Below are 121,896 nucleotides of genomic sequence, written 5' to 3' on the forward strand. Positions count from 1 at the left end.
GCATAGAGTTCAAAAGGAGTATGCTGTCTATATGTAGCGACTTAAGGGCTGGACATCATTTATTCAATGCCTTATCACATTCACTGGCCACTTTAGGCCATTGTTCTTCCTGCCCTTTATTTCTCCTCTGTTCTATCCTCTTTTCTCTCTGTTGTGTGACTCCATGAATGCACTGGGATGTAGCAAGTAGACACTGTGTTTGAGACTCATGCTTAAGAGAAATGGCAGTAGCAGAAGCCTGGTCCAGGAAAGTAGGCATCATGCTTGGCCTCACGCTTGCTCCCCTGCCATTAGCCATACAATTCCAGGTGCTGAAACTAGAAGTGTGGGAGTTCTGCATTACATAGTGGAATTCCAGTTTGATTCAACAGCACCCTCACTACACAAATTGTTCCAGCTCCACTATATACAACAGATCCTGAAGGACTGGATGTAAGCAAAGTCCCTTGTCTCCTAGCCAGAACCCACCAGCTCTCAGAATGGTATCTGCAGCAGCTAACAGGCAGAGCATTTCTGCCTCCAGGGAACAGAGGTGGAGTAACAGGATCTTTAGGTTCTTTTACATCAGTCAGACAGGGCTTGTGTACAGTAGTAAGAGACAGAGCAATACACACTGATGCAGACTGACAAGCTGAATGATCCCACATTTGGGCTGGTTTGGATTTTCTCATTTGGAAGGAAGATCAAGGATTCAGGAGTGGGAAGAAAACAAAAGTCCAGCATGGAGGGCTAAAAGAGCAATTCCATCCAGGGGAGCTGAAGGGGATGGGCTGAGAGGAATGAGAGTTTGTATAGGATAAATCTTAGTCTGGGAAGAAGTCTGCCCAAGAATGCACAGAAACACAGAGAGATTTTTATCGACCTGTGCAAACTGTGGTACCCAAGAAAGAGACCCAGAAACACTGCACTGTCATAGAGGGATTAAACTTGCTCACTGACAGGTAGGGTTCCCAATAGTCCCTTATTAAAGGGTCATTCCTTCTTTTTTATCTCTTTATAACAGGATTGCTGAATGCTGCAAAAAAACAGTGTGAAATACTCCTGGCAAATGTAGGTGAGTGCTGCTTATGAACAATAATATTGGGAGGAGTAGCGAGTTGGGGGTGCTAAGAGAGGCTACATCTACACTACAAAGAAAAGGCGGAAAAAGATCCAAATTACAAACTGCAATTTGCATATCTTTTTCTGCTTTTCTTTTAAAAGAAGCTTTTCCAAAAATTGGTGCATCTACAGAGCACCAGATTTCTGAAAAACCTTATCTTTTGAGCCATCCCTTCTTCCTCGTGAAATGAGGTTTACAGGGATGGCGAAAAAATGCTACCGCTTTTTCAGAAATTTTTCCAAAAAAGCGGATGCATTCCTTACACACGGCACAGTTTTTCTGGGATACCTCCAGTATCCCAGAAAAGAGCTGCAGTCCAGACGTAGCCAAAGTCTCTTATTTTTGGAATACAATGTTGGCCATCCTACTGCCAAGCCAGAGCTCCCCAGCACTTCATTACAGCTCCACCAGTGCTGGTCCCATCCTTTCCCATCCTTGTCTTCAGATGATAGAGGCAGTTCCCCTGTTACTGCAAAGTAAAACAAGCTGCAAATTAATTTCTGCTCTTTTTTCTTGTTTTCTATTGCATTTTGCACTATTCATCCAGGGCTTGTCTGCTGTCTCTCCTGAAATGCCGTTAGCATGATGGCATCATGCAGGGCCAGCAGCCTCAGAGCTGAGCAAACAAGAGATGAAAGGATTTTTTAGCCCGGTTCTTTAGCTGGTTTTGTTCACACCTGTCACTCAAATTCTAGACAGAGCGCTGTGTACGCCTGTCTGTCTGTGTGTGTGTGGTGGTGGGGGGGGGATGCTCAGTGTGCAAGATTCTAATCTAAAGACACAATTTATGTGAGTGAGGTTTAAGAAATCTCTTACTTCAATTCTCTGATGTTCCAAGGAGACCTTCAGCAAACCAGGGAAGACCAGACTTGGCATTCCTAATATTGCTCAGCAGCAGCAGCAGCAGTAGGAAGCCCCTTTATCCTAACCTCCTCAGCCTTATGTTACAGGCTCATGAAGAGGTCCCTGGACAGCGCATTCTTTTCCTGATCACTTTTAAGACAGACTCCAGGGGACGTGGGTCTGATAAACAGAGAGCCCTGAGAGAGAGATGCAGACTGGGAGGCAGCATCCAATTGTCTGCCTAGCAGGATGGTTCCACTTGGCAGCACTGTTCCACTCCGGCATGGGACAGAAACAGGACTATATCCTAGAGTCTGAAAGGAGAGTCTACCTCTCCAGTTAGTGAGAGGATTGGTCTGGGAAGTTTTGAGAGGATCTGAAGAGAGAGGCTTTCTGGGGGCCTGTAATACTGCCTTATCTAGGCTTTGGTGACCTTTCATCCACCCATGATGCGGTCTAGGGGTTAGAACAGAAAAACAGGACTCTTGGATGTCTTTCCCACATCAGCTACAGCTAATTTTGTGGTGTAACCTCTCTGTTTCTGAATTCACCACTTTGTGAGGCAGTGGCTTAAACAGTGGGAGGCTTAAGCATTATTGTTTGTAAAATGCTTTGAGATCTTTGGGTGCTTTGTAAAAAGGGCCAAGTGGTATTATCTATTTACCAGATAGATGCAGGGTACAGAGCAACAAATTACTTGATGTGGCATCTAATCAAACAAATGGAGCAAAAATGCTCAGGAAAAAGCCACGAGACCGAAGTCCAGAGAACTTAGAGAAAGATTGCCTCATGGATACTCTTCTTCTTGTAGCCTCTTGTTTCCCACTGTCTTGCTTCTCAAATGGTTCCATTTTGTGTATAACTAGGAAGGAGTCCCCAAACTTCTGGTGTTCCACATTTCAAGCAGCAAGAAATATGACAGAGAAACTACATCTAATATACAGCCACATGAATTACAGTGATCATGATGGTGTAATATTGACAGATAGAGCTGAACCAGGGACTGCTTGTGCTATGAAGCCAGCTGTCTTTCAGCTAAGGCTGTAGAGCGCACCAGTTTTTTCTTTCTGTAAGTGGTCTACATGCCACTACATGGACAGTGAACCACACCTAGTAAGTGTGTGTATGTGTTACATACTTCCCTTAGCTAAGGGAGCACATCCCAAGCTTCAGAAACCCCATTGAAATCCCAGATGTTCCTCCACTTGTAACACTGATGCAACCAAACCAGGGATCTCTGGAGCATAGTGCATGAGTCTCTACTGCTTAAGCTATAAAGCCAGCTGGCTCGCCGCTAATGCTGTAGATAGAGCACACTCATTCTTTATGTCTAAGAAAGTGCCTCTATACGGGGCAGTGAAACACACCCAGCAGGTGTGTGGGGTACAATAGGAAACAAGAGGTAGCTGTATGTGGAAAAGAAACCTTGGGAGGCTTGGGAAAGATGGTGGTTGGGGTGGAACAGAAGGCCCCACACTGGAGGCACAGAAAGGAAATAAGATTATGTATCTTCACCAGAGATGCCCTCATTAGTTGCCACCAAAGAGCTAATAGAGATTATTGAGCAAATAATCAACATATGTGGAAGTTCCTAAATATGTATTAATCTAGCAGACTTTGAAGCAATTGTTCCATGTTTATAGACTATGAAAGATCTGGAGGCACTGTAATCAACTTGTGGCTCAGGAATTTGTGCTTTGAAAGACTCTAAAGGCATATTTACATGAGACTTGGACAGATCTTTTTCCAGCTCTTGTACACTAGAGACTGTTTATGTAGTTTTTTTTAATTATTTTATTATTGTTGTATACCTCTGTTATTGGTTATAAGTGTTTCTAGGTCCTTAAAATCTTGAGGATATTTACATCAATATTTCAATGTAAATTCATTCCAGAAAAGAGATTAAACTCTTATTTCTTCTCCTCTCTTCTAGCTGGTAGATATGTTCCTCCAGCAGGTAGAGATGTTAAAACACACATAACTTAATTAGTGAAAATTAACCACATTAGTTCAATTAATATTAACATCCATCAGCAGATTTTATACAAATCACAGTGGTAAGAATATGCTGAGATTTTGACACTCCACTTTTAATACCTCTCATTTAATTCCACTGCATAATAAACATGGTTATTTTGCACTATGCTATCACATTCTGTATGTAGCTTTTTAAGTGCTTTATGTATAGCTGGACCTACATAATTAATTATTTTAAGAAATGATAGAGAGGTTACTGGTCTCATTTCACAGATGGTGAACACTGAAGTCAATGAGAACTAAGGATGTTCACTGCCTGTGAAAATCAGGCCACTAGTGACTTTAGTCTAAGCAGGATTGGTCTTTTTTCTGTATTTGTGTACAGCACCTTGCACAATACAATTCCACCACCTCCCTGGGTAACCCAGTCCAGTGCTTCACCAGCCTTCTAGGGAAATAGTTTTTTCTTAATATCCAACCTAGACCTCCCACACTGTAATTTGAGACCATTGCTCCTTGTTCTGCCATCTGTCATCACTGAGAATAGCCTTTCTCCATCCTCTTTGGAACCCCCCTTCAGGTAATTAAAGGCTGCTACCAAATCCCCCGTCAATCTTCTGTTCTGCAGACTAAACAAGCCCAAATCCCTCAGCCTCTCCTCGTCGGTCATGTGTTCCAGCCCCTAATCATTTTCGTTGCCCTTTGCTGGACTCTCTCCAATGTGTCCACATCCTTTCTGTAGGGGTGGGGGGCAGAACTGGATGCAATACTCCAGATGTGGCCTCACCAGTGCCAAATAAAGTTCAATAATCACTTCTCTAGATCTTCTAGCAATGCTTCTCCTAATGCACCCTAATGTGCCATTAGCCTTCTTGGCTACAGTGGCACATTGCTGACTCATCCATCTTCTCATCCACTGTAATCCCCAGGTCATTTTCTGCTGAACTGCTGCTTAGCCAGTTGGTCCCCAGCCTGTAACAGTGCTTAGGATTCTTTCATCCCAAGTGCAAGACTCTGCACTTGTCCTTATTAAACCTTAGGGCTGTGTCTAGACTGCATCCCTTTTCCGTAAAAGGGATGCAAATTAGACACATCACAATTGCAAATAAGGGATCTTTCGGAAAAGGCTTTATTTTCCGAAAGATCCCCGTTTAGACTGGCGCTTTTTGCCAGCAAAGCTCCGAGCTGGGAAAAAATGGCAGCCATGTTTATGCAAATGAAGCGGGGGGGGTTTAAATCCCAGCTTAATTTGCAATTGCGATGTGTATAATTTGCATCCCTTTTTACAGAAAAGGGATGCAGTCTAGAGACAGCCTATAAGATTTATTTTGGCTCAATCCTCCAATTTGTCTAGGTTACTTTGGACCTTATCCCTGCCCTCCAGCGTATCTACCTCTCCCCCTAGCTTACTATCATCTGCAGACATGCCCTCACTCAGGTCATTAATAAAGATATTGAACAAAACTGGCCCTAGAACTAATCCTTGGGGCACTTCACTTGAAACTGACCACCAACCAGACATCGAGCTGTTGATCACTACCCATTGGGCCCAACAATCTAGCCAGCTTTCTCTCCACCTTACAGTCCATTTATCCAATCCATATTTCCTTAACTTGCTGGCAAGACTATTGTGGGAGACATATCAAAAGCTTTGCTAAAGTCAAGGTGTATCACCTCCACTGCCTTCCAAATGTCCACAGAGCCAGTTATCTTGTCATAGAAGGGCAAACAGATTGGTCTGGCATGACTTGCCCTTTGTGAATCCATGTTGACTATTCCTGGTCACTTTCCTCTCTTCCAAGTGCTTCAAAATGGATTCCTTGAGGTTCCCCGCCATGATTTTTCCAGAGACTGAGGTGGGGCTGACCAGTCTGTAGTTCCCTAGATTGTCTTTTTCCTTTTTTTTTAAAGATGGGCCCTACATTTGCCTTTTTCTAGTAATCTGGGACCTCCCCTAATGTCCACCAGTTTTCAAAGATTATGGCCAATGTCTCTGCAATAGCATCTGCCAACTCCCTCAGCACCCTTGGATGCATTAAATCAGGTCCCATGGATTTCTGTATGTCTGACTTTTTTAAATAGTCCTTAACCAGTTCTTTCTCCACTGAGGGCTGCCCACCTCCTTCCCATACTGTGTTGCCTAATGCAGCACTCTGGGAGCTGACCTTGTCTGTGAAGACAGAGGCAAAAAAAGCATTGAGTACTTTAGCTTTTCCCACATCATCTGTCAAATAGTGGAGACTAGCCCCACTTATTGCCTTTCTCCTTGATTAAAAAAAAATTAAGAACATACACATTTTGTAAGTTATCTCTGCCTCCAGAGTGTGTGTGGGGGAGAGGACATCAAACCATGTAACACATCGGTTCTGTAGGATATGTCCCCTTCTAGTGGCTGACCTATGTAAAGATCAAGAGTCCACTGTTGCTACCAGTGAGCAGACAGCTCAGAGGGTAGAGATGTGATATTGGTACAGAAGATGCCCAACTTCTATCTCTACTGGGTGTCCTGTGAAAAGAGGTTACTGCATTTGATAGCTGCTGAATGTAGAACAATGGAAATGATGTTTTCTGTCTGTAGGATGTGGGTCCATGCCATGACCCTGCCTGGTCTAAAGGCAATATCTCTGAGAGAATTCATCTCTGGCCTCATTGCTAAAATTGCCAACAAAGCAGATTATAGTGCCAGCTGGGATGGTTATTTTTTGTTACAGCCACAAATGTGTGAAAAGAGACCACTAATTGTACATTGACTGCACACCATTAGGGAGATAGGAAACACTTTTGGTCAAGTTGTACCCATGCCAATATCTCTGGGGCCTACCCAGAGTGAAAACTGGGAACAAAAGATAACCAGTCAAGCCAATTAAACTGGACAGGTCTTACAGGTGCCAAAAGATAAGGGTGTGATTTTCTGTGGTCTAGCACATTGTGTTGTCACAGCTAAGCAGGAGAATTGAAGAGTGGATGTAAAATCCTACTTTTCTGGCAGAGTGGCAACAGACACCCACTCTGTAGAGATGTCCATGATGGAGAATCTGGCCCTAAATGATTGAAAACTTCCTATTGGTGGAGAAAGGAAAAAAAAAAGGGGGGGAGGGGAGAGTGCTCAAAAATATAGATGGGTCCCTCTACACCTTGTATTATTGTAATTTAAAGAGAGATGATTTTATAGGGTCTTCACTATTTTAAAGACTTTTCTTATAGGAACATTGTATGTTTTTAAGCTGTCAATATGAGTCCCAAGTAAATCAGACTCCAATTCTCTGAGGCCCTGCATCACATGCATTTGTTTACACTAGAATACTAGTAACTCAGAAAGGTTCCATTCTATATTTACTTTATAGATGTATAAATGACTGCAGAAGGTCAGGGTAATGGAGAATCGGGACCATAAAAATTAGGTCAAGAATGATGTGTTCTGCAAGGGTTTACAAGCATTTGAGGGATCAGTGTAAACAGTGATGTGCAAACCCTGCAACAAAGGTTCAGGAATCATCAGGCATCAATTTGGAAAGTGCTGGATGGAGTTTGGGGGGGGTTAGCCGCATGACTCCTGTTGAGTTTGAAAATTGCACAGCCACCCTTTAGATGCCATTTTGAAAATATGGGATAAAAAGCATCTAACTTTATGCCTTAAGCTTTCAGGCCTGGTGTTAATGAAGTACAGCGCGCATTACGGCTATGTCTACACTGGCCAGTTTTTCCGGAAAATCAGCCGCTTTTCCGGAAAAACTTGCCAGTTGTCTAAACTGGCAGCTTGAATTTCCACAAAAGCACTGATTTCCTACTGTAAGAAATCAGTGCTTCTTGCGGAAATACTATTCTGCTCCCGTTCAGGCAAAAGTCCCTTTTGCACAAAGCTTTTGCGCAAAAGGGCCAGTATAGACAGCTCAGATTTGTTTTCCTCAAAAAAGCCCCAATTGCGAAAATGGTGATCAGAGCTTTTTTGCAGAAAAGCGCGTCTAGATTGGAACGGACACTTTTCCGCAAAAAGTGCTTTTGTGGAAAAGCGTCTGTGCCAATCTAGATGCTCTGTTCCGAAAATGCTTTTAATGGAAAACTTTTCAGTTAAAAGCATTTCCGGAAAACTCATGCCAGTCTAGATGCAGCCTAGATGTTTAAGCAATAACCTTCGCGACTCTGGACTTCACTGCTGTAAGTAACTTGTTACATATTTGGAGTTGAAAATGAAACTGCAGGACACCAAGTTAATTTATTTCACAGGCTTCAGCCATGATTGTTCCTATAAGGGCTCTGATGAAGTGTTTCATGGGTAGAACAGGGAAGTGGTGTGTAGATACTTGAGTTGTAGTGGCTGTTGTATCACCTTATACGAATTATTTAACCTCAGGCAACTCAGTTTCTGCACCTGTAAAATTGGAATCAAGCCTACCTTCTTTTGTAAAGCCACTAATGAAATGAAAACTGCTCTAGCCCTAATTCTGTACCATGTAAGTCAATGGAAGGTGGTCATTAAATGGAGCCAGGATTGGGCTCCATTTGGTTGCAAAATAATAGTAGAAATTGTAACTGTCACAGCTTTCTTAGAGTAACACTCTTACAATGGAAATGCCATGTAATGTGAAAATTCCAGCATGGTGTTTAATTACAGAACCCACTAGAAGGGGTAGGAAGACTGATTCTGATCAGTTACACTCATGTAAATCTAGAATAACTTTAACTGAATATGCCATAGGCCTATTGTGGGTTAATTGGAGGATAACTCTGTTGCAATTAAATTGATCCATTGTTGGAATGAGTATTGGGGTCAGAGATCTCTAAGACTTTTTAAATTTTATTTTTAAAACTTAGCATTCTAAATCTGTGAGGAAAATTATTTTTCATTACCATGTCTTTGCAATCAGAAAACCAGTTCATTATAAATTATTTTTATTTTCACTACAACTCTCATTGCTATATTGCAGTCTATATTGACCTTCAACCTCTGGTCTGGTGGTCAGACAAAAATGTATATAGTATATAAAATAATTTTGAAAAAAACACCTTTTTCCCTTTGAGAATGTACATAGAAAATTGAGAGAAAAATGCTTAAAAATGTATTAGCAGAAATTTTTCATCATTAAAATTAATTGGGAAAAATTATATATATTTTAAAAAATACAGATTATTGTCTCATCTTCCACAAAAACCATCAAAGCCACTCTAACACCACAAACTCAACCTTTTTTCTCCTTTTAATAATGCTCAGGAAACATTTCCTCAAACCCCAGCTCACCCTTTTTAACAAGTTACATGTTAAGCCTTCACCCCAAAAGTTCTGCCAAAAGTTTCTGAAGTTAATTTAAAAAACAATGTTTTTTAAAAGAGCTCTATTGTTTGCTTTGTAAAATAAAATAAAATAAAAAAATTACCCCCCTCCAAAAAAAAAAAAAATCTAAAGTGCTTTGGGTGTAGCTGTGAGGCATGTGAATTCCTTTTCTCCCCTAAAGTTTTTGGATTCATGTCTCCTAATGATGTATGGATGATATATTGCATTGTGGGTGTCAATATAAGTGACGGCCATATTTGCCGGTGCTGCTACCGCTGTAAACAACCCAAAGTGTCTGAGAGACACAGAGACGCTCCACTGAATGTCAGGACATTTTTATTTCTTGAATTTACAATGTCTCTAGGAATGTCTTACAAGCCCAACTTGAACGCCCACCTCCCTGGGACTTCCATCAACCAGGGTAAGTCTCCGATTGCAACTGGAGGGCAAGTTTTCCAGCCCTTTTTGGAGGCACAAAAAGAGCGCTGTGGTGCAGCAGGAATACCTGGGGAAAGCCCCAGACTGTAGTTTTTGTCCAGTTCTATACGTAGGGTCAGATCCTCGGAGCTGATTCATATCCGCCATTATTACTAATCACAAACAGCGCTGCGCTTCCCAAGGAGCAAACTTCGGCTCCCCGCGTGGCTCCCGCTCCGAGCCCCGCGGCGCCCCGGGGCGCTGCGCCCAGGCTGGCGTCCAGGTGCCGGCCGCCTCCGCGCGACGCCTCTCAGTTGGTAGCTCTTTTGATCCGGCCGTTCGCTTTCCTCCATGATCGCCTCCCTCGGGCTGCTGATTGATCTGGATCAGGAATATTCTGTTCGCGGCTCAGCCGCGACCGCTGCTGGCCAGACGCTGCAAGTGCCTGGCCGCGCATGGTGTGTGGCGAGGCAGCCTTTGCTCTCTGCTCTTCGGGGCTGGGGGCTTTGCTGTCCCCTGTCTGTGCTTTCTCCAGGGCTGCACCCTAAGGGGACTTTGAAAAAAGCCCCTCACCCCTGATCTGCAAAAGCCCCTTTTTCCAGCAGGGTTGGGTAACCTGGGATTGTCACTCAAAGTGCCTTGGAGAGGATTCATTTGTGTTGCATAAATCTCCCTCCAGAATGAGATGTTAGGCGCTTCATTCTTGTTCGAGAAAACCTATTTTTCCCCCAGTCTGTGTTTATTTTTATTCCCCAGCTTCTCCATCCCCTGCAAAGTTACTTTGATGGATTTAACTTTTTATTTGCAAAGGAAATAGTAATTTAAAAAATAATTTTGGTTGTGAACTTTGCTGTAAAAGTGTGTGTGTGTGTGTGTGTGTATTTGTATGGGTATGCATGTGAAAGTGTGTGTGGGTATAATTAAGAAAATTCAGAACACAGTTGCAGGAATTAATCCAGAGTGGGGTATTTTCAGGAGATCACCCATATATTTATCTCTCTTAGTGGTATTAAAACAAAATATGGAAAAATTGTGTTTAACCATGCTAGTCTTACCAGGTCACTCACATGCATAGCATCTACAGGTCTGATATCAAAATATCAACAGGAAGAAATGTGACTTTTAAAACAAAAAGGGTAGAGAGAGAAGTTTTGATGTTTGAAGACGGAGTGGAAATATGCTTCAGTGGTTTTGTAGCACTGCCTGAGATTCTGTTCTTGGGGTATTGATGTGCTAAAGAAATTAAAAGTCCCCAAATGGTACAATGAGAGTTGCAATTTTAGCAGATCTCATTCTACTGAAAGGAATTTGTCATCAGTGGCTAGAGAAGAAAGACATGAACTACAACCGTGGTCCTGCAAACACCTATATATGAGAATAGCTTGAAGCTTGTTCTAGCTGACTTTAATGAGAGGTCCAAGGTGTGTAAAATTCAGCATGCATGTCAGTATTTAAAGGATCATGGCTTGAGATCAGCATGTTACATTTAAAAAAAAAAGTCATGGTCCTGACTTAGATTCTTTGTGACATAATAAAGCAGTATTACCATTAAAAAAAAAAAAAAAAAAAAAAAACCCAAGCATTGGAACTGTTCCTTTTTGTCTCTCACTACAATCTGTCTCATTCTCTAAAATACCTCCATACAAGAGCAGGGACACTAAGCTTTTTGTTTTGATTTTTGGCTTACGTCATGGAGTGAGGGGAAAACACAAGGCTAACTGCACTTCATATGAAAGAAACGGCTAAGACCATGGCAAATAGGTTACTGAGACCATTAGTTTAAGTAACTTGGGAAGTTTTTTCTGTATTTTTGTTGTTCTCGTTCTGTCTATATGATTTCTGATGAACCGTGACACGATTCAAGCTTTAAATTCTTTCATTTGATTAGTCCTCCTTAGTGGCTTTTCAGCAGTCCAGTGTTGTGCTCCTGTTATCCCTGTCTAACTTGTGCTTGCTTAATTGTCAGCTTTACTGCCCAGAGATGCTTTGAAATGAAAAATATCGGAATCGTTATCCAAAATGGACTCTCTCTTTCTCTCTGTCTCCTGCCATTATCCCTCCTTCACCAGCCCTTCCTCTAGCTAGTGGCAATGCCAGCATGATGGCCTGAGGCCAAGGGAGTTAGACAAAGCAGTCCTTGCAGGGGCACACATTGCATTGAGAATGATGTGACTGCAAATGGCTTCCTTCCTTTCTTGCTGGACCCTAAACTGAGTTTCAAGAGGATCCTTCTCTATTGTGTTTTAATGAAATACCACCAGCTCAGCTAGAAGTGCAAATCCTGGGTTTGCTTCCAAACTTGGGTCTCCCTTTCCTTTGTATTCTGTGGAGAGGCTGAAAAAGCAGGACATCTGTCCCTTTGGCCCAAAATCACCTCTGCAGAAGCTGCTCTATCGGAACTTGGAGTGATCAGGAGTCAAGTTTTTCAAGGGGAGGTGGCCAACTTGGAGTCCCTAATAGTGCTGATAATCTGTGCTGCAGGGTTTCTGGTGCAAGTGGGACTATAGAGACTGTGGTGACATGCTTCTGAAGTCTGTGTCTTCACTGCAGAGCTCACTTGTGTTATCTACACTCTGGTTAATTCCACTTAGTCTAGCTCCAGCAAGAGTGGCCACACTGCAAAATAACAGGAGCTACCCAAAGTTGTTGTGTGAGCAGCTGATGAGTTGTGCTAACTTGAGCTGCAGATTATACAGACAGGCAGGTCCACCACCCTCTGGCTATGGGATTTTTGTGTGTGGATGGGTCTTGAATTAGGGACAATGATCAGGTTATAAACCAAGTTACTTGTGCAGGCAAGCCCTGAGAGAGAGGAGAGTTGCCATAGGGCAGGGAGGGCTATAGAGGGTTAATGGGAAATCTGTGGGGTTATCCCCTGCAGATCTCAGAATGGCTGTGTAAGAAAAGTCTGCCTACTCCACAAGCTGCCTACTCCCCAGCTATGTCAGGGTGCTCCAGGGGATTGATTCTCCACTGTGGCAGCTTTTGTCATTTACACAAATTCAAAGAGTAATTTTCTACCAAATCACACTGGTGCTGAACTCACTGTGCCTCACAGGTGTGAGTGATGATGTAAAGCTTGGGACAGAGGGGCTTAAGCCCTGTGTGATTATACTTGCAGTGTTTTTCCAGGTGCTCTTCCCATGGGACTTTTCACGTTGGAGCCTGAAAGATGCAACATTTGGTGCCAGTCCTGTGTTTCTAAACCAGTCGCTGGCAGAAGTATTTTTAATTTCAAGCACAAAGCCCTCTATTTTTTAGTGTTCTCTTTATTATCTCACTCTTTTTTTTCTCTATTTAAGTGCAGTGGAGCCATGATGACTGTATTTTGTTTGTCCCTCAGCATCTTTAATAATGTCAGCTGGAATATGCATGGCTCTGGGAGTAGTATTTGTAAGGTGCATATTGTACTAATCTTTTTCATGTTGTTGTTCTGAGCCTGGTCCTATAGCAATGAGGCTTAACCTCTCCTCCCCAAAATGCTAAGACTAGAGTGAAGTTTTAAAACGCTCATGTGTAAAATCAAGTTCCAGCAGTTTATACCAATGTTGAAGTAGTAGGCTGCATCCTGGATCCACATTGTTTAACAGCAGCCTTTAAACAAAACAAAAAAATATCATTACCAAGCATTTTCATAGTTCTCACTTCAGTGTCTCCATCCAAAACTTTATAGAGTGCCTGAGGTTCTCCATCCAAAACTTTAGAGTGCCTGAGGTTCTCCTGCTCCAAAACACAGGTACCTTCTGTTACTTGGTCAAAAAGAAAATCTCTGTTATCTGGCAACAGAATAGGGGCTATGAAACAATATATCTGAGCATTCTGAGTCCAGCCAGTAGAGGGCACTGGAACATATGCACACTAGTTTATTACAATATACCCAATGATATGTTAAATTAATAACATTAAGTTTCTGACTCAGCACAATGAACAAACTGCTTCCTTAATGTTCTTTATGTAATTATATTAGACATGAGCCTGTTGTCCTTTTTCAGATTTTATGAAGTGGGGAGTCTCTTGTTTTGATGGCACTACAGAAAATGAACTACTCTGTTAAGATATCTGTTTGTGGAAGCTGTTACATACTAAACTCTGCTAGACACAAAGAGTAATTTGTAGGCATTTATAAGCGCTTTAACATTTGTTTTCCAGATTTACATTAGTAAAACAAATCTCATCTTGGATTTACTGTTTGAAAGATTTGTAGTGGCATTGTTTTTATGACTGTAATTCAATTTGCTAACATTTAATACAGTGCTTGCTCACTATTCAGTGATCTTATCAAAGATAGCCTGAAAAGAAATGATCTAAACATGCTGAATAGTTAACTTTTTCCAAATATAACTCACCTGGTCCTTTATCAAATGATTGCTTCCTGCCCCCCATTTAAAAAAAAAAAAAGATGATGGCTGGGGAATACGTACAGGTATTTTTTATTGTTTTGAGCAAAAAAGTGTGTTTGGCATTTATAAAACCTAATATGAATTTCCATTGTCTATGGATAAAATATTAAAGCTTAAAAGAGGTTCTTTGGCTGTTATAGAGGAATATCTAGGTAGGGATGTGATAGTTTAAAAGCTTAAACGGTTAACTGATGAGCCTGAGCTCATCGGTTAACCTTCATGGTTACATGTAAGCCCTTCCCCCTTCCCTGCAGTGCTACCTCTGTATCCAAGGCAGCAGCATGGGGTGAGGGAGGGACAAGCAGTAAGACGGAGCCAGAGCACATGAGGAGCCAACTTTTAAGCAGGCTCCCTGTGAGCACTGGCTTCTGGGGAGTTACCTGTCCTCCTGTGCTGCTACCTCTGATACAACATGGAAAACATATGAAAACACTATATGGGACTGTCAAAAGCCTTGCTAAAACCAAGATACATCACATCTACACCTTTTCCCCTTCCACTAAGATAGTCACCATGTCAAAGAAGGAAATTAGGTTGATGTGGTGTTATTCATACTTGACAAATTCATGTTGGCTATGACTTATAACCCTGTTATCTTCTAGGTGCTAACAATTGGATTGTGTAATAATGTTCCAAAAGCTTTCCTGAGATCAAAGTTAGGTTGACTGATTCTTGGTTCCTCTTATTAAAGATAGGTACTGTGTTTGTTTGCCCTTCTCCACTTGTCCTCCATAAGATTGCAGTGAAATTTTGTATAAATTAAGCAAAAACGTTTAGCTCTTTAAGAATGCATCTTCTTTCCTTCTAAGTTTGAGCACTAAAACCATGATTCAGACTGATGTGATGTGCTTGTAAAATGGTCATGTTCTACAAATTGGGCTTGGTATCCTCAGAGAAATCCTGGCTCCATTGATTTTTCTCCTTGTGTATAATCACTTGCACCTGTGTTTGGGGCTGTGGAATCCCACCCAGTTGGAAAGGCAACAGCTTGCCCAGAATACAAGGAAATGGAGGAATTTACCCAATGTCTTTAATTTTGTGCTCAGTCAGATCAGGTTTATATGGCTGTGACACCAATCAGCTCAATGTCTGATTCACATTTGTGGTTCTGAGAGTAGAATGAGGCCTATGTATTCAATACTAGGGATGCAAAATTCCATTTGATCAGTGAACCAGGAAATTGTTTAACTGGTTAATTGCTTAAAGGGGGTGGGCTGCTCCAGCCAGGCCAGGTCCATAGCAGGGGTGGGCTGCTTTCTAAATGCATAAATAAGGGCTGAGATGTGTATGGTCGGGAGGGTTGTTTTTAAGAAAAAACTTTTATTTTCTACTCTACTTTGAAATATCAGGTCTTGCCTATTAATTGTCCGAGAATTCTGTGGATGACTCAAAGTAGGGGGATTTAACATCACATGAGAATGACAGTTGAGAGGGGAGCAGGTTTATATTCTGATTCTTTAAGTTGTATTTTTTTTTTAATATCTGTGTTTTCTCAAATGCTTGACAAACACTTAGGATAAAAGTACATTGTGGAGAAATTCAGACTTCCTGTACAGGCACTATGGGATAATGGCATGGATTTTCTCCAGCAAGCACCAAAATAGTCACAGGTTTTGTACCAATACAAATACTTTAGGCAAAAAAGTAAAATTAAACCTCAAACTGAATAGTTATACTTGTGGGATCCCTAGGATGAACACAGTTATACTGGAATAAATGTTCCTTACATATGCATGTTTTCCCCCTTTCTATTCAGAAATAGCTATACTGCTATTAGCACCTGTTACTGTATGTAAGTGGAGTGTTGATGTACCACTTTAACTCTTGTGCATAAACAAGGCTGCAGGTAAGCAAAACAGTAGTTTTGGATGCATAAACATGCCACATGATTGTGTAGTGACAGAAGCTGCTACCACATGGATGTATCGATGTGTTGTAAGCAGATCAGATGAGAGTGCCTTGACTTGGCTATAGAAACATAGTTTACTTTGCAGCATGTGCAGGGTTTTGTGATCTCACCAAGCACAACCTGGCTTCCCATCCACTTCACTTGCTGGCAACAGCAATAGATTTAAAAACACACTTTCTCCTCAGCCTAACGGGTGAAACCAGAGAGAGCAGGAGAAGCTCTACAGAAAGGAAGAGTTGTTAAAGGCAAGGCAGGGGTAGGAGGGATATAGTGCTCCATCTAGCTCCTACTGAAGTCAGTGGAAAGGTTCCTGTTGCCTTGAGCAGGAGCTGGGTTGGGTACATAGGGCCTGATTCTGGGCCTGTTGAAATCTAGAAAACCTTTCCATTAACTTGAACTTCAGTGGGTGCTGAATCAGGCAGAGCGTGAGCAGCTGAAGGGAAGTTGTGGGGGGCCTTAAGGAGGAGGAGTGGGAGTAAATGTAATGGCAGTCATTGCAAGGGAGAGGTGGATCTAAGCAACATAGAGTTACACTAATAGCATATCACAAATGGATGTAGCTTAGATCTACTTACTGCAGGGTCCACTCTGTACTGGATCAACAGAATAAACTCTCCCATCTATTCCCCTTACTCTTTCCATTCTGTTAGAGTACTGGAGTCGATGGGGAGAGTGATTATTAGTTGATTTATCACATTTATACCCACTAGATTGATCACTGCCCTGGCCAGTAGTGAAGACATGCCCCAAGAATGCCACTGAATCTTGAAAGGATGGTATGTCCGAACCTGAGGAGTGCAACTAGCATCTGTCATTCCCTCAGAAGCTCTGGTGACATTAGTACTCCAGCATTAGTCTCTTTTGTCTCTTCAGTGCTGCTAACTGCTAGCATTAAAAAAGTAATGAATCAGGCCCCAAAATCATGGGTGCCCTTTAAAATCATGAGATGTAGAAGAAAAAAAAAACGTTTGGAGTTCTTTTTAACCAGAGGTTTCTGATCCTTCAGCGGGAACTTGGGTCACATGGTCAAGTTTTTTTTCTGACAAGCAAGAAAAACTGAAACGCTCAACTTCTCTTTTTAAACTTCTCTAACCACTACTAAAAACTTTCTCTTTGTTAAAAAAAACCAAAACAGGCAAGCTGAGCTTTCTCACATGACCACTTTCCTCCAGCAGCTGGAGCATTAAGAACATCAAATAGCACCAGACCGGTGATGAATCTGTGAGAGTGGTCAGCACTGTTGACAGCTAAAGGTAGATAAATTAGTGTGCCTATCACATAGTCACCCTGGTCCCTGCACTTGCTCCCCTTGGTGATCTGCATCAGCATGGATGGCCTACAGCCAAGGGTTAAGCACATGGGTATCCCAGAATTACCACTATTAGACCTTATACCAGGGTTGGGCAATAATTTCTGACTCAGGAGTCACTCCAAGAATTTAATTTGTCAAGAGCCATGATATTAATGGAGATGTGGGGTCTGGGATGGAGGTTGGGTGCAGAAGGGAGCTTGAGGTAAGGGATTTGGGTGCAGGTGTGGGATCCAGGAAGAAGTTGGGTGGAGGGGGCCATGACCAGGGGTGGACTGGTCCGGCATGATACCAGGAATTTCCTGGTGGGCCGTCCGCCTAAGGGGCGGCTGCTAGAGGAGGAGGATTTGTGATGGGGCACCGCAGCCCCTCACTTTAAATTCCTTGGTGCCGCACACTGGCCATGTACTAGGCACTGTGGAGCTGAGGGAGTGCATGCGCGGCAAGTTCAAATGCCGCACAACAGGTGAGAGGGAAGATGCCCAGGCGTGGTGTGACGTCACAGCTCGGGACTTTAAAATCACTCCAGGTTTAGCATGTGATCTGGTCTGGAGCTCCCGAAGCAGCTGGGGCCGGATTGCAGACTCCAGCCCCGCAAACTGGAAGGCAGAAGCCAGGGAGGGCAGGGGAAGAATTGGGAGAAGGGGTGGGAGAGGAAGACGCTTGTGTTAGGAGATGAAAATGCCTTGGGGTTTGGGCTCCCCCCGGAGTGCGCACCCCACCCTCCAGCAAGCTGCACAAGCTGCATTTGCCTGTGCACCTTCCCCAGACAAAAAGAGGGGGGCAAAATTTCTTTTGCTTGGGGCGGCAAAAAACCTAGAGGCAGCCCTGGACACAGGGAAAGGGGGAGGGGCACAGAGGGGTTATGTCAAAAAGGGGGAGGGGCACGCAGGGGTCATGGGGAGGGCCGTTCTCAACCCATTTCTGGGCCTATTTTGATTGCCCGTCCGCCCCTGGTCGTGACCTGGGATAGCAGACCCAGTTGCAGAAGGAGGTTAAGTGTCCAGGATGGGGTTGTGACCTGGGGCAGGAGTGCAAGGAGGGGGTACAGAGATTTGGATTGTGACTGGGGGTAAGGGATTGGGTGCAAGGTCTGGGTGGGGGTTGTGACCTGGAAGTGGGTGCAAGAGGAGGTGCAGGGTCTGGGAGGGAATATGGTGCAGGAGCAAGGGTGCAGAGGGTTTGAGTTACATGAGGTAGGAGTGCATGAGGGGGGGCAGATGTTTGAGTGCGCAAGGTGCTGGGGTGCAGTGACATAGCGAAGGGCATGGGGAGGCAGTTGCTCCTGGGTGCCACACTAGGAGGGTGCCAATTTAGTTCCCCCTCCACTTCCCCTGTCATCTCTCGGCTCACCTGTTCCTCCTCTGCTCGCCACTGCCGGCTGGAGCCTCCTCTCTGCCCCCAGCCCAACTTTCCTCCATCTCTGCTGGCACGTTAGTGCGTGTGGGGGGCCGGGCCCAAACTGAAGGGGGCAGGGGAAGACGTGATACAAGCTCTCCTCTTCTTCCCAGGGTCAGGCTTAGCCATGTGCCAGATTTGGGGCCCCTCTAAGGCGGGCGCAAATTTTGCCTTTGCTCCTGGGTGTATAACTCTCTTGCTACGCCTCTGCTGGGGTGCCAGAGGCAGGCTCTAGCTGGGAGGCTCTTACTCTGGCCAGCAGTCCAGCCCAACAGTTTCCTCAGCCAGGCAAGAGCCATGTGTGCTGCTCTGAATGTTGAAAGCCTGGGGGGAGGGGTATTTTGCAGGCCCAGTGGGAGCAGCAAGTTTGTGCTGGTGGCAGGGGCAACATGCAGAGCTTCTCCCCCTCTGCCCCCTGGGCTCACAGTATTCAGAAAACTGCTGTGAGCAATATGTGCGAGCAGAGGAGGCAGGGAACCAGACTGAGGCTCTGCTGTGCCTGCAGACCGAATCTGGTAGCTAGGTGGGCTGGACCCAGGCTGAAGGCTGCATTTTGCCTGCCCGACTTACACCATTTGGTGGTCAACAGCCGTGGACCTCAGTTGGATCAACCAAAGGACTTTAAGTTGTCCCACCCTGCCACCCCTCAGGGACAGCTTTAGGAAGTGCAGGGCCCGATTCGTGGGGGCGGGACCACGCATACTCCGCACGCCAAGGGCAGCACCGCACATGCACTGCGCTCCTGGGAAAGGGCCCTTTTAGGCGTGGGGCCCCCCTGTTAGGTGTGGGGCCTGATTCAGGGGAATCAGCCTAAAGCCGGCCCTGCCACCCCTACCTGTGCAGTGAGAACACACTGCTCTAGCTTCCAGAAGTTCAGGTCTATAGAGTTTAGACTCCAGGTGGCCTCATACCTTGTGCTGGCAGAAGGAAAAAGCTGCTCAGGTAACCTAGAAGAGGCCATAGATCAAAGAGGGGCAACTAGGCTAGTGAGGGGGACGCATAAGTGGCCTCCTTCATCTCAATGTTTACAAGACTGTCGTAACCAAGATAGTCTCCTGAGATAGGGTAGTTCAGCTAATTTCACTTGCATATCTAGAATGTGTGGGGCATGCCTCTTGCACTGTCGCAGCCCATGGATTGGATACAGAGGGAGCTCACAGCTCTCACAGACAATGTTGTGTGCAGTCTTGTGCCTCGCTTCATATGTGTGTGTCGCTTTTGTAGTATCAGTAGGAAAAAAACTATGTGGATGAAAACCAACAGAATCTGGCAAACCTGTGAGTGGGCAAAAGTAAACAAAATGTCTCATGGACCACACGTAGAATCCCAATGGGTTACATGCAGCCTTTGGGCCACAGGTTGCCCGTCACGCCCATATAGTGCTGTGCCAAGCTCATCAGTGGTTTGAATTAGCTCAGGTAGCCGACAGGAAGCCAAAGAAATACAACATCCAAACTCCCTCTGTGCAATACAGGCATTTTGACATCTGACCTGGTCTCCTATGACTTGGGATGTGGGGCTTGCTGGCCTGGTTTTCTTGCTCATTATAATGACAGGGTCTAGTAAATGTAATTTGAAATCTATTAAATGCTTAGATACACACACTTATTTTCGATTAAGTAAAAACATCTAAGGTCCAGGGCCATTGCTGGGGATTTATGGCAGAGTTGATAGGCTGAGAAAAAGCCAACATCCATTACCCCTCCCCAAACCCCACACTTGAGCTCATTATGATCACAAACTGTATCTTAAATAAATACAACAATTTGATTTTATTCTGCTGAGTCCCACTCACTCCTCACCCGCCCTCTGGGAATGGCTGGCCGGCATCTGACATGGGCACTTGCAGCGCATGAAGAGCTGGTATCACAGCCAAGCTAAATCCCTTTCTTTGTTCTCAGTGCCTGCTGCTGCTGATAAAGTGGTTGGCGCATGGCATTATGTCTTATTACATTTTTGATGCAGACTGCAAAGAAACAGGTAAACTCACCATGGTTACCACTACTTATCATTCGGCAGGACACTCTTTACTCTGTAATGGCCTCTCGTGTCTGCATCACAGCTTTGCATATATTGTGGAAAAAGTAGACAAGACAATATGCACCAGTGACAAATTCCATCCATCTGATTTATTAATTCACTGCATTTGGTGTCATTAAAATATTAGCACCAATCCCCTCTCCCATAGCTGTCTGATAGGATCAGGCTTTTAGTAAATTCTCCTTATTTGTTGCATAGTTTTTCCTTTTATTGGCTACAGGCCTAATCTGCAGCTGCCCTCTGCTGCAATGCCATAATTATTGTCAGTGTCCAGATCTGTGAAACTTTCCCATGCAGCACCTTGGTGTGGAGTCATTGCTTTGTCTCCCTGCATCAGGCACCTGATAGTTTTTGTTCTTATCTGTATGCTCCTTGTGTTGTGATCTTCTATTCAGGCTGGGAATGTGACAGAGTCCAAATTAACCTGGTCTAAGGAGATAAATGGAATGTCTGTTCTATATTGTTAAATAGCAGCCAGCTGAAATAAATAAATTTTCATTGTTTTCCTACCTCTTTTTTTTTTCTTTTTAACTTCATAGGCAGTAGGAAAAATGTTCTGGCTAGTTGCTAGAATAGGTAACTGGAGTTTAGATCCCTGAATGTCTTGTCATTGTAAACCAATTCAGGGGTTGGTCCTGTAAATGCCTCGCCTCAGAGATGGTATACTTACTATTGCAAGCAGGTCTGCTAATGGGTGGGAGGGGGACGAGAAAAGGAGGCAGCTTCCCTCAGGGCCTGCCGATTCAACGGGGCCTGGAGTTCCCTGCTGTTGCTGCTGCATGGTGCTCAAATTCCTAGATCCTTTAAGTCGCCACCTAGCCTGCTGCAGTGAGCGCTCTGGGCAGCTCTGAGGGCAGGGAGGGGCGGGAGGGAGTGCAGCACAGAGGGCTTGCTGGCCCTGCCCCACTCTTGCTTCCCAAGGCCCTGCCCTTTCTGGGAATGTGGAACTGCCTCCTCCCACCTGGCCCAGAGGCCCATGGAAGCTATTGGGGTCCCTAACTGCAAGCACTTTCACAGATTTCAATTACACTTTCAAGAATCATCTGATAGCAAAGAGTTTATAGGATTGGGCCCATGCTTTGTGAATTTAGGGAAAGAAATCTGCCTATGCCTAGCTTCCTTTTCTGTAAAATGAGTTTAACCAAATCCCCCCTACTTTACATTTACTGGGCTAATTAATGGTTGTAAAGCATTGAGACTCTAGGAGAAAGTGTGCTACTTCCTGCCAAGTGGCCTCATGGATGTCTGTTTGATGCCATAATCATAGATTTTTTTGAAATGTTGGGTAAAACAGAGATATAAAAATATTGCACGTATAAGTGTCTCATGAGACAACAACTCACAGTACAGAGTGTAATTATGAACATTAGTCATTAGAAAAAGGTGTGTGTTCATACCTCATGTTAGCTATCCTGTGAAGACGAAGCAGTGTGTAGTTTTTCAAATTAGCAGATTGAGCTAAAGGTTAAAGGGGAGATGAGTCTTTAACTTAATCTATGGATTCATGAAAAAGCTAGAGCCTGCCTTGTCCACATTTGGATTTTATCCTGCATTAGCAAACACAAGTGAAGAACATACTTTGTTTTCTGTAGTAAAGACAAGACCTCAGGGTTCCCTGTAATTGCTATTGAAGCACAATGATCCTTCCAAAATGAGGAAGATCAGACTGCTGATTCCACCATGCACTCAATAGCTATTCCTATAGTGTGATTGCTGGTGCTGGGGTCTTTGCAAAAATGAGTAAGAGTCGGGAGTAAAACACTAACCAGAACAAAACGACTCCCATAATGTCAAATCCTTTTCATTTTTATTTCACTTAAATTCCCCATGGGGATGGTAAATGAAGGCTGTGGAGGTGAGAAGGGAGTGGGAGAGGCCTTGGAATGTTAAGGAAGGTGAGAAGGAAGCTAGTGTGTCTGCAAGGCTGCAGGGAGAGCATGGATAAAGGGGGAAGCAACAGTGGAAGCAGGAAGAGAAAAGAAAAAACAGCTAACCACGAGGCTGATTCTTCAAACCCTACTTGAGCAGAACACCCGAAAAGGTTGTGAAAACAAGAAGCAGGATTGGGACCCTTACATGCCTTTTGATTTGGAATGGTGCATTTCCTGAAAAGCATGGCTGGTCGCAGATGATCAAGGGGGCTGTTACAAGTGTGCAGATGAGATCAATGTATGCCAGTAGCAGACTGTGATGTTGACATGATGCAGGACACTAGTTCTGTCCATCATGTGCTTCTCCTTAAATTGTTGATTGTGGCCCTCTAGGAAAAGGAGGAAATTATCTGAAATTTCTTTCCCGACAATTTTGAATGTTCGAAATTGATTAAGGAATTTGTTCAGATTCTTCTCTATTGGGGGAGATCTTAGATAACATTGACAAAACCTATTAAATGAGGTCTTGTAACTCTTGGTTAATTAAGAAGCAACAGCCATCATTTGAAGAACTTATTATTTTTAAAATAATCAAGATGGAACATGAAGCAGACAATTACTTCTGTTACAATCCATGTAAAAATGTATTACCCTAGATCTGTCAGTAATTACTTAAGAGGACTATCAAATTTAGATAGACACAAAAGTAAATATATTTTTGTAATAAGAATGTTTTCAGTGCAGTTTATCTCCTCTCTGAAATATGATGATCTCATGAGATATCAGTCTTAGTATCAAAAAAGTGATGCTATATTAATGTTATATTTCCCTTGGTTTATTAGCGTTGCCCAATGCTATTGGTTAAACATGTTTGACATCACAGAAGAGATGAATGTGATGAACAAAATTCACTGATGATGTCACACATCAAATAGTTGTGTTAGCTGAAAAAAGCTTTTAGGAAGATTTGCATTACAAATGTGATAATATTTATTGTAAAATTCCAGCCATACAATTTGCACTGTAAATGTGAAAATTACATAGTATTCATATTAGACTTATTTGGAAGTATATCTGCAATTCTGTTGTCTATACAGAACATGTAATTGTGTATACTATTGAATTTTTAGTGATCTGCAGAAAAAAGTTGACAGGATAATGTTAATTTAAAAATAGCCTCACTACTATGGACTTATGTATATTGACTAATTCATATGTAGATAATAAATATTGATTTCATGTTTTTTCTTTCTCAAAAGCTGGAAGTGTTCACTCTCCCTCCACAAGTATGGCATCATCTGCACAATACAGACAGCTTATAAATGATTATGGACCCCCATCGCTAGGCTATACACAAGGGATGCAGGTAAAATTACAATTTTTAATGGTGTTGATGAGGAGGTTTGAGCATTAATGTGAGTTGTGGCATATAGTTTGATGTGACCCTCCATTGCTTTGAAATGAATTACAAGTGTTAGTCAGATTCATCACGTGGCTCTTGGTTTCATATTAGACTAACTGTACTGCTATCCGGGGGTTATAGAATCCTATATAAATCTGGAAGGGACTTTAAGAAGTTGACTAGTCCATCTTCCCATGCTGAACCAGAGTATTTAATAAGTAATTATGAGTTCTTGACCTCTTCGCTACCAGCGAAACACATGTTTGAAAATAAAGGCATAGATATAAAATGATCAAGGCTTATAATCTGATGGTAAAGGATGAAACAAACAGGACTCTGTTAGTATGACTTTTAAAATATAAAAGATATTTTAAAATATATAATCTAAAAGATATAAAATATAAATATATAATATAAAATACGTTTTAAAATATAAAATATATTTACTATATCTCTAACTCTAAATTAAGATTTACTTCAGAAAAACAATGTCATAAAATGCATGATCCAAACTTGCCTATTGGCTGATATATGAATCTGACTGATCAACTTTTGTGTAGTGGCTTCCATTTAGCAGGGAGAAGAAGGCCTTCTCTTTGTAGATGGACAGCTTTTTTGTACTTTTTTTTCTTTCTCACTGACTTCCCATCTGTTTTAACATACTCTGAAAATATTTTTGGTTAGTTTTTGACTAAACTACTACTTAAAATTAAAAAGAATAGCGGGAGTAAGAGTGATGAACTTGAGTGTGCTATTTAATTATCTGAAGTACAGGGATTTGCAATACAGGCAGTCGGATCCGCAGTTACGAACGGAGTTTGCTGCCCGTCTTCCTGGTCTGCTGAAGACCAGCAGACCAGGGAGACGGGAAGCAAAGCCTCTGAGGACGCCGACAGCGGGACAGCCACGGCGCGTCTGGGCTGTCCGCTGCCCGTGGCTTTGCTCCACGTCTCCCCAGACCAGGGAGACTGGGAGCAAAGCCGGGGAGCACGCGGGCAGCGGACAGCCCTGACGCGCCGTGGCTGTCCCACTGCCGGTGTGCTTCGCGGCTTTGCTCCCCGTCTTGCTGGTCTGCTGGAGACCAGGGAGACGGGGAGCAAAGCCGCGGAGCACGCAGGCAGCAGGACAGCCGCGGCGCGTTTGGGCTGTCCCGCTGCCCCCGTGCTCCGCGGCTTTGCTCCGGACGCCTGTGGTACAGCAACTGGGGCGCTGCCGGTTGGTCCCGTAGCGCCGCTCTGGGTGCTACTGGACCAACCCGGCAGCACCCCAGCTGCTCTGCCCCAGGCGTCCTGATTCAGCCACTGCTGGTCAGTTTCAGCAGCGGCTGAATCAGGACGCCTGGGGCAGAGCAGCTTGGGTGCTGCTGGGTTGGTCCAGTAGCACCGAGGAGCGGCGCTACTGGAGCAACCCAGCAGCACCCAAGCTGCTCTGCCCCAGGCGTCCCCAAGTCAGCCGCTGCTGAAACTGACCAGCGCTGACTACAGGAAGCCCGAGGCAGAGTTGCTCTGCCCCGGGCTTCCTGGAATCAGCCGCTGATCAGTTTCAGCAGCAGCTGACTTGGGGACGCCTGGGTTCTTAAGTTGAATCTGTATGTAAGTCGGAACTGGCGTCCAGATTCAGCCTGTTGAAACTGATCAGCGGCTGATTCCAGGAAGCCCGGGGCAGAGCAACTCTGCCTCGGGCTTCCTGTAGTCAGCCGCTGGTCAGTTTCAGCAGCGGCTGAATCTGGATGCCAGTTCCGACTTACATACAGATTCAACTTAAGAACAAACCTACAGTCCCTATCTTGTACATAACCCGGGGACTGCCTGTACATTTGGATGAAATGTTACAAGATTCCAACTCTGCTGTTAGGTCTACCCAGTTAGATCCTTGTAACTGCAGGGCACCTCATCATACCTGATTGCAGGAGCTAATGCCTGTGTTTAAAACCCTGTAGAATTTTAAATTTGATGCATTTAGTGCAAGTGATCACGAACAAATGGGGCACATTATAAATTTGATTTTTATGATTATTTTAATCTGCTGTGGGTTTTTTTTTTGCCGTGTATAATTCAGATTAATTTCTTTCAAACTGTAGGGTACGAGCAGCAGTCAAGTACCACAAAGCAAATATGCAGAACTTCTAGCTATCATAGAAGAATTAGGAAAAGAAATTAGACCTACATATGCTGGAAGTAAAAGTGCCATGGAGAGGTTAAAACGAGGTAACTTTTAAAATTAGAGTAGACTGTTTTTTCGATCCGTTACTTACAAACCACTTCTCCACATTCCTCATTTCAGAGATTGGGAAACCCTTATTGCTGGCTTGACGTAGCATGTTATGAGTTGTGTGTTTAACATAGCTGAGCAATAACCCATTTTCTTCCTAAATGACAAGCCAATGACTGAATGTATTTCATGTGCACAAGAGAGGAGTACTGGTTAGAGTAGCTTGCACCCTGTTTCAGTACCCTCATTGTGTACATTACATCAGTGTAGGCTCCCAGAAGACTTAGAATTCCCTAAACACATTCCCTGGACACCAAACCATGTAACAAATTGTCACCTATACACCACTTTTCCAGCTGGCCCGTTTAATCTTAATGGAATGTTTATTTGCTTGAAGAGATTCTACTCTGTGGAAACTTGCATGTGAGGGTCCAATGAAGATGAAGCTGGGGAAAAATAAACAAAAACAACAGGAGTCTAACATTGTACTTGTCAACATATTCCTCCATCATGTGCATTCCTACTCCTGGCTCCCTTTTGTTTGTAAATTCCACTTGCTTAAACGGTCTCTTTTATATCACTAAGCAGACATAATTAGATCTAAGGGAGCCCTGGGGCTGCTAGAATCTACATGCATGTCTCCACTACAGCCAGGATTAATTCTGTGGCAATCGATCCACCAGGGATCGAATTAGTGGGTCTAGCGATGACACGTTAAATCAACTGCTGATCGATTGGACATCAACTCCGGTACTCTGTCAGAATCAGAAGAGTTTCTTCCATTGACTCAGATTGATGTGGACCTTGCAGTAAGTAGATCTAAGCTATGTCAACTTGAGGTATGCTACTAACATAACTCAAATTGTTTAGCTCAGATCAAATTTTCCACATTGGCTTGTCCTAAGGGCAGTGTTCCCTGTAAGCTGAGTGCTTGGGCAGCTGACCAGGAGAGATTCAGGTGCCATCCAGTTGTTTGGAAGAGAGTCTACAGCTGCTCATAGCCAGCAGCACATATTTCAATGGGTGGTGCACATCTGCACTTGCCTTGGTGCATATACCAAAAGTTATTCTGCATATAGATGGAAAAAAATTAGAAGGAACAATGCCTAAGGGCCCAGTTCATCAGTGGTCTATAGTTCCTTTTTGCGAGCAAAAGAGGGTAGTAAAAATCCTTTCCTCTCCGTATTAGGAAAATTACTGCATGCCTTACAGCTGGTATCCCAGCCCCACACCATTCTCTGCAGGAGGCATATCAGGGACATTCCTGAAGGAACAGGGCCGTGGCTTGGCGATTCCCACATCCTACCTGCTGAAGTGACCAATAAGGGTCATGGGCAGCTAGGTGCAGGGCAGTTCCCCAAGCTGCTTCATCTTGTGCCAACGGCTAAAATGGTCTCTGATTAGCTCAGCAATAGGGTGGTGCAAAGGTGAAGCCAGAAGTATTTAAGGCCCAGCCATTAAAGGGAGAGTAATATATCTGCCACAAAGGGCAATAAAATGATTAGTAGCTGTTCTTGGAAGAGATGTAATAAACTCTGCTGATAAGAGTTGTAAAGTGGAATCGGGGTGGACTGAAATCGATGTCGCAGGAGTCTCTTTATTGCACTGTCTGAGTCTGTCAAAATAGATCAAGAATGGCAGTAGGCTAATGAAAAGGACATGGAAAAGGCCTGGAAAAGTTCAGTCTGCCACCCTGAACAATTACTAGATTAAAGTTGTGCTTTTGTACACTAGTTAATGTGAATTTTTATAGGCAACATGGATATCAGCCAATTTTTCTGACATCTTTTGACTCAGAACCTTACCCACTCAACATTGTAAGAGGTTCCTACAAAGAGGAATTAAATTTGTGTGGAGGGAGCATGCAGTAGCATGATGAGAAGGGGCTGGGACAATGTTCCCATTCATCTTTTCTATTCATCTGAGGATTTTTTCCATTTATTTGCAGAAAATAAAGCTTACCTGTAACTTTTGTTCTTCGAGAGGTGTTGCTCATGTCCATACGAATCAGGTATGCACACTGCGTCTTCTGGAGCATTTTCCCTAGCGGTACCTGTAGCGCCGGCAGAACTCCCCCTGGAGTGGCGCCGCTATGGTGGAGCATAAGTACCCCTGCTGGTGCTCCCCCACCTCAGTTCCTTCTTGCCGGAAACTCCAACAAACGGGAGGTGGGGGGGAAATCGAATGGACATGAGCAACACATCTCAAAGAACAACTGTTACAAGTAAGTAACCGTTCTTTTCTTCTTCGAGTGGTTGCTCATGTCCATTCGAATCAGGTGACTTCCAAGCCAACCCCACTTACGGAGGAGGGGTCGGAGCACCCAGAAAGAGAAGTTACGAAAGTTGAACAACCCAAAATATATTTATTCAAGTAACATAACACAGAGAACTGTTGAATAAAGTGCAGTATGGTACAGAGAAAAAAAACAACACATTTACAACACGGAGCTGAGAACCACAGAGCCCAACCCTGCGTCCTTCCTGGCCTGCTATGTCAGCGCATAGTGCGCCATAAAGGTATGCACTGATGACCACGTGGCCGCCCTGCAAGTTTCCATAATTGGAACCTGCGCCCCAAAAGCTACAGAGGATGCCTGCACCCTGGTGGAATGTGCTGTAATCTGGGGCGGGACCTTCCAGGCCAGGACATAAGACTCCCTGATACACCCCGCGACCCAATTGGACAACCTCTGGGTCGAGATAGGGAGTCCTTTCATTCTGTCCGCGAAAGCAACGAACAGTTGCTTGGACTTATGAAAGAGTTTCGTCCTATCGACATAGAAGGCTAATGCCCGCCTACCATCTAGGGAGTGGAGCACTTGCTCCCTAGGAGAGGCATGGGGCTTTGGAAAGAAAACTGGTAGGTAAATTTCTTGGGACAGATGGAACGGTGACACCACCTTTGGGAGAAAGGCCAGGTGAGAGCGGAGCCGCACATTATTCTCCGAGAACACTAGGTAGGGCGGGTTTACAGTTAGCGCCCTCAGCTCGGAGACCCTGCGAGCCGACGTAATGGCTACAACGAACACAACCTTCATAGAGAGATTCTTCAAAGAGCACGTGGCCAGTGGCTCAAAGGGGGGCGACACAAATCTAGACAACACGAGGTTAAGGTCCCAAGCGGGAAGAGGGGGTCTAACTGAGGGGTACAACTTATCCAAACCCTTAAGGAACCTTTTGACCACAGGATCAGAGAACAGAGAGACTCCAGCCGATCCAACATGGAAGGCGGAGAGTGGTGAGACATGGACTTTGATAGAAGAGGTAGAGAGGCCACCGAACCTAAGCTCGAAAAGGTAGTCCAGAATGGACGGGACAGGTGCACAGGATGGGTGCACCCCCCTTCTGGACACCCAAGACGAGAACCGCTGCCACTTGGCTGCGTAGGACTGCCTGGTGGACGGCTTCCTGCTACCTAGGAGCACCATCTGCACCTCCTGGGAACATTCCCTTTCTGGTTGGGTCAGGCATGGATAAACCAGGCTGTCAGGTGGAGAGAGCTGAGATTCGGGTGAACCATGAGCCCCCCATCCCAAGGTTGGGTGAGGAGATCCCAAACCAGTGGGAGCGTTATAGGCTCCTCGGTGAGCATATCCATCAGGATCGGGCACCAGAACTGCCTGGGCTACCGAGGGGCTATCAGGATGACCATGGACCTGAAGGTCCTGACCCTGGTCAGAACCCTGGGAATTAAGGGAAATGGAGGGAATGCATAGAGGATGCCCGCCGGCCAAGGCATGGTCATGGTATCTCCCCTGGAGAGGCCCCCCAGGCCCAACAGGGAGCAGTAACTCTGGCACTTGGTGTTGTATGCCGAGGCAAACAGGTCTAGTAGGGGACAACTCCACCTGTGGAAGACAGGACGAAGGGCAGAATCCTTGAGGGACGATTCGTGGGCTCCGAAGGACCTGCTTAGAGCATTGGCCAGCAAGTTTTGCACCCCGGCAGGTACTCTGCCTGCAAAGCTATATTGTGTGCTGTGGACAAGTCCCACAGCCACAAAGCCTCGCGACAGAGGGGAGGCAACCGGGATCCCCCCTGCCTGTTGCTCCGAGAATAATGCTTTGCCATCAAAAGGGAGATCCTGAATAGTAGTGTGGACATCAGGAGGTATTCCAGATACCTGCAGCCAGGCACCACGGCACATAACTACACCTGACGCCATGGTGCGGGCTGCAGAGTCAACAGCATCCAGGGAATTCTGAAGAGCTGTACAGGCAATAGTCCTACCCTCTGTGGTCATAGCCGCAAACTCCTAACGTGCCTCGGCGGGAAGCCTATCCTTAAACTTATCCATTGCCTGCCATGTGTTATAGGAGTATCGGCTCAGCATTGCCTGTTGGTTAGCAATGCGGAGCTGCACCCCACCAGTGGCATTCACCTTACGCCCCATCAGGTCGAGGTGTTTGGGCTCTCTAGCCTTCGGGGACAGCCCCGGCTGCGGAAGTCTCTCCTTCTGGGCCGCGGCTTGGACTACCAGGGACCCCGGGACAGGCTGGGAATATAGGTGCTCGTGCCCCGACTGTGGGACATAATAGCGTCTCTCGATTCCCTTTAAGGTAGGGGTTAAAGATACTGGGGTCTGCCACAGGGCGTTAGTGATCTTAGCCACAGTCTTATTGAGTGGCAAAGCCAAGCGGGCCGGGACACCCAGGTTGGAAGCCAGACGCTGGAGCAGATCTTGATGCGACCGCGCATCTATTGTCGGCATCGCCAGTGTGGGATCTGCTAACGCTTCGTCAGGAGATGAGGACGACGACGACTCCTGGAGCAGCACTGGATCCAGCATAGGGCCCGACGGAGGGGGTGGGTGGGCAGGCGGCACTGCGTGTGGAAGCGGGTCTGGCACCGAAGCCTGCGGATCTCTAGCGACATCGATAATAGCAGCCCTCTGAGGCGAGGGAGGGGGTCGTGACAGCGACGCCGACGGAGGAGCCCGATGCCCGGAGACACTCAACACCAGAGGGGGGCACAGGCTTTTGCCACTGGTGGTATGCCCATGGCATCCAAAAAGGCCAATGTGGCTGAGGCGGCCAAGTCTGCTGCACGTGTGAATGGTCACGCCAGTGCTGGGAATGGGATCTATGATGTGACGAAACTCCCGAGGACTATGACCTGAAAGAGCCCACATCAGAATCTGAAGAGTATTCAGACTCAGGCCAGGGTGGTGCCGATGACGAGTGCCCTGCCACCATCGGAGGGGCAAACCTGGCCATAGATTCTGGCTTGCCCGTGTGCGTGCAGTGAGGGTGTACGGTGCTGGTGCTGGGAAGACAGGCCCCTGTACCGCATGCAGTGTCGATCCAGAGCATATGGACTGCGGTACCGAAGTCGGTGCCGGTTGCGGGTGGGAAACTCCCAAGTCCAGTTGCCCCAAAGGAAGTGCCCCTGTTGTTGCCCCCTATGGACACCACAGCAGGCAGGACAGAAGTTGCAGGAGCTGTAGTGGTCGTCATCGAAGAGAGTGGCGTTATCGGCACCATCATGGCCCATGGGGCCGATGCCGGTACCTGCAGCAGTGCTGAAGAGCCCGGCGCCGAAGACTGAAGCGGCACCCCGGTCAAGAGGGTTGATGCCGGTGCCGTTGACAGTTCTGTTGATGGTGCCACAAGCTAAGTAATACGGTGCCATTGACGATGCCACAAGGCCTGAGTAATACCGCACCGGGGCAGCCAAGACCAGTTCTGGGAGAGGTCCCAGCACGGATGGGGGTCGAGGCCAGTCGGGCACTGCGTGAGGCCTGGCGGCCTACGTCGAGACTGGCACTGAGGTAGGGGCAAGCGGTACTTGGTCCCACAGGGGACAGTCCCGTTGCATATGTGACCAGTGCCGACCAATCTAACCGGTGCGGAGGAGAAGCCGGTGCCAGCATGGCTCCCGGCATTGAAGACCTCGACCTCTCCGCCTCAACTGACGACAGAGGGGAGGTAGTGAGGCTAATCAGGTCCTGCGCCGCCTCAAAAGTGTCCGGCGTCAAAGGACGATGCGAGGGTAGCTGATCTGGACTTGATGGTCGTCCAGCTCTTTTACGCTACACTGCAGCACACGGAGATGTCTGCTCCGGGGATTCAAGGTGACAGTGTAGGCTGGAGCTGGACTTCTGGCTCAGAGACCTACCCCGCGAAGACCTTGACTTCTTTGGTGCCGGGGATTGAGAGCGGTGCCGAGGCCTCGGTACCGAAGTCCTCGCACAGGATGGAGAGTTGCGCGTTGACGCCGGCGCACTGTGCACCATAGAATGTCCAGTCGGTGCTGGCTGTAAAGCCGCCTCCATGAGGAGAAGCTTCAAACGAGAGTCCCGCTCCCTCTTTGTGCGCGGCTTGAACAACCTGCAGATCTTACAGGCGTCTGCTAGTTGACCCTCACCCAAACCCTTTAAACAGCTATCGTGAGAGTCTCCCTTGGGCATGAATTTACCGCGTACAGCGGAAGCCTTAAAGCCTTGTGGCCCAGGCATTCCTCACCCCCAAAGGGGGAGAAGGAAAAAACAAAGAACCTGCCAACTAATTAATTTGAACTGTTTGCAACACTAAGAGAAATGGGAACCATTAACTACTCTAACAGAGACATACGCTCCAACGACCGTCATGGGCGGTAAGAAGGAACTGAGGAGGGGGAGCACCTGCAGGGGTACTTATGTTCCACCATAGCGGTGCCACTCCAGGGGGCGCCCTGCCGGCGCTACAGGTACCGCTAGGGAAAACATTCCGGAGACATGGTGCATGCGGTGCACACACCTGATTCGAAGGGACATGAGCAACCACTCGAAAAATAATAATTTTATGTGCACTGAGGCATGTATGACTGTGCACCACAAATAGAAACATAAATCCTAGCTGTGGGCAGTCTGCTATTCAGCTAGGCAGCATTTGAATCTCTTGTGAGCAGCTGCACAGTGCACAGCTTACAGGGGATACTGGGCTTGGGAAATCCTGCATGGAAGCAGGAAGTTATATGATCGATGGAGTATTCATTCCTCCTGCAGGAGACTTCTGTTTCTTGCTTCACCCGTTTAGAAGCCACACAGCCTACCACACTTTGAAATCCATTAACACTCTCAGTTTTCTACTTGTCTTAGGGTAGCTCTGCTGCATTAACTGGGCACCCTGCCACAATATGTAAGATGCTGCTTTGAGTTTGTATCTTTGCGTACTAAAGATGTTAAGAGGGGGTAATTTCCTAATTGTGTGGTTGATACAATTTTTGACTACACGCTTAGTCAATAAGGGAAGAAGCATTCAGTCTTGGCTCGTGCAAGGAGCTACTCCTGATGCGTCTCTGCAGTTTAAACGTAGTAGGAGCTGGGCGCACAGGTAGACAGAGGCAGTACTGCACTGGGGAGGGGGAGGTGGCACTGCAGAGACCATGCTGGGCAGAACTAACTTTTAACCCTTTGATACAGAGACAGCAAGGGCCAGGGAATGCGAATAGTTGGCTACAGTACTCACTTGCATCCCTATTGCATACCATATGTACAGGCACTAATTTCCAAATGTGCACATATATTTAACCCTTTGAAAACCCTTGTATCCCTAAATATTCAAGTGTTGTTATTTAATAAACAAATTATTCCTTTGGGTGCAATCATTGGCTGTTGCTCTGTAACCTTAAAGCCCCATGGCTAACAGTGCTTCAGAGGGAATGTACTTGAGTGTGATGAGGCCAAGCACCTCCTGCTGCTCAACAGCAACTCCTCCACCCAGTTAAGAAGCAATAGTGGTAAGCTCTGAGCAGAAACCAATCTATTTATTCTCTTTTGCCCTAAAACCTTGGTGCCAGACTGTGGTCTTGTCTGCAGTGGGCAAGTGATGCCAAAATCTCCCTTGGTTCAAACACCAGCTCAGACTCCCCTGCTGTGAACTTAGATAGCGCTAATCTAGATCTGCCAGTTGTGTTTTAAGTACCAAGGCTGGGACTTTCAAAACTCAAGAAAAGTAAGCTTCTTTGGAAAAGTCTAGTTCATGTCACCTAAATGTGAGCAAGGTTTATGGTGGCTGATGTTCGCTAGCACACTCACATTAACACTGGTGGAGCTTAGACTTTGACTTTCAGGGCATGTTGACAGTTATGGCTGTGAGTTGAGAGACATCCTCTTAAGGCAAAAGTTACTTGCTGGACAGGCTTTATGATAGTATTCTTAGCAAATTTTCAAATTAGAAGTATGCAAGACCCTTTTAAAAAATTACGATTTGCAGTTTACAATACGCCTGAATTGAAGTGTTTAAATCCCTCTCTGAATGTGGATCTGAAATTCACATGTGGATTTGGGGTTTTGGTCTGGACCCATTTTTAAGTAAAGTTTCACAAAGTTTCACAGATGGTGTTAATCTGTGAAAAGATGCCAGTTCGGAGAACCAAGCTCACTTACTTTAACTGCAGTTGGATGCTGAAGGATATTGCTATGGTAGATTGCAGCACCATTGAGAGATGTTTTAGGACAGAAATATTAAACCACTTTGATGAATTTCAACGGTTACCTAATCTGATGCTTTCAAAAATCTACCGTTCTTTTGCAGGCATCATTCATGCCAGAGGATTAGTTCGGGAATGCTTGGCTGAGACTGAACGGAATGCAAGATCCTAGCCTACTAATTATGTTACAAGACTTTCCATCTCTTTATGAAGAAAAAACACTTGTTCCTTTTGAAACATTCAGATAAATCTTTTTTTATTTTAAACGTTTTACCTTTTTTTGCCCTAATGAAAATGTACAGTTAAGAATGAGAAGATTTTTCAATTTACTGAGGGTTTTGCATTTTTTAAGATGTTAAACTCCCCAAATTCTTCCCGAAAGGTTGACTAAAACTGCATGCAGAAGGGTGCTTTCTCTCCCACAGACTATACTTCAGTTCCCTTCTTTCCCAGCCACAGTCTCATTCTTTTTATTTCTTTGACTATATTCACTTAACCTGACATGGTCAATCTTTCACCTTTTGACATAAGCTCTAAGGATTAAAAAAAAAATAACTGCAGAGGTAGCATGTTTTACCTATTAGTCAGCTGTACTCAGTTAGCATAGACCCTGCTTAGAAATAACCTTTTTTTTGCATAAGCATTTGCATGATTGTTAGTGCTTTGAAGTCCATTTAAAGTGCATGAGTTATAAATAAAGAAGATAGAGCAACCTAACAGACAATAACAAGATCCCAGATAACTAATTTTCATCCTAAGGCTGAAGATTTCAATTGTAAGTTTGCCAAAAAACAAAATTCTAGATAAATTACTAAAATTGTTATTTGCATCTTTGTATGTATTTATTACTTGATGTAATAAAGCTTATTTTCATTAACAATTTGTATTAAAACTATGTCCGGTCACTTTAATCAACCTTATGATAAAAGTACAAAAGTAGTCAGGAGACAGGAGCCTCAAGTTCAAGAATAGACTAGAGAACAGGGTTGCAGACTGCTGGAGATGTTTCATTCATAGTGCTGACCTGATGCAGTCAGTCACGCAGGAAGCATGTAAGACTACTACTTGCCAGCTCCATTACTACTTATAAAAGTGCTTGGCAGTTCTCTCAACACTATGAACTCCATGCTGAAAAATGTCTCTTCCCCTCCCTTCATGGCTGGAGGTTAGGAATTATGATAGCAGCCAGTGGGTATGTGTAGGAATGGAAAGTTCAAGGGATGTGATTTGACACTTTTTTTACATTCCATTAAGCTGGAAGATCACCTCTTTCCCTTGTGATTTTAAATCAACATCTTTAATACAACTGAGTAGATGCTCCCTATTCAAATAAAGTTGGGGAATGTTTAAAAACAGAATGAAGCCCCTTTCTGAGGTGAAACTATTCGAGTGTTTGTGGTATAGTACAGACAATAGCATAATTCTGAAAGGTGAACTCAGTGAAACTGAATGCTGAAACTGGACAATGAAACCCCAAAAAGGAAGATGGATCATGCAAATTACAGATGTTGGAGGATAATAAGAGATTTGGGAAAGGGGACACTTTGTATAACAATGGTCCAGATGAATGAACTCACAGAAGTAGCTTTCAACCTACAGTATTTTCCACATCTTTGTTAGTTATCACATCTTTTATCCCTTGACAAAGAGGTCTAAAAACACTAGGACTTTCAAATAATAAAAAAATTGGAATTAATCTCACTCAAACATCAGATTTTTGGATGTTCGACATTTGCAAATATTGATATCAATTACAACACAGAATATGAATTGCACAGTGCCCTTTATAGTTATTAGATATTTGCACTGTAAAAAACAGTTTCAGTTCACATCATACAAATACTGTAATGCAATCTCTTCATTCTGAAAGTTCAGCTTACAAATGTAGAATCTTTTTACATAAGTGCACTCAAGAAAACAAAACAATGTAAAACATTAAAGTCTACACATCCACTCAATTCTACTTCTTGTTTAGCCAATTACTAAGACAAACATTTACTTACATTTAAGGGAGATAACTATGCCTACTTCTCACTTTCAGGTGACAAATAAGAACAGGCTTTTGCAAGGCACTGTTGTAGCTGGCATTGTCAGATATGCTAAACATTTGAATGACGGTTCTTGTTTTGACCGGTGTTTCTTGATAACAATCCAAAGCAGCACGGACCAACACACCTTCATTTTCACATTTTCATCATCTAAGTCAAAGAGCACCAACAAAAGGTTGATTTTCTTTTTCAGTGGTTCGGGTTCTGTAATTTCTGCATTGGAGTGTTGTTCTTTTAAGATTTCTTACAGCATTTTCCATACCTCTTCCCACTCAGATTTTTGAAGGCACTTCAAATTCTTAAACCTTGGGTGGAGTGCTGTATCTATCTTTAGAAATCTCATATTGGTACTTTCTTTCATTTTGTCAGATCTGTAGTCAAAGTGTTCTTCAAATGAACAACATATGCTGGGTCATCACTGCAGACTGCCCAACACTAAATATATGAGAGAGTGCTGGTAAAACCACAGAGCAGGAGACAAAATTTCCCCCCACAGCGTTTAGTCATAAATCTGCGAAGCTCAAATAGTGTTTCTAGCTTTTGCAGTTTTCAAAATCACTACCTGTCAACACTAATAGATTGTGTGCTTTGGAAGAGCTAATGTGGTTGTGATAGTGGCTTTATTTCAAAGCATGAACTCAAACCTATCCAATGTGGAGTTCTATCTGGTTGAAGTATCTTGTACAACATGTTGTTTCTGTCCATTTACAGATTATTGTATTTCTAACTCTGGGTTAGTGTTTGAAATGGTCCACAAGTTCCCTAATTTTTTTCAATTTTCAAAAACTGCCATCATTGAGCACTTAATGAATCACTGCAGACTAAGCTATGCATGTCATGAATTGAAAAGACAATAACGGACTGCAGCTATCCTCTTACATGCACTGTCAGTACTAATATTACCTTTTCTTGAATATTCCATTCTTTTGCAATATCCAAGAAATGCTCGGCACATTTCAGCATGTTACCATTAAAACGAATGATTGCAGTGTCTTCATGTAACCCACACCCACCTAGTAGCAGAGACTATATGCAGCAAGAATAAGGAGTCAGCTCTATAGCCTTAGCTGCTAGCCAGCAGGCTTTTACCTCATATGGTAGAAGCTGCAGAGGTCTCAGGTTTGATTCTGCCTGATGACAACCAGGGTCTGCTAGCATTACACATACAGCATCCATTTGGTATGCTATGATGCCAAAACTGCTCAAGAATGTCCAGTGATCACCAATCAAAGCAACTCTTATAATATTTTTCAGAAGCTCCAACTCTAATTTTTGTATGATGTAGGTCATGGATTCATGATCCTGAGAGGGCAAGATATGACTGACTGGAAGATGCAACTGAAATATCATCTCTTAGCCCTCTGTCATTTATAGTGCAGAGTGAGTGGTCAGCAGTCCTTACCTATCTACTTTGCAATAGTGTTGGTTAAGATATTGTATTTGGTTTGATCTATGGGCGATTCTTTGAAACTCTGTAAGCCTACTGTCATGGCTGGCAGGATTCATTTGCTGTTGATGGGCTATCTAACACAAGAATTGGAGGTGAAAGCATATTATGCAGGACCATATACATGCTAACTTGAAGTACTTTGATGGTATTGGATTGCAGCCTTGCAAAAGAGAGAACTGTCTTTTTACCCAGAAAACCATCTGAAAGATTTTTTAAAATAAATTTCCTATTCAAAAGACCTGAACTCTTGCTACTTTCCTCCATTCACTTTTTCTGATATTTAATCACTCCAGATCATGAGAACACAGAACTGTGCCAGTGTCCCCCAAGCAGTATAGTACAGTAAGTATCAAGAGGGTGAAAAAAGAGCAGGTTGATTAATTTTCATTAAAAAAGAATGTTAATTTTTGTGTTAATTGCTTGCATTAACTGCAATTAATTGACAATCCCTACCTAAAACCAGGGTCATTTTTTTGTAGTTCATCCAATCTACTGTAATTTTAAAAAGGAGATTGAGTTTATTTTTTTTCCCTCCATTAATTATACAGGAATTTTCCTGTAACATCCATTTAATTGTTTTATGGATCTTATTTTTTTTTTACCACACCTGTCCTCAACTTGGCACAAATGAACTGATTACATTGAATCTGAGAGTACTGGGATGTCCATAGTAGAAGATGAAGAAATATATGACTTAACATTGGGCTAAATGCTTGAGCTGTGCACTAATACCCGGTCACAAATTCAACATTTTAACAGTGTTTTATTATGAAACTTTATAACAGTATTAAGTCAGAAAACTTCTAACGTGTTTCAATGGTAGTAACAAACTCTCTCTTCTTACCCTGACAAGCCAAATCATTTCCTCTCATTTGGAATCTGATTCTTGCATTTCTTTAATGTGCATTTTCTTTTCTAGATTCTCCTTTGCTCTTCTTTTCTTTTCTTGCTTTTTCTTCTCAGCTGTTCTTTTCTCTTTAAAAATGTCACTATTTTCACCTTTGTAAAAGAGGTCAACTTTCTGCTGTAGGATTTCTCTGGCTCTCTGTCGGTTCAGCTCCACTGATCTAGTCTGATGACACTGAAAAGATATTTTATTGTAAATTAATTGGTTATTCTACACTTCCCTTCTTTAACTTTTACTAAACATGTAATACTATTATAAAGTCTCATCCTATAAAATCCTTATTAATACAAACTAATACTAAAATTTAAAACTGTTTGCATGAGTAAGAAGTTGAATACTTAGCCTATAATTTTATTTATCTACTGGCTAGGAAAAAAAGTAGTTCCGATATTTAAATTCATATTGGTAAAGGAAAGTGCACAGGGAAATAAGCCACATTTGTGTCTTGACAGTTTCTAAAGGAAATGTGTTCTCTTTATGTAGTAACATTCAGAAATGATTACAACAATTACAATGTTTATTAATTTAATTAGTGGCTCAATTAAAAGCCACATTAAATGAGTTACTCTTTTTCTGCTACAGCAGTAAAGAGCATACCATTTCTGGCAGCCAGTAGATAATGATATATTGGTGTTTTGAAATAGCATTTATTGTTTAAGAGTTCTTGTAGTTTTGCCTATTGACTTTTGTCTTAATTCTCTCTCACTGGTAGACCTGAAGGTTGCTCTTGCATTCATATGATTTACTTCTGAACAAAAATGTCTTGCAAGCAGCATTCCCTCTAAGCTGGGGGGCAGCACAGCTTCACAGGTGATTAATCAGCCCCGCCCAGTCAGCCGGCCTAGGGGCTTAAATTAGTTTTACTCAGTAGTAATTCAAGGAGGAGTAGGAATGCTCAGTATATATCACTTGATGGATCTGTAGTCTCATCTAGCACTTGTAAAAGGAAAAGAAGAGCCAGGATTCCTGACTTCTGTTATCAGCTCCAGGACCCTAGAAATGTCAATTAAGCTCTATCCCTCTATTTCACCATCTATACAAAATTGAGACATTTCCTTGCAGGAGGGGTACGCAATAATTTTTGATGGGAGGGGGGCACTCCAAGAATTCTGAGTTCTATGGGGAGGTGCAGAGTCTGGGCCAGATGTTGGGTGCAGAAGGGAGCTCAAGGTAAGGGACTGGGGTGCAGGAGAGGCTGTGGTCTCAGAGGGAGTCTGAGTGAAAAAGGGGGTTGTGATCTCAAGCAGGGGACTGAGCTGCAGTGTCCAAAAGGGGATATAGGTGCAGGAGAGGATTCTAGCCTGGGGGATATTGTAGGAGGGGGGAGTGCAGGGTCTGGGAGGGAGTTGTGACCTGGGAGTTGGGGATGCAGAGGGTGTGGGTGGTGACCTAGAAGAGGGAGTTGAGAAAAGGGCTTACCTAGGAAGTTCCTAGCCAGCAGCCCTGCAGGAACTTGAGGCAGACTCCCTGCTTGATGCAGCCCCAAGCTGCTCAAAATGGCTGGCTGGACCCTCTAGCCCTCTACAGGCTTTATGTGCTGCCCCACCCCCAGCAAAATTCGTTTAAAGGGGCATGGAGCTGCTCTAAAGAAGCTGGCCGCTCTCTTCCTGAAAGTCCAGCCAGGGCAGCCTGCAGGATGGATCCAGCAACTTGACAGGCCAGATCCGGCCCACAGACTATATCTTGCCTGGTCCGGTCTTGCAATAGAGAATGTTGAAAAGCTCACTGATGATAAAGTACAGAGCTAACAGCAGCCATGGAAAAGGAAAATTTCAGGACTCTTTTAATTAAATATAATATTTGAATATTTGCCTAGTTTTCCTATTAATGGTACCATGAAAGTGTGGCCTCACCAAAAAAAAAAAAAAAAAAAACCAAACAAAAACTCCCACCCAAAACCAAAAACTGACACAAAATCTCACACATGCTATCATTTAGCTCTTTAAATTCTAAACACTTATACACTGAAGTCAGAACCACAGCATCTAGTGACATAGTTCAATTAATTCACCAAATCTGCCACTGGCTAGGGATGTGAAAGACTAGCTGGACTGTCAGATAAGCAAATGCTTATCAAATAACTGACAACTAGTCGCTTCCTCCCCTCTCTCCTGCCCGCCCCCACCCACCGCTTCTGAGGAAGAGGAAGCAAAGGGAAGAAAAGAGGATGCTTCAAAGTGGCAGCACTGTGTGGAGCCCAAGGTCAGCTGGGCTTTGAAATGCTTGAGTCCCCCGCTGGCCCTGTGTTCTCCATAGCGCTTTCACCTTTGAAATGTAGCAATAGACTATTCGATTAGCCTATTAATCTAAATTTAATATCCTATCACTGGCCAATACTTAATCCTGCAGAGGAAGTTGAATCTTTTTATAATGCACATGGCAATCGTGCACTGCTGAACAGGCCTACTGACGGGGGAAGGAGAGGAAAGGGCAAGTGCTCCAGCAATTCAAAAGGGCCCAGAAATCCCAGCTGCTGCTAACATGGCGAAAGCCTCAAGCCCTTTAAATTGCCACTAGAGCCCCATGAGGCATGCTTCAGGTAGCTCCGAGTACGGATGTGAACAACTAGTCGACAGGCTAGTTAACTAGTCACTTCTCCCCCCTTGCTGCCTCTATCAGGCTGCACATGGTGTTTCAAAGCCATGTGGAGCCTGTGATCAGCTGGGGACTCCCCTGCTGAATGTGCGGCGCTGCACATCTAAATTTAACATCCCTTGTTCTGAGGGATGGCTGGGAGGGGAAGGGGTGAAACACTTCTGCTGAATTCTTCTTGACTGCTTTATAGTGAATGATCTGCTATAGTGCACTGTAGGCAGGCTTGACTTTAACTAGTCGCTTCCTCCCCTCTCCCCTGCCCGCCCCCACCCACCGCTTCTGAGGAAGAGGCAGCAAGGGGAAGAAAAGAAGGTGCTTCAAACAAAACAAAACAAAATAGGAAGGTCTTTGTAAAGATGATGCACAATGTCATTTAATAGAACCAAATGAATTACCTTGACTACAATCCCAGATGGAATGTGTTTCAGAACTACACAGTTGCTTGTCTTATTAGTTGCTTGGCCTCCTGGGCCATCACCTCTTACAAACTGCTCTTCTAAGTCTGTTTCATTTAGTGCAAGAAGATCACAAGAATTCTTCTTTCCTGCAACTGGGAATAAAGGTATAGCCAGTTGGGGGGATAAAAACTTCTGTTGCCTCCAAAGCCATGGCCTCCAAGCCAATGTATTTATTGTAGAATGAAACAAACTTGAAGCATTCATAAAGAAATGGAAACAAAACTTCTTCTTGACAAAAACCTGAAATAGAAAATGTTTTAACATGATCTAGTTTATCTTAATATTGCCCACTATTTTAAAAGATGTTATAAACTAGCTATGTAACATTGTCACAGATGTGTCATGTTTTGAATGCTAAATATTTCAAATGAATGTTATGAAGTTGCAACAAACGTGTTTACAGTAGTCAAAGTTATTTTGTCTGTAAGGCATCTATTTAGTTTTTCTGCTTTAACTTAGTGACTATTTAATTTTCAAAATCAAGCTGTTAAGTGGCACTTGAACACAATAACACAAAGAATCCTCACATTCTAAATATGAGTATTAGGATGCAATTACTGCCCTATGTGCACGTGCCTTGTCAAGGTGGGGCAGCTTGTGTGTTATGATCCCAGGAGCTATGCTGGCGGGAGCTTAGTGCTTTTGGTAGGTTCAGCCAAACCGAAAAGGTCAAGGGGGGAGGAGCCAGGCTAAGCATGCACCCGATCCTCCAGGATTGGGAGTTTGGCTCAGGGCTCAAAACCCTGACCTAGAAAAAGCCTTTTATTACGGACACAACAAAAAAGAATTCCTTCTCAACTGTGTGTGACAGCCTTCTGCTGGCCAGTGACAAACAGAAGTGGAGGACCTTAGTAGTAGCTGCCCATATGCCAGTGGGCGTAAAGGGCGATGATGATGCAATTAACTTTGTGAAATAACTTATGGCGCACGTCATTCTTTTGAGTTCACTTTGACTTAGAAATCTAATGTAAATAATCGTTCAAACACCATTCACATAGGGAAATAGTTTTGGATTATGACTGTGGGTGAAATCCTGGCATAACAAATCAATTATCTGAATATTATCCCATATATATCTCAACCTCTATATTAGGGGTGTCCCTAATCTGAGAACACTTGTAGTATGGACCTTGGTAGGGGGAGGAGGAAGTGGCTCTAGGCACTACTGCTTCCGCTTTCCCCCAGTGGGGGAATGGCAGTGCAGAGGTGCTTCTCCTGAGGCTTACCTCCACTGCTCCCATAGCAGTAGGTGGCAGTGCCTGGGAGCACCATGGGCTGTGGAGCTAGGTGTATCCCTGGGAGGGGGTACTAGGTAAGTGCTCCATCCCCATCATCCTCATGTCCAGACCCTTCAGCACCCTTTCTGGCCCAGAAAATTCTTTAATACATCATATCCTTTTTCCCAGGATTTGCTGGATTAAAGACGTTCAAGTGTATTAGAAAAGGAGGTAAAGATCTAATGGAAAGAGAAGGCTATGCACCTGGCTACATAAGTGACTTCTTTGGAAATCCTTACTCAGGAAGAACGCTCATTGAGTCCTGATTCAGTCTTGCTAACAAAGGGAAATGTAATTCACTTCTCTCTCAGCCCTACAGGGATTCATGCTGAAGGGGGTCAATTATAGATACAGGCAATTCCTCCTGTGGAGATTCTAGTGAGTGGAGGCAGTCCTAAATTAGGACAAAGGCATATAACTCTGCTAGTGGAGGAATCAGTACATCCCCCATTGCTCTGACCATCCCTCTCTCCACCCACTGCTAGCAACTTCCTCAACTGCCCTGGCTCTGTAATGAAGTGAGACTGCAGACACTTCATCTCCCCCCCACAGTCTCTCCTCACCAAGCTAGCACAAACAAGAGGATAAATCTGCCCTAAGAACTGCAATGATTCTAGAAGTGGGATATATGAAACCAAAGCTGGAGTAGTTTCTAGTATCTTTAGAACCCCAAAGAGGGCAGGAAATGTTCCACAGGTTCTGCATATTAAGGATCACTTAGGAAAATTAGATTGGCTCCCATAAGAAAGTTGGAGTTACGATATCAAAGGTAACCCAGAGAGTCCGAATGTGTGTTTTTTTTTTTTTTTTTTTTTTTGCAGACAACAGGAAGCTTAGCTAATGAGTAATATTTCAAATTAGTGAAGCTACAGCAATGAACCTATGCTTGAGAAGATTTTTTTTTTGGCTAGAAAATAATGCATTTTCTATAGCTGTCTGGGAGACGAAGCAACATCTAGAGGCTACAGAAAGTGATAGTTGCTCGTGATTCGCTTTACTGAAATCTGTACAAAATCAATACTCTGTTGTGGTGTCAAGGCCTCATCCAGCTGAGTGGCTTCTATCTTAAGGACACCCCCACACAACTTCACAATCCTCTGGGTGATAACATGTTTTGGCCAATATCTAACAAAAGAATATATATCCTGCCTTTTACCTTTTTTGAGTGAAACTACAATTAATCTTCGCTTCCTGTTCTACTGTGCGGTGCTAAACATCTGCCCTATTCCAGCCTAGAGATGGCAGCATTTCACTGCTGGATTTTAATAACCCTATGAGGGAGGATGGGAATATCAGTTTTATGTAAAACATCTTGGGATAAAAAATAACATTGTCAGTCTTTAAATATCTAAATTCAGACTAAGCAAAAACAAGCTGCTAGGAATTAAAAACGTATCATCAGCATGATCAATGAACAAGAGTAATTTATGTTACCAGATCACTTTGATTCAGACAGGTTTTATTCTCTACTGTGAAACTTCTAAGCATTATCTTAATAGCTCCTATAGTTTTGAGACTTTTATCCTTGGTTCCCATTCTAATGTTTAAAGTAATGGAAGAAACATTTTCTTTTTTGCTGATACTTCATGGTGCAGTGACTTGACTGAATTTATCAGTTTATTAACTTGATCCACTTGATTTTGAATTCTTTTGTGGTCTGCTGTTTGCCAGAAGTTGCTCCTGACATCAAACCTTTGTAATGCCATTAGTTGATTTTTGTGTCTACCCCCAACCATTTCACCCATCACAAGTGTTTTCACATCAAAATAGAGAGTAACAGTTTAAAATAGCAAGTCAAGGAGCAAATAGGTTATGCAACACAATGCTTGACCCCCTAGAGGTCATCCCTCCTGGTCATGGTTTTGATCTTTATAGGCCTGAATTTCCTAATCTATACATAAATGACTTCAGATTTCTAGTGTTATCAAATAACATTGTTCATTTGGGCATTATGTTAAGATGATAAACATGTATTTGTTTTGCTTTAAATATTTACTTATTTGGCTCAAATGAATGATTGCTTGAATAAGTGAATGGTATGTCCTGAATGCAGTTGATAAAAGTTAACATTCAACTAGCAATAAATCGACCCAGGTAGGATGAAGGGAGAAAAACAAATAGTTTCAAGTGGTTTTAATGAGAAAGTCAAACTGGCCACTTGGTGGCACTAAAAACTAAATAATGGGAATGTGATGTTTCATTACAGAAACAATAATAAAGCAACTCTTTATGCTTTCTGCAATAAAAAACCTGCAACCCGTCCCCCCAACTAGATAAGTTCATGGAGTATAGATCCATCAATAACTATTAGCCAGGATGGGCAAAAATGGTGTCCCTAGTCTTATTTACCAGAAGCTGGGAATGGATCACTTGATTCCCTTATTATACTCTTGACAACACAAACATTACCATCAGCACACTTATTTTAAAATTATGCAAATTGTCAGTAAATAAATAGGGAGGCTCCAGCATAGCAGTGGGGAGTAAAGACTACTGACTGCACAGAGCTCAGAGCTCATCCTGCATCCCCCTTCCCTAGACATGAATTTGGTGGTAAAGTTACACCTGACCAGGACTCTCCCAGAAATACTCTAGGGCCCCACCCCTCCATGCCAAGCACACTAGGGGCAGGCAAACTCAGCCCTGCAGCATCCAAGTATGGAAGGGCCTAGTGTAGGAAGATCTAGATGTGGGATGACAGAGTTGTGTGTGGGGCAATCTGGGTGCAGGCAGCTTGAGGGGGTGCAGGTGCAAGAGAAATTTAGATGAACAAAGGTTTATGGGTGAGTTCTAGGTGCAGACACACTGGGACTCAGTAGGATGATTGGGTGTAGAGGGCTCAATGGAGGGACAGGTGCTAACTCGGTGTGGGAATCTTGGGGCAAAGGGCTAGTCAGGGTGATCCAAAGGCAGGTGCGGTGGGACTTGTTGTAGTGGAGGTTTGAGTGCAGGGGGCAGTCTGGGTGCAGGAGTGGGGTCCAGATGCAAACAGGAGGGGCTCAGCAGAGAGGTCTGGGTGCAGAGGATTAGGCTTATCAATGTGTGGGTTCAGGTAGGTTAGTATGGGGGGGGGCTTCTGGATGCAAGGGGTGAGGCTTAATGGTGCAATCTGGGTAGAGAAGGTAGGTCTGGATGCAGAGAGGCTGGGCAGATGGAGGGATTGGGGGTGGCGAGAGAAGCAAGCAGCTTCACTGATTCCCTCCTGCCCCAGCTGAGGAGTTATGGGGGCAAGAAAGGGTTGGAGGACATGGCCCTTCCTGCAGCTAAAGAGGTTTCTGGGGTTGGGTCAGCTCTTGCCTCTCCTTGTAGAGGAAGAGGAAGTCCCATTCTTCCCAACTCAGCCAGGGTTTGTAGGTGTACCCAGCCCAGGGTAGGAGCCACTCACTGAGATATCCGTAGCCCTGCTCCCCCAGTGATTTACCCTCTACTAGCTGCTCCAGATGCTTGAAACAATGCACCAACATTGGTGGGGAGCGGCACATGGCTGCTCTTGTGGCTTCCTTTTGCTTCCCTGTCAGAAAGGGATTTTTCTATGGGGAGTATGAATTCTGTGCATTTGCAGTGCAGCAGAATTTCCCCAGATGTACCTGCAGAGCATCTGGCATTGGCCACTGTCAGAAGACAGGATACATGGACATTTTATCTATGTATGGCCATTCTTATGTTCTTAATTCTTCAAAGCATAGCAGCAATGAATTACATGAACAAATGTCCCCTTCCTTCAGCTCAGTTACTACTGTCAGTAACTGGTTGCTTAAGTAACCTCACCTGGAAAAAAAACAGCAAGCAAATGGTCAGGTAGCACTTTATAGGTTAACAAAACATATAGATGGTATCATGAGCTTTTGTGGGCACAGCCCACTTCTTCAGATGACCGGAGTTATGATTAGAGGGTAAGGAAACTCGAAATAAATAGGAGAAGGGGGGGGGAGATGTTCTGTCACCCACTCCCCTTCCTCTATGCATAAAGTATGCATGTGTAATTTATGCATAGAGGAAGGGGAGTGGGTGACAGAACATCTTTCTCCTCCCTCCCCCTATTTATTTCGAGTTTCCTTACCCTCTAATCACAACTCCAGTCATCTGAAGAAGTGGGCTGTGCCCACAAAAGCTCATGATACCATCTACATGTTTTGTTAACCTATAAAGTGCTACCTTGACCATTTGCTTGCTGGTTTTTTTTTTCCTGTAACAAACTAACTTGACTACCCACAAATCACCTGAAAAAGATTATCTATCTGAGCTACTCAACACATGTGAATAGAGAATATTTGGGGAGTGCCTTAATGCTTACAGACTAATGTGAATTCACTTGATGTTTTGCTATAAAAACAAATATGTAAATAAGACTGACCTACCAGGATATCACTTTACACACAACATAATTTTAAAAACCAAAACCAAAACACAGCTGTTAAGTTTAATACACGTGAAAGAGAAAATGATGAACCTTAGTCCTAGTCAGTATGGGAGGTGCCTTGCTACCCTTAAAGTAGCTTAATGAGGGGAAATATCTTGGTCTATAAAAACAGTATAATCCCAGGTTTTTTTTAATAGAGTCCTAGAAATGTCAAGTCTATCTGAATTCCTTAGATCAGGAGACTTATGCAGTTTGAAAGCTCTGCAATTATTATACCCTATTTATAGCATCCAGCAGCACACAGGGGATTTTAATTATTGAAGTCTCCACACACACTTAACACACAGAAGTATCACTCCATTTTGATTAAAGGCTTCTAACTATTCAGAAGTCATGATGTCTCTTGGTTAAATATATCCTGCAACTCAATCTGACAAAACTATCAATTTTAGCAGGTGGCCCTAGCAGTCAGGTTGGGAAGAACAGTCAATATTTTAATATCCTTCCATTTTAATTCTTTAATATTAAACTAATATGCTGAATATTCTCCTATTAGTCTTCCTAACTGCAGCATTCACCACATATCCCCAAAAGCAAGAGTTTCACTTAGTAGAGAGAAAAGTGGTCAACTTGCATATTTGGACATGTGTATTCCTTCTTCTACCATAACCCACTGTATGATCTTAAACAAGTCTTTTATCTATAGGTTATTTCATCCATCTCTAAAACATGTAATACCTGCGTTAAGGTGCCTCATAAGTGAGGAGCATAAGTCAGCATTTTACTGATTTTCAAGTCATCTTATCCATTAAAAAATGCTTACTTCCTGTGTGACTTAAGATGTGTTTTCACTGATGGTTTTCACCTTTTGCTTCATCCTGCAGTGAAGTCACAATCCAGTACTTACAATATCAGTTGTCAAGGAAATCATTGTGGTAGTAAAAGCACTACATCATGATTTTGCTGCAGGATCAGCTAAGAAGAGGTTTGTCAGGGGCCAAGATCTGATTAACACACACTGGAAATTATTCATCATGGTAAGTAATTATGGCACATATATATATATATATATATATATATATATATATATATATATATATATATATGAGATTCCCCCACCCCCATTACAATATCTTTGGAGCTGGCACCTTATCTTCAGATTGGTCTCTAAAGCAACTGGTATCTTTTTTCACATATACTATGTACTTAATAGTTGGTCTGAAGGGGCAACTAAGAACTGGTCCAAAACATTAGTGTTTATTTTGAAATACAAATATTACTTGCAATAGCTTGCATCTATTTCTTAAGAAAAGTACTATCCACTTAAGTACAGTGACTAGGTTTAGCAGTGAAAATTAGGTAAGTTTCAGGCAATCTCAAACTATGGTTCATGCAAATCTGCTTCCATTTCTTTACACACATGCGGACACTTGTTAGGGTACTGCTAGAGCATGGGTTCCCAAAGTGGGGGGGCATGAAGAAATTCCAGAGGGGGGTGCCAGGCGACCCAGCCCTGCCCCCCCCCCCGTCAATCTGCCCTCTAAGTTTCACTGCTATTTTTGTTTTTAACCCCCAGTCAGTTCCCCCCTCCCCTTTTTTTTGCTCAACAAGATTTGCTGCTATGGGGGGGAGGGAGGGGCGTGTGTGAGGGTTTCTCAAAAATCAAAAAGGGGGCATGATACTAAAAAGTTTGGGAATCACTGTGCTAGAGTGTGGGGAAAACAGGAAAAAAATAGTTGAAAGGCAAAATTAAAGGAATAAATAACACGTTTGAACACCTTGCTGTATGATTGGACACCTGGGTTTCCAGTGTATGGGAGTGAGACAGATGGCCTTCTCTTAGTAGAGATACCAACAGGGCGTCTGCAGCTGGACAAAGCAGGATGCTCCGTGCTGTGGATGCACACTGCCCAGCGGGCTGAGCCCCCATACTGCCTCCTATCAGGCATATCTCTGGGGATCCATCAAGGCCGTAAGTGAAGTTCTGCAGCCCATGAGAAACGGGCTGAATTCTGGAAGCGCTTTTGTACCGGGGCGGCTAGGAAAGGGGTGGGGGGCTGGGAGCGGGCCTCTGAGGTGTCTCTCTCCAGCTGCGGGAGCGCGGAGGGAGGCGACGGGGGGGTGCGGTCCCTGGGCTCTCTCCCAGCTGCGGGAACGGGGGAGGGAGCGCTAGAGCGGCAGGGGCGGAGACAGGGGCCTGGACTGTTGGGTTCCCGCCCCCCTGCTAGGAGCCGAGCCGGGGCCCGGGTTACGTGCCCAGCTAGGGGGAGGCTGGAGCGAGGCGGGCAGAGAGGGGGGGAGGGGAGACTCCTGCGTTACGTGCCCAGCTAGGCCCCTGCCTGCCGCCTGATACCCCGCCCTCCGGGCGAAGAGCTGGAGCGTGAGGGCCGGCCCGGTACCAGGGGGCTCGGGGTCAGGCGCGCGCCCAGTCGCCGCCAAGAGCCAGGCGGGGCCCTTCTTACTTACGGGCGCGTCAGGGTGAGCACCAGCCCCGCAACAGTACCCCTAGCGGCAGTTGTGCGCATGCGCCCCGGCGCACGCGCAAGACTTTTCCGGCTGCGTGAGCGTTCTGCGCACTTACCGTCCGCAAGAGAGCCCTCACAATCCGTCAGTGAGCATGCGTGGGCAGCGCAGCGGCGTGGCATGCCGGGCCTCCCACACGCTATGCAGGAGCCAATCCCTGGGCCGCGGGCGGGCCTAAGGTCGCTTCTTCTCCGCCGCCAATCGTGTGCCGGGTATTCGTGCGGCGCGCAGCCGCACCTGCCAATCGGCACGCGGGGCTGGACCTTTAGCACACTTCCCGCACCTCAGCCAATAATGTCGCGCGATTGCGTCTGGCGCGCGGCTAGAACAACCAATCATCGCGAGGGGTCCCCCCTTCCGTCTCTCGTGCCCTCTGCTCCCCCCAACGTTCGAATCCCAGCCGCCAATCGCGAGGCAGGAGAGTGCGGCTGCCGCTTGTTTACTGCCTAACGGTCGCCGGAGGAAAGCTGTGCTGAAACCAGGACACCCCTCCCTCCGGACACGCAGCGATGCAGGTGAGGGCTCAGCGTTCCCAGACACGGGGCCTGGCCTAGAAGGCGCCCAGTGACAAGGGATGTGACCATATAACGGCTTTCGCCCCCTCGTTATCCGAGACGTTCTCCTTTATAGTTTCCACCCCGCCCCCAACAGCCAGCTCTTGCTGGCCAATCGTCGGGCGGCAGCTCTGTCAACAGGGTAGCCGCCCAATGAGAGAAGAGGGGCGGAGCCTGAACTGGGAAATTGGAACGGAGGGAGGAGGGGCGGAGGGCTAGTAGGGGAGAAGAGAGACGGGGGGAGGGAGTGGAGAGCAGGGGTGACAAGCAGGTGGCTGAGGAGATCGCTGGGAGCGTGGGGGGGAAGAGGCTGGAGGCAATGGGAGGAGCCAGTGGGGAGGGGTTAGAAATCTTGGGGGGTGGCCCAGTGGCAGGGTAGGATGGGAGGCAGCTGGAGGCCTGAAAGAGAAGAAGCAGTGGAAAGAGGAAGGGCTTGAAGGGAGAGTAAAATACTGGAGGCCAAAGGGCTCTAGATGTTGGCTCATATGAGGGGGTAATCCCAACTGTAAACGTGCTGGTGTTAGTGTGGTAACTCACCAGCATACATGTTTTAGTTCTTTTTTTTTTTTTTATTTGGGTCTATCATTTATTCTGGGCTGTACCTTGGCCTGTAAAAATAGAGTCCAGGAGTGTTTCCTGCCATCTTTCTATTTAATTAAAATTGAGACTAGCCTAAAACTGAAAAAGTTTGGAAGTTTCTGATTACATTCTTAAGCACTGGCATAGCTGAAGTGGTTTAATTCTCCCAAATGAAGTTCAGTGATCAATTGTGTCTCTGTTATGGCCTAGTACTTCTTTAAGAAGGATCTTTAAAAAGCCAAGGTCTAATGTGTATATAGGTCTTGTATACTGAAAGGTCAAAGAATAATTTAGATGCAGTGCATTTCTCCATATTTTTACTCTCATAGGTATTTAACTTGTATTAAAAAAACTTGCAAGAGTCCATATGAGGGAAAACACAGAAGGGCTAATGTTGCTGATTAATCTAATTTAGTGTTTCTACACTGAATGGAAGATCAGTATTTGGGGACTCTTAAGAGCTGATCTATACTACAGAAACAACCAAAATAGTGTACCCTATGTTAGCTGAGTTATTGCCTGATTCTTTTATTATATTATACATTATAATAATCAGGGGTAGCCGAGCGCCAGCGAGCCCCACTCACCAGCCGTGTGGTTCTGCGCATGAGCAGATCAATCCACGCCGGCTCTACAGCCCCAGGCGAGTAGATTACACTATTTGTTGAGCCCTGATAACAATATTAAATATGTTAACATCTGCGTTGTGGACAAGAAGATGGTGCTTTGCCAAGCTGATCAGTTGACTGGCTAGTTGACTATTATTTAACCAAGATCAAATATTGTCAACAAATATTCTCTTAAGAAGGCCCAGAACTGGACAGCAGCTTACTTTTTGATTGCAGCATAGTGCTGTCTATTAGCAAGCCCTCTTTAAATGAGTTGGTCATTCAATTTACTACCAATTTACTAATGATTAAAGGTTTAGAGAACATGACCTATGAAGCCAGGCTTCATGAACTGGGCTTGTTTAGTTTGGAAAAAAGAAGATTAAGGGGGGACATGATAGCGGTTTTCAAATATCTAAAAGGGTGTCACAAGGAGGAAGGCGAAAATTTGTTCCTCTTGGTTTCTGAGGACAGGACAAGGAGTAATGGGCTTAAAGTGCGGCAGGGGAGGTTTAGATTGGACATTAGGAAAAAATTCCTAACTGTCAGGGTGGTCAAATATTGGAATAAATTGCCAAGGAAGGTGGTGGAATCTCCCTCTCTGGAGATATTTAAGAACAGGTTAGATAGACATCTGTCAGGGATGGTGTAGACGGAGCTTGATCCTGCCTTGAGGGCGGGGGGCTGGACTCGATGACCTCTCGAGGTCCCTTCCAGTCCTATGATTCTATGATTCTACCTCTTAATACTACCTGTTCCAGGGGGGGCAGGGAGGAGGTGAACTGATTGACTGGGTGAGATCATATTCTATGTCTCTATATACTAGAGCAGAGGTTCCCAGGCAGGCCGTAGTCCTCTGGCTTCTGGGCCAGATGCAGACAGCAGTGTGGGTTGCAGTGCAGGACTAGGGGAGGGGAGTAGGGTAGACATTGGGGGCTCCAGGGGCAGGGCTAGTGTTGGGGGGCTCTGGAGGCTGAGATAGTAGTGTGTGTGGGGACAGGGCTGACACTGGGGAGATCTGGGGATGGGGCTAATATTGTGGGCTGGTACTGGGGGAGTCTGTGGGGGGATTGGGTGCATTGGGGCTCTAGAAACAGGAAGTATTGGGAGTCTGGTGATGGTGAGTGATAAGGAGCTGGGGACAGATACTGAGGCGTTTGGAGGGGCTAGCACTGGGTGGCTCTGAGGGCGGGAAGCTGGGACTGGGGGGTTGGGTGCAGGGGACTCTGGGGTCAGTGGCTGGCGCTGGGGGGGTAGTGGACTGGTGGGTGCTGGCACTGGGGGCTGGGATTTTGGCAGACTGGTAATGTTTTCTTTGCATATTTGTCATTTTTGTAATGAATATGCAAATATGCAAATAAAAGTTACTGGTCCACCAAAAGTTTGTGAGTGGGTTTGCCGGTCTCCAATATCAAAATGTTGGTAACCACTGTGCTAGAGGATTTACCCTGTGTTGCCCAGGTTCTTGTGGGGCTCAGGGTAGGGAGTAAAGGGGTGCAGCACTAAAGGCAGGGGGCTAAGAGGTGTGTGGGGGTAAGCACTCAGGGAAAGGGGATGGGAGATACAGGACTCGGGAAGAGATGAGGCTTACTGGTTAAGGTTAAATGGTAGGGTTGGAGCAGCTCACTGTCTGAGCTCTGGGCCGGAGCAGCCTTTGTCTGTATCAGGCCAAGGTGCACCACAGGCAGGTGCTACATTGACTGGGATGTAGGAGTAGCCCCCATGCTCACCGCCCTTTAATTAGCTAACAAGCAGTATATTTAACCAGTTAGCCATCTGTAGGTTGGAGGGGAGAGTGGGACTCAGGGCAAGGGATCAGGGGGCAGGATTCAAGGAAGTGGCTTAGGGGGGATCAGATTGGGGCATGTGCAGGATGCAGGCCACAGGGGCTCATAGCAGGGGGCTGAGAGGTCAGGGATGCTTACCGGGGCTGCATGTTGCAGCAAGGGTAGTGGTGCTCCAGAGGCAACGCCTCCTAGAGAGTTGGGGTTGCATTGTGCTGCCGGCTCCTTTGGGGGAAGGTGGGAAAAAGCTGGCGGCTCCTGAAGGTCCGGAGCTGCGCTACCCAGCTCCTCCGGCAGGTGATTCCTGCGGAGACCTGTCTGGCAGGTCCTTGTTGGGGGGGACCGAGGCTGGGCTGCCTGGCCCCCCAGCAGATCCTTGGGGAGTTGGGTGGGCTGGACAGCTTCATCCCTCTGGTGGATCCTTGGAGGGGTGGGGCTGTGCTGCCTGGTTATGGGGATGTTCTGGAGGGGCTGTGGTGGTTGGGCCAGTGGTCAGGAGGACCATCCTTCTATTGGGTGACATGGCTGAGGGCTGGGGTTTGGACCAAGGGAGCCACTTATCCATGGTCAGCAATGTGCACAGCTCACCACTCTGTTTCTGTTTCGGCCACCCCCCTGTGGTCACTCTGCAGTTTTAGCTGATCCCCATGCTTGCTGCTCCCAATGGTCACTCTGCAGTATGACTGTCCTTCCTATCAACCTCCTCTCTTTCCATGTTACGGAGAACAATTGGATTCCAGGCACATCCTGTTTTCCTGGAACAACCAAACCCTGATCTTCCTTTAAGTGAGGATAAGAGGAAGCTGCAGACCAAATTTGGTGGATCTAGCTCTTCCATTTAGGAGGAATTCTTGAACAAATGGACTCATGGACAGATAGATGCACATTTCTAAAATATATAGACAGCTGTATGTATTAAGGATGTTAACTAGCAGTTAATTGACTAGTTGAGTAGTCGATGGAATTTCCATTTCAGTGGAACCCGGGATCAGATGTGGAGTCCCCAGCTGACCCCGGGTTTTGGGGAAATGCTGCTCGGAACTCAGGGTTAGCTGTAGAGTCCCCAGCTGACCCTAGGCTCCACAGTTCTTCCCTGTTTTAAAGGGGCAGCCCCACGCAGCTGAGCTGTGGATCAGCTGTGCAGTGGCTGCCTCTTTGAATGCTGCCTTGGGGTTTCAAAGTGGCAGCTCTGCACAGCTGATCCCCGGCTCAGCTGTGTTGTGCTTCCACTTTGAAGTACCTCTTCTCCTCCCCCCCTTTACTGCCTCTATCTGATAGATGGGGGGGGGGAATTGACTAGTCAACTAGTTGACCGACTATCTGATAAGCATTGGCTTATTGGACGGTTGATTAGTCAACTAGTCCTGAACATCCTTAGTCTAAAATACAATAATATACATACTATCAGTGTACATGGCAGTTTACAAAGCACATTAAACAAATTAAAAGATATGTCCCCGTGTCCTGAAGTTCTTAGTATATAAACTAACTAGACAAATATACTAACTCAGAAGTGAGAGTAATTAAACCTTCTCTCTTAACACAAAACTGATGCACAGACATTAAGCTGCTTGAAGAGTTGGCCTGCTGCCTGCCTTGTATGAGTGCATTTAAAATTTGCTTTTTTCTTTTATATTTATGTGGGGTATTTTTGTTTAGTTTCATGGTTTTCTTCTTTTGTACCATTTAAGACCTGAGTAATGTTTATATTTAAATGTGAACCTCATATTGTTGTAAAAGATAATTGTGCTGTCATTTTTTTCAGAACTTAATTGTTTTGTATTTTTCTGAGTTAAAATAACTCAGTTTAGTATTTTTTTTTATACTTGGGTGTAAGTATCTAAAATCTACTGGACACTAAAGTCAGACTTCTTTTTTTTTGTTACCATTGTTAATGTTCTAATTAGTGTTTCACAATACTGGACAATTTTTACATTATTTGACTAATCAACTGATCAGTTATTTTTGGAATGATCAGATGCCCAACCGTAGACAGTCCTCTTATATCTCAGTTTCATCCCTTCCATACTATATGGTTTAATCATGCTGTAACTAAGTTAAGTGATTCAGTTGTTTTTGTAGTATAGAAAGGATAAAGGTCTTATCTATGCAAAGCAAAATTGTGCTTGACAACTGATTTTTGAATACCATTGTATTGTAACTAGTATAGTACTACCGGTTGCACGTCTCTGATCTAACACCTTCGTTACTTGACTGGTGCCGAACCAGAGATTTTGCAGGACCATAGGAGGTCAGTATTGTCTAGCACAATGTTTTTCCATTTTATTTGGCCACGGAACCCTTTTAAACTTGTAAGAATTTTGCAGAACCCCTAATAACAGTCTTATATATGGAGCTGAAAAAGTAGACTTTGACTGATGTGGTGATAGTATGTTTGCATTCAGTCACTCACGTGATCCATACTCCCTGAGAGTGAGTACTGGGATTTACAATGGTATATAACAGGCAATCGTATCAGTCACAGCACATTGCTGAGTAGTGACATCATCATTCCCATTCTTTGGCTAAGCTGGCATTGTACATGGACACTCATTGTGGCAAACACAAATGACAATTGTTTTCAATAAAATTAATAAATGTTTAAATATTATTTTTTAATCCTAAAATGTTATTGTAATGGAATTTTCTTGCAAAACCCTTATTTTCACTTCGCGGAACCCCAGGGTTCCATGGAACACCATTTGGAAAACACTGTCCTAGCAACATTAACAACGCTTCCACTGTTTCCTGGGCTGTTAGAAGACATTTGGGGTAATTTAGAGCTTAATAACAGCACAGAACACTGAGAACCAGGACTGGTGACCATAAACAAACTTTATGGGACCATGGAAAACTTGGCCATTCCCATGCTAAATTAAAATCATGCTGGATTTAGAGTTTTATTTTTGTAGTGTCATATACAATCTGATTTTATTGTCATATAATATTTAAAAATATACTTTTAATTAGCTGCAATGTTAAATTCATGTTTGGATACATTTTGTACTTAGAAATCTTGTTGAAAATATTGAATACTTTTTGAGTGAATCACTATACAATATTCAAAGAATATTTTAAAATATTTTGTGGGAATAATTGGAAAATGAATACAAGCAAAACCATTACATTAACTATTGTACAGGGATAGGGTTTTGTCAGCATTAATCTAACTACAGTAGAATCTCAGAGACATGAACACCAGAAATACAGATTGACTGGTCAACCTGACATGTGAAACTGGAAGTAACCAATCAGGCAGCAGTTGAGACAGGAAAAAAAAGAAGCAAGTACTGCACTGTGGCTATGTTGCATCTTAAAGGTAGGCACATCTGAGCTACTTGTACCCACCTCCACTTATGGGACAGTCACTTACAGCCAGACCCTCGGGTTGCCAGCCCAAAGAACAGGCAGGGGTCTGTGCAGTTTTTCCCCCTGTCTCCAGCTGGGAGGGCGATGTGCTGTTTTTACCTTCTCTGGCCAGGAGGGAGATGTGCTGCTTTTTACCACTTCTGTCGCACCCTGGCTGGGGAACACATTGTTTTAACACACATACACATACTCCTGCCTGGTGGGGAACAAACTTGCAGACTCATGCCTGTGCTGAATAGGGAACTGCACTGCTGATGAATCATGCCATGGAGTGTCAGCTGCTGCATCTGGAGCTTGAACTATCCTTTGTTCAGAGTAATAAACATTTCAGAGTCAGTCTCCATTCCTGAGGTGTCTGTAACTCTGAGGTGCTACTGTAGAACACTTCCAAACTCTGGTCCCTAGTATGGTCTAGTACGGTTCCTAATTGATCATCCGAGAATTCCTCTGTGAATATGTTTCTGGCTGAACCATAGCTTCCTTGCAACTTCTGGCATTGGGGTTACGCCAGGACAAATGTACTATATTGGAGTGCTGGTGAATCTGCTTTTTGGGGACTTTGACCAGTCAGCAGAAGTTAGTTTCAAGAATGCCTTAACTTGCACTAGGGACCACATCCATCCTCAACTGTTTTCAGTGCCAGGGAATATGTAAAGATGTCTTAGAGCCATCTTTGTGCTCAACTCCCCTATGGTCCTGTGCTGAGCATGGCTTGAGTAGATCTGAAGACTTGATCATAACTTTCCATATGATTATTTAGCAGTTTTCACCACTGCCTTGCTGATAATGTAGATTTGTTTTTAGACTATATTTTGTTAAATTCTAGTTGAGTCAATTGTGAAAACATTTACACCTAGTGGCTTTGAAGTATGAATGAGAACTTATTTTTTCAGAATCTGTATTGGAGCTTTCTTAGGATGTTCATGCGTATGAATGTTATGACTGAAAATGTGCTTAGATGATGAACATCTAAAGATCAATCAGATTGTTTCATCAGACAACAAAATAAAAATTTTTTGAAATGAGAGTATGATGATTATATATTTTCAAAGGATAACAACAATATCTTTCTTGGGGATAAAATATGGAAAATTTGGACTTGGTGAAAGCTGTGCAAGAAGTCTCCCAGTCTTCTATAGAATCTGATATCAGAAGTTCCTACAACTCTGGCTGTAACTTGAATACTAACAGGTAACAATGTAAAGTATAAGCAGATCTATAATTTTAAAAATAGGCAATACGTGTTGAAGTATAGCTCTGTTTTGTCTCCTTCTGTTTGGATAGTGCCTCATCTCATTTGAAGTGACTGTCTTGTTTCACTTCAGGAAACTGTAAATTATCATGTGGTTTTGTTAGCTTCTGTTGGGACAATAAAAAAGGTGACAAAAGTCCAGAGTACAAGTGTGAAATACCACCTCAGTAGTTGTGGTACTTATTATTTTTAATCTCTGGAGAACACTGCTGTATTATTAAATCTGTATGTAAACAGGTATATAGACTACTTCTATTCAGATATAATATTGTAGGCAATTTCTTCTTTCATATGTCAAATGGAATTAATATAAGACCACTGTTAATAGAAAATTTTCTTAAAATATTAATTTTATTCATCTACCTAAACTTATACTGCTATGTAGGAGGAAGCATCATAGTTTGCATTTATTTATTATTATTATTATGCATCTTTCTTGTCTTTCCCACTTGTCTCTATCTGCTTTTCAGAGTTGAACTTTCCTCTTGTGTGCTTTGGGCTTTTTAAAAGCCCAGTGAAGTCAATGTGACTGTTTCCATTGACTTCCATGGGATTTGGATTAGGTCCATTCAATCCAGGATCATTTGGTATCATCAGTGTAGTGTGAACAACAATTGTGACCTTGAACAGCCTTTTGTAATACAAATGTGTTTTCTGAAATTGAGAAATGAATAGAGTTAATTCCATTTCTTTAGTGTATTGTGGTAGGAGTATTACTATTGAAAGCCACAAAATCTCATTTCTTCAGAAGATGGAGTGGTCATTAGATTAAAACTAAACACCCTTTTATTTTGTCACTCAAGTACTATCAGTTACAAATGCCAAAGATGTGAAACAATAAAGGTTGATCCAAGAACACCAATTTATCTCAATAGCGTGTTATTAAATAAAGCTATAAAAACACACCTGTTGACTGTTGCTAATTCTTTTTCTATTTCTAGATACATCTTTACATAGACAAGAAGGAAAAATGAAAAATTCTGTAATCATGATGTTCTCTGATAATATCTATCAATGCAGAAGGAGGCACTAGTTATTTTCTTTTTCTTTACATTCATCATAGCAAAGAAAAGGAATTGTAAACATCCTGATAAAAAAATAGGATTCTTCAGGACAACTGTACTGCAACAGTACAGTGCAAATTACAAGAAAGCTGTCCACTTAAACAGACAACTCCATTGTGCTGGGAAGCTGAATCTGGGTCAGTGAATCTAGCAAATAGTTAATAAAATCAAGGATTGTGATGAAACAAAACAAGGAGTCTGCGGCACCTTAAAGACACAAATTTATTAGGGCATAAGCTTTTGTGGGCAAAGACCCACTTGTCCCAGACCATGTAATGAAGTGGGTCTTTGCCTACAAAAGTGTATATCCAAATATACCTGTTAATCTTTAAGGTGCCACAGAACTCCTACTTGTTTTTGCAGTATCCTTTCAGGGACTCAAGTCCCATATCTGGGAGTTTTCTCCTTTAGGTCAGGCTTTTCTTCTTAATTTTCTTTCTGTCCTGGCAGCTACTTCTCTTAGCATTGTCTGATCAGAAACCTGCCCCTTTGAATCATTCCAGGTTCTCCATTTTTGTTTTTAACCCCTGCTCTGACATCTTTGTCTCTGTTCCCTAGTAGGGAATTTCCACTCCTTAAAACCCTTACTCTCTGCAGACAAGCAGGAGAAAACTGGTTTCACCTAGGATGCAGTCATTTCATTGTTCTGTTTGCTTTTGTTGATGGTCTTTAATCACTGTCCTCTCTGAGTATGTCTACACAGTAGCGTGACTTTGAAATAAGCTACACAATTTGAGCTACATAAATTGCTTAGCTTATTTCGAAATAGCTTATTTTGAAATTTGGCGCTGTCTAAACAGCACTTATTTTGAAATAAATTGCTATTCTGCTGATTGCTTTAATCCTCATACATTGAAGTTTACAGGAAATCAGAGTAAGAAGCCTGTTATTTCTAATTTATTTTGATATAACGGACTTCTTGTGTAGACAGCGCATAATGTTATTTTGGAATAATGGATGTTATTCTGAAATAACTCTGCTGTGTAGATATACCCTCAGAGACAGAAGCTAAGTCAACTCTCTGTTTCTCCTTCGAATAAGGAATATGAAGCAAGAATATAGCAAAGATCATAGTCATAGGTACTTAAATATGCATAAAGTTCATAATTTCAAATAGAATTAATAAAATATACAAAGACAGATTCTATAAGTTATTACAACATGTTTAAGATGAATAATCTTAAATTCTCTTAAATAATTTTATTCATGCGATCAGAACAGTATATTTTCAGTATATTGGGTTTCAGAATGAGAATTCAATATGAAAGGCTTTTGTATTACTAGGGTATTATTTTGAGTACTGTGTTGAACAACATTTGGCACAATAAATAATTCAAATGGTTTTTCTTCATGTTTCAACAGAAATAGTCCCTTATCCAACCCGAATGGAGTTTCCAATTTCTCAGGGAAGATCAGCCCCTCCTTAAGTCCTGGTTCTGTTGAAGTACTGGCTTCCTTTATGCAAGATATACAAAAGAGTGGAAGGACAGACTCAGAAATTTTGAAGAACTGTGAGGTATCTGATGCACATTGCTATTTTTAAAGATTGTATTAATATAAAAAAGATTGCAGTATGGAGGACAGGTCTAATGGTGTTATAATTTAGAAATGAAATGATATTTTGTATATTCACACTTATTTAGGGAACTGTTGTGACACAACAGAATGTAATATATTCTGGTGTCATCAGTTACGTGGGTATGTCTTATTGCAATCCTAACTTAGCTTGTATGTCCTGTACATATAAAATAAGACATAAATAGTTTTGAAATGTAATAGACATTTTTAAAAAGTTGCAATAATTTTGAGTCTAATTTTTAAAACTTTAAAAGCATTGAAATGCTACATGAAGCCTTATACCAATGTAATTGCACTGAAGATATCAGAGTTACTTGTACTGTAAGGACCTGTGAAATCAGAGTCAGAACCAAAGTCTCAGAAAAGTACTAGAATGAATCATTAGTTTTATTTTCAAGAAATGATTAATGTGTTTGAATTGCGGCATCAGTATGGATTACATTCTTCAGTATGTGCCAGGGCATTTTAATTCATTCTAGGTTAAAATGTCAGTGTAAAAGTAAGATAGAGTAAACAAAACCAAATTTACCTGTGCTATTTAAAAATTTGAAGTCACTTAATGTTTTAAAAGATTTTTACATCATTTTATTAACTTGCATTTATTTTGGTCTTTTAAAATCTGTAATAATGTTACTGACATAGTGGTGGACATGTTTTGAAATATAGTAAACCTCCAATAGTCCGGCATCCAATTGTACGGCACTCCTGATAGTCCGGCATCAAAATGGCAAGAGCCTAGTAAGTGAGCTTCGGCAAAAAACGAGTCACAAGGCAGCAGTGGCAGCAGCTGAACTCAGCGAAAAGGGTAAAGAAGGTTAAAAAAACTAAAACATTACAGTATACTGTATACAGTATGTACAATAAAAAGGGTTAAAAACAGTTTATATACAGTATATACTGTATACAGTATATATATATATATATATATATATATATATATATATATATATATATATATAACCATTTTATAGTACCTCCTGATAGTCCGGTATATTTGATAATCTGGCACCACTTAGGTCCCAGAGGTTTCGGATTATCGGAAGTCTATTGTACTATTAATGCTTTACAAAAAAGGTAGCTTTTTTGAAAAGTTTTCAGAGTTTTATTACTGGACTTTTTATCATAAATTCCCAAAGACCATTAAGCAGAAGTCAATATCTTGATAGTGAATATGAGAGAGTAGCCAGCGTAAGTATATATGGTAAAGGGCTTTGAAAAAGTTTTTGATGGTATGAACTTTAGATGAATAATAATCTAACTGGAACCAACCCTCTCATCAAATGATAGGGCTCAGGATTTTGGGATTGCATATAAAATGTATGTTTGCTGTTCGGAACATACTCACCCTGAAATACCAGGTTGAAATCTGCAAATGATTTGACACTCTAATCCTTATAAATGAAAACCTTGAATATATGGAAATCCACAATTTATGGGACTGTTTCCAGCCTTCCATTACTGATGATCCTACAAAGTGTAGAGGAAAAGGTATGCCAGCCCTAAACATTAATAAATCCATCAACAGAGCCAGGACATCATAGGAAAACAACATGTGCTCACTTAAATGGGAACTGCCAAGAATACTCAGTGCCTTGCATAACTCAACTTCAAATCAGGACCATGAAATGTTTTGGGCAAATGAGACTCAATTGATGGAAGCTGCATTGGCCCAAAACGACTGAGGAATGTCTATAAAGAATTGTGCACCTTAAAAGCTGGTCCACAGAACAAAGCCTCATTTGTTAAGGATGAATATGATAATGTACTGAATACCAAGGCAGAATGTTTGAGTAGATGAAAAGAACACATTAATGAGCTTCTGAATCACCACCCCCCTTAGAACTGTGGATGTGCAGCTTCAGGAAGATGCAAAGAGTGACTGCCCCGCCATATAGAAGTTGCTGTTATCAAGGAGGTTTGAAGTGAAGCCTGTAAATCCAAGGATGACTGTGCTGCTGGTATTTGTGATGTAGTTGATCAAGCATGCTTGGGATTCCGTCTTAGAGTGGCTGACACATATTATCAACAATTTATGGATTCACGAGAAACTACATGATGACTGGGACTGTGGAATTATTCTTCCATTTTGGAAAGGGAGAGGTGATTGTCTGGTGTATTCTGCTCATTGTGGTAAAAACTTTGTATTCCACTGCAAGCAAACTGTTCATGCTGGTTCTACTTGAGCATGTTAAGCCCCACATAAGGAATCTGTGCCCTCTACAGCAAGCCAGGTTTATGCCTGACTTAATAACAACAGAACCAATTTTTACTGTTAGACAAGTGATTAAGACAGAGTTTTAGTATGGGAATGATGAGATCTATAGCTTTTATTAATATTAAAGATTCTTTTAACTCTCTTGATCATTGCTTTCTTTGTCTCTGCCTGCAAGATGGTGGTGTGACTGTCAGATCCTCTCCATCCATCCACCCATCAAAATGAACACTGTTTGCATACCACAGAGGCATCTCTTAATGATGGAGGCCATCACTAGTTTCATATGGAGGGGTGGTACTGTGTGACTTCAGCATAATAGACCTGGAATATGCAGATGACATTCTGTACTTGCATTCTCATGAATTTAATCCCACCAGTGCCCTGTATGTATTTACAGAATGAGTAGGTAAATTTGATCTTTTAGTCAATGGGAAGACAACCAAAATTATGCAAGTGTGTGATGTATCTCTGCCTCTGGCCCCCATAATCAATGGACAAGAAGTTGAATTCATCAGTTCATTTGAGTATCTTAGTTCTGTTGTCACCAAGGAGGGAGGTTGCTTTGCTGACGAGAAACATCCAAGATTATGAATGTTACACACTCTCTTTGGAATATTCTGTGGCATCAGTGACAATGCATCTATCAAGCAGCAGTATTTTCTGTCTTTCCATCTGACTCTATAATGGGCCAGTTTATAGAGATGCAAATGTGTCAGCTGGATGTTTTTTACTTGAAATAGCAATGATGTATTAAAGAGAGATGGTGGTTTCATCATACTATGAATGACTCTATCGGGAGTTGGACTAACCAGTTGCTAATATCTTCCCAAGTGACTCAACAATGGCTCAGATGACTTAGACATGTCCTTGATATGCTGCAGCACGTACCAGCCCACCAACTTTTTGCATTTAATCCAGCAAAAGCTGGATGTAGAAGACCTTGAGGAAAGCCTTGTATACATTGGAGTGATGTCATGGTTTCTGACATTGCTTGTCTCAGTCTTAGTGTAAAACAGGCTTCATTCTTGGCAAGAGAGTATGCTCTTTGGAAATAAGTGATCCAAAGTGTACACCCCACTGCAGTGATGGACAACAAATGGCCCAGAGGCTGCATGCAGACCATCAGATTTCTGTGACCCATCAAGCCATTTGTTAATTTTTGCTCATGCACAGGGTGCCACATTCTTTTGGTTTTTGTCTATGTAGTTTTTTCTCTTACAGGTATTACAAAAATGACACGCTTAAAGCAAGTACACATGAATTGAGGTGTGTGCTGATAGCACACATTATGAGAGTCATTCACTCCCTCTGCATCCAATCAAAGCACTGCTCTAGTTCATTCCGCACGTCCCACACATTTTAGGTACAGGCAGTCCCCGGGTTACGTACAAGATAGGGACTGTAGGTTTGTTCTTAAGTTGAATTTGTATGTAAGTTGGAACTGGTACATATTGTAGGGGAAACTCTAGCCAAACATTTCTTCAGAGCTCAGTTTTATTCTCCCACACCTTACTTCCCTCAGTCCTTTATTCTCAAGCTGAGATGTCTGCTGAGAAAAGCCGCTCTGCGTTTCCCTGGTCTGCTGGGGGGGCGCTAGCTTCGCGTCTCCCTGGTCTACTGGGGGAAGCAGCTAGTGCGGGGTTGCCTCACCCCGTTTGTACGTAGGGATCCGATGTAAGTCGGATCCATGTAACCCGGGGACTGCCTGTACTTAAGCATTGATTAGCAAAACTTCCCAATTTGGGGAGACCATCTTTGTTACAACAGTCTTACAGCCCACTCAGTAGCCTGTGTTGCCCCTCACTGTCCTACAGAAGAATGTATGAATGAATAAATATATTGAAAGTGAAGACTATATTTGATATAATAGAAAAGGGGGAGACATTGGAGAGATGTAAAGAGGGGAGTAACATGATCTAATTTTGTTGTGAATATTTTTTCATTTATTTTTTTAAATAAAACCTAGATATGTAATATTAACTAGAAGAGTTGTCTTATTTTTTATTTGGAGTATGTGTTTGCTTTGAGTCTCTTCTTTTCCTTTGGTATAGTTGTTTTACTAGCAGCTATTATTATTTATTATGTGTATTACAGCTATAACTAGGGCCCTCAACTGAGATTGTGGTCCTGTTGTGTTGGTAGAGTAAAAGTTAATAAGAAAGCAATATTATTTTTAATTATTGCACTTTATGGTTTAATAGACTAGCTGGATACAGTTATTCAAACTGGTGGAGAAACAGTGTCAAGAACAGATAGTTGCCCAGCAAGAGCAGTTCCATCATCAAATCCAAGTAAGCAAATTTTTGTTCATACAGCAGTTTTAAGTTGACTGCTTTTTAACATTTTGATTTTTTTTTTCATATATTTATGAAGTTGTAGAGTGCTGTATCATCTACTACTGCTGAATCTGTTCTGTGAATACATTTCTTATGGGTTAATTCCTATGGGTAAATTTAGTCAATGGAAGTTGCATTTACATACATGGGGAGATGATTGGATTGCTGATATTGTAATATACACATCTTCAGTTCCTCACCACATGTTTCTTTAATAGCGTATATTTTAGAAGGGGAAAAACAAAGCAGCTCTTTTTATGGGAAAGAACTCAAATCAACATATTTTGACCAAATACACTACAAGTTAGATTTTTACAGAGAACTGCCATTATATGTTAAAATACATCTTTTCTTATTTTAAAATAATATTATTTGCTCTTTATCAAAAAACATAATATGAAAGATGATTGTCTTAGTTATGTGGAGTTTTGCTCATAATACAACATTCATTGTTATATTCTAATAAGTGACTTGGAAAACCTTCCTTTCTAACAGTGAAAAATTATTGAAGATGTCAAGATTACAGTTCTCCCTCATTCTTATTTTTCAGTAAAATTGGACTAGAAAGCAATACATGTGTATGCATGTGAGAATATTTTTAAATACATATAAAATATCTTCATTTTGATTAATGTTTTTCCCCTTCCCTTTCCTGATGCCCTCTACTCTATTAGTAAGCAACAGTTCCTGAAGTGATAAAATTAACAAGAGGTACTGTCCTTTTCTTCTATCCTTTCTCCTATTATCTCCCTAATTTTTTATTTTTTGAGTCTGAATACTTTTGTCCCACCCATGTCCACTACTCTTGTATTTCCTTCTTCATGTTGTAGAGATTAATTATAATTGTTGCCCTTGCTGTCATTGACTAGTACACTGTGTTGGCTTTGCCAGCCTTTCTTTTACTGATAGGAGGGTCTAACTCTGCACTTTGTGGTTATTAGCAGAGGCTATCTGTGTGAATGACCACACTTGGATATAAAAGCAATGAACCCTAATGGTTTTCTCAATTTATACCATTCTGAATTAGGAATAAATCAATTAAATCCATCATGCAACAGATGAAGTTACACAAGATTTGTACTGGTTAACTGAGAACAGATTTTAGTATAGTGGAAAAATATGGAGAAAATACACATTTTTAACAAGGAGACAAATTATAGTATGGCAAGTAGGGATGTGAATGTTCAACCATTGGAAGCTGGTGCAGCTTGCTTTGGGTGTGCGTGGGGGTGGAGGGGTGGGGAATTGCTCCAGCCCAGGCGAGCTGGAGCTGCTCCTCTGGTCACCTCTGTTTAATAGGTTATCTAGTTAAGCATAATGTTTAACTGGTTGACTAATTAAATGGGATTTTTACATCCCTATACATGCTTCTTTGATATTTAGTACCACTTGGAGATATTTGATATGCTGTGCTGTCAGTGACATTTTAACTGAAGGGATAAAGATCATAAATTCGGTATGGATTTCAATGGGGCAGATTCTCTGTAGGTGTAAATTGTCATAGTTTTGTTTTACACCATCTGTGAATCTCCCAGAGTGTCTTTCAGATAGTGTGACCCACTAAACTCTTTGAAAAACCCAGAAAATATATATTTACTGTAAGTCCACACATTTCCAAAAGGTAATCCAGTATCTGAATATTATGTAATAGTTTCCATTACTTTGGTTGATGTGGAGTCATTTGCAACTGTGTTGCAAAGTCCCTTTGAAGTGCCCCTCACAGCAGAACTGGGGATCAGCTGGAGTCCCCAGCTGATCCCAGGCTCCTAATGCATTGCCCCTTTAAAGCACTTCAGAGGGGCAGCACAGCATTAACTCCTGCTATTAACAAGTTAAAAAAACATGTTAATCCTGTCCTGTGTTAATCACAGGTGTTAATGCAATTCAATTGACAGCCCTAGTTTTAGTTTTATATTTTAATTTGTGCTCTCTTTTTGGTATTCATACATAATTGACCTCATGTCGTTTTGTCAAGAAACGTTAAAGGAGATTTAACTCCTGTGCACAGAAAACTTATTAAAGTGTATGGGAGATATGTGTATCCCAGGGAGATTAGTATGTTATCTTTCTGGAAAACAACTGTAAACCCTGATCTTGTTTTGCATGCATGGAGGACCCTTGTGTGCCTTTAGAATCTCACAGACTTCAATGGAGTAGTGTAGGGGATCTTTCATGAATCATTGAAGAATTCTGTCAATAGGTACTAACACAGAACTTGACAAAAACATTTGATTACTTTTTGGAACTGCCTCAGTATCTCAGCAATTATAAAACAATTGTAAATGGTGTATTGTTTATCAGCAAACTGAAACAGCTCTTTTGGATACAAGCCAGACTAAAAATTAATAGAATACTAGGACTGGAAGGGACCTCGAGAGGTCATCGAGTCCAGTCCCCTGCCCTCATGGCAGGACCAAATACTGTCTAGACCATCCCTGATAGACATTTATCTAACCTACTCTTAAATATCTCCACAGATGGAGATTCCACAACCTCCCTGGGCAATTTATTCCAGTGTCTGACTACCCTGACAGTTAGGAACTTTTTCCTAATGTCCAATCTAAACCTCCCTTGCTGCAGTTTAAGCCCATTGCTTTTTGTTCTATCCCCAGAGGCCAAGATGAACATTTCTAAATTAAATGTTTAATTCCTACTCTGCTAATTCTAACACATTCATATAGATAATCTAGTTAGTGTTGATATCTGTGACAGAATGTTGTACTGTACAATCATAAGGCAACAATACAAAATGTAAACCTTTGTGTCAAAAGGATCTGCATAATATTAGCTTATTACATAAAGGGGATATTTTAAAGCAAAGAGTCCATAGAAAATAATCTTACAGAGGGACAATATTCCTATTGTATTTTAAGGTGAATTGCAGTTTTCACTTCAGTCAAAGCCCTCCCTCTGTATAACTTGGATATAAATTTCTTTTGGACCTAAATTTAGCTAACATCTTCTTTGTCCTAAGACACATTGTTTGCCTATTTTAAAATATATGATTACATAATTCATAATTTTGTATTTATCTGATATGTCATGATAATTCTGGAGGCATATAGGATACACATATACATGTTTTTATATTTATAAGTACAGGCAGTCCCCGAGTTACGCGGATCCGACTTATGTTGGATCCGCAGTTACGAACGGGGTTTGCTGCCCGTCTCCCTGGTCTGCTGAAGACAAGCAGACCAGGGAGACGGGAAGCAAAGCCTCTGAGGACGCCGGCAGCGGGACAACCGCGGCGCGTCTGGGCTGTCCGCTGCCCATGTGCTCCGCGGCTTTGCTCCGGACGCCGGTTGGTCTTGTAGCACCGCTCTGAGCGCTACTGGACCAACTCGGCAGCACCCCAGCTGCTCTGCCCCAGGCGTCCTGATTCAGCCGCTGCTGGTCAGTTTCAGCAGCGGCTGAATCAGGACGCCTGGGGCAGAGCAGCTTGGGTGCTGCTGGGTTGGTCCAGTAGCGCCGAGGAGTGGCGCTACTGGAGCAACTCAGCAGCACCCAAGCTGCTCTGCCCCAGGCGTCCCCAAGTCAGCCGCTGCTGAAACTACCAGCTGACTACAGGAAGCTGGAGGCAGAGTTGCTCTGCCCCGGGCTTCCTGGAATCAGCTGCTGGTCAGTTTCAGCAGCGGCTGAATCTGGATGCCAGTTCCGACTTACATACAGATTCAACTTAAGAACAAACCTACAGTCCCTATTTTGTACGTAACCCGGGGACTGCCTGTAACTGCTAAAGATAGTTGTTCACTGCTTCAGACTAAGATATTTTCAATACATAGGACACCCATTTTTACTTTAGGCATATCTATATATTGAAAACTCTTAACTAAGAATTACTTCAAATAAGTTCATTACCTTTGTTATGAATTATTGTAAGATGCATCAAAATACTAACGGGACTTGTGGAACAGTTGTATAGTAAAAACATTTTATCTATCCATCTTTTCTTTTTTTAGTGTATACAGAATGAGATAAGACATTTAGTGAAGTTGCAGAACAGTAATGCTTCATGGGATTTCTTCAACAGCAAAAGTTCTCCTGCCAAACTTGCAAACAATTTCTCTTCATTAGAAAGTCAAATGGGGTTGTGTTCTGAAACCTTTGAAGAAACTGGATGCGTTGTCAATCATCTTAAATCTAATGAAGCTGAAAATCTGCCAAAAGCATCTGCAGAGCATCAGGAGTGTTTAAATAGTATTTCAATGAGCAGTGGGTATGGTACCCTTTCTGCATCAGAACTGAATGCTAGGAAATCAAAAGACATTAAGAAGTGCATGGGCTATACAGAGAAGATTTTAAAAGGACAGGGTGATGCACCAGTGACACAGAAGGATTCAGTTGTAACCAATGTACAAACTAAAAGAGAACTTATACAAAAAACTGAGAAATATTGTCCATCACAAAAAGATGGTATTTCAGTTTTTCCTGCTGAATCTGAGCATCAAGTTACTGAAGGTCAATGTGGAAAAACAAACTGGTAAGTGACAAACTTTATAATCAGAAAATTTAGTATAGTGTGACCACAATCCAGCAAACACCCATGCTTGACTTTATGCACATAAGTAATCCAATGTAATGCAATGAGACTTCTAGCATGTGTAAGTGTGGTCTGCTGCTTGGCATATGGTAAAGTTCAATTATCTGAGCTTTTTATGTATGATACATTTCTTGCCTTTTTTGATAGTTGAAATGCTTGTCTGTTATTGATATGGGGGAACAAATACAGTGATCTATGTTTTAGCTCATTTTTGTAATCAGAAATATAAGTTAGGCAGTGTTTTCATTTTATATATTGCATGTTTCATATATTTAATGAATGTCTGCCTATATGTGATTTGTATGCTGGTATCTTGTGCAATGGCAGCCTAGTCATAATTCATTATGTGCATGCATGATAATAGGAGTGGGCAATAATTGGCCTGTGGTCTGGATGTGATTTGCCAAGGTTAGCCCCGGGTGAGCAGTCAGACGCTTTATTTACTGAGAACATGCTCGTAGCTTCTGTTGGCCATGATTTGCTGTTCCCAGCAAATGGGTGCTGTGAGAAGTAGTGGCCCAGCCTGCAGTTCTTCCCACAGCTCCCATTGGCCAGGAACAGGAAACTGCAGCCAATGGGATCTGCGAGTGGTCATACCTGTGGGCGTGCAGGTAAATAAAGTGTCTGTTGGACCACCAAGGACTAACTCTCTGGTGAACTGTTCCTGGCCCATGAGCTGTTTATTGCTCACCCCTACATTATTGTATAGGTTGGATTGTCATGAACTGCAAATAACAACGGGTAAGAAGACTTTTCAGCATCAATAAACCGAAATGAATGTGAAAATGTTTAAGTTGGCTGGTTGCCAGCATATAATACAGTATATGTCTGTCCCTTCTTTTTCAGAGTGTGGAAGTGGGAATATGTGATATCTGTTCCATATTTATCTCCTCTGTGTTTTTCTCTCTCATGCTTCTTTCATTGTGGTAGATTCTGATAACCTTGTTGATTAATAGCATCTTAGATCCGTGAGTGGTCCCAATGAAGTTATTGTGGCTCTCGTAGAATACTCTTCATGATGAGTAAAGATATCTGTCTGTCTATCTAACTTTTCTTTGTGTATCTGTTTGATTAATTGTTATTCAATCAAATTACTGTTTTTCATTTGGCTGTTCTTTTTTTTTTTCTTTCCATAATCAGACTGGTAACACACAGCCTGCACTGAAACACTTCATTTATGGAACTACAGAAAGTCCCCAATTTACAAATGGATTATATTCCAAAAGTTTGTAAGTTTGGAACTTGGAACACACATTCCCAGAGAAACAATGTTATAAATGGTAGTTGGTTCCCAGGCTAGCCCACAAAAACCTATTTAACCCAGAATGTAGCCAAATCTAATATATAAAGGAGAATGTTTGTAAGTTTGTGCTCTAATAACTTGGACATTATAAGACCTACCGCAACCAAACTTTTCATGGGGGTAACCTTTCCTCCAGGAGAAGATTTTAAGGTACTGTGGGAGGGTGTGACAAGGGTCCCCCTCCTCCCCCAGCACTACCTCCGCCGGCGGCAATGCGCTCCCAGGCCGCTGTTATTCTGGGCCTGTGGCGCTTGTGCAGAGGCAGTGTGTGGAGGACCGCCCTCATGGCACAGGCGCACCTCAGCTGGAGTGCAAACCAATAGGCAGGTGGACCAGGGGAGAGCAGGGACTCTGGTGTGGAAAAGGGCGCTGACGGTTAAAACCAGCGCTGGTCCAGACACAAGGGAGGGGGAGAGAGAAGGAGGAAGGGAAAGCTGGGTCGGCTCTTTTGCACACTGCTACCCCTCCTTCCCTAACTGCCAGCCTGTGGCCCACACAGACAATCTGATTTTCTTCCCCACATCTGTCCAAGTACCACCCTATTGAATATATAAAGGGGAATGTTTGTAAGTTTGTGCGTTAATAACTTGGACACTATAAGAGCTACTGCAACCATCTTTGCATGGGATAACCTTCCATCCTGGAGAAGGTTTTAAGGTACTCTTGGACCTGATTGGGGTCCTGCCCTGCCCCTCGCGGCACCTTTGGCTCCGGGCGCAAGCTGGGGCACCTCTCCCAAGTGTAGCCTCCTGGGACTCGCCCTCTCCCACCCACGAGGTTACATAACCGACCCTCTTTCCCCTCCCCCACCTGCTGGCACGCAGTGCCCTCACCCCCATGCGCACAACGGCTCAGGCACCCGCTCTGCCCCCTGCGGCACCTGAAGCCCTGGGCACAAGCTGGGGCACCCCTCCCGTGTTTAACCTCCCCTCCACCTGGGTTCACTTCCCACCTGCCACCCCCCTCCCTCCGGAAACCAAAACTAAAGCCGGCCAGCCTTTCTGCTCAGCTCGCTGGGCTTATCCAAGCAGAAGGAATCCATGTGCCTGCTGCAGTGCAGGATGGAGGGGCCGGGTTAAACCCTCAATGCGTCACACTGCTGTGAAGCTAGCTGGCTACTGTGAGTGGGGCTCTTCTGTGCCTAGTTCCAGCCATGTTAGATGTGTTAGATGTGAGCTTTTCTTGCCAAGGCAGGGCAAGTAGATCCTTGAGCCAACTTTGCAAAGAGAAATCCCCTTGCTACTAGCCGCAAGACTGTGTACTGTCCTCCTGGGGGCTGGCTGCTCGGTCCTTCGGGGAGGAGGCTCTTGCTGCTCTCATAGGGTCAGTTGTGGGCCAGGAGCCATCAGGCCCCAGGGTCTGTGGCTCTGGGGGGTCCCCTGGCTCAGGGTCCCCTCCTTTCCTACATTTTCTGAATTTTCTTCCTCCTGTTTCCCGAACAACACTGGGTAAGTCCAGCTAATACTGTATATTTGCAATGAAAAATAGTAGAAATAGTTTTTTTTTTTAAGTTTGAATGCTGGTGCTTGAGGAGAGGAAGGTTTAATGAGAGAAGGATGAGATGGTAGGTGGAGATTCGGAAGAGGACTTCTGGGCATCCCCTGCCCATTCACCTACCCTTGGCTGCCATTCACCTACCCCTGTGACTGGGCTCTGCACCAGCTCCTCTGGCCAGTTGCCCCTTTTCACGAGCTGCACCCAGTCCCCACTCAAGAATAGGTGGCAAGTGGCATGGGCGAGGAGCAAGGGGCAGCTGTGCAGCTTATGACTGGAGAGAAGTGGCAGTTTCCTTTTCAAAGCACTGCTTCTCTCCAGCTGCTGACTGTGCAACCACTCCTGTACCTCTGGAGTCCTCCAGCCAGTCCTCCAACTTGTGCTATTTGCTACCACCTGTGTCTCTTGCTTGTTTCCTGAGGCCAGGACAGTCCTTACCCATATGCAGAATACACAGCTGCATAGGACATCTGAAAAGTTGGTGCACCACTGGGTCTTAATGTCCACCCAACCCTTCTTATCCCTATTCTGCAGCTCTGCGTCCTCCATGATCTAGTTAACTTAAAAGTGAGAGAACCTGCCAGACTTATTAGCAAAACATTGAACCTGGGAAATAGCTATTCAAATAGTAATAAAACCATTTAATAGGCATTTGCCAACCCCAGATATATACTTTCAGTTTCTGAATTTAGTGCTTTAGTCTTCAGGACCTTAGCTTAAAATTTGCTTTAAAAATATTCCATTAGAGTATTGCTGAACATTATAAAATCATATCTCTAAAAAAATCATCAATTCCATCCTCCCCAGGCTGCCATTATAGATATAAGGACACCAGTTTAATAGTACTGCTTAATAGTACTCCATAATTCCTAAGAAAGTCCCTGCCTGAGGTTGCAGGGGAGCTTTTACTTATATGTATGGATGTTCTTAAGTTGGATGTTTGTTGCTTGGGGAGTGTCTATATATAGGACTCCATGGTTCTAATCAATTTCAGACTGTAGCCAGTGTGCCAATGTTAAAGTAGTTTTGTAAATTAACATAGCATTCAGTTAGTTCATTGTAATCCACAGTGTGGATACTTGAACTGATCAGAGAACATGGTGGTTGTCTAAGTATGTGTAGTGCCATTGTTATAAATAAGACTTTAATTGTGATTTGTTAAAATAATATAACAAGTTTTTGATTCTAGGCTTGTGGGACCAATGACTTTCTTTATCAGTGCTTTTGCTGGAAGTGAAAACACAGAAAATCAATTTGGTGTCAGATTTCTCTTTCTCAAGGAGAATGAAACTTTGATATTTGTGTTTCTACATTGAAGGGTTTAGCAAGAAATGAATTTCAATAGAAATTATTTTTATATTGTTGTAAATGGAATAATTTTGTGAGGTTTTCCCCTTCCCTCCTTTTCATGCAGTAAATATCTAACATCATGGGCACAAAAGCTGAAACAAAACCAACCGAAAAGAACAAATATGGAAGAAGGAGGGTACATGCATTCTGTGCAAGGAAATGAACAAGCAAAGAAATTAACATTTGAGAATGTAAGGTGATATTCTGTTCCTTCCCAGAATGTTTCTATTTGGATGGTCAATAAAACCTTTAAGTAGGAGTTACTTTATTCAATGTGTACTTTTTGTGAGTGATCTTGTACTTTACCAATGTTTGTATTGTATTATACCCAAAAATCTCTTCCTGAAAACATAGGGCCTAATGTGAGGTGAAGTTCTACAGAGCTGAGGACACTTAGCATTTCCTAGGAGCCACTGTACACCCTTCCTTTCATATTAGGTCTTTTAGCAGCTGGGAACAACCAACCATTTTTATTGGCTTTTTATAATAAAACTCATGGCAGTTTTTCTGTTTTCAAGTATTGGTTGATACAAGCAAAAGAAACTGTGTCAATGCCCATAAATGGCATCACTAAAATAAACTGCCCCATGAATCCTACAGTATAAAGTGCTAACCCTACCTATGAGAGATTTTTGGGTTAGATGTTCAAAACAACTTTGTACCTAATTATTATGGACTTTATGTTTTTGTGCTGTAGCTCAAAAGTTAAAATGTTGCCTTTTCTTTTAATGTTCTTTATGCTGTCTGTCCAGAATGCATTCACTCTTGTACTGCCACCCACTTTTATACAAGTGCCAATTGGCATGAAACTTTCAACTTTAAAAGAGCAATATGCAGCATAATAATTTATGTCAAATCTCAGAATCTGGTCAGACATCTAACTGTGAAGCTTTAGAGTGATGGTAATTGTATAATAATTGTCAAGCATCTCTTGCCGTACACCATCTAAAGGCAGAAATTCCTACACAGCTGTTTAATGACTCCACCTGCTAGGAAGTAGCAGCTTTGAAGATTAATAACCTGGCTTTATAAGATGCTGCCTGTTCTCTAGCCTTTTAGTCTCTGCTGCTCCAGAAGCACTCAGTTAAGACCTCTTCATTTTTTCACTGTTGTGCCTCTGACATAAGAGCATAAGAAGGAAATTTAAAAAGTGAAGTTAAGAAATTAGAATAAAAATGTTATGGGGAGAGAGAGAACATGTATCTAATGATTTGAGAAGGCTTTTCTCCTAGGTTTTGGTTTTTGTTCTTATTTTCCTATTTAGCAAATCCTCCCCTTGTTCAACCTTGAGCCATACTGAGCTTTTCAGTTCTGCCAAGCAGCATAATCCTTGAGCACCAAGGGTTTCCTGTATTTGGGTTGAGCATCATCAGTATGCCAAAAGCAAGGGTCTAGCCAGTTGACTGGAATGTCCTAGTACACTTTTGAATAAATTTCAATGACCTGTAGGGGATAATGTTTCATCTTGATCATGTGTTTCTTCATTCTTTTCCTCAGCCCTGCTTAGTAGCCTTTCTTGAGTATTCCTTCCCATTCTCTACTCCTTTATGGTTTGGTGCTTTTTCCTGAAAAAAGCCCATGTATAGCAAGAATCAGGAGCTATACTTTTTATATAGTATTGGAGGGAGCTTAGCTGTTTTTTCTGTTGGAGAGTCTGAATGTAAAATCCAGTTTTGTATATTCTGAAAGGAGGAGAGGGGATTAATGGATTGTGTGATATAATTCTTAGAAAGTAAAAAATTTGAAGTTGAAGCCACTGTGTATTTTCCACCCCCATAAGAAATTGCTTGTAATCACTTGCAAATGATGCGATATCTGCAATGTTAAAACTTGGTTTTATGTCATTATGTGTTCAGGTTATTGAGGAAAGTAGCATACCGCACATATACAGGAACTACTTTTCAGAAAACAACCTAATCAGTATCAAATATATTGGAATTTAGGAAAGGTTGTATTTTGCAGTGACGACTACATATGTGCTAAGTTTGACTACAAGAAAATACCTTTGAGTTATTAAGAGTGCAAGTTCTGCATTTTCAAAGAACACAGGAAATACTAATCAAAGATCCTGTCTCTTCTGACACTGGCTAGTACCAGTTGTTCTAGCAGAAAATTCAAGGAAACTCTATAGATGGGATGGGGCTCTGAAGTACAATGTTTAATAATCCTTCCAAAACTTTCTTTTTTTAATGTTGAAGGAAGAGTTGTAAATTAGAAATAGTGTTTATTTCTGACTTCCATCTTGAATTTTGCCATCAAATGAGTGAATATTATCAGAGGTCTTGCAGAGATGGTCTTCAGTGAGAGTTGCAGTACTTGTCACTTCTTTGGATGAAGTCCCTATTTATGTATTTAGTGTTCTGTTTTAGCAGTGTTTCTTCATTACAAAAGCTGTTTTCATTCACTGAATGTAAAACAATTTTTGATGTTTCCCCTAGGTTGGACTAAGGAGTTTTAAGACTCCCAAGCCTTGCTCTGTTTGATTCCAGGCTCTTAAATAGGGGCAGAAAGCTTCAAGCACTCTGCTGTATTGTTGACTTTAAAGATGATGCAATTAAATTTGAAATAATCTAGACTATATTATCAATACACAAAAAAGGTCATTTTACTAGAGTTTTGACAGCTCTAGTAAAAGATAGGTGGAGATGATGAAAGCATCAATAAACCACATTTGTATAGAGCCCTACTGGTTCATTTGCCATATTTTGCTGTACCTTCTTAAAAGATAGAACAGCTTTTTCCTATGGATGCTTTATTTTTATCAGAAGAATGCTGCAGGTAGCTGTTTTAAGGTAAACCCTCAACCTAGTTTAACTATCCTATATATCAGCTTAGTGAAATATATTTCTTTGATTAGGGAAGAGGAGAGAGTTATAATAAATTGAAAACTGAAATTATTTTCTGCAGTTTTCTCCATACTACTTCCCACCTCTTTTGAGGTTTTGTATCACTTTGTATTTTATTGGGATGATTGATTAGATAACTTGAATGATGACAAAGAGAACTGTTGGTACTGCATTATAAAGTTAAGATGATAGACAGTATTTACCTCCTGATTCCTGGTAGGTGGAGTCATAACAGCTGAATGTAAGAAATTCCAATCTTAGGATGGGGAGAGAGAATAACACATTTATCAGTAAGTAAGTCATCTCTATTATTGCACCTTTTATTGAGCAAAAGTTCATCTGAATGTCAAGTCAATAATAAGGGAGCTCTTAGTTTTGTGAAATTTCAGGAAAATACATTCAACTAGAAGTGGGTTCCCAAATGTGTGTGTAAATTCTGGGAGTTTTGTGGTGGTGTTGTTTTTTTTTAACAATTATCATAAACTGTTTGTGTTGCCTGCAGTATATTGGACCCAAAATTTATGGGTCTCAATATCCATTCAGTTGAATGTCTATGAATCATGTATTTAGACTAAATTTTCAACTCAATGTTTAGCAAAAAATGTTTTAATGCAGTGTTTTGAACTAGTGCCCCTGTATTCATTCTTTTCTGCTTTTTTTTTATAGTTCATAATCTATGTTCTTTTCCCTTTGGAATTTTAGACTAGTGTTACTGCTGCTGCTTCACCATCTTACACTTTTTACCTCAGCCAACCAAATGAAAGTCCAAATTCCTTAGCATCTGAAGCTTCAGGTATAGTTAACTATAGTTTATTACTAGTAAAGGATGACATTCTTTTTTCTTTTGGATTCTCGATATATAGAATTCAGTGATTTAACAATTTCTTCTGTTAATTATTTGCTCTAGGATTGTTTCTAGTATTGGTAGGCTGTTGAATCTTTTATAAACACATAATTCTGATTATCTTCTTGCTAGTCTGCCACTTCAAACCTGTGATTTCTTTTGGCAGCCAGTATTTTACTACAACAAGAGCTAGGCCGTAAATCAAAGGATCTAGGGCTATGGTGTCCAACATGCTAGCCACTATCCAATTGTGGCTATTTGGCCAGTTGAGCGTGACTAGGACTGGTGGACACCACAGATCTATGGCAATATTTCAAACCCTACTGAGGCCATGTCTTCACTTCCAAGAAGATCAATGCTGCGGCAGTCAAGCTTTTGGAGTTTGATTTAGTGCAGTGGTTCCGAAACTTTTTGGCATCACGCCCCCTTTTTTATTTTGGAGAAACCCTCACCCCCCCCCCCCAACAAAAAACTCAAAAATAAGAGCAAAACTTGTTGAGTGGGGGGAGGGAAGGGGGACTGAGGGGCCGAAAAACAGTCGCAGCCCCTTTAATTCCCATGACCAAAAAAAAAAAAAAGGTGCTGGTATTCCAGGGGAAAATTTATTGACTGCCCCCCCCCCCAGGTTGCCTTTGTAGGGCAGCCATTTTGAAGTCTGCCCGGGGTGCTCCATCCTCCGCCTACCCCAGCCAGCCCAAGCTGTGCATGTTCCAGTGGACGCCCAAGCCAGGAAAAACAAAAAATACCGGACATTTCACATGTCTGGTATTTTCTGAATTTTTTTATTGGATGGATTGGGCTCTTTCTTGGGAGGGTGATTTGGGGTGGGGGGGGGGGGAATCTGGGACCCCTCGTGCCCCTCCCCCCCCGGAATTTCTTCATGCCCCCCATTTTGGGAACCTATGACTTTAGTGGGTTTTGTAAAGACATCGGAACTCCTCCTCCTAAGGAGTAAGGGAAGCTGACGGGAGCGTTTCTTCCATTCACCTGCCTCTGTGAGGATGGAGTTGAAGCTTGACTTAAGATATGTTGATTAAAGATATGGTTGTGTAAATGGTTAACTAATGAGCCTGGGCTCATTAGTTAACCTTCATAGTTACACGTAGGTTTCCCCCCAGCCCTGTGTTGCTGCCTCTGTATCAGAGGCAGCAGCGCAGGGATGGAGGCAGCTGAGCACCAGCTCACACAGAGCTTCCTGTTCCTCGTCCCCCCTGGGCTGCTGCATTTGTATCAGAGGTAACGGAGGGGAGAGGGCAGTTCTGCAGGAGCCACCTCCCCTCTGCATGTAAACATGTAACCGCTGAAAATTTTATAACCCACTAACATAGAACTTGAATTTAAGGCAGCAGTTTGGACTCAGGGCAGTTTGCTGATCCCATTGTTTATCCCATTGATGCTGGTCTTCTGGAGGACTTTAGCAGCCTACTCCAGAGTGTTGATCCAAATTAAGAAGTAGGCAGTTCAGAATTATGTTTTGGGCTAGATTCTCAGCTCTAGCATACATTCTCATAGCTCAACTGATTTTAGTAAATCTATGACAATATACATTAGTGGAGGATCTCTGCTGGAGTCCAGGGAGTAAGTTCAAATTTCACAAATTTATTGGCACTAAGTTTCTGGAATGGTATAGTGTAATAACCTAGTATACTTTCATTAAAATCTCTTGATGCAAAACAACATTTGCTGCTGCCAAAGATTTGAAGTAAAATGTTTAAATAGACACTAGTATTTAATACAGTAGGCATGAAAATAACAGCTGCATAACAGATTTAATTGCTTTTGTTACGTAGAAATTAAGTAAAAAATTCTGATTTTTTTTTTTTTTTTTTTTTTTGCTTCTTAGGACTTACATACTGGAAACTAGATGAAAAGGATATGTATCACTCTTTGCCTGAAAATTTCCAAAATGAATTTTCTCATATTTTTTCCACAAAAGTGTCATCAGATCAGGTATTTTGAAAATTCTGTAATTATTCATTGTTTCCTATTTGTTTTTTACATTCTGCAAAAGTGTCAGTCTCTACAATCTACCTGCTACGGGAGTTATCTAATTCTTCTTCGGGTAGTGTCCCCATGGGTGCTCCACTCTAGGTGTCCGGCTCGTCCCAGCACCACCTGTCGGAGACTTGTCGGCCGTGGTTCAGCCGGACCATTCATGCGCGGCGGCATCGTGTGCTCTTCACGCCGTTTGTGAATTTGCACGTGGTCTGATTCCCGCCATTTCCTCCTAACCATCACTCGAAATGCCAGGGACCCCCAGTTTCAAAAAATGCACAACATGCCGCAACATAATGCTGGCATCTGATGGGCACTCAACCTGCATTAAGTGCTTGGGCGAGGGTCGTATACCTCAGAAATGCCCTCACTGTTCCAAGCTGACGGCTCAGCCCACATGTGATCGCGAGATGCAATTGAAAATGCTCTTATTCGGTAAGGCCTTGCAGCCTACTCAGAGCGAGCTGTCCAGATCGCCGGTGTCCCCAAGTACACCTACAGGCAAAAAGTCATCTGCCTGACACTCATCCTCAGCTCTGAGAAGTGTGGGTGATAAGCCGGGGACATCCGGATTGGCCTTTGGCTGCCATGCTCAAAGGCATAAGACAAGCGCAGCATATCAGAGCCGAGTCCAACCCTACATAGGGAATCGGTACCGGCACTAGCCGCAATTCCAAGAGCTGATTTGGCACCAGTGCCGACAAAGCAAAAGACAGTGGAACCAATCAGGACGGCACTGGTGGCACCGGCATCACAACAGGCGTTGGAACTGACCATGTCACCGGAGCTGATACTATCAATAAGAGAACGGAGTCCGGCGGCACCAAGTGCTCTGGCACTACCCGCGGCACCATCACTGAGTGCCTCATCGACATCAAGCTCGGCACCGATCACCATTGCAGCACCGAGCCCAACGGCACTGAGCTCACTCAATGCACCGCCACCTCAAACAACAGTGCCGCTTCCACCTGCATCTTCAGAACTGGTACAAGATGTACCAGAGCGCCGAAGATGGCCTTCTCCGGCATCGGGGAAAGTCAAGCATAAGTCTAGGAGGATAATTACACCCTTTCCTAGCCTGGTACTGGCTGTCTTCTCTCCACAGCCTCATTCGCCAGCCTCCCGTTTCTCAGTACTATCACAGCATGAGAGCCGCACCACATTAACTAGCCAGCAACACAGGTGCTCACCATAATATTCATCATCACCACAGCGATACCACAGGTGCTCACACTCCCATCATACGCAAGGGGTAGATTTCGCTCACCTAGATCACCCACACGATCCTCATGTTCCAGATATCGTCAAGTGTCTCAAAGAAGGTACTTGCCTGAGTATTCCGCAAGGAGGTATTACTACTACCAATACCATCGACATCGTGACTACCACCATCGACACTGCTATTCGTTAGACGACTCTTGTTCTACGTCCCCTCATTACCATCAGCGGCGTTCACATAGTGTCAGGTTACCAACACCTAAACCACCCGCGGAGTGCTCGCTTCTCTTGTGCTATGGTTGTCCTTCTGGCTTCAAGACCTCCTACTCCTTCAGGAGATGCACGTGTTTCAGTATGACAACCAGAGGCAGAAGAGATACCAACGCTGGACTGCACCCAATTCCAGGCGGAGTCCCCAACTGATCAGTCTTCTTCCTCTCTGGACCATGCTGTCTTTCTTGGAGACTCTTCCCCCACAGATGATATTTGGCAATTCCATGATCTGTTTAAAAGAGTGGCTGAGACACAAGAGGTGCAACTGAGTAAAGTACAACAGAAGCAATACTGTCTCCTGAAGAATCTGCAACCATTGCAAAAGTCTTGAATGGTGTTACCATTAGACTACGCAATCTTGGAAATCGCAAACAAAATTTGGCAGACACTAGCTTCCTCCCAACTCATGCATAAGAGGGCAGACAAAAAGTATTTTATTCCCTCTAAAGGGATGGAATTCTTATTCATGCACCCACAACCTAATTCATTGGTTGTTGATGCTGATCAACAAAGAATCAAGACCCCGCAATTCAAAAATGCTGCCTCGATAAAGAGGCTAAACGTTTAGACCTCTTCAGAAGGAAAGTTTATTCATCCGCCACGCTAACCCTGAGAATGGCGAATTATGCTGCCCTCCTCTCCAATCATAACTTTGTGTAATTATCAAAGTTAGTGATGTTCCTAGAACACTTCCCCGAGGACAAGCATCAGATATTAATATCAGTAGTCCAGGTGGACTATATTGCCTCAAGGGCTGCCTTACAAATTTCCCTCAACATCGCGGACACAGTGGCTTGTACCACAGCAACATCGGTGGTAATGCAAAGATCATCTTGGCTCCAGTTGGCATTGGTGTCCAAAAAACTACAAGCAAAGGTAGAGGATTTTCTGTGCCATAGGCAGAGTCTGTTTGCTGAAAAGACTGATCAAGTCCTCCACTCAGGCAAGGATTCAAGGACGACTCTCGGCATGTACACACCACAGTACCGCAGCAAATGCTACATGCTGTATTATAAGCAAAGGCCTTTCTCATACTCCATACCCAGATGATGAAGTTCGTCCATTGTATTCAAAGAGGACCTTGACATCTAACGAGTTGTGGGCTGTCCACGGTGTGTCTGCAGATGGCTGATAAGGCCAATGCGGGCACGAAATGTTCTGCCACATGTTGGGCAGACATGTGTAGGCACCACTGTTGCAGCGTTTCCAACTCTGGCTTTACGGAGTGCTCGCTTCTCTTGTGCTATGGTTGTCCTTCTGGCTTCAGATGTTTGACAGCCTTGGTGGATCAGCATGTGCCATGTCGATCGGTCTTGTGCCAGGGTCTCCCAGGAGGTGGTGTCGATTTCCAGGGACTTGAGAGAGGCTTTAAGCGTGTCTTTGTATCTCTTCTTTTGTCCCCGGTGTGATCACTTTCCTTGAGACAGCTCACCATAGAAGAGCTGTTTAGGGATGCGATGGTCTGGCATCCTTGCAACATGGCCAGCCCAGCGTGTCTGGGCTTTCATCAGCAGGGTGTGAAGTGACGGCAGTCCTGCTCTAAAAAGGACTTCTGTGTCTGGCACCTTATCCTGCCACCGGATCCTCAGAAGTTTGCGGAGGCAAATCGTGTGGAAGTGGTTCAGTTGCCTAGCATGCCTCCTGTATACAGTCTAAGTCTCACTGGCATACATCAGGGTAGTTAACACTACTGCTCGATAGACTTTAAGCTTTGTAGCAAGGCTTATTCCACAGCGGTCCCACACTTTGGTCAGCAGTCTGCCGAATGCAGAGCTTGCCTTTGCGATTCTGCAGGTGACCTCGATGTCAATTGTCACTGCGCGGGAGAGGGTGCTGCCAAGGTATGTAAATTGATCCACTGCTTGCAGATTTTGTCCATTCACTGTGATGGTGAGCTCTTGATGTTGGGCTTTCGGAGCTGGCTAGTGCATCACTTCGGTTTTCTTTGTGTTGATGAGAAGGCCGAAGTTGTCGCATGCTGCTGCGAATTTGTCCATGCTGGCTTGCATGTCCTGCTCTGATCCAGCATTCAGGGCGCAGTCATCAGCAAAAAGGAAGTCTCGTAGCACAGTCTCCTTTATCTTGGTGACATATACCCAGATACAGGCAGTATGAACCACAACAGTGGGGGAAACCAAGCCAACAGAAATGTCGTCCTCAGAGGGTTAGGACACCCAACCCCCAAAATAACAGGCAGCCAGTTTGATGGTCTGGTCGAGGGACTGCAGACTATACCCCTGAAATGCCACCCGGAATCACAGAAGTTGTTTCACCATAGTCTACGACTGTACCAACACAGGTGGTTTGCTATCACCACCAACGGTTGGGTCCGAGAGCTAATAACATCCGGCTATCCGATACCACTTCTCTCTCTTCCCCCTATTTTTCCCACATCCTCGTCCCTCTTCGGGGACCCATCTCATGAGGCCATCCTAATGCAGGAGGCTGTACGCCTTATACATATTGGGGCCATGGAGAGAATGCCCGAGCAATTGCAGGGCAAAGGATTTTATTCTTGTTACTTTCTCACAGAGAAAAAATCAGGGATGGAGGCCTATCCTGGATCTTTGACGGCTCAATTGATACTGTGGAGGTAAAATGGAAGGTCCGAGAATGTGGCCAGCCCCAGAGAGGTGCAGAAACAGGCAACCATGTTCTAAATATCTTTTAACTTTTATTAAAATGCTTTTAACTATAACTTTTTATTTATCAGCTTTTTACATGTGTGGGCGCCAGATAGCTATTAACAGTAACAATAAACAAACTGCAATACAATAGAGGAAAATACCTTGAGGTTTTTCCAAGTCCCAATAATTATCAATAGCACCTCAGGGATTTTTATCAGTTATATTTACATTAATTTTACTCATAAGGTCTGACATCTATCTAAACTACTAACTATACTATTTAACAAACTTCTAACTAACTTACTCTTAACACTATTATTTATCAAACTTTTAACTAACTTTACACAGCAATACTCACACTTTTCAGACATACAAGGGACAACAGAGACAACAGCATATTCGTTATTCGTTACGCTCTGCGGAATATTTGGTTGATTTGGTGAGCGGGAGGGGGTCCTCGGGTGATCAGCCCTCAGAACCTGGCTCGTGTTCTGCCTTCCAAATTTTCAGGAACCCTCAACTGGATGCAGGAGGGGTAGCTGCTTTATAGAGAGAGCAAGAGCTTTCCCACGCTTAGTTGTGATAGGCTTAACAGATTCTATCTGCCTAGTGACAGGCTGAGGGGGAAGGGAAGGGGGTGAGATGGCCCTTGACTGGCGCGAACTTTGCATGACCCTTACCTGCCTGGTGTCTTACTCCTGGTTTTTACTGATCTTAAGTCACATAGTGCAGGATTTTTGGTTTGAGGGGAAGGTAATCTTGGGCTAGGAAGGCTATGCGCACGAGGCCTGGCCAGAAAAGAGCCTGCTTTTACAGATACCTACAAAAACACAGGTTCAAGATGGTAACATTAGCTTCTATCATTCCAGTGCTCAACATGGGAGATTGGTTTACGTCCCTCAACTTGCAGGATGCCTATTTCCATGTGACAATACATCCAGCACACAGACGCTTCCTCAGATTTGTCATAGGCATGGAACACTTTCAATACAGAGTCCTTCCATTCGGCCTATTGTCTGCGCCCAGGGTCTTCTTGAAGACACTATCGGTAGTCACCATGTATCTATACCGCCAAGGTATCATGATATTTCCATAGCTGGACAATTGCCTAATCAAAGCACCTACTTATGATCATGCCACCGAGATCACAAGAAAGTTATTCACAGCTCTGGGCCTCATAATCAATATCCTGAAGTCCTCCTTCACACCACACAGGTCTTTCGAGTTCATTGGGGCACAGTTAGATTCTACAACAGCCAGGGCCTATCTTCTTCTGGACAGATTCCACAAAATACAAAGCCTCGTGCACACTCTTTCCATCAGCCCCAAAGTCCCCATACTTACTTGCTTGCAACTCATGGGGCATATGGTGGCCACGGCTTACATGGTGCAACACGCAAGGCTGCATCTCAGATGCCTCCAACATTGGATAGCGTTAGTCTATCGCCCAGGCAACCAGGACGTTCACAGACTAGTGGCGGTACCCCCCGATAGTGCGACACTCCCTGACATGGTGGGCTTCTTCTACCAACATGCTCTTGGCCATTCCAGTTTACCAGCCACAACCCACAATATAGATTACGACGGATGCGTCTCTTCTAGGTTGGGGAGCCCACTATGCGGGAGATCATGCTCAAGGTCAATCGACTGCACGAGAAGCTCTTCAACATATCAATCTTCTAGAGCTCAGGGTAGTATTCAGTGCATGCAAAATATTCCTACCCACAGTTCGTGGTTATACTATTGAAGTCCTTACCAACAACACAACCACAGTTTACTATATCAACCGTCAGGGTAGAGCCAGATCCAAATCCCTCTGCGCAGAAGCCACATGGCTATGGAACTGGTGCATTCGCCATGGCATCAACATCATTGGTACATACCTACTGGGCAAGGACAATATAATTGCTGACATCCTCAGCAGGCACTTCTTTCTTCAGCATGAGCGGGAACTCAACCAAGACTTAACGTACTTTCTCTTCCTGCGATGGGGGTACCCCATTATAGACCTACTTGCGACACATCTCAATGTGAAGTGCCCGAAATACTGCTCCAGAGCAGGACTGGGACCAAAGTCCCTCAGGACTGGATTGGAGTCGCCACCTTCTCTACGCCTTTCTGCCAATTCCACTTCTTCAAAAAGTACTGGAGAAGATAGCCATGGACAGAGCCACAGTCACACTTATAGCCCTGTTTTATCCCAGGCAGATGTGGTTTCCCCTTCTTCTGCAAATATCCCTATGACCTCCATACCACTTGCCAGAACGAGCCGACCTTCTCACGCAATGAGGGCTGACCATGAAGCACCCTCAAATTGATCAGCTAGATCTCACAGCGTGGCTGCTAGCTGGTTCCACCAAGCAGAAGTCATCTGTTCTCAAGAGGTGAAGCATGTGCTAATATACAGTAGATGCAATTCCACGTGAACAACTTACCTTTATAAGTGGTGTCAATTCTACACCTGGTGTACTGCCAATAACCTTGATGCACTTTCCATCCCTATTCATCATGTACTGGGCTACGTACTACACCTTCAGCTCTCGGGCCTGGCGTTACCGACCATCAGAGTTAATTTGTCGGCGATCCCTGCCTTCAGACAACCAATAGAGGGTTACTCAATATTTGCTCACCCTACAACCAAACGACTTTTAAAAGGTCTCATGAACCTATACTCTCTGTGCAGAAAACTCCCGGAGCTATGGGACTTGGAGCTAGTCTTTGGACACTCACACATACCCACTTTTTGAATCACTAGCCACCTGTGACATGGCTACACTCACAATGAAAGTCGTCATCTTGCTAGCTATCACGTCGGCACGCTGGGTGGGTGAGTTGACTGCTCTCTCGGCCACTCCACCTTACACTCTGTTTACCAACCATGGAGTAATACTACAATACTACCCTAACTTCTTACCAAAAGTGAACTCTGAATTCCATGTCAACGAGCCCATAATACTCCCAACCTTTTATCCCAAACCACATGCCTCTCGCCATGAAGCCTGACTACATACCTTGGACGTGCATAGAGCATTGGCTTTCTACCTTGAGAGAACATATCCTTTCCGACAGTCACAACGTCTGTTGCTATGCACAGATGAAAGAACTAAAAGAGTACCCTTAACTTCGCAGCATATTTCTAAACTAATTATGAAATGCATTGCACGATGCTACTCATTACGCAATAAGCCCATACCAACTTCAGTGAAGGCTCACTCCACCAGAGCGACAGCTACATCGATGGCTTTCCTCAAAGGAGTCCCGTTGCAGGATATCCACCACGCGGCAACCTGGTCCTCTGACATAATGTTTGCAAAACATTATGCTATCAGCGCTCTCATTCGTGACTCAGCACTGGCATCCACAGTGCTCTCCGTGGCACAGAGATCATAATTCCAATCCCACTTCCATAGACCAGGCTACTGCTCTGTACTCACCTGGAGTGGAGCACCCACAGGGACACTACCCGAAGAAGAGGAAGTTACTCACCTTGTGCAGTAACGACGGTTCTTCGAAGTGTGTGTCCCTGGGGGTGCTCCACAACCCGCCCTCCTCCCCGCTTCGGAGTCTCTTCTTTATGTCTTTCAGGAGTGACTCGATTAGGAGGAAATGGTGGGAGCCGGACTGCGCACAGACTCACAAACAGTGCAAAAGGAATGCGACACCGCCGCGCATGTGCAGTCCAGCTGAACCATGGCTGACAAGTCTCTGACCTGCAGCGCTGGGACGAGCCTGACACACATAGAGTGGAGAGGACACACCTCGAAGAACCGTCATTACTGCACAAGGTGAGTAACTTCCTCTTTCTTTTGTGATCCTGTGGATGTTGAGGTCAACAGGTGCCCAATTTGTCAATAGCAGCCCTCTAGTTAAAGAGAAGAGGATAGAGGGGGCTGAAATCTGGAACTCCTCCTTTCTCATTCTTAATAAGACAGCACTGGAATCTGTTGATCTTTTAGCTGCAGCTGGGTGCATGCCTGCCAGCATGGACTATGTCTGCTTAAGCTAGCCGTAGAAACCGATCCAACTGTCTGGATCTGTATTTCAGTGGCTCACACATACCTCTGTCTCTGTTGCAATATCCATGCTGCTTTTTAATGCACTAGCTCAAGCAGAGCTTGGATATCTCTGTTTACTCAGACTGGGAAGCATGCTCCAAGCCTGTTCCTCTCCTTCAGATATGCTGGAAGACCTCCATTCACCAGATTTTTGAGAAGGGTCTAAGTGAGGAAAAGAGATTAGTAATTGATAATCCTGACTAGGGATGTTAAAGACTAGTCAACTATCCAATAAACATTTGCTTATCGGATAGTCTTTTGACTAGTCGATATCCCCCCCCTTGCTGCCTTTATCAGATAGTGCGGCGCTGCCTCTTTGGAACCCCAAAGTGGCATTTCAGAGGGACAGCCTTTGCATATCTGATCCACGGATCAGCTGTGCGGCGGCTGCCTCTTTAAAACACTGCCTCTGCATTTCAGAGCAGCAGTTGTGGAGCCCGGGTTCAGCTGAGGATTCCCCAGCTGACCCCTGGATTCTGGGGAAGTACCGCATGGAGCCTGGGATTAGCTAGGGAGTTCCCAGATGACCCCAGGCTCCACTGCCCCCAATTATTCTAAGCATGCAGAATAATTGTGTGGAGGCGGCGATTCAAAGAGGCATCCGCCTCAGAGCTGATCCGTGGATCGATGCGGCTGCCCCTTTAAAACACTGCCCCAGTGTGTTTCAAAGGGGCAGCTGCTGTAGAGCCTGGGGTCAGCTGAGGACTCCCAGCTGACCCCAGGTTCCCTGCGGAATTTCCCCAGAACCTGGGATCAGCTGGGGAGTCTGGGTTTTTGGGAAATGCCGAGGGGAACCCAGGATCAGCTGGGACTCCCCACCTGACTGATCCGCGTCAAACTGTCAGGGTGGTCAAATATTGGAATAAAGTGCCAAGGGAGGTGGTAGAATCTCCCTCTCTGGAGATATTTAATAACAAGTTAGATAGACATCTGTCAGGGATGGTGTAGACGGAGCTTGGTCCTGCCTTGAGGGTGGGGGGCTGGACTCGATGACCTCTCGAGGTCCCTTCCAGTCCTATTATTCTGTGATTCTATGACCCTGGGCCCCATGGTTGCCCCTTTGAAACACAGAGGTATTGTTTTAAAGAGGCAGCCATGACACAGCTGATTCGCGGATCAGTTATACAGCGGCTGTCCCTTTGAAACGCCATCTTAGGGTTTCAAAGCGGCAGCACCGCAGAGCACCTCATATCATAGAGGCAGCAAGGGAGGGATATCGACTAATTGATTAGTCAAAGACTATCCGATAAGCAAGTGCAACAGGGGCTCTTGTACATTTCAAAAGAGGAATGTGGAAGTGCCTATCAACTAGTCAATTAACTGCATTTTAACATCCCCTTAATCCTGACGTGTTAGGTGTGTGGGGAACAGATGTAATTAATAGGTTATTTTGTAAGGTTTGTACATATCATTATGTTTTACATTTGCCTACAGCTTAAAAATAACTGACACGCTTCCCAAACAATTGCATATAAATGTCATTACTAATTAAATGTCTTTAAACTCTGGTAGCATAAAAGTCTTGTCACTCCAGTGATTTCCAATGTTATGTTTACTTAGCCAGTATTGTGTATGCTTTGGTACCTAAAGGAATGATGAAAAGATAAATAGATAATTATGAATTTACCATAGCAGTGCTTCTTCAGATGCTTCGTTTTCATTTGGATTGAGCGGTGAGCTTCTATTATTTAACTCTATCAAAGAAGTGCTACTAACTCCAACTCTCAAATTTTGCTGCTTTTTTGTTCACTTGCATCTGACGAACTGCTGTGTTGGGGTCCTGTGGGGCTGTCAGGTGGAGAAATTGTAGTAAAACTGAGGAAAAAGCAGAAGTGCTGCTCTTCAACCATTCACTATGGGATTGCCTCTCCTAAATATGTAGCAATTATTATTTTAAATGAAAAGCATGCAGAATAATTGTTTTATTGAGCTCCTCTTTATCTTCGGTCTCATGGTGTCTCCTGGAAACTAATTGTGTTTAACATGGCTATAGCTGGAGGGGGAGGAGGGAGAGGAGAGAGAGAGAGAGAGAGAGAATGAACATTAATGTGACTTCACTGACTTATTGTTTACTAACGATTTATATATTTCATTGAAAGCTCAGTGGTTTTACTTGGGTGCTTTGAACAAGCCCCTCTTAACTTCTCCATTTTAAATTAAATTTATTAGATGAAGATTGCTTAAATATCACGATTGTTTTAATCAGGGAAACAATTAACAATTTTGTTATTTTGTTTAAGTCATCTTCTGGTGATGAGATGAAGCCATCATTGAAGGATATTTATCATAAAAAACAAAGGGAAGGCAAGCAGCTGTCAGAATGGAATCTCATTTCTCCATCCCAGCCAACTCATCCACCAGAGGTAACATTTATTTGAACATGAGTGCCTCACGTTTGAACAGAAACATTTGGCATATTATGAGGTTTCAGATTGGTGGTCTGCTCTCATTTTTTATTCACAAACAAGGTTTCTACATCTTGAAACAAAGCTAAGATGTAGGCTGGGCAGATCTTCATGACCTTAGCTACTTGTATCAAACTCCATGATATCTGATTTTTCCTCTTCTTTCTTGAATCATCAAGGAAATAGTTCATGATTAAGAGTCAATCTTGTTAAGTTTCAGAACCAAAATGCCTTGAAATGATTTGGGACCTTTCTTCTAGTTACTGTCTCATGTTCTCTGCAATGTTGGGCAGATATCACTGTATAACATTCAATTTCAATTGGCTCGCAATCTAAAAGTTTTCTTCACTACTACAAATGCTAGAGATCGCTCTTTTAAAAAAAATTTGAAAATCAGGAACACAGATATCAGCCACCAGAAAAAAGTACCAGCTTACTAAACAGCTGCAAGTCCACTCAGTTCTACCTATGTTTATTGCTACCAAAAACAGTTGTAATACTCCCTTTGATAATTTCTGCAATAAATAGTATCTCCTTGTCATGCGTTTAATGCTTTTTCATTCATAAAATCCAGTCATAATTTATTAGTATTGTAATTATTTATTTTATAGGTCTTAACACTAGATCCAACACTGCACATGAAACCCAGTGAGCAAATTCCAGGACATTGTTTTGTCAGTACTCTCGATGAGAAGACTCCCTTTTCTCCAGACTCTATGGCGGATCCCACTTTTTCAAGTCATTCGGACACTGATTCATTTTCACATATAAGCAATATTACTTCATCTCAACTATGCGGTTCTCCAAAATATACTTCCAGTACTAAAGTTTTACATTTGGACCCCTGGGAAAATAATCCATTCCAAAATGAAAGCAAGGTTGGCTGTTCTTTTCCGATGGCACATGCTGATACTAGTAATGATCTGTTAATGAAAATTGAGGATGAAGAAAGTTTAACATTAACTCCATCTTCAATCATCCAGTCCCAGGTTCCATGTGCTGATAACAGTTCACCAGAATATAGTATTTCAGTGACATCCTTTGAAGATCCAATGATGTTGTCAAAGTAAGCATTTTTTTGCTTTTAGCTTATGTAAATAGTCCTCCCCCCAATTATACAAAAATCAGCAAAAATATAGGGAGAAGTTGGAGTAGCTCAAAAAAATGCCAATAGAATGTCTCTTAATGAAGTTTTTTAGGTAATATAGCTCTGTTCCAACACGTTATTAGATCATGCATCAATAAATGACCTCAAGAGGAGCTGTAGCTAGTCCTTTGTGAGAGAAGTCAATGTAGTAATAAATATGGCAGTGTTTTAATGTTAGGTTGCCAGTGGATGGTAGTGTGGACTAGAGTAAAATTTCCATTCAGTAATGTGGAAAAAACATAATATTTGCTCTTAATTTTAAAATCAGGATTAGGCAAAACTTGAGGAAAAAACATGCTCGACACATTGCTGATCTACGAGCTTATTATGACTCAGAAATCCAGAGCTTAAAACAGGAACTTGAAGCAAGCTATAAAACTGCTTCATCTGAAGAGCTGAAGAAAATCAATCAAAATCTTGTTGACAGGTAATATTTACTTTTGTGTGTGTGTGTGTAAAACAAAAATCTGTAATTAAGTAAAACCTGCATGTAGCATGAATATAAAACGTATTGTTGGACAGTGAACCAGTTCTCTTTTTCCCTGGTTTACAATAGGGAGTTATTTCGAAGTAACTCTCCTTATTTCAAAATAACAAGTGTAACAGTCACATTACCAATCCCGTTCTTTCAATATAATGGGCTGGTTATTTTGAAATAATAACTCCTGCTTTCCATGAGGAAGAACGTGAGTGTGGAAGCTCAGCTGCTGCTATTTTGAAATAATTGGCCTCCAGAGGCCTCTCTCAATTGTCAGGTGTGGCCAGAGTGGCCAAAACTGCATCTTCACTGCTCTCCTTCTCCTGCGGAACTTAAAGCAGCAGGCTGAAGGAAAAGAGCTTGTAGCACATGTGTACCTTTCACAGTCCCACGCCATATAGCAACCATTCCAGGAACTATGTCAGACCCCAGCACTCTCTATGAGCCCACCTTGGCAGCCCTTGGCCAGGGACGAAAGAAGACACAAGCCTGGACCTGTGAGGAGATCCTGGACCTCATCTAAGTCTGGGGCAAGGATACCATCTTCTAGGATCTCTGCACCAGGAGGAGAAATGCCGACATCTTGGCCGGGCAACCCAGTCATCTGGCTATAGAAGGAACACATGTGGACCCTCAGCCAGGTCCACATGAAAATCAAGGAGCTTTGGTACAGCAAGGCCATGGAGCAGCGAGGATGCTCTGGGATGGCTCCTCACACCTGCAGCTATTACAAGCAGCTCAATGCCATCCTATGAGAGGGGACTAGTCACCTTTCCCATCCCCCATTGTTTTCGAGTATGGCCAGGACATGCTGGTGTCAGCCTTCAGGAGGGAGGGATTGCGGAGGAGGAGGACCAGGCCAGTCAAGCTACCATGACTGCCATCCAGGAGCAACTCATCCTGGAACCAGTTCTCCCTTCCCAGGATGTCTCTTAGGCCTCAGATGATCCCAGCGAAGGTACTTCAGGTGAATTCTATAACTTTCCCTATACACATGTGAGGGCAGGTGGTGGGCTACCAGGGGCTACGTCTGGGTGGGCAGAAGATTTTAGTAAGTGGTCAAAGGCTGCACTTTTTTGTGGAGGAGGTGTGGGGTCAAGGTTGGGTACAGAAGGGTGCATGGGGTAAGGGACCGTGGTGCAGGAGATGGTGTGGGGTCTGAGAGGGTGTTTGGGTGGAGGAGGGGGTTGTGACCTGGGTCAGGATTGGAATGTAGGGTCAGGGAGGGAGTATGGGTGCAGGAGAGGATTCTGGCCTGGGAAAAGGGTTTTAGAGGGGATACAGGTCTGGGAGGGAGTTGTGACCTGGGGCAGGGGGATGCAGTGGGTTTGGATGGTGACCAAGGGGAGGGAGTTGGGGTGCAGGAGGGGTTGGGGTGCCAGAGGCAGGCACTGGCTGGGAGGAGTTTACCTAGGTGTCTCCTGGCCAGCAGGCTGCAGTACCCCCGTGCCAGGCTGGGCTTCTTGTCTGCTGCAGCCCCAGCCCACTGGAAAATGCAGCCTCCTCCCTCCATATGGCTCTCAACTCAGCATGGGGGAAAAGACTTTTATTGCCCCTGTCACTCAGACCAATCTTTCAGCTCTGATTGGACGGCTGTTTCCAGCCAATAAGAGCTGAGGATTGGGTTGGGGATGGGGAGATTGCATGAAACCTCTCCTTCCCTGCACAGCAGAGAGACGCAGGGACTGGGTTTTAAACTGCAGCATCTATGAGCCTGAGGGTCCTGGGAGGAGGCAGTTCCATGAGTTGGATCCGGTGGTTTGGCAGGCCAGATCTGGCCCCCAAATCTGGGCCGTATTTTTGTCCAGGTCTGGTCTACGTGCTCCTCACTTGGCTTACTTGGCCTGCCAAACCACTGGAATGGAGCACCAGTCTAGAGCACTCAGATCCATGACGCTGTGATATAGGAGCCCCCTGGTCCTTCTCACAAGGTTCCTGGAGAGGCCTGTCTTACTCTGGCCTCCATGGCGGGACACCTTCCTAAGACAAGCCACCACTAAAGAGGCTGGGGTCATGTAAACACCAAGGCAGCTGAGCCGCACCGTCTTCTCCTTCCCGCCTGCACCTTACCCAGGCCTTCTTGTTCCTAGGCCATGGGTATTGCGAGGCTCCCTTTGAATAGCCATGCCCCTGCAGGAAAGTGCCTGTTGTCTAGGCAATAGATGGGCTTGCTCAAAGCATGTCGCCATAATCTGAACTGAGACCTTTGGAGTCGGCACAGTGATTAGGGCTTGGCTTCATACACAGTGTCTCCCGAGATGACTGCCATTATAGCTTTTCTTCACAGCTGTGAGCATGGCGTGTCCACCATCTCCCATACCATCTTCCTGACTCCGCGGGATCCACCAGAGGAAGCGAGCCTGGGAACACCTGATACAGGACCAGATGGCCTGCCTCCAGTCCCTCATCTGGGGGCTTGATGAAGAGTGCTGGGAGTGGGCTACTGACCAGGAGGAGCACTGGGCTGACAAGGAGCAGAGGAAGGCAGTCTGGGACCAGCTGATGCACCAGCACAGGGTCATATGCTCTTCCCTCTCCTCTGATTGAGCACATGGCTGTGTGCATGGACTGGGCTTCCAGCCACCTCCTTGTCCACCAACTCTTCGCCCCCATTCCGCCAACCTCGTCCCATCCCTCCTTGGTTTCCCTTCCTAGGCCCTCGAACATGTGGCAGTGGCACATCTCAGGCAGCCAAACCCTCCCTCGCTACCCAAGACAGGCACCAGTCCCAGCATCATCCCTGAGGCCCTTCTCTTCTGCTCTCCCCCTCTCCCATTCCAGGTTCTTTCCCTGGTCCCTTCCCTACTGTATGCCCCCTCCCCCTCAAATAAACAGAGTTGTTCTTTCAAAAAAAAAACCTCTTCTTTATTTGCTCTGCAGGGAAGGTGAAAAGGGGAAAGGCACACAGAGAGAATGCAAGGGCCCCTTGTGAAGAGGCACAGGGGAGAGTCTCACAAGTGGCTTTGGCTGAAACTCACCCTGAAAGCCTCCTGGATAAGCACTGCCCCTTTATGTGCTCATTGAATGGCACTGGTATCCAGCTGCTCATTAGCCCTGGTCAACCATTTGGCCTTTCCCCCCCACAACCTGGCAGGAAAGTTTCCCCCTAGCTCTCACATAGGTTGTGGTGCACACAGTAGGCCGCTACCACATAGGGGATGTTGTACTTGCTGAGGTCTAGGTGAGTGAAGAGACTCCTGAACCTCCTCTTTAGTTGGTCAAAGGCACATTCCACAACTATGAAGTTCTCCTTGGTGGGGTCTGGGCTGTCCAAGTAGGCTTCCTCAGCCAGGGGAACAAGAGTAGGCTGTGTTGCCCAGGATGCAGATCAGCATGTCCATGTCACCAACCCTGATGGTGCAGTCTGGAAAAAAAGTGATGGCGTGCATCTTCTGGAACAAGCAGAAGTTCTGGAAGATGCAGGCATCATGCGCCTTCCCCTTCCAGCCGACGTTAATGTATGTGAACCATCCCTTGTTGTCCATCAAGCAAAGGGGTGGGAAGCAGGAGCCAATGCTGGGGGGAGCCAGTTTAAAAGTTGGTTCCCCCCAGCACTTTCTCTGCGGTGCTGCCTGTCCTCCTTACCATTGCTGCTGCCTCTATCAGAGGCAGGGGGGTGAGCAGGGGCTGCTTTGCGGCAGCAGTCCCTGTGCATGAGGAGTTCCAGCAGGAAGTTGGGACCCTCGTGCCCACAGGGGCTGTTTTGCTACAGCAGCCCCTGTGAATGATGACCCACCGGAGGGCAGGGGATGCTTCGCAGCAGCAGTTACTGTGTGGAGAAGATCCCAAAACCCCGCTGGGATCCATGTGCACAGGGGCTACTGCTGGCAGGGCAGGCAGCCTGGCTTAGTTTCAGTTCATGCCTGATGCAGGACAAAACACGCTGTTGCGCTGCAATTTAAAATGCAGTTGGAGCCAGGGGGTCGGGCTGTCCAGCTCCTGCTGCTTTTTAAATTGCGGTGCTGCATCAGGATTTGGTCCCGCACCCAGCGTAAGCTGGAACTGAGCTGAGCTGCCTATCGACTAATTTGAGTAGTCAATAAAAATTCTATTGACTACTCGATTAGTTAATTACCCACATTTTAACATCCTTAGCTTCTAGAGCATGGGTTCCCAAACTTGGGGATGTGCCCCCCTGGCAGGGCATGAAGAAATTCCAGAGGGGGCGCAAGGAGACCCAGCCACACCCCCGCCCCATCAATCCCACCCCAAGTTTTGCTGCTATTTTTTTGGGAGGGAGGGTGTGAGGGTTTCTCAAAAATCAAAAAGGTGGCGTGATGTCAAAAAGTTTGGGAACCACTGTTCTAGAGTGTGATGGTGACACACTTCTGCAGGAGGTTGGTGGGTCACAGTTGGGTGTCCTGTCATCTGAGGGCAGGGGCGAGTCACTCACAGAGGTCAAGGAAGGTAGCCTTCTGCATTCGGAAGTTCTGGAGCCACTACTTGTTGTCCCATCGCTGCAGGATGATGCGGTCCCACCAAACTGAGGACTCCTAACTGGTCTCCTGCCACAGTATTCAGGGAATTGAGGGTCATTTGCAGCAGTAGGACCTGGGTGAAGAGCTGCTCCTTGTGCTGAAGCAGCATGTGGGCAGTTTGGATGAACTGCGCCATGAGGTGCAGCATGAGGCCCATGAGCCTGGCACTGCTTTGCAGCAGCTCTGGCTGCATGATGTCAGCACTGGCATCCGCAAGAGCCACCAGAGCACACAGCATGAGTTTGGTGTCCTGCAAGGAGGTAGGCAGTAGAAGTGGCAGGTGGGACATGCGAGAGAGGAGCCCCTGTAAGCATGTGTCTCAGCTAGCTTCAGCAAGCAGCCACAGGAAGTATTTGCCCTCCTGGTGCCCTCCCTAAGGCTTTAAATCCGATGCAGGCTCCAATCAGTGTGGACACACTATTTCAAAATATTTCTGAGGTATTTTGATTTTATTTTGCGAGTTATTTTTTCAGTTTTACTTACTTTGAAATTATTTCATAGCATAGACATGTCCTTTGTGTCCCAAGTTGTAGCCTAATAAACTGAAATGATCAAAAGGTTTGTCCCAGATCTCTGGTCTGATGACATCCATGATCCTGCAACGCAGTTTTCCCACATGAGTACTCCAAAGCACCCCCAGGTCCTTGATGATGCGAGACTATGGATGTCGCCGGACCAGAGAATCCCGGACCAGAAAGGTTTAACCTGAATTGCCCCTTTTGAATCTACAACATTCTTCATAAATGTTTCTCAGATGTTTCTGCCAACTAGTACTCTGTCTGATATTACAGTCAACTTTATATAAATGCTCTCTTCAGCATAATTTGAATATTTTTCACATTGAGTCAGATTGAGTTTCTATATATCAACATCACCAATCAAGACATGTACTGTAAATTGTTTAGTGTATTTTAACTGTTTTTATACCTTTCAAAAGTGATTGGAATAATGTATTAATGACAGGAACAAGTTTTTCTCTTCATCTTCCAGCATCAATGGGTTGCTTAGCACTCAGTTTGTTCATTCCTACAAATAACTTGTGTTCCAATTTCAGAGATAAGAGTGACTACAATGCATATCATAATATTCATTATATTATAGGGGAGGTCAATAGTGCTGCCTACTATTAATTTGCCTGACATGTCCCATTATAAGACTCTATTTTCAATTGGTTATAAAATTGCCAAACTTTAAGTGTTTGGACTTATATTTTACGTCTGGTGTCCGCCTAAGGCTAAATTGTTTTGAAAATTTCAGGCAAAACATCTGAAGAAGTGCCACAAAAGCTCATATCTACATTTTTCATTAGTCTCTAAGGTGCTGCAGGACCATTTATTGTTTGTTTTTTTTAAGCAAAACAGTTCAGCCCTTTCCAGAATGAAGCTATGGACAAATATGTTGTTTTATCTATGTTTTTAAAAATCTGGCAACCTTTTCTATGAACAGTTCTACCCATCACTATGTTTTGGAGCAGGAGTGTGGCAGAAAAGTGGCTGTTTTCAGGATTGTTCTTTTTGCTGCCCCAGGGAAATTCTGCTCAGATTTGGCCAAGTTGAAAGCCTCTTTAAAAATGTAGTTTGCACATGATTGATAGAGACTTCCTCAATTTTATCAGGTAAAATCTCCAAAGGTTTTATGCTCAGTGCTCATATCTCTTGTGCTGACCTGACTGCTCATGAGCCATCTTTACAGAGTTATTGAGCATGCCCCAACCTTTAACTCACAACTCAAATGTATGACTGTACTGTGCTTGTACCATCCTGTCAGAGCTCCTACACATGATACATTGATCTTTACTGTTGTTATAATACAGTTTTGCATTATGATGACAACCATTTTATCCACAGGACAAACTATTTTATCCACAGGCTAAAATCCCATGAGAAAATTAATAAGTGTGTTGTCAGAGGGAGTATTGAATTGCATTTATTAGATAAGGTATAAAATATTTGAAGAGTTGCTTGTTAAGTCAGCATCATCCATCCTACTCAGAGTATGAGGCAAAATAGTATATGATTGTAATTAAAGACTGTACCAATGCATAGGCACAAGTAGAATTAATTAAGGTTGCATATACAACCTTAATTCTGGCATTTCCTAACTTTTGCATGCTTGATTTTGGAACTTCAATAATGTTCTTTTTAAATAGGGTTTGGCATTTTTGATTGAAATATATTATTGGAGTCCAACTGTTTAGAAGGTTTATCTTTGAATATCACTTACAGACAATAACTGCAGCCATATCCCATAATACTATGATTCTGTCAGATATAACAAGCAAAATATGGTTGAGGTGAATCTGCACTCTAACTCAGGAACACCTAACTACTGCAAGAGGTGGCATTTAAGATTCAGCAGTTGGCAGTATTCCCTCTGAGTCAGTGTGGAAACAATGACCCAGCATTGTATTAGGGACGAGTGACTTTTTGATGGTGCTTTATTTGTGTAATAATAAAACTAAGGTCATTTGTCATCATTAAAAAGTCTCTGCTCTTTTCATAAGAGAGAGGATGTCAGTTCTAGAAACCTGGCTAAATTGTAACTTGGTTAATTATTTTTTACCTATTCAAGTTCTCACGTAGTTTCAGTTGCAGGAGAGAGTTCTTTTGCTTCCTGCCATAATCTGTTTTATAGTGTTATAAAATGAGAACCGTATTTTCATTTTTAGAGATGGTTGCTCTCCAGGGTAAATGAAATAATTCCTGTATCTATTTTGCATACTGTATCCGTTTTTATAGGGCTTTGAAGTGTCTTTGGATAAAAGGTGTACACATATATAAAATTATTATGTTAATTTAGAAGGGAAAAGGTTTTATTTTATACATTCTTTGTTAAATTAAAAAAAATTTATGCCTCTAGGTGTGGCCAGTTAGATGCTGCTCTCAATGAAGCTAATACTCGCATGAGAACCCTTGAAAATAAGAACAATAAGCTAGAAATGCAAGTTGTAAGTATATATTGTGGGTAACAGATTACAGTTGTTTAAGTGAGAAGGTAAAAGTGAACAACAGTTAACTGTTCATCTAATTTATATTTTTATGTTGGTCTATCCTGATCAGTACGTATTGTGAACATCCAGATCATATTTGCATAGATAATAAGTTCTTTACCTTGAGAACCTCTTGATCTACAAAATCCCCATTTTTTAGTTTCATTCCACTCTAACCAGTGCCCTTTCCCATGCAAAAATATTATAGCATCATGTGAGTTCTCTTTGCCATTTTATTCCCACACACCCTTCCCAGTGCTTGATGAGCAAACTGCGCATCTACAGATGTGATTTTCTTACTCTTGTTAACTTTTCTGTTCAGGGTTTGATGAGAACCATGACAGTTGTACACCCTATTCCCCCATCTTCCTTCAGCAAGAACTAAAGTTCGCCAATAGAATATTAAAGATGTGTTTCTGATATCTCTCTCAAAAAAGGGGGTTGGGAGGAGGGAAAAAGGCTAACTTTCTTTTCTTATTTCACACATGGATGATAAGGCACATTACATGTGCAGTGAGGCAAAAAGAACTAGCCCTTTACCTATATTTATCCTCAGGGCTCGCCAAGCGGCGGCGAGCCCCGCTCGCTAGTCGCGCAGTTCTGCGCTCTGTGCATGCTCTTCCGGGTTGTAATCTACTCGACACAGGCGAGTAGATTACATTATTTGTCGAGCCCTGTTTATCCTACTTTAGGTTGTTTATTAGGTGATGAGCTTTCGTGGGCCACACCCACAAAAACTCATCACCTAATAAATCATCTTGTTAGTCTTCAAAGTGCTGCATAGTCCTGTTTTTTGTTTCGGGAAGACCAGACTAACATGGCTACATCTCTATTACTATTCTACTTTAGATTGTAAAACCCCAGCTGGGTCAAAATATATGAATCCTCCTTTTATGACTCAGCTTTCCTGGGTATGCCTAAGCCATTTTATTCATGGCTATACAGCAACAATGGGCAACCTTGGCTAGTGAATGGGTTGCTTGAGTGGCCCTTACTCATCTCAATGCTGCAAGACGGTTTCTCAGGATAGGGTAATCTTGCTAACTGCACATTCAGACCTCAAATTTGTGAGGTGGACCAATTGAACTGTAACAGCTCTTTGATTGGATGCAGAGGGAGTGCGTGGTTCTTGCTGTAAATGTGTGCAGTCAGCATGTACCTCACTTCATGTGCCTTTGCTTTACCTGGAAGTCACGTTAGTAATACTGGTATTAAAAAAACAATGTGGATGGAAACCAGTGGACTCTGGCAATCCTGTGCTTAGGCAATGGAAAACAAAATGTCTTGCGGGTCACACATAGAACCCTGATGGGCCATATATGGCCCTTGAGCCGCAGGTTGCCCACTGCTCTTCAGCAAATTGCTATCCAGAAAACTTGCTAATGAACAGGAAATGTTTATATATGATAGAACTTCGGTGCCTTGTCTTGAATCTTAGTTTTAGTGCATTGCATTAAAGAATGTAGCTTAAACTTTTTTTCAGTCTCTGGGCATTTCAAAAAATTTACTTCTGCTTTCTATCCGTGTAAGATTTAAGATTATAACTTTAATATTTAGAGACAAAATCTGTTATGTACCTGTTTTTAATGAACCATGTTTTCGTTTTTTAGACAGATTGGAGAGAACGCTTCTATGCAGTTAGTAATACTTCCAAAGTTTTGCAAGAGCGTATTGAAGAAATGCGCACAAGTCATAAAGAGAAGGATAACACAATCAGCCGTCTAAAATCTAGGCTTAAGGATCTAGAAGAAGCATTTGAAAAGGCTTACAAGTTGTCAGATAATAAAGATGCTAGGTTAAAGGAAGAAAATAAAATGTTTCAAGACGTAAGTGAGAAAATAAGTAATAATGGTTTACAACTGTACAGTGCGCCTTGAACTGTAAAAGTCTTAGATGTTTTTGGAATAGCCATCAAAATTTACTGCAGCAAAATCTGTCTAACATGACCAGCCAATGGACAAGGAAAATTCAGTCATCTGGAAGTGATAGTTGAATAAATGTTGAACAAGATTATCTTAGAAATACAGGTTGGACCTCCCTGGTCTGGAACCCCTGAGACCTGACTGGTCCTGAATGTTGGAATTTGTTGATCAGGAGAGGTCTCTTGCCACTAGTTTCTCAGGATATTGCCCCTCCCTCTGGCTGGCTCTGCTTCAGCCCCACTGCCACTGGGCTCCACCCCTGCTGCTACAGGGCTTGGGCTCAGCAAACTGTCATATGGGGCTCTCCAGTGACAGAGCTCTCCAGCTGCTGTGGCTTTGCTTCTGCCCCACCTAGCCAAGGCTTCTTGGGGACAGGGCTCCATGGCTGCCCTGCTTCTGTTCTGCCTGTGGGTTCCAGGGGACTCTGGCTGCCGTGCTGCTCCTGCATTCTGCCAGGGTTTCCCAAGGATGGAGCTCCTCAGCTGCTGGTGGCCTCACTGCTGCCATATCCTGCTAGGACTGCCCTGGAATGGGGCTCCCCAGCTTCCCTGCTTCTCCCATGCCAGAATAGGGCTCCACAGAGATGGAGTTTGCCAGTCCCACTGCTGTTCTACCCAGAGCTCACAGGTGATAAGGCTCTGCGGCTGCCTTGCTGCTGCCGCACCAAGACAGGACTCTGCACGAATGGGACTTTTTGGTCTTGCTGCTGCCCTGCCTGGGCCAGGGTTCTCCAGGGATATGGCTCACCCATCTAATGGTGAGGCTCCCCTCCACTGAACTTGTTGACTGGCTCGCATTCTTGGGTGCCAGGGCTCTCTGGTCCAGCAATATCTGTGATCCTTCCAGACCACGAATGTTGCCAGACCAGAGTCCCAGATTTAAGAGGTTCAACCTGTTGTTGTTTGAGATCAAATTGTTTATTCAAATTGGTCATTAGTGCAGATTTTATTGTATTTTGTTATAATTGTACATACTAAAACAAAAGAATATATATAGTATAGCTCATCTTTTATTTTTATTACTTTTTAAACTATTAGATCATTTTACTGACATTATAGAGAAATGAAGTATTATTTATACCCTTTAAGTCCAGATGGCTAGGTGTTGTTTTGCAACAGCAGGGAGACAGATCTTTAAAGACTCTGCCTACTCAGTTTCTTTTCTGTCTCCAGCAGTCAAATAGCAGTGCTAGTTTAGCTTACCATCTGTGTGTCTGGTAAAGTAACATTTTCTGAACTAATTTTAGAATAGTTCATTGATTTTATTTTTTTTTAATTCACTGGGATTGGGCTGAAGTTCTTCATTGTAACTCTTTGTGGTTTGTTCTGATTTTCTGTTTTATTGCAGATCAAACTTTTGGCTTTTCATTATTGCTTTATATTAAAGTTAATCTGTCTTTAGAGAATGATAATAGCAGTGAAAAACTATTGGGAACTTTAGCACCTTTTTTAGGATGGATTCTCAGAAGTGTTCTGTATTGGTCAAAATCTTTCCTTTTAAAGTCAATGGGAAATTTGACCATTGAGTTCACTGGGAGCAGAGCAGAGTTAGAATTGAGCACCTTTGAAAATCTCATCTTTGGTGGGGAAGTTATTTTGTTTCCTTTTATCTCTTCAGCAGTGCCTGCATCTTACATTAACAAGAAAGATTACTTTCTTGACATGTCATTTATAGGAAGCTTTTTATATCTTTTGTATGCTTTAATAACATTCATTTAAGAAAAATCTAATGACCTGCAAACAGGGTAATGTTGTATACCTGAGGAAATTCTGAGCTAAAAATTAAAAATTCTGCACATTATTATTAGTCAAAATAACACTACATAATAACTACAGTTTCAGTTATTTTGGATATTTATTTCAAACTACCTGTTAGCAATGATAACAATTCAGATATATAGAAAATCTCCTCCCAGGAATAGAGTTAAAGAATCCCTTACAACAATTGAGTTCTTGTTTCTCTGCCCCCTTCCCTTACAGCCCAGCTGCAGAGTGTCATCCAACCCAGATACCCGCACTCCTTCTCCCCCTGAACCCAGGGATCCAGAGAGAGGAAGAGCCTTATGCTCATTCCCCTGATTGTATGGAGTTTTCTGCATGCCACTTCTATCCTTCAGGATATACTGAGAACTACAGCTGCCAGGAACCCATCTCCTCCTCCTGCCCCCTTGTATTTTTGGAGCTGGTCTTTACTGAGTGCAGAGGCTCCTAGTGGTGGCCAGCAACTCTGAATCCCATTTCTGTGGAGGGGGAAAAAAGAAATTCTGCACACACAGAATTAACTTCTATGCACATTCTGCAATACTCAGTGGCACAGAATTCCTCCAGGAGTAAATGCTAAAGCACACAAGGATTAATACACAAATCAACAAATTGTTAACATTATTCATGCAAGCAAAAGGGACTGCCAGTATTTTAGGAATAAAACCTATTAGCAAAAATCTAACTTTCTGGACTTACCCAGTTTGTGTATTCTTATATATACCCTGAATATTTAAAAATATGCCTGCCATTGGGAATAGAAAGAAAAAAAGTGGATTTAAAACCAAAACAGCAGTGAGCAATAAAAAGGGCTAACTCTTGAATAGAGACAATTCTATTGATCAATAAACCTGAATTTGTTAAGAACAACTCCCAAAAAATTATTTCTTCATATTATTCAATAATACCCTTCTACGGTGAAAGACCACTTTCAAACCCTTTCTTAAAGACTCACCAAAGCAGTGCATCTAAGGGCTTAAATATGTCTTAAATAATGTAGATGTTCTTGAAAGTGTCCTGCTCAGTGGCAACTTTTTATTCGTAGTCTGCTATGAATGTAGACCAAACAGCGAGCCAAGGAGAGAAATGTAACTCTCCTAAGTCACAATTCTCTCCTGTATCTGCATCCTACATTTACAATTAGAAATACATAGTCTAGCCTTAGCCTCGTGTAAGGAAGCAAATATGCTACATTTTTATGAGTTTAGTTTTCCATGATATTTTAATTTTAATACTTGCAGTTTTTTTTCTTTTAGCTTCTTGGAGAATACGAATCCCTTGGAAAAGAACATGAAAGAGTAAAGGTAAGTATTAGTGAATTTTATTTCAAAGTTATTGAAATTTTTACGTGTGACAATATTGGACTCATCAGCTATCCATTGATAAGTGAGAGGATAATATTTGAATCAAGAGAACCGAAGGAGGGGAAAAGTTTTGAACAGCCAGTGTTAGGCCCAAATGTATCATGATGGCACAGAAATACATATTAATTAAATATTTAAGTATTTATTTAAAAAGGATTTTAATGAATGGGTTCATACTATGTTTTCAGTGTCATACAAGGAGGAAGAACATAGAGTTTACAGTGTATCAGATGAAAAAGGAAATATTTTTGCTTATATGATATTCTAATCCTAGACAACAAGGGTATTGCAAAGACAAATTGAAATCTAAGCATTTAGCTCCCTTTCAAATAAAAAGGTGACATACATTATAATTTTTCAATATAGATGAAATAATGTATTTTTTCCTGTAGGCCATGTACACACTAGGAAATTATTATTAAATTACTAAATTTGACTTATGAATTCCCAATTTAACAAATTCGAAATGGCATGTTCTCATTATGGGGAAGCATTGAAATTAGTCTGAGGCAGGCTCCATTAATGTGGACACACTACCTCAGACTCAGAGCCCCACGAAACACCTTTGGGAGCTGTGGGAGGCCTCCCAGAGGCCAATTAGCGACACTGGAGCATCTAACTAATGTTATTTCAAAATTACAAGTTTGGAATTAGCATTATTCCTGATGAAAAGTAGGATTACAGAATTCGAATTCCGTGGCCGGGTATTATGAAATAACAGGCTTTGTAGTGTGGATGCACGACTTATTAATTGGAATTTGGGGTGGGGAGATGTTTATTTCGGACTGCGGTCCTAGTGTAGACTAGGGCATAAAGGGTCTGTACTATTCACTTTTTCCTTTTGTGTATTTTATAGGATACATTGAATGCAACTGAAAATAAATTGCTTGATGCAAACACCCAGATTTCTGATTTGAAAAGGTAAAATGTGAAAGCATTTTAGTACTATCTTAATAATGTGAATCTAGGTTATAATGCATTAAACATTTACTACTTGATAATAAAATGTACTGCTGATCTTTAGATTTGTTCTCTGTTAGATCTGTTCGCTGTTTGTAAAAATTAATGAAGCACCTTTCTACAGATATTGAATTATTTTACATTACATTGCACAGAGTATAAGAGCCTTAATTTACAAAATTTTATAAACATTTTTCCTCATCAGAACCTCCTCCCAATCTGGAATGAATGGGCTCATCTCCATTCCGTTGTCATTCAGTTCAGCCAACCCATTGGTCAAGCTTTCCATGCTACAGTTTTTTCCTCAAAAGCCTTTGTCTTCTGCTTGTCTTTGTTCTGGTTTTCAAGAATGTGGATGCTGACAGTAATTTGTTTAATCTAGGCATGAATAAAGGTCAGGAAGGTATTCCATGTATAGATCAGAAGAAATACCTCCTATGTCTGTCCCTCCTGCTGTCTGAACCTCTCTCCTTCCTGGCTGATAGAACTGCAGTCCATTGAATTTGCACTTTCTGGATAGGCAGGAAACATGACCATCAAGAGAGAAATGTTAGGGCCAAAGTCCAGCCAGTATTGTTCATGGCTACAGACTGCTGAAAGTTTTCATCGCAGATTGCTCACTTGTTCCCTTGCAAGCCTGTTAAACAGAGAATTCAGGGATGCCCACGGGGGCATGGGAAAAGGGGTTTTAATCTGGGAAAGCTCTGATATGGCTCTCACAGGATCTCTTTGAGCTGATTTTTTTTTTTTTTTTTTTTGGAAGATGACTCACTATGTTTCTCTTGTATGGGTAGATGCTGTCATTCATTCTTTCCCTCCCATGTTCACCTGAACATTTCAAGTCAGAAAGATCAGGAGAGATGGGGAAATTACAATTTTTCATGTACATTTTGTTTGTTTTTCACAACTCTTAGGATGGTTACCAGTTTCATCTCCCAATCAATTCTAGATTTCATTTCTGCTAAGCCATTAACTTTACATTGGATTGTCTGAAGCCAGTCTAGCCAAAGAGAGAGAATTTATGACAATTTAAAATGTTGTCATAGCCCTTTTATAAATTTGTATAAATCACAGGTTTTTAGGAAGTCAAAATTCTTCTTTATTTTTTTGTGGGTCATAAAAAAAGTGGGGAAAAAGGAGGAGGAGAAAGTCTCCTGCTTGGTCTTTGAATTCATTCCTCAATTAAGAACATTTTCATTAAGCATTTGAGAGTTTTAAGATGAGAAAATGTGTAGAGACATCCCAAGCTGGCATGGTATCCACCTGTTTAAAATAAATTTACTGGTCATTTACTTGACATCTATCTACAATATTTTTTAGGTATTGTTGTGAAGATTGTGGTGCCTTTGCTCTCTTTGTATGCTGTGTTTTGAGAACAGGAGTCAGGGTCAGTTCAGTCTAGCGTTCCTTTTGCATTGTCTATTTCTCTCATCTGGTTCTAAGAACTGCTGGGACATAGATTACTCCAGATTGGGGCATCCTTAATAGGAAAGTAGATTTTGTTTTCCTGTCTGAAAGTTATACTTCTATTATGGGATCCAAGTGAAATTTTTCAGTGATACATAAAGTGGATCAGTACCACCTCGTTACAGCTTAAGAAACCCTTGTCTTTGCCTCCTACTCTCTAGGAAAGCTTCCCCAGCTATTGGCTGTTGGCTCTGTACTAGGGATGTTAAAGACTAGTTGACTAGTAGTCGACTATATGATAAGCAAATGCTTATTGGATAGACAATTGACTAGTCATTACCCTTCGCCCCCTTGCTGCCTCTATTAGATAGTCAGCAAAGCGGGACGGGGGAAGAAGGGGTATTCAAGGAGGCAGCGCCGTACAGTTGAGCTGGGGATCAGCTGTGTGGCACTGCCCCTTTGAAACGTGAAATTGGCATTCAAAGGGGCAGCACTGTGGAGCCTAAGGTCAGCTGGGGACCTGGGCTCTGTGCGGTGTTTCAGTGGAACCTTAGATCAGCTGGGGCGTCCCCAGTTGACCCCAAGTTCTGGGAAAATGCGGCACGGAACCCAAGGTCAGCTGGGAAGTCCCCATCTGACTCCAGGCTCCTCGGTGCTGCTCCTTTGAAACAAAATTTAACATCCTTACTTCCTCAGTACTCTACAAGCCTTCCAATTCAGGTTAGGAATTTCACACACCCCACTTAGATACACTTGAGTGTCTCATCTTTTATCAGTTGGACACCTGTAAACTACACCAATCCACTGCCTCTGTGGAAGCGGTACACCTCATTTCATGATTCTCCCATGTCACTTCAGATACATAGTTTTGAACGCTCATATTCTGCATTTTATGTCTCTCTTAATTCCTTTACATCTCATAATCATGATGTTCATCATGACATCATGCTAATTCTTAGTTTTAAACAGAGATCACTTACAGCCTCTTTGGTGAAATATTGAGAAATGGTTGGACACAGAGGCAGTATACCTGTCTGGGAATGCCTGGGCATATCTGTATCACAGTCCACCAATCTAGAATCCTGTAAGGTTGGGAGTTTTTCACTTTAACTCTGAATGCAGGCCTAACAGAATTTTTCTTAAGGTTTGGTTAATTGAAGGTGTGGGCTACTGTGGGGGAGAGGGGGGAAGGAGAGAGATATGATATGAAAAGTCTATGAAAAGTCTAAGGAGTAGATAGGGCAAATTATCTGAATGACACGTAAAACGAGGAGCAACCCATTAAATCCAGAACAGAGACGTCCTTTACAGAAAACCACCTTTCTGAGATGGAGAAAGGGTTTGTTTATTTTTTCTTTAGGGTGGAGCTAATGTAAAAAAATAGATTTCATTCAGATAGAACCCATGTAATATTATTGGTATTTTAAATGGTTTTACACTTGGTTGGAATTATTCCACAGTAATGTTTTTTTTTCTTGTCCTCCATTCATGTTGTTTAATCTTTGAATTGACAGAGCTTGGGATCATGTATAGTGAAGAATTTTTATATACTGTTTATGCTACTTCTACCTAAGTTCCACCAAGGATATATATTAAAAATCCTTATATTTTAATGCTATTTAAAATCTAATAACATTATCTTAAACTTCTTTTAAATCTCTTGGTAATATGTCTTCATTACTTCTACATTAGAACAATTTCAAAACTTGAAGCTCAGATCAAGCAGGTAGAACATGAAAATATGTTGAAACTCCGCCATATTACTGAAAGTCATTCAAAAACAAGTCATGCCAAGTAAGTGAATATTTTATCACGTGAAAAAATGGGTGATGTGTTTTATTAAGCAGTTTGCCTGTTTTGGCAAAAACGGATTATTTAATGTTGGACAGTAGCAATTGGAAGACACAATATGTAATCCACCATATTATACACTGGAAAATGATTAAAAGATAAAATAATATGGGCATCCAGTTTTGCAAGCTTTACCTGTACAATCCTTACTCTTATAAGTGATTTCAGTTACTTGACTGATATTACTTAGTACTTGGGGATTATCCTTGTGAGTAAAGGTAAACAGTAGAAAGTATAAGATCTGAACCTGCAATTGAACTATACAGGCTCAGTGTTATTGTACCTTTAGTACTTTGAATCAAGAGTAGATGTGAATTTTTAAAAATTTTTAAATAAAATGTTACAAGTGTAATTTAGATTTATGTGAAAACTAGAGGGCAAACTTTTCTAGAAGAGGGGCAAAACTGGGATGGGCATGCTTTGCTCCTTTGATATATAAAGAGAGCCTGAAAAGTTTTACCATAATCAAAATTCCTTTTAAATTATAGAAATATTAGATCATTGCTTACTGTTTTGTTTCAATGTACAGTAAACTTCTGATAATCTGGCACCTTTAGGACCCAGGGGGTGCCAGATTATCAGCTATGCCGGAGTACTAGAAGGGGGGCTATGAGGGGACTGGGGTGGGGGTTGGCAGGGAACTGCGCAGCATGGGAGAGGGCGGCGCTGCGGGACCAACCGGCAGCACCCCAACTGTTCTGCCCCCAACTTCCCCAAGTTAGCCGCTGCTGAAACTGACCAGCAGTGGACTTGGGGAAGCTGGGGGCAGAGCAGCTCCAGAGCACTTCCATGTTCCAGTTGGTGCTGGACTATCAGGAGTGCTGGACCACTGGATGCCTGACAATTGGAGTTTTACTATAATACTTTTAATTAGTGCTGTGGTGTGCATTGCCTGTTTATCTAATGCATACATTTTGGGAGTATCCATTGTTATGTACATTCTGATATAGAAGTACTTTAGAGAGCCAATGTGATCTATAATAGCAGTATTTTCTTGAATCTCAATTTTTTTCTTATGGAGCTTAAGAAATTTACCTGTTAGCAACTCAGAGGGACAATTTCTATTGAGGACTTGTTGAATAGATATAAAAATGGGATTCCTCCAAAATGGAAAAAATGTAGAGTTAAACATTTTGGGACAGATTTGCCCCCACTGGTGTAGGGAAGAGTTGCAATTTAGTGAAGTCAGTGTTAAACTGGGGATGAAATCAGGCCTTAGCAACTGATAGCAAACTTAGAGCATCATACTATTAAAAAAACCCAGCAGGATAGATTTAAAGAAATATAATTATTATTCTTGGTATTATGTGAATAATATACTGGTCTCATTTTTGTGTGCCTTTTTAGTGAATCTATATATAAAATAACTTTTTGGTATTTCTAATCAGAAATTTTTCAGTTTAAAATAGTTGGTGGCCTCTTTATTCATCACTCCTCTGTATTATTAGTTGTGTTTTTTCTTTTTAAGAAATAGGTAAGATGAAACAAAAGAAAAGAGTTGTAGGCTTTAAACCAGCAGATTCACCTCAGGTGCTATTGTATCTTAGTTTTGTAAAATTCATTCAAAATTTTTGAGAAGAAGCTAACTTGGTATCTGGCACTTTACATGAGAAAAGCAAGTGTTTTTGTACAGCAGTATAGATCTGTGGGAAAAAGTACATTTTTTTTCTCCAAATATTTACAAATTTGTAATTGTGTGTTGGAATTTAAGATTTGTATTTTCATTGGCTAGTATAAGTATTATTAGTTTTTTTTTTATTTCAAAACCAAAATTTTGAGCATTTAATAATCCTGATGCTTTTCACTCCAATAGCAAGCTGACAGCTTCTGATGTAAATAGACGGAAGTGGTTGATATCAGGAGCAGAGTATTCAATCTTCACAGGCCAACCATTAGAAAATCAAGAATGCAATATGGATAACAGACTGGAGGAAACCTACATTCCTTCTAGGTAATATAGCTTCCTGTAACCACCATCCTCCACTCTAACATAGTGGAGAATCAAAGCCGTCGTGATCTAAGAAATATCTGTGCAATTTCTGATTTTAGAAATAATTTTAATAATTTTCTCTAAGAATGATTATTCTTCAGTTTTATGTTTGCATTTATTTACCAAAGTTCTAAAGTATTTATCCATTGCTTAAAGTGCTGTGCATGTTTTGAAGGAACCAACTAATCTACTGTGAAACAAGCAGGGACTTTCCTAGGACTCAAAGGTCTTTTGGACCTTGAAGAGACCTGATAGGTATGTCTTGTTCACGGACAAACTGCCATTGCCTTTCTACCCTCTGATGAGTTCCACTTCAGCAAAGGAGTTCTCTATCAGAAATGCACAGGCATGGTAGTTGGCCACTCTGCTGGTTTTGCAGACATCAGTTTTGATGAAGATGGCACTCTGTCTTTTTAGTAGTTTCTCTTGTTCCTTGTAAATGTCTCAGTTCTGTAAGCATATATTTCATTTTAAGATTTTACAGAGTTGATGTTTGGATAGCTCTAGCTCACCAAACTTCACTCATTTCCACCATTGCTTGGATTTGGAAGCTCTTTTCTCCCTATAATTAATATTTAAATGTCAGATTTTTTAGGATGAAATAAAGAATATTATAAGAATTTCCGTTTTGATTTTTGTAAGGTGACACAATACTTTGTACTAGCAAACTCTAAAGTATTAACTCTAACTCGGCTGATGTTTGGATAGTCTACTTTATACTGCAATTTTGGTTCCTCATGTAGCTTTCATATATTATTTAAGGGACCATTCTCCTCCAGAAAAGGACTCTTCACAAGAAGACACTACAACATATGTAATTGAAAAAAAAGAAAATGAAGCACCGGACACACCAATTATGAGAGCCCTTAAAGAACTTGAAGGAAAAGCATTTAAAAGTTGGGGAACACAGACAGAAAAAGAAGACACTTCAACTAGTAAATTTATTTATATTCTTGGATTTATCTTGATTTGTATAATCTAAATCTCATATTTTTTGTTATTTTTCCTTCCTTTATTTCAAAGGATTGGAATTAGTCTGGCTCAGGTAACAGAGTAAAATTTGTAGCTTTGCAAAGAGCCTTTGAGTTTCCTAACAAAACCTGAAAAAGTAAAGCTTAATGACTTGTTTAAAATAGTAGAAATGCAAGAATTTCTCTGTGATATCATGTTAGTTAAATTATTTCAGTGCCTTTTGTCTAGCTAAAATTTATATACACTGGGTTTTAACTAAATTCCTATGATCTTTGTACCCACGTGTGATTTTTGTAGTGTAATGTCTAAATGTTGCAATGAAATCTTGTGTGTACTGTATGATTGAACAGACTTAATCTCTTCTGCAGTGATGCTGGAGTGGTATGTATTAATTACCTCTTTACATTAGGCTTTACTCAGAAGCCAAAAATATGGAGCCTAAATTCATACATCTAGGTTTGAAAATTTAGGATCTGTCCTAACTCCTGTGTCCCCTGTCTCTCAAGATACTTATGCTTTCTGTCTCATGTTTCTATTAAGCCTGTGCTATTTCTCACTTGCTCAGATTTGTCCTGTTAAACCTCATTGTAAATTCAGATCTTCTCTACTATACTTGTGCTTCAGAACAGCTCTTCTCATAGGTCAGGTTAACATCTTACTTCAGTGAATCTCAAATACTGCTCAATTTCTAGTGGGATCAGGACTTAAGCATGTATAACTGGTTAGTACAACACAAGCATACTGATAGGGAAACAGCTGAGATGGAACAATTACAGTTTTGAGTACAGTAGGTTATATGGGCACTGACTGAAGGAGAATCCTTGATATACTGTGTAATATAAATGTAAATTTTAATTTGAATATGTTTGTTTTGTTACAGAGACATCAAATCGACGTCATACAGTTGGATTTGATGAAAGCACTTTCAGTGCCCATCGGTCTCCAGAGAAATGCAAAGATCAACAAAGACCAAAAAGATATAGCTCACCTAGTGGGCAGAGGTCATCATCCCTCCCACCTTCAAACAGGAAGACAAACACACCAAGTAAGCATTTTTGTGTACAGGTGTTGTGTTGTTACTTCAAAATGAAATGTATTTAAATAACGGAAAGTGGTGCTATAAACAGCTGAAGATAGGACATTTAAAAGATAAGATTCTCACCCTTTTATCATGAATTTTCTGAAAAAAATGTTGCATACATTAGATACAGAATATGTGAAAGCTGTAACCTTACTGTCATTTGTGAGTGTGTCTCATACTTTATAGGATTTGAATGGTGAATACTTCATGAAGACCTTTGAAAATCATTCTTTAAGACTTTGGATCCTGGATCAAAGTACATTAAGAAAAGCTCTTTACATAGGAAAAATTTAGATACTTAAATCTTTTGTCCTATGTAGCAAGAAGAGAGATAATGCTGGCACCTGTGTCTGTGACATACAGTCCAAAACGATCTCCAAGAGAGAACCTGTCTCCAGGATTTAGCCACTTGCTTGGCAAAAATGAAAACACAATGACGAGGTACACATTTTTGTATTTACTAATTTTAGGGCAAGGCTTATTTTCTGGTAGTAATTATACAATTTATGGACTTAATCCAGCATACTCATACTTTTGTGAATAGTTCCTACTCATGGCAATAATCTTATCATAAGAACATAAGAACGGCCGTACTGGGTCAGACCAAAGGTCCATCTAGCCCAGTATCCTGTCTACCGACAGTGGCCAGCACCAGGTGCCCCAGAGAGTGTGGACCGAAGACAATGATCAAGCGATTTGTCTCCTACCATCCCTCTCCAGCCTCTGACAAACAGAGGCCAGGGACTCCACTTCTACCCCCTGGCTAATAGCCTTTTATGGACCTGACCTCCATGAAATTAGCTTCTCTTTAAACTCTATTATAGTCCTAGCCTTTACAGCCTCCTCTGGCAAGGAGTTCCACAGGTTGACGACACGCTGTGTGAAGAAGAACTTCCTTTTATTAGTTTTAAACCTGCTACCCATTAATTTCATTTGGTGTCCTCTAGTTCTTCTATTATGGGAACTAATAAATAACTTTTCTTTATCAGCCCTCTCCACACCACTCATGATTTTATAGACCTCTATCATATCCCCCCTCAGTCTCCTCTTTTCTAAACTGAAAAGTCCCAGTCTCTTTAACCTCTCCTCATATGGGACCCGTTCCAAACCCCTAATCATTTTAGTTGCCCTTTTCTGAACCCTTTCCAAGGCCAAAATATCTTTTTTGAGGTGAGGAGACCACATCTGTACACAGTATTCAAGATGTGGGCGTACCATAGTTTTATACAGGGGCAGTAAGATATTCTGGGTCTTATTTTCTATCCCTTTCCTAATAATTCCTAGCATCCTATTTGCCTTTTTGACCGCCGCTGCACTCTGTGTGGAAGTTTTCAGAGAACTGTCCACGATAACTCCAAGATCTCTTTCCTGATTTGTCGTAGCCAAATTAGCCCCCATCATACTGTACGTATAGTTGGGGTTATTTTTTCCGATGTGCATTACTTTACACTTATCCACATTAAATTTCATTTGCCATTTTGTTGCCCAATCACTCGGTTTGGTGAGATCTTCTTGGAGTCCCTCACAGTCTGCTTCTGTCTTGACTATCCTAAACAGTTTGGTATCATCTGCAAACTTTACTACCTCACTGCTTACCCCTTTCTCCAGATCATTTATGAATAAGTTGAAAAGAATTGGTCCCAGGACTGACCCTTGGGGGACACCACTAGTTACCCCTCTCCAATCTGAAAATTTACCATTTATTCCTACCCTTTGTTTCCTGTCTTTTAACCAGTTCTTAATCCAAGAAAGGACCTTCCCTCTTATCCCATGGCCATGTAATTTACACAAGAGCCTTTGGTGAGGGACCTTGTCAAAGGCTTTCTGAAAATCCAAGTATACTATATCTACTGGATCCCCCTTGTCCGCATGTTTGTTAACCCCTTCACAGAACTCTAATAGATTAGTAAGACAGGATTTCCCTTTACAGAAACCATGTTGACATTTGTCCAACAAATTATGTTCTTCTACATGCTTCACAATTTTATTCTTTACTATTGTTTCGACTAATTTGCCCGGTACTGAAGTTAGACTTACCGGTCTGTAATTGCCAGGATCGCCTCTAGAGCCCTTTTAAAATATTGGTGTCACGTTGGCTACCTTCCAGTCATTAGGTACGGAAGCCGATTTAAAGGATAGGTTACAAACCACAGATAATAGCTCAGCAGTTTCCCATTTAAGTTCTTTTAGAACCCTTGGATGAATGCCATCCTGTCCCGGAGATTTGTTAACATTAAGTTTTTCTATTTGTTCCAAAACCTCCTCTAATGACACTTCAATCCGGGACAGTTCCTCAGATTCATCACCCACAAAGGAAGGTGCAGATTCAGGAATCTCCCCAACGTCCTCAGCCGTGAAGACTGAATGAAGCAAAGAAATCATTTAGTTTCTCGGCAATGGTTTTATCGTCCTTGATTGCTCCTTTTATAGCTCAATCATCTAGTAAATCACAGTAAATGTGAAATATTCATATGAGAAAGAGGTCTGATCACTTAAGTAAGGGTATGCATAACTGGGACATATATCTAAAGTTAAGTTTGCTTTTTGAAATTCTGGGTCAGTATGCCGGGATACAAGTGACACCTGCTTTAAAAAAGTGTAAAAGAAAGTAAGCATTTAGAACTCTTTTTCACTCCCCATAAAAAATTGTGTGGAGACTAACCTTACTACTAAAACAAAGGATTCTCTTTATAGTACACTGGATATCCTGCTTAGCAGAGTTTGCCAGAGCAGCAGAGATAGCATTCTGAACCTGGAGGTGGACTACAGAGTAGGCATGTATAAGAAGGAGGAAAAGGGAAGTTCAACATCACTTTTAAGTGTAACATTGAAGTACTCACTCTCTTGAGAATGGAAGTCTGGCCTCCTTCTTTAGAAAGAAGCAGGTTGCATGAAGCAAGATCTTTGATATATGGAAACAAAAGAATCTGAGGGCATTATTTGATTGTAATTAGGAGAAATGTAATTGATTGTAATTAGGAGAATCCAGGGGATTGCATTTTTCATTGAAGAGGAAATTGTTTTTAATAAATCAAAATATAAAAAGATAGAAATTATTTTATAATAGTTTTTTCTAACAAGTACACTCTTCTTCCACCACTCGCCCCTCATCATTCTGTAGATTCAATATACTTCTGGATGATTTGGAAATTGCTCCTACGTCTACACTGCAACATAGCAATCCAAGAAAACGACTCCAGTTTCTTTCGCTAGATGATACAGAAGGTAATTTGTCAGAATGGGCATAATTATGATTATTTTTTAATTTCATTTTTTCCTCCTAAAGCAGGGGTGAGGAACCTTTTTTTTGGGTTGGGGCCACTGACCCACAGAAAAATCAATTGGAAGCCGCACACAATGCAAGTGAGAAGTAAAAACAAAAAAACCCTCAATAAAATGGCTCCCGACTGAGAAGGAGAAAGACACTCCCCACATTTCCCTCCCACACCAGAGGCTAGGTGGAGCCCAGACTAGTAGATTTTGTGTGCTCCAGTCCCACGGTGGGGCAGCGGGCAGGGAGAGTGAACTGGAGTACTTGCACAGACTCCTCAATGCTGAGGGGCCCTGAGGCGTAGGGACCAGATCTAGGCACCAGGTGTGAGGTACTCCACCCCTGTTCTAAAGTGACCTTTTTCCTCTGCATAGTTTCCACTGAGTTAGATAAGAGGAATCATGACAATTTTTTTCTAATAAAGCTTAGTCTGTATTTTACAATAACTAAATGTAATTACAATAATAGAATAAATATTTGATTTTTATACATGTGCATATACAATAGAATATAAATAATTCAACTGAAAAATAAGAAGAAAGGAAATAAGTGTCCTAAATTCTAATTTAGTTAAGTAATATATATATTATGAGGAGCCATATCAATATGTGTATTCAGTATCTTTAATAAATATTCTATTAGTAAGTATTGCATGCAAATAGTGAAGGGTAATTATAATAATAAAGTTATTTAATTAGTTTTTAAATTGATGGATGCAAATCTTATTTTAACCACATTTATATTAAACTACTGAATGTATATTTATCTTTTATACATGTTGAATGTATAGTAGACTTCCGATAATTCGGCACGTTTGGTACCTAGGTGGTTTATCAGATATGCCAGAGTATCGGGTGGTACTCCGGCAGGGGGGCTGTGACAGGTCTTCCGGGACCTGCACAGCATCTGGGGAGTGGGCAGGGAATGGTGTGGTGAGGGGTGAACCCTCCGCCGTTTTGCAGGAAGGCAGGGGAAGCTCCACACTGCCGCCAAGAATTTCCGGGAGGGGAGCGGGCTCCCCATCCCCTAGACTGCAGTAGTTATTGCTGAGCAGGGGGATCAGGGGTGGTGCTGTGGGACCAACCCTGGCAGTACCCCAGCTGCTCTGCTCCACCACATGTCCGCCGCTCATCAGTTTCGGCAGCGGCGGACTTGGGGAAGCGGCGGAGCAGAGTAGCGGGGGTGCTGCCAGGCACCAAGCAGGGGGCAAGGAGCAGCGCTGCGGGACCAACCCAGCAGCATCCCAGCTGCCCTGCTCTGCCACTTCCCCACATCTGCCGCTGCTGCTGCTGAAACTGACGAGCGGCGGATACGCAGCAGAGCAGAGCAGCTGGGGTGCTGCCGGGTTGGTCCCACAGCACTGTCCCTCACTCTCCTGCTTGGCGATAACTACTACAGTCTGGGGGGTAGGGAGCCCGCTCCCCTCCTGGAAACTCTTGGCAGAGGTGTGGGGCTTCCCCCACCTTCCTGCAAAATGGTGGAGGGTTCGCCCCTCGCTGCGCTGTTCCCCGCCCACCCCCCAGCCGGACACACTGCGGGTCCCAGCAGACCTGTCACAGGGGTATAATCCCCTTCCCCGCTTCTCCCCTTCCCTTTACCATCCACGAACGCCCATAGGGCTCACAGCAGTTCCAATTGTCCGGCTGGCCAGAGCAGTTCCAGGTTCCAGTTGGTGCTGAACTATCGGGAGTGCCGGACCACTGGATGCCGGACAATTGGAGTTTTACTGTATATCATTTATATTAATTTTAAATGTAATATTTTATAGTCAATTGTGTTTTAATTCTTTAACAATAATATAGAATACTTAGAGGCTACAGTGAAATGTTTGTCATTATTTACATTAAATATTTAAATAAATACCACCAAATTAATATTGTAGTATTGAGATTAGCAATGTCTCCAGTCATCAACAGAAACTAATCCCATAATTTTGAGAGAATTCTGTTAATACCACGAGGCATAAATAAACACAGTAGTAGGTTTGTCAGTTTGTGTCCTGCATCTACTGTTATATATTATGGAAAATTTTAAAAAATAAACAATATTTTTTTTATTTTTCCTACTTTCATCTTTTCATAGGAAGACAGCTTTCAGGTAAAGGTATTGACAGCTATGTTAAACACAGTTCTTGCACTGAATCTTTGCACACTGGAATGAAGAAAGAAACTGAGAGATCTGGTTGGGAAGAGAGGAATATACCACACAAAAATGAAAAAAGTGTTTCTCCATCAGTATATGATGCTGATTTCAAGTATACATCAAGAACTAAGACATTAGCTGAAACTGAAAGACTTTTTGATGAACTCACACAAGAAAAGCAACAGGTAAAAACCATTTTTCTTCTAAATTGGTGAATGAATGCATTTATGTAAAAGGGAAGCTAGTAGACTGCCATATAGCTGCACTATGCCTGGACTCAAACCAATGCAAAGTTCCTAGCATTGTTCTGACAGAGCAGTCTTCCTTGCATACTAAACTTCTGATATTGCAGTCCTTTGACTCTTCTGAGCAAAGTCATATTCTACAACTGAGATGCAGACAAATGGAGACAGAGAGGGTCTGAGGTGAATCTGTTTTGTGACAAGCTGAGATTTAAACTAGCTTTTCAAAGATGAAAGGCTTGTGCATTAAACCATTCTAGCACCAAATTAGAGTTCTCTATTCTTCAAAGGGATATTTGTGCGAGTGGTCAAGAGTATATTAATTGTATAGTATAGCAGGTGTTCTCAAACTTTCTGATACTGCGACCCCCTACAATGCTAAATGAATTTGTGTGACCCCCTCCCACCCTCACCAAAGTTGTTAAGCAAAAAAAAAAGGGGGGTAGATGGAGGGGATCCAGAGTTGTTAAGCAAAAGTTGCACCACTTTGTCCAGTTTGGGACTGCACCCACCCCTCCCCCTGAGCCAGGCCCCCCCTAGTCTCCACATCCTAATGCACTCATCCCTGCCTCAGAGCTATGCCCCCTCAATACCTCCCCCCATCCCAGTGCACTCTCTCCTCCCCATGAGGCAGGCTCCCCTAGAACCTCACCAATCCCAGTGCATTCCCTCCTCCCCCTGACGCAGGTCCCCCAGTGCTCCCCCCATCCCAGTGTACGCTCCCCTCCCCCTGAGGCAGGCATCCTCAGCATCGGGAGCCCGTTCCAATCCAATCTCCCCCCTCCCCCCGCAGAGCCAGGCACAGAGGAAACTCTTACTTTTAAAGTTGCTTCTCCTGCAGCCCGGCTACCTCAGCTCACAGCATGTAGGGGCAGTATCACATGGCCAGCAGCTGTTCTCTGCTGCTCACGTTGGTCAGAGCAGAGCACGCTCCGGTGCCCCCCTAGCGTGGCACCCGACAACTGCCCCCTTCTGCCCCTCCCCCCTTCACTAGACTCTGTGGCGCTCCTCACTCCCCATCCCCTGCCAGACGTGGCAGGGGAAAATTGTCCCCGCCAGGCTTCCGTCTGGTATTTGTCTCTCTCTTTTTTTTTTTTTTTTTTTTTTTTTTTAAACCAGACAGAGCCTACAGAGGGAGACAAAATTTTTCAAAAAAAACCCCTTGGATCCAGCTGCGACCCCCCCCCCCCCGTAAGTGGGTCACAACCCACAGTTTGAGAAATGCTGTAGTATAGGATACATTATATAGCTATACAATATCTAAGCACCTCACTGCACATATATTGCTAACCTGTCCCTGACTTTCTTGCAGATTAAAGATTAGGCAGGTTTATGCTGGCTCTTGAATTTACAGCTGCAGTATTTTGTGTGTTACTAGATTGAGGCTGCATTAAGTCGAATACCTTGTAGTGGGGGAAGAATGACCTTACAAGCAAGATTAAACCAGGTGAAAACACTTATTTCTGTGTGTCTGACTATTTTTCAGTTAATTTCCCAATACTGGAAGTCCAGTTTATATTCTCTACTTTGCTATTGAACAGGATATGGTTTAGTGGATTGTAACTAGGGGTGTAAGAATGTAACCAGGTAACCAGTAAACTGATGCTTATCAGTTAATGGCATTGGTTACACTCATCATAGGGCTGCCGGGAGCCCCAGCATCCCTGGGAGCCGCAGCAGCCCCAATGGCACCGCAGGACTGGCTGTCATGGCAGCTCCAAAAGCTGCAGCAGGCCTGGGAACCCCACAACTCCGGGAGCTGTAACAGCTCCGGGAGCTGTAACAGCCCCGGGAGCCATGGCAGGAGGGAGCAGGGAGCTGTGAGTATCTGTGTAGCCAGTAGAAATTCTATTAGTTACGTGGTTAATAATTTGTTTGCGTTTTAACATCTCTACTTGTAGCAGTAGTTTTTCCATTACACTCTACACCAGGGCTACTCAACACCTGGCCCATGGGCCACATGTGGAGCTCAACACGCAGCCCGCTGGTGGTAGCCAAAACAAAAAATAGTCAATATAAAGTTCTTCTGCTGCTATGCATTTTAGTAATTAAATTCCTGGACTGTCATTGCTCATTAAAAGTGCTGTCATGTGGGTGGAAATCGGGTAAATATTGCACTTTATTAATATCAGCAGAACTGACCTAAATGGGGCCTGCATGTTGTGTTGTCTTGCCTTAATCTTTGTATTCATGCCCATCAGTGTGAAAGATGCTATTTGCATATATTTGCACATATTTTGCATGCACATGCAAGCACACTTAAATTCTCAGTCAGAATCATTTAAACTAACTGATATATAAAGATGTAAGTTAGAGCAGGAGAGCTCCATGCGCAATTGGAGGTGAGTATCTCTGAAAAATCTTAGACATGGTCTTCAGACTCTCACACATCTATGGACCACAGGTTGAAAACCGCTGTTCTATGGCAACAACAACCTTTTGCAGACCCTTTTTGACGCAGTCCATGGACCCCAGTTTGTAAACCATTGAGTTAAGAGTATAGAAGAACCTTAAGACTTACAAACACATCTGGAATGGAGATTGTTCAAAACTCTGAATAAGGCATTATACGTATTCTTTCAAAAGCTTACAACTGAACTAACATAGCTTTGAAGCTTTACTATGCAGAACAAAAATGCTGCTCCCCTCCTTTTTAGTAGTTTAACTGAGTACAGTACTATATTTGCTTTTTGTGTGCTTATGCTGCTGCCACATTGCATACTTCTGGTAGGCCCACACTTACTAGCTTTATTTTAGCTAGCACAAAGAACAATAGCAATGAAGATGTGGCAGCACAGATGTCAGTGCAGACTAGCTGCCTGAGTACCCACTCAAGTAGACAAGTATCCGGGTGCTAGTGAAAAGCTGTTAATACTTCAGAAAAGACCTTACTGGAAAATGAGGACAGTACCAAAATATTAATTTGAGAAGTACCACTACTTGTAACTGTATGGTATTGAATGTATTATCTTTTCCAAATTGTTTTCTTTAGGAAGCTCTGGAAGATCGCTTGGAAAGGATTAATAGAGACTTGGGCTCAATCCGTATGACACTGAAAAGATTTCATGTTTTACGTACCTCTGCAAATCTTTGAGACCTGTATCCATTAAATTCAGATATGCTTTTGTTTGCACTAATGTATAATTATGCACACACAAATGCAAATTGTTTCGTATTTTTGTAAACCCTCAATAGCAGTTTTACAGCCATTATCCTTTACACACAGCAATATTTTGTACTTCAAATAGGCACATATATTTAAGCATATTTTCTTACACTTGAGAAATCAATCTGTTGTGTATTTTACTATTTTTAAAAAAGTGAATTATTTTTAAATAGTGTATAAGAATTCTGTTTATAAGGAAGTAAA

The 121,896-nt window shown here is 42.8% G+C and overlaps 3 protein-coding genes and 2 pseudogenes across 15 annotated transcripts; 2 read left to right on the top strand and 3 right to left on the bottom strand.

Annotated features, from left to right (window-relative positions):
- Positions 1-9,368: 9,368 nt before the first annotated feature.
- Positions 9,369-42,260, top strand: CDK2AP1 (cyclin dependent kinase 2 associated protein 1). The gene is made up of 4 exons (XM_006113723.5): positions 9,369-9,612; positions 23,795-23,901; positions 26,018-26,144; positions 34,667-42,260. The coding sequence occupies exons 1-4, from the start codon at positions 9,384-9,386 to the stop codon at positions 34,732-34,734; spliced, it is 531 nt and encodes a 176-aa protein (XP_006113785.2). The 5' UTR covers positions 9,369-9,383; the 3' UTR covers positions 34,735-42,260.
- Positions 26,513-38,324, bottom strand: LOC142818508 (uncharacterized; annotated as a pseudogene). Its single transcript, XR_016348359.1, has 2 exons — positions 36,566-38,324; positions 26,513-26,594 (listed from the first exon to the last, which is right to left on the bottom strand). The product of XR_016348359.1 is annotated as an uncharacterized LOC142818508 (transcript).
- LOC142818507 (uncharacterized) lies at positions 31,277-37,573 on the bottom strand (annotated as a pseudogene).
- On the bottom strand, positions 31,277-50,371 carry MTRFR (mitochondrial translation release factor in rescue). Of its 4 annotated transcripts, none has more exons than XM_025180044.3 (3): positions 41,958-42,224; positions 38,905-39,141; positions 31,277-37,045 (listed from the first exon to the last, which is right to left on the bottom strand). In XM_025180044.3, the coding sequence occupies exons 1-2, from the start codon at positions 42,222-42,224 to the stop codon at positions 38,929-38,931; spliced, it is 480 nt and encodes a 159-aa protein (XP_025035829.2). In that variant the 3' UTR covers positions 31,277-37,045; positions 38,905-38,928. The 4 variants fall into 4 exon arrangements, with proteins under 4 accessions (XP_025035829.2, XP_075754676.1, XP_025035830.1 ...); XM_075898561.2 differs by lacking the exon at positions 31,277-37,045 and adding an exon at positions 50,239-50,371 and having other exon boundaries at positions 38,804-39,141; positions 41,958-42,112; XM_025180045.3 differs by lacking the exon at positions 31,277-37,045 and adding an exon at positions 48,396-48,509 and having other exon boundaries at positions 38,804-39,141; positions 41,958-42,112.
- MPHOSPH9 (M-phase phosphoprotein 9) lies at positions 48,576-121,652 on the top strand. 9 transcript variants are annotated; one of them, XM_075898552.2, is made up of 24 exons: positions 48,576-48,694; positions 58,127-58,265; positions 60,753-60,906; positions 65,385-65,474; positions 69,482-70,002; positions 74,274-74,400; positions 77,758-77,848; positions 79,743-79,849; positions 90,308-90,430; positions 91,084-91,538; positions 91,888-92,046; positions 99,435-99,522; positions 101,175-101,390; positions 104,503-104,550; positions 105,467-105,531; positions 108,670-108,771; positions 110,642-110,779; positions 111,581-111,753; positions 112,671-112,835; positions 113,192-113,312; positions 115,993-116,096; positions 118,225-118,469; positions 119,905-119,973; positions 121,519-121,652. In XM_075898552.2, exons 2-24 carry the CDS (start codon positions 58,159-58,161, stop codon positions 121,618-121,620), a joined length of 3,570 nt encoding a protein of 1,189 aa, XP_075754667.2. In that variant the 5' UTR covers positions 48,576-48,694; positions 58,127-58,158; the 3' UTR covers positions 121,621-121,652. The 9 variants fall into 9 exon arrangements, with proteins under 9 accessions (XP_075754667.2, XP_075754675.2, XP_075754672.2 ...); XM_075898557.2 differs by lacking the exon at positions 58,127-58,265 and adding an exon at positions 59,268-59,527 and having other exon boundaries at positions 48,664-48,694; XM_075898551.2 differs by lacking the exon at positions 48,576-48,694 and adding an exon at positions 50,557-50,695.
- The last annotated feature ends 244 nt before the right edge of the window (positions 121,653-121,896 follow it).

This window comes from Pelodiscus sinensis, chromosome Z (genome assembly GCF_052426305.1).
Source record: "Pelodiscus sinensis isolate ZL-2025 chromosome Z, ASM5242630v1, whole genome shotgun sequence".
Classification (NCBI taxonomy): Eukaryota; Metazoa; Chordata; order Testudines; family Trionychidae; genus Pelodiscus; species Pelodiscus sinensis.

Bases quoted from the DNA above. Each gene is read 5' to 3' on its own strand.
- CDK2AP1 (XM_006113723.5), top strand. From the start codon at position 9,384: ATGTCTCCTAATGATGTATGGATGATATATTGCATTGTGGGTGTCAAT. The intron at 9,613-23,794 runs GTAAGTCTCCGA...CTTTCTCAAAAG, and splicing joins TGGGACTTCCATCAACCAGG to CTGGAAGTGTTCACTCTCCC. The intron at 23,902-26,017 runs GTAAAATTACAA...TTCAAACTGTAG, and splicing joins GCTATACACAAGGGATGCAG to GGTACGAGCAGCAGTCAAGT.
- MTRFR (XM_025180044.3), bottom strand. From the start codon at position 42,224: ATGAATGCTTCAAGTTTGTTTCATTCTACAATAAATACATTGGCTTGG. The intron at 39,142-41,957 runs GTAATTCATTTG...ATATCTTTTCAG, and splicing joins CATCTGGGATTGTAGTCAAG to TGTCATCAGACTAGATCAGT.
- MPHOSPH9 (XM_075898552.2), top strand. From the start codon at position 58,159: ATGGAAAATTTGGACTTGGTGAAAGCTGTGCAAGAAGTCTCCCAGTCT. The intron at 101,391-104,502 runs GTAAGTGAGAAA...TTTTTCTTTTAG, and splicing joins AAAATAAAATGTTTCAAGAC to CTTCTTGGAGAATACGAATC. The intron at 111,754-112,670 runs GTAAATTTATTT...GTTTTGTTACAG, and splicing joins AAAAGAAGACACTTCAACTA to AGACATCAAATCGACGTCAT.